The sequence below is a fragment of the Suncus etruscus genome, chromosome 3, assembly GCF_024139225.1.
Source record: "Suncus etruscus isolate mSunEtr1 chromosome 3, mSunEtr1.pri.cur, whole genome shotgun sequence".
NCBI lineage: Eukaryota > Metazoa > Chordata > Mammalia > Eulipotyphla > Soricidae > Suncus > Suncus etruscus.
The window spans coordinates 70363804-70507881 of record NC_064850.1 but is presented as its reverse complement, the minus strand read 5'-3'; the positions used below and the strand labels follow the sequence as shown (position 1 = coordinate 70507881).

Below are 144078 nucleotides of genomic sequence, written 5' to 3'. Positions count from 1 at the left end.
TTGGTGATGCACAGGGGTTACTCCTGGCTATGTGCTCAGAAATCGCTCCTGATTTGGGGGACCATATGTGATGCCAGGGGATCGATTCTCAGTTCATCCTAGGTTAGCACATGCAAGGCAAATGCCCTACCGCTTGTGCCACCGCTCCAGCTTCTAAAAATAAAAATTAATTTAAAAGTAAATTTAAGATTGTTGTGCTCCTCCTACCTCACATATGTTAAGGGCCCATGGGAAACTACTGAGTCTTACTTAAATGCCAGTAAATCTCATAAAAATCCAGGGAATAACTAGACCTATTCCTGCCTGTTCTAGTGAAATTCTAGTTATGTGATAAAAGAAGTCATTAGTATAATAGTCAAAAGTGGTAGCCTCCAGTTTAAAACAATGAATCAAGTCTGTACTCAAGTAATTAGGAATCTAAAGCTCCGCTGTCAATACCCATAAAACTTAAGAACAATGGATAAACAAAATGATTCAACTGATCTAACAGATAAGGATAAAGTCCAAGCAAATCCTTAAATTCAGCAAAAGTGTTAGCTCCCTTATATCTCAATCACTACTAGTGGGAATGTAGACTGGTCAAGCCTTTTTGGAAATAATATGGGAATTCTTCAAAAAAATAGAAATTGAGCTTCTATAATCTAGCAATAGCACTCCTGGGTATATTAATTTAGAAACTCAAAAATACAATGCAGAAAAGCCCTCTGTATCCCTGTGTTAACTATAGCACTATTCTCAATAGCCAGAATCTAGAAACAAACCAAGAGCCCACAAACAGATTAATATATAAAGAAACTAAAGTACATCTACATAATGGGATACTATACAACCATTGGGAATGATGAGGTCGTGAAATTTTCTTATACCTGGATGGATATGCAGAATATGATGCTGAGTGAAATGAGTCAGAGAGAGAGAGGGATAGGCATAAATTGATTACACTCATTGGTGGGATATCAAAAAAAAAAAAAGGCACTATGCTAATAATATCCAAAAACAATTGAGTCAAGGGCCAGGATGACCAGTCCATTGTAGAAAGCTTGCCACAAATAGCGGAGGAATTCAGTTAGGGTAGAGAAAGAACCATTATGACAGTGGTAGTTGGCAGTGATCACTCTGGACAAGAATTGTATTATAAAAGGTGATAAAATGATATGCATGGTATCCCTTTGATAACAATATTGCAAACCACAATGTCTAACCAAAAAAAAAGGAGAAGATAAAGAGAAAAGATCAACCTCCCCCATCCTGGACTTTCAATGTGTAGTACAATGTGACTTTAACAGTTTTATGTATATGAGCCTCATATTCTGGCCTTCGTGCTGCACACTGAAAGTCCAGGATGGGGGAGGTTGATCCTTAAAGTGAGGCACTTATTGAAAGAAAAGGGGCTGGTGAAGTGGTGCTAGAGGTAAGGTGTCTGCCTTGCAAGTGCTAGCCAAGGAAGGACCATGGTTCGATCCCCCGGCGTCCCATATGGTCCCCCCAAGCCAGGGACAATTTCTGAGCGCTTAGCCAGGAGTAACCCCTGAGCATCGAATGGGTATGCCCCCCCCCCAAAATGTGAAGGAAGAGATCCTGATGGTTTTATGGTGACTTGAACCACCATCTTGGGATATATAGAGCAAAATGTCAGTCTGTCCTAGATCATCATGGATACTGGGTTTATGGACTATATGTAGCCCACAGACACATTCAATCACTGAGTTAGACCCACTTATAAAGCAATAGGCTGTAAATCAGCCCCATGTTTCACTGAGAACTTGCCAAGCTAGCCAAGGCCACACAGTGTAGTTTAGTACCTGTGGTGGTGACTGTTTTTCTTGGCTAGCTGTTTAATGAGTACCAAGTCAGATAAACTTCACTTTCTATGCTCTCTCCAGACACAAACAAGTACGCACATCCTGCTGGAATGGCAGTGTTAGGGAACCTAGCTTTCCTGTGCTGATCATGTTTTCCTGACCCCCAGGGTTAGAGTTTGGAATACCATTGAAGCAATGTGGAAAAAGCTCCTAACCCTAAAACATTTACCATTGCCAAATATATTTAAAAAAAATGTTTAGTAGCCAAGTTTGCTGTCTAGGATAGATTTTAACCTTTATCAGAATGATTTAACTTTTCCTTCCCCTCTTTATTCAGAATTGAACCCAGAAAAAGATGACAGTTCATGAAACTTTTTTTTATTTTGTAACTAACACTCTCAAGTTAAGATAATCATCTGGTGCTTCTCAGATTATTTTTTCTGTGACCTGGAGTAGAGTTGTATCATGCTTCAGATGAAACTCAGGAATTATAAAAAAAAAAAAAAATCATGGCTTGTTCATTTTAAATTTTATGAGAAACTACGTGTTTTGTTTTGTTTTTTTTTCATAAGAATGCATAGCGTGCATTGCATACGTAAGACAGAACTTGCCCAGACTGATCTGCCCTCCCAGAGGTCATCAGAATCCCTGTGTATGACACAGTATAAACTTTCACACACTAGCATTGTGGACAAAAATAGGTATGGAGAGACATTATATGATGACTATCTTCTAGTCTACTGATAAACATTTCTGCAATTAATTCTAAGTATGCCTGGAGTGTGTGATAAATGTGCATGTAGGAAATTAAAAGAGAAAGAGAAAAGAGAAATGTCTGTGATGGAGGCAGGCAGGAGGGAGAGCAAGGGGTAGGACAGGAGGGAAACCAAGGACATCAATGTAGGGAAAATTGCATTGGTGAAGCAATGGGTATTAGAACATTGTGTGACTGAAACTGAATCATGAGCAACTTTTTACCTGAGTATTTTCTCTTTCCAAGCTTGGAAGGTATAACCACACCCATAAATACAGTCCTATGTTTGCACCTGGCCACCTCCATAGATTCACTCTTTTCTCAAAAAGATGAAACAAAGCTATGAAAAATCATCGGTACACTGTCCACACAGCAGAAAGCTGGCCATCTCAAGAGGAGTGGGCAGGCCAAGCCCCCACCCTACAAATGCCATGTCTGCAATATCCATCACCCACAATCAGTGTTTTGCCTATGGCCCTGCCTCACCACTCCTCTGTGATTCTCTTAAGAGACACCAACACAGCCAAATTTCAGATACACCAGTATTTGGGCTAATATCACCAGGGCTTTTGGGTGTGCGTGCACACACACCCCACATCCTCCTCTTCCAGGAGGCCTGACAGCTGAACACGCCCTTAAAAGTCAAAGTATTAGTAATAGTGCTTTGAATTTCTGGACAACTTTATTTGTTTGATGCTGTTACTCCTATAAGAACACACCAATTTAACAAAATGAATACCTAACAACAAGAGCTTACTAAACCTTCTGCCACTGTATTAATGACTTCATTGGAGATACAATAATTTCACAAATGTGCTTGCTGCTAAACTTTTTCTTTTTTCTTTCTGTTTTAAAACTTTCTTCTCTTCCTTTTTTCTTTTTTATTATTTTTCTATTCTTTTTGAAATAACTTTCTCACAGTTTTAAATAACCTTGCTCTCACTTATCTGAAAACAAATGTGTTATGGTCAACTATGTAAACTATGTGATGCATTTTCTTTAAATAAAGTATAAAAAGGGGGGCTAGAGAGATAGCACAGTGGGTAGAGGACATTTGCCTTGCACACAGCCAACCTGGGTCCAATCCCCAGCATTCTATATGGTTCCCCAACCTGCCAGGAGCAATTTCTGAGCATAGAGCCAGGAATAACCCCTGAGCACCACTGGGTGTTGTCCCCAAACCCCAAAAAATAAACAAAGTGGGCCCAGAGAAATAGCACAGAGGCATTTGCCTTGCAAGCAGGACCAAAGGTTGGTTCAAGTCCCGGTGTCCTCGTGCCTGCCAGGAGCTATTTCTGAGCAGACAGCCAGGAGTAACCCCTGAGCACCACTGGGTGTGCCCCCCCCCAAAAAAAACCAAATAAACAAAGTAAAAAAAAGAATGAAGCTGGATCCATAGCTCCAATTATACCAAAGTCAATTCAAAATGGATCAAACATTTTGAAATAAGATGAGAATCCATCAACTACATTGAGGAAAATATCTGCAGACTACCCCAAGATCTATTGGTAAAGGCAATAGAAACAAAAATAATCAAATTAGCTACATCAAATTAAAGAGTAACTTTAACAAAATAAATAGAGGATAAAACTAAAAGATACACAACTTGGCTCCTGTACTAAACATAAATAACTCACAGACAGCAATAGGACTGCCAAAGATAGCTCAAGAGGCACACCCACATTAACCATCATTTTTTCAGGGTGGTGGGTAGAAGGTTGAGTCACAATAGGTAGTGTTGAGAGCTTACTACTGATTCTTACCAGGAATCCCTCCTGGCAAGACCCAGGGGGACCATATGTGCTGTTGGTGAGCAAAGCAAGCACTTTAACCCTTTCACTATTCCATGGCCTTATTAGCCATCTTAACCAAATGGACAGTCTGTGTAAGTCTTCTTATGTGTAAGTCTGACACATAAGAAAATCATCAGACATCAGTCTTACTATAAGTTACATGCTTGGGTACACTGGTGGTATTTGAACTTTACTATAAATACAACCTCACTATCATTCATCTTTATAATTCATCTTTAGTTATAAAGATTCCCAAGGTTCTTTTCATATACTCATTTGAAGAATTTTGTTAAGCATTGGTTATCTTTTCTTTGTTGTTGTGGACTTGGGATCAGATTAAGGGCCTTACCAAGGCAAAGCAAATGCTCTACCACTGAACTGTGTCCACTGCCTTTTGAAAAAATGTAGGCATCAATTATGCAAACTTCTTTTCCTAGGGTTCCATTACACAGATGTTACCTAACCATTCAGCTTCCACTTTTGCAGCTCATAGGGCTTCTAGACTTGTTTGTTTATTTCGTTGGCTATCTTAAGGCCCAGACTTCTCAGGGTTTGTTCTAGGTGCTTCTGTGATACAAGAGACAAGTAAAGGTCATTTACTCCCACATTTCTCTGCATCTTTCGGTGATCTCACAAAATTCAGTATGTTTAATTTCCATATACTAAGTTATACACCAACTTTTAAATTGTTAAGCAATATTAAAAATATTTAACAGGATAAATGTCATACCCATCCCTATATAAATGAAGACAAAGTGAATCTTATAGCAATATGACCTATAAATTCAAAAGCAACAGGATATCATTTTCTTTCCTAGTATTATCTTTGTGACTTTGGACTTTTTACTTCTATATTTTATACTGGTATCAAAAATAAGCTTAAAAGTTGTAAAAAAATGTTAAAAGACACATTATGTATATATAGGTGATAAAAAGAAAATAGAATGATCATACACCTCCTGAATTTCTCCCTTATTCCCCTCACCCCTGAATAAAATATGTGAATTTCTTTATGCACTTAATATCTATGTTTCCTTAAGTAATATGTGGTTTCATATTTTTAAGTTGCATATACAAATGTTTTAAGTAGATATCTTTGTTTATTTGTAGGAATGGGTTGAAGTTATCATATGGTTTTCAGGGACTATTCCAGGCTCTGGTTTTCTGTTCAAGAGTGACACTCAGTTATATTCAGGGGACTACCTGAGCACAAGGGTTGGCATCATGTAAGGTCCTACCTCTTATACTATTTTTCATGCCCTTAAAATAGATGTTTTTAAAACTTACATTAGAGATGAGATGAGATAAGAAACTCTCTTTGATATTCTAGAAAATTCACAACTTTAAAATTTTTTTTAAATTTTTTTTACTTACCACACAAGGTACACAAACATAAGAATAAAATTAAATATTACATACATTATTTACATGCACAACAAACAGAATTAACACCATAAATGGTAAGAATTAAGTGAGTACTATAATCATTTAAAAAATATTGGTTGGTCTTACTGGATAGCACTTGCATGTAGATGTTTGAGTTCTAAAATGTTTTTAACTTACAGTGTTAGGGATTTAATCCAAGGATTCATATATGCAAGGCAAGTGTTCTACCACCGAGAAATATATTCATTCTTAAAAATGAATCTTGGGGGCCATAGATATAGTCCAGTGGGTAGGGCACTTGCTTTGCATGCAGCTGATCAATCCAAGTTCAATCCCTGACATCCCATATGTTCTCCCAAGTCTACCAAGAGTGATCTCTGAGCACCAAGCCAGAAGTAAGTTCTGAACACTGCCTGGTGTGGCCCAAAAACTAAAAGGAAAAAAGAGATAGAAAAATAGAATCAGAGTAATAAATTTGTTTATTTTAATAATTTAATTTCAAATTCTAACTTAAATATAAAAAGTATAAAATATGCAAAAAGATATTAATGAACAAAAAAGCTTCCGGGGTCAGAGAGAAAGATCAGTGGTGGGGTATTTGCCTTGCATGTGGCTGACCCAGGAGGGACCCAGTTTGATTTACAGTATCCTATATTGGCCCCCAGCCATACAGGAAGGATTTCTGAGTACAGAACCAGGAGTAAACCGAGTGTCACAGGGTATGTCCCAAAAATCAATCAATCAATAAATCAATAAATAAATTTAAAAAAAGAGAGAAAGAAGCTTCCTCCTGCCTTTGTCATCAACTACTAAATTATATTACCCATAGGTAACAGTATTTCTCATATATATATGTATATGTATGTATGTATGTATGTATGTATGTATGTATGTATATCCAGAGGATTGCACACATAAACAGGTACATGTTCTTTATTTTTCAACACAAATGGTATTATCTTGCTGTTTGTAGATCTGATCACATTGGTGAAGATGAAGCTGCCTCATGTTCTACGTTGATCATATTCGATCTATAAATGTGCACATTTAATTTAGTTTGTCTCCTATTGATAGGTAGCTTCAAATCTTTTGAAAAAAACTGATGCTCTCAATATGCCATGTACATAGAATCTCACAATGTACAAGACCCATAACACTAATTATGGAACCAATTATAGAACCATAACACAAGTAATTGAACCATTGAGCTAAAGAGCCGGCATTATGTTCCATGAGGTATATCATTTAACTCCAACAGACATGTATGAAAGTATCTTCTTTCATATCCCTTGGCCAAGATGTATATGTGTTCTCCTCATCAAATAAGTGATTAATATTTCATTGAACTAGTAAATTCCAGATAGTTTAAATAATTTTTAAATTCTTGGCTTTTAAAAGATAATTATAACTTAAAGCAAACTAGTTAAGAAATATATAAAGCCTAATAAATGAAATATTGTTTAAGAGAAAATTGTTATAAAATTCAAGGCATGCAATTTTGATATGACATCCTGACAATGAAGAAATGGCAACAACTTGATCTAAGAGCAGGTTGTCTTATCTCATCACCTATCAATAAGATGAAATCAGAAGATACGTCATCCTTTGATCTGTGCAAAAACCAGAATCGCTGACTACAGAAGACTGACTGCAACAACCACGACTGAGCAGAACTTATCCTGGGACCAATAAGAAAGATCCTAGCATAGGCTTTGGCCTACAATCTGTACAACAACCAAGAACTCTAATTCCAGAGGTCTGACTGAGACAACTGCAACTGAGCAGAACTTCTGGAAACATAATGAAAGACTCTGTCTAGGCTTCATCCTAGGATCAGTGCAAAAACCAAGACCACCAACTACAGAAGACTGATTAAAACAACAGTGTTGGAATAGAACTTTTAAAACATAAAGAAAGACTATAGGATAGGCTCTATTCTATGACCTGTACAAATACCCAGATCTCTAGTTATAGAGGCCTGTTTTTATCATCCAAGACTGAGCAGAAAGTTTCCAGACACCACAAAAAGACCTAGGGGAGAGTAAAAGAGCATATACGGAGCCTATAGTTATTCCCATGACAGTATGCTTCAAGGGCGGAGAACCCCTGTATCTCTTAGGCCAAAGGAATTCCCTTTCTAATCTCCCCAATATTTACTGTACCTTTGCAGAAGGGGGGGGGAGAAAGGAAGCACAATTTTTTTTTCAGGCTCATGATTATTGCTTGGTTGTTGTATGTATTGCAGTGGTGCTTTTTTGGATTATTTTTTTGTCATTGTAGTTTTCATTTTTTTTTTGTTTGTCTGTTCTTTTTTTTATTTTTATTTTATTTTTTGTCTTTTTGTGATGTTTTTCTTCCATATCCCCTTTCTTCTCTTAAATTGATATTTATAACCCTGTAGATCAGGGGTCCTCAAACTTTTTAAACAGGGGGCCAGTTCACTGTCCTCCAGACTGTTGGAGGGCCAGATTATAGTAAAAACAAAAATTATGAACAAATTTCTATGCACACTGCATACATCTTATTTAGAAGTGAAGAAACAAAATGGGAATAAATACAATATGTGGCCCGCAGGCCGTAGTTTGAAGACCCCTGCTCTAGATGAACCTCTCCTGTTTGTTTGTTTTTTTGCTTTGGGGGGGTGTCTTGTTTGTTTTTTGCTTTTTGTTTTTGTTTTGCTTTTCTTTTTCTTTCCCTTCAAATAGAACCACATAACTTGAATCGTCTTGTTCTGCCTCATAAATTGAGGAGAAAAAATGGATGATACCAAGACCAAACGGTTGTATGAACATTGAGTAGAGAAAAAAATGATCAGTCTTAAACACCAAATCCAAAGCCAATGAAAACAGAATCGATACCCACTCTACAATAAACTAGAAACAGAGGGAACCACTTATACTAGCAGCCCAAGGGGTATGGGATGCATGCTGAGAACAGGGTTGGAGGGAGGACAACAATGGTGGTGGGAATGCCCACCATGTACAATGCCACTATGTACCTAAAATATTTCTGTGAAAGATTTGTAATCCACTTTGGTTCCAATAAAAATTATTAATAAAAAATTCAAGGCATGTACTACTCTCTCAAGATATATTAGATTCACATGAGCAACAAAAATAACATTGCTCAACCTCTTACTATAAACTCATAATTTTGATAACATGTACATACTTTATAAAGGTTCAGAATGGTTTGTCCCAAAGATAACTTCCCAGCAGCTAGCAAAGTTTCATCTATTCAGAAATATCAATAATGTATGTGAGTGTAAACTTAAACTTATATAGCTCTTTTGATCATAGCTGGTGGCTAGAAATAGAGTACAAACTGAGAATAAAGTAAAACAATTTTACCCAAAATTACTCACACCTTCTTTGAACTCCTTACCTCCAAGAAGACCCATTCCTACCTTCAAATCCATAAGTCTTGGAATTAGGTCACTGAGATATTGAACCAGAGTTTAGCTTGTTGAGTGAACCCTGTCAAGGCACTTAACCTTACAGCCTCCAGTTTCTCATCTCTGAAAATGAAAAGTGGTAGCGGGTGGAAAAAACTCACTGACTTAGAGCACCTGCTTTAGAAGCCTATTGCTGAGAACTCAATTCACAATGCTGTCACATACACTGAGTACATTTCTGACAGCTCTATGATTTGTGACTGGCAATTTTGCTTTCCATGATCCCCAGCACCCAAGTAATTTCTAACTGCAATATATTTAACATGTGAGGGCACAGAAACTAAAGGGGTGAAATCCCTGAAAAGTATGTATGTGAGCACAACTAAAATATACCATTTCCTGCAAATACTACAATTAGATATGTGCCATAACTAAATGAATGAGTGGACCATCCCCACATAAACTTTCAAATATCACAACTAAATGTGCGCATCATGGCATAAAAAAAATCTAAAAAAAACATCATAACTAAATGTGAGCATCATGGCCTAAAAAATCTAAAAAATAATTTTAAATAAAATTTATTAATTGAAATGGATTTTTCTTGGAGTTTCCTTCTAATTGAGGACTATTTCCAATGCCGCTGACTAAAATAAATGACAAAAGCTTTCCAAGAGAGAAACAGTAAAATCTTCATCAGCCTTGACTTGATCATGCATTAGCTGGACACAGGCAAAAGAAAGGAGGTAAAGAGAAAGCTTAGAGTAAAATACAAAAATGTTTATCTATGTATGTTAAGAGTACATAAACTCAGACTTGTCTAAGGAGTCAGCAGACAGAAATAGAACACATCATGACTCAGAAAAATGAACAAATACATGCTGGACCTTGGAATTCATGCGCATAATTGGTTAAAATTAAAACCATTACTAAAATAGTGGATTGGGGAACTCGGGTCAAAATCCTTGTTGTGGTGCTGATTATTTCCTATCTGTACACACTTCCTGTAGAGACTGATTCCATTCAATGGGCTTCCAAGTTGTGAGGTACTAAGTCTATGCTAGGATGAGCAGCCCTGAGAATTTCCAGGATGGAAACTATACCTGAAAATAAGAAGCACAGGATTCAGTGAATAGGAAAAGTTAGCAATGTTCAAGAGTTAGCAAGGTAGTAAGAGTATAAGACATATACAAGTATGGCTCTGATGATACCTGGCACTGAAGGATTCCCAAAGACTGTAGACTCTGTAGTAGCTCCAGAACATCAATACAACTAAAAAAAAAAATTTTTAAAGACTATAAAGAACTTAAAAGCTAACAAAATTTGAAAGTCAGCAGTAAATATCCAAAGTCAACTGCAATTATGACTTTGAGAACATTTTGTTAAGTAAAATTAAATCAGACTGAGTAGACAAATACCAAACAATATTACTGAAACATGCAACTTAAATATATTGAACTCATAAAAATAGGGTCTGGATGAGGCAGACTGGAGAGATATTAGCCAAAGGATAAAACTTTCAGTAAGTTCAAAGAACCAATACAGCCTGGTGATGATAAAAACAATAAGGTATGCAGTGATTAACATGCTATCTTGCATGCAACTGACCAGGTTCAATCTCTGGCACCCTATCTGTTCCTAAGAGACTTCCAGAAATGATTCCTGTGTGCAAAGCCAACAGTAATCCCTGAGGACCATTGGGTATGGTCAAAAAAAAAATGTACAAAGGGGGCTGGAGAGATAGCATGGAGGTAAGGCGTTTGCCTTTCATACAGAAGGTCTGTGATTTGAATCCTGGCATCCCATATAGTCCCCTGAGCCTGCCGGGAGCGATTTCTGAGCATAGAACCAGGAGAGCGCTGCCAGGTGTGACCCAAAAACCAAAAAAATAAATAAATAAATAAATAAATAATAGCGATATTTATAAAATATGGAAATGCCATAGGCCATAGAACCGATACTAAATAAAACAAGGAATTTCTGGGATTTGACATAAAGAAATTGAAACAAAACTGAATATCTACAATATATAGACAATTACCCAAACACCAGTTTTAATTTATTAATTACACTCTTGCTTAATAAAAATTATTTATATAAACATTTGTCATACTTAGCTACTGCCAAGCTATCAGCCAAGAAGTCATTATAATGCTCATTGGAAGTGGAGAGGAGAATGTCAAAATTAGAAGATAGTTTTACCTGTGGAATATTATGCAGCTGTCAGGAGAGATGAAGTCATGAAATTTTCCTATACATGGATGTACACGGAATCTATTATGCTGAGTGAAATAAGTCAGAGAGAGAGAGAGAAAAACACAGAATGGTCTCACTCATCTATGGGTTTTTAAGAAAAATAAAGACATTCTTTTTTGTTTTGTTTTGTTTTGTTTTTTGGGCCACACCCGGCAGTGCTCAGGGGTTTACTCCTGGCTGTCTGCTCAGAAATACCTCCTGGCAGGCACGGGGAACCATATGGGGCACCAGGATTCGAACCAATCACCTTTGGTCCTGGATCGGCTGCTTGCAAGGCAAACGCTGCTGTGCTATCTCTCTGGGCCCTGAAAGACATTCTTGCAATAATAACTTTCAGATACAAAAGAGAAAAGAGCTGGAAGTTCCAGCTCACCTCGGTAAGCTCAACACAAACAGTGATGAGTTTAGTTAGAGAAATAACTACATTTTGAACTGTCCTAATAATGAGAATGTATGAGGGAAATGGAAAGCCTGTCTAGAATACAGGTGGGAGTCGGGTGGAGAGGAAGGAGATTTGGGACATTGGTGATGGGAACGTTGCACTGGTAATGGGTGGTGTTCTTTACATGACTGAAACCCAAACACAATCATGTATGTAATCAAGGTGTTTAAATAAAATATTAAAAAAAAAGAGCTGTCCACTTAAGTTCCAGACAATTGTCCTTTCAATGTGTCTTTGCCTTATCTTTCCCTACTATTCAAGTAAAGAGATTTTTTTTGTTTTTGGTGTCTAAATCAACACTAGTTTACAGGGTCAAGGCACCATTTTATTACCACACTTTACTTTAATAACTCACTAAAGGAAATAGTCACACTGAGAGTTAGGGATTCAGTATTTGCTGTTGGCAGGATACACACATTTAAATCATAATAGCACCCTTATTAGATCTCCAATTCTGCCACACTATCCCTACCTGGATTTCAGCCCTGTTAAGATCATCTCACAAAGAAAAATCCTCTAAATTGAAATCTTTTTCTCAGTCCAAATTTTCAATACACCAGCTGTGATGTTCTGTCATCTTGTACTTCTCTCTCATCATTTCCAGCCAGATAGAGTATCTCCTTCACTATGTCACACATCTGTGCAAGTGTCTCATTCTAACAGTACATACCTGATAAGTGAAATGTCTTTATTCACTGCTAACCAAGGCCATCCAACTTTCTCCCCACAAGACACTTATCGCTGAACTGCAGATTGGATTATTTTCATTGCTATTGTGGGCAGTGCTGTTCATTACTTATTGACAGCCTCTTTCTCTGGGCTGGCAAGAAATAGCTGTTCTGATAAGAAGCCAGTCTTGAATACAGGCGGGGGGAGGGGGGGTGAGGAGGGAAGAGATGGGGGCATTGGTGATGGGAAGGTTGCATGGTGAAGGGGGAGGGTGTTCTTGTTATAACTGAAACCCAACTACAATTATGTTTGTAATCATGGTTTTAAATAAAGAAATTATAAAAAAAACAAAAAATAAAAGTACCCTTAAAAAAAGAAGCTGTAATGTTGTCCAGTCATTACTTTCTACATCTGCATTTTCATAGGCAGTTGCCAAACCTGTCATATTTGCAGGTTATGTGAGCTTTCCTAAGTGAGGCCAGTTAGCTTCTGGCTTACACTGCCAAAGTAGGAAGATGAATCTCATGGATGATTGTGTAACCTCTCCATTCTGAAACTGAACTTACTCATTTTCTCAGTCTGGGATCTTAAAGGTAAACATTTCCTAAGGAGAAAGAGTGCTCAGAAAGTGGTCTCAGGCCAGACCAAATTTGGACCTTTTATTTTTTCTTATCAAAGATGCAATTTAATGTCCAATAGCCTTTTAAATATTTGGGAACCAGGGGGGCGGAGAGATAGCACATTGGTAGAGATAGCATGTGGTCGACCTGATTTGATTCTCAGCATCCTATGGGATGCCATATGCCAGGGGAAATTTCTGAGTGCAGATCCAAAAGTAATCCCTGAGCACAGCTGCGTGTGCCCAACAACCAACCAAACAATCAATCAATCATTTTTAAAAAATATTTGGGAACCAAATAACAAGTAACACGCACGCTCTACTACTGAGCTACTTCCACAACCCTTAATTTCTGATCAAAGATCCATGCTGATATTGTAGGGTTTTGTTCCTCTTTGAAGCCCTCTCCCACATAGACAAGAAATCTGATCAAACATTAATAATGTTGCAAGCAGCCGATCCAGGACCTAAGGTGGTTGGTTCGAATCCTGGTGTTCCATATGGTCCCCCGTGCCTTCCAGGAGCTATTTCTGAGCAGACAGCCAGGAGTAACCTCTGAGCAATGTCGCGTATGGCCCAAAAACCAAAAAAAAAAAAAAAAACAACCTAATAATGGCATTAGATTAGCTTAGTGAAGAGTCTATTCTGAGCTTATAAAGCACAGGTAGACATGGTCAAGAGGCAGAGAAAGTAGTAATTTTATCCTGAATCCCATTGCATGCTTTCCCCAAACCCCAGCTCACTTTCTATCCTTCTCCGTACCTTCCACACAAATATACCTCTAAATTATTTTTAAAGTAGGATTCTGTGCTTTATTAGCTTATATATTTTTAAATTCTCCCAGTATTCTATATTCTGACCTGCTCAGGAAGGGGAAATTTACACATAAATCTCAGAAATAAATATGGTACTTAGATACTACAGAGGATGGAGCAATAGTACAATTAGCAGAGTGCATGTTTTGCTTGTGGTTGACCTGAGTTTGATCCTTGACAACCCATATGGTCCATCAGCACTGCCAGCAGTGATCACTGAATACAGGAGTAAACCCTGAGCATCAGTAGCTATGCCTCCCCCAGCAAAAAATTAATAATAGTAATCATAATAAAAGGACTTAGCAATGGCACCTCTCTACAAGCTATATCCTGGTTAATCTACCAGCTTAAAAGTCAGATGGTAATAAAGAAAGTACTAAAACTATTTCTTATTTTTTCCTTCAATCAATTAGAGTTAAGCTAAACTTATTTCTTATTTTTTTAATTTGAAAAAATTTTAACCCTGGGGGCCAGCAAGATGGCGCTAGAGGTAAGGTGTCTGCCTTGTAAGCGCTAGCCAAGGAAGGACGGCGGTTCGACCCCACAGCGTCCCATATGGTCCCCCTAAGCCAGGGGCAATTTCTGAGCGCTTACCCAGGAGTAACCCCTGAACATTAAATGGGTGTGGCCTAAAAAAAAATTTAACCCTGGGCTTTAAATCTTTCAACGGAAATCTTCTGAGATAAATCATGAAATGCTTAAAAGGGTCCATCTGTTTAGAGCATTCTGGGACTTTCTATGAAAAAAAGAAAACAGTTACCACTTGGAAGTCTGTGTCTCACAGCGACCAACTGCAAGTGCTGTGACTCAGGCAATGCACAGCTTTCTCAAGGCTCTGGAGGATGCAAATGAAGATAAGAAGACAGATCAAGACCATGTTAGTCTTGCAATTATTATGAGATTACATAGAGACAACAGAACTCCTATCTATAAAAATTATCATGATCAATAGACGTAGCTTTGATTTTCTACATTGTGTTTCTTTAAGAATTTGTATTTTGGTTTGGATCAAGACACTGTATGCTTTGAGGAAGTGTCTGTTTATTTCTTCTCCCAATTTTTTTAATGGGGTTAGATGTTTTTTTCTTGTTAAGTTCTGACAGTACCTTGTATATTTTTGATATTAGCCCATTATTTGATGGGTATTAAGTGAATAGTTTCTCTCATTCTTTGGGTGACTTTTGTATCCTAGACACCTTTGAGGTATGGGCACTTCCTCAAAATACAAATAACCAGATATATAAAAAATGCTGCATGTCACTAATGATCAGGGAGATGCAAATCAAAACAACAATGAGGTACCATCTAACACCACAGAGAATGGCACACATCACAAAGAAGATCACAAATAAGAACAATCAGTGCTGGCGGGGATGTAAAGAGAAAGAAACTCTTATTTACTGCTGTGGGAATGTCATCTAGTCCAGCCTTTCTGAAAAACAAGATGGAGATTCCTCAAAAAACTAGAAATTGAGCTCCCATATAGTCCATATACCACTCCATATCCATATCCTAGGAACACAAAACTACAATTCAAAAATCCTCCTCATACCTATATTCATTGCAGCGCTATTTATAATAGCCAGATTCTGGAAACAACCAAGATGCTCTTCAACAGATGAATGGCTAAAGAAACTGTGGTACATATACACAATGGAATATTATGCAGTTACCAGGTGAGATGAAGTCATGAATTTTTCCTATACCTGGATTGACATGGAATCTATTATGCTGAGTGAAATAAGTCAGACGGAGAAAGATAGACACAGAGTAGTATCACTCATCTACAAGTTTTAAGAAAAACTAAAGACATTATTATAATAATAGACAATAGAGATGAGGGCTGGAAGGACTGGCTCACAATATGAAGCTCACCACAAAGAGTGGTGTGTGCAGTTATGGAAATAACTACACTTACAACTACCATGACAATCTTAATGAGTAAAAGAAGTAGAATGCCTATCTTGAATACAGGCAAGGGTGGGGACAAAGGGAGGGGGCATTGGTGGTGGGAATGTTGTACTGGTAAAGGGGGTGTTCTGTTTATGACTGAAACCCAACTACAATCATGCTTATAATCATGGTGCTTAGATAAAGATTTTATATAAAAAGAAAGACACTGTATTATGACAAGGAAGACTGCCTATCAGTCATGTATTAGCCTGTCAGGGCTGCCAAAACAAATTACTATAGACTGGGTTTCTTCAGAGATCTGGAATCTAGAAATGTGACATCAAGGTATCAACAGAACTAGTTTTTCTTGAGGCCTGGCTCCTTGACTTGGAATTAACCATCTTCTCCCTCTGTCTTTACCTGAGCTTCCTCTATGTCTATTTCCATTTCTCATTAAGACACCAGTTCATGGGGCCTGGAAGGTGGCGCTAGAGGTAAGGTGTTTGTCTCGAAAGCGCTAGCCAAGGAAGGACCGCGATTCGATCCCCCAGCGTCCCATATGGTCCCCCCAAGCTAGGGGCGATTTCTGAGTGCATAGCCAGGAGTAACCCCTGAGCGTCAAACGGGTGTGGCCCAAAAACAAAAAACAAAAACAAAAACAAAAACAAAAAAACACCCAGTTCATTAACCTCATTTTCCTTATCCACATTCAAATGTCTGACCTTCAAGAATATTCTGAACTAGTAGAACTTCAAAGAACAAATTTCAGTCCATAACTGAGTGGAAAAATTCTTCCTTCAAATTAGTGTTGCACACTAAGAAGCTGTGAAGCTCAATTCTGTGATTCTGCTGGGCCCGGTGACTTGGGACACTGTTTCACATTTGTTTCTCTTGCTCCTGAAAAAGGACTCTCACTATGTTCTTCAAAGAAAATAACAGGCTTACACATCATATGCTGAGCATTTATCTAAACATATGTTTCAACCCACCAGGTCACTCAGAGAATCCAACCTTTCTAGTTTATGGAATAATAGCAAAGAAAATGTGGTTCCAGCTGGCACAGGTAAATAATGAGAGCTGGAAACAGTCCTAGTGGCATTTCATTTCAGAACAAACCTCGATCAACTTCAACCGTGATTCACTGTAAGTAACTGGAGTAATTATAATCCCCCCCATTTTACAAGGGATTTATGAGAGATTAACTACAAAATGCTCAATTATTCAGTATATAAGGCAGAAATCGTGTTTGTAACAATATTTAAATAAAAGATCCTGAGCCACACAAAAGGATGTTATTACTGCTGACTTAAACAAAAGCCAGTGAAAAAATGACATCCTAACCATGAACAAGACTGTATCTATCTATCTATCTTTCTTTCTATTTCTGCTATTCAGTAACTGGTACACACACCTAGGTGTGCTAAGGAAATCAACAACTTTGTTTCTTAATACTAGTAGATTCTTAAACTATCAAGAGAATACCAAGTGTGTTAATCCTTTGGCAAATCACCAAATTCTGCCAAGAAGACAACAAGAAAAAAGTATTTTATAGATTCTTTTACAACTTGAGAAGAAAATGGGGGGTGGAGCAAGCGGTAGGGAATTTGCCTTGCACGCATCTGATGTAGGATGGACTGCGGTTTGATCCCCCTACATCCCATATGGTTCCCCAAGTCAGGAGTGATTTCTGAGCACATAGCCAGAAGTAACCCCTGAGCATCACTGGGTGTGGCCCCCCAAAGAAAAGAATGTAGCTATTACCTAAACCAAATGTGTTAACAGCCTAGCCAATTTTAAATAATTCTACATCAACTTTAAGCTCTGAATAAAGCACAATTGTGGAAGTCCTGTTGTTTTTTTCAGGGTTAGAAAATAAACCATATTTCAACACCTGAAGGATTTGAAGAGACTTTACTTCAAGTATTAAAGATGGTAAAAACAAGGGAGAGCTACCTTAGTTTCTTGAGAAAGACCATAAACAGAACTAAGTCTCCCAAGATACTTCACAGAAGCCCCCGAAAAGAAAAGATCCTGAATTTCATTCCTCTAATATGATTAAGTAATAAAAAATGTCCATAACATTTGTCATATTAAAGAAGATATGTTTATCACTTTTTAATCCTCTGTTATGTACTTTGGAAAACCATCCAAGCAAACTCTCTTTTGCCAAGCCTAGATGATACATTTGTTACAGTACAACTGGCCAACACCCTAGCAGTAGTTCTCCACCATATAACTTCCTATAGGCCCCAGTATATTCTAAAAGGGTCACAGGTGAAAATCGCATAAATGAGGGGTCATATAGTGAACTAGGAAGTCAACTGTAGGATGAGAGGGAGCAGGAAAGAAGGTCAGCAGGGGGCATGGTTGGTAAAATGTGAAGAGTCATTAGAGGATTGCTATCTTGCCTCCTGTTTCTGGAATCCTAGGCCTCTACTCCAAGTTTTTTTCAGTTAAAGAAGACACTATTTACTCTCAGACCCCAAAAAACTGTCATGATTCCTTTCAAACAATTTTATTAGTGCGATTCTCAGTTTACTATATTATATATGTTAAAGTGGCTGGCATATTTTGATATCCCTTGTTCTTCTGCTCAAAGTACTGGCCTCACTGCTTCTTGCTATCCTTCAAATTTCTTGCCCTATGCAAGAAAGGAGCATTTTTGTGCATCTTGACTTAACACACAGTCCTTTATGTCACTGTGAGATCCAAATCAATGGGCACATCCAAAACCAGCAGTTGATATGAATCTAATGCAGAGGCGCTGTCTTTAAGAACTCATCCCAATTCCAGAGCCAAAGCCTAGACTTTTGCTGTAATGATCTGTGTGACCCTTGGTTTGGAGAAATGAAACTAGTTTCCCATTGACAAGGAAGAATCCTTAATAAATTCAGAATAAATCTGAAACATATCCCCTACCCCACTACCCTGCCCAAAATAGCTATTTTCCAGCTCCAAAAAAACACCTGGAGCCAGCTAGTAAACTCTACCAAAAGACCCCGAGCACCTTGCTCCCAGACTATTTATTAGGCTCTCAACAGCACCCCACCTAGAAGGTAAAGATGGGAAAACAGGCAGAGATAATAATCTTATGAAAATGCTTTCATATAAACAATTCCCCCCCCCCTTTTTTTTTTTTTTTGGTTTTTGGGCCACACCCGGCGTTGCTCAGGGGTTACTCCTGGCTGTCTGCTCAGAAATAGCTCCTGGCAGGCACGGGGGACCATATGGGACACCGGGATTCGAACCAACCACCTTTGGTCCTGGATCGGCTGCTTGCAAGGCAAACACCGCTGTGCTATCTCTCCGGGCCCACAATTCCCCCTTTTTTAGTAAAGAAACAATAATAAAGTACAAAAGTAAGTACTATTTTCTATAATTATAAAAGAAACAACTAAGCAACAAGAAAAGAGTGGCTGTTTGCATAAGCATATCCCAGGGAAAAGTAAAGAAAAACTTCCATGTTCAGGCGCCATTTGTTGGGTCCCATTTACACCTTGACTGGTTATTGGTATATCCTCAAAGAGCTCCCAGAATGAGAAATTGATTCCCATTACCTATCCCCTTCTGGGTTAACAATATAGTCAGTAGTAAAATATGTGTCTCGTATTCATGAAATCTAGGTCCAATCCCTTACACCACAAAAAATTTGTAATAAAAATATTTTGTTTCATTTTGGGGCCATACTCAGTGATGCTCCTCACTCTACACTCAGGAATTACTACTAACAGAGCTTATGCTATACTGGGAATGAAACTGAGATAAGCAACATGCAACGCAAGCATCTTACCTCATTCACTATGTTATCTCTCTGCCCCACCCCACCTACATTTTTTAATCTTAAAAGCCCAGTGTTAATTAAACAGACACTAAAACAAGAAAGAGACCAATATAATCTTCTTCTGAACTAGTTTCAGTAGTATATCTTATTAGACACAGGCTACACATTGTTAGGTCTCGATTTTATTTGGTGAAATGCTGTTTTGCAATCATTTCTTTAGAAAATTAAAATAAAGGTTTTATAATTTTTTAAAATAATTTTTAGGACTAGAAAGCTAGTATAAAGTTTAAAGTATTTTTCTTGTACATAGTGAATCCCACCAAGTTCCATTGCCAGTACCACATATGGTCCCCAACACAGCCAGGAGTGATCCCAGAGTAGAGAACCAGGATTAAGGACTAAGCACTGCCTGGTGTGGTTCAAAACTAAAATACAATGGAAAAATAATAATAATAATAATTACTAGAATAATTAAACCCTATAAAAACTTTATACACTTTATTTCCATAAGATAAAAGGTTTGATTTATGTTATATGTTATGAGTCTTTTCTAGGAATATCCACCAAAACCATAACAGCCACCTGTAACTGTGTTCTCTCATATAACATTGAGTCCTGCCTACATATTATAGAGAAATAGCCTTTGGACCAAATTCAGAAAAAAGAGGTTCTGAAAGTACATGCCTGCAAAATGTAGTAAGGTAAAGAATTGGTGTTTAAATAAAGATATTAATTAAAAAAAAAAAGAATTGGTCCAAATTGCCAGTTCTTAAGATGTTCCTTCTCTTTCTTAACTATGAGAATTGTGTGTATGGGGGCAAGGGTGGAAGGCTTGTGGGTGCTGTATGATGGAGCTCAGGATCTTAGTCAAATCCCTAATTCAGCAAATTCTTTCGAAGCATCACCTTGACAAATCAAGAACTGCTATATTTGGCTTTGCTCTATCACTATCTACACAAATCACTAGCAACACAGTTCTAGATATCTGAAAATTTGAGGTTTAATAAGATTTTCTTGCTCTCCTTGATAACAACATTAGTAAATTAGTAAGTGTATCCATGAAAATTGTGGGCTATTATCAGGAAGAATCAACACAGTTCTTGCTCTTGGCCAAGCTTTCTAATCTTTTCCCTAACTGAGTGGAGGAAAGCAGAGGATGTTCCCTAGCAACAAGAACAGAGGGGAATGGGGAAGGTTTTCTTTGGAGTTAGCAGACAAATAATGGCCATAACTTTGACTTCTAGCCCCACCCTAAAATCTCAATAGCACAGACACCAACTGCATACATCAAATTTTCATCAAAACTGCTCCCTCACAACACTAGTTCTAAAAATGTCAGCATACTCCTGGGATAATTTTCAGATGGAATATTGACAGGTCAAGAGACCTTTGATTTTTAAACCTGCCTCTAAACTGCTTTCCCACAGGTTCAAATTGCAAAAACAAACTACAGAGTTGCAGAGTTCAAAACAAAAATAGAGTTGTGCCTTATGTATAAGGTTATATCACGTGTGGAGCAGAAACTGAAAACCAAACAAGTGCATTTGCTCAAAGTCATCACTAAAGACAAATATGCAGAAACCATTTCACCAAAAGAATTGACTTTAAAGCATCCTTTTTACACTAGAAAACAAATGAACATGGAACTAGATAAATGTACTTTGCCCTCAATGTTTAAAGAGTTACATAAGTCTAATATCTTTAGATTATATGGTGTGCTGCTAAGAAATAATATGTACTACAACTGGGGATTTGAGGGACAAAGTAATTGTATTGTACATGGGTTCAGTTTTGTTTTTCTTAATGTTCTTTGGCTGAAAGTTCAAGGCTGGGATATCATCGATGGGACTACTGAGAATCCTGTTTATGGGTGATTGGGCTTCCACTGTAACTTTACCCTGTCCTCTTTCTTTGCATCTTTGTTGTCATAATTAAAATAATAATTAAAAAAAAGAAAACAAATGAAAATGGGAAAGAAAGAGATGGCAGAATTCAAAGCTGAGATGAAAATTAAAAGCCCAAAATCATCAAGTAAAGGCTCCCTAATTATAAGTAATAAAAATTCATATGGTTGGTGAGCACTCTCTCTAGGGAGACTGAAAACTAAGGCAGGAACTGAGGGTACAGGTGCTCAAAAGAACAGTAATGAGTAGAATGGACAGATTTAGTTATTGCAAGTATACCCATTCTCAAACTCAGATACAGTGGTATACTCAGGAGCAGAAATTCCATGCCAGGCATCTTTGGGGATTAGAACAAGCATCTCTATTTTTTTTTAGCATACAGTTGATCCAGATTAAAAACATTTGATATATAGTTGAAAGAAATTATGAGTTTGTAACCACTTTTAATTTTTCTAGAAGAATTAATGTAGCAAATATTTAAGAATTCTTAGTTTTTGTTTTGGGGCTTAACCCAGCACTGCTCATGGATTACTCTTGGCTCTGCACTCAAGGAACAATCCTGGCAGCCTCAGGTGACGACATGGGGTGCTGGGGATCAAAACCGGGTCAGCTGTATATAAGATAAACACCTACCAGATGTTTAAGATATAAGGTGTAAGGCAACATCTCTCTGACCCCTGAATTCATAAACTAAATGAACGATTTTATTTCCTACATTCACAGATTGTAGATACATCCAAACTCCATAGAGTCTTCTTCCAAAGTCTAGAAAAGCTGAAAAGGATATTCTGATGCTGTCAAGTGAACTAATAAATCCCAGCTTCTCAGACAGGAAGTGAGAGGGGCTTCATACTACATTTAAGGTTGATCTCAACTCCTATCCTATTCTGACCATCCATAACTTGAAACATTGTCACTAACTTTTTGAAGCCTCCATTTAATCAAATCTATCACTGAATATTGTTCTGTGATTGAAGGGAGAATGCACAGCAATCAGGCTTGACTAGAGATTCTACACTCGGGTCTAATTTTGGTTTATGTGTTCTTTCATATGACGAACTGTATTGCCTCCCAGAGTGTATGTTCAATTTCAAAACCTCCTTGTAAATAAAAGTCCAACTACCCCCAAAGCTGTTGCCAACCTTCCACATCCAAGAAGAATCTGCATTAGCAAACAGAATACACAGATCCAGCCGGTAGGGTTTGACACAATGATCAGATCTGCCTTGCACACTGGAAATGATTTTTTTTTAAATAAAAAGGTTTTCAGAAAGGATGAATTGAAAAAGGCTTGGAAGTAGTCTGTGTGTTTTATTTTAGCAAGATTCTCCTATTTGCTCACTTTCAGTAAAAGTGACAGGAAGTCAGTCTTAAATTGGAACATTTTTTCCTCATCTGCTTAGTTTCTAAGCTTTATAATTAATTAATTGTTGCTAACAGAAACCAGAAGCAAATAGTAATTGATAGAAATGGAATGGTCCTGTCTAAATGCTAAAGGAAAATGACTCACAATCAGTTTTATTGTATAAAACTACTGGTCTAAGGGAGAAGGTGCCAGTCTTCAACCTCTTATGAGGTAATAGAAAACTGGTAAAAGAAGATCAACAGTCCAGGATTAGAAACCAGAATGAACTTCTACACAAGTTTCTACAGTTCCATTCCCCTGACCAAACATGTGAAAGTTCAAGGTTCTTTTTGTTTCTTTGTTCTATTTTTAAAGTTTTTTTTTTGTTTTTGTTTGTTTTTGTTTTGGGGAGGTCAAACCCGGCAACACTCAGGGGTTACTCCTGGATCTATGCTCAGAAATTTCTCCTTGCAGGCTCAGGAGACCATATAGGATGCTGGGATTTGAACCACCATCCTTCTGCACGCAAGGCAAATGCCCTATCTCCATGCTATCTCTCCAGCCCCTGTTTGTTCTATTTTTGTGTTGGCCACACCAAGTTGGGCTCAAGGGTTACTCCTGATTCTGCATTTAGGAATCACTCTTTGCAAACTTAGAGAATCATTTGGGATAGTGGTTATCAAACCTGGCTCAGCTGCATGCAATGAAAGTGCCCTACCCACTGAACTATCTCTCTTGTCCCATAAGAAGTTTTAAAAAGAATAGGACAAAGAAATAAAATAGTCAATGTAATTAATAAAATCCTAGACCCGATAAAAATTATACAATCTATCAAGAGGGAATTATACATGCACACTTATTCCATATTCCTTCTGTTTTGCTTTGGGACTATACATCAGCAGTGCTCAGTATCACCCATATGTTCTCAGGGGACCATATTTGATGCAAAAAAAACCTAGGTCAGTTGAGTGTAAGACAAGCCCACTACCCATAGTACTGTTGTTCCGACTTCCTATTCTTTTGTCCACATCAATGTTCAGCCTTAAACTATAATGCCTGGAAGATAGCCACTCACTCTCAAGAGAAGAACATAAGGACATAGAAACAGCACAGTAAGCATTGGTGAGGCATGTGTTTATCTCTTCACTGAACTAATCTGAAGTTTCTACAGAACAGAAGCCACATTGTCTATTTTCCTGGTAGTCCTCCTCCACCTCCTCCTCTTCATCATCATCATTATCATAAATCATCATAGAGACAGGGATGAAGTAGGCTAGTCAGTAAGATCAAATGGGAAAATTCTTCTCTTGAAAATACTTATGCCAGTTCTAGTCTCAAAATAGTTGGGATTCTGGAGCCAGTGAAATTACACAATGGGTAAGGCACTTGGCTTGCATGCTATTGACCTGGGTTCAATCCTCCATACTCTGTAGAATCCCCCAAGCACTGCCAGGAATGATCCCTGAGCACAGGGGCAAGCCCTGAGAACCTTCGGGTGTCACCCAAGCCCCAGTACAGGCCCCCTGCAAAATAAAAAATTAAATTAAATTTTAAAAACCTTACGATTCTTCCCAGAAAAATGACAACAAAATAAAGACTCATATCTCCTTCAGGTTCCAGGTTCATTGCTAGCTAAGGAAGAAGCAGAGCATTAAATAAACTGGGGCAGCTACATCAGCTAAGAGAGCAAGACAATGAAATCTTATAGTCATAAATTTCTGCCCAGGTTAGAAACAAATTCGTTTAAGGTGCAATTACTTTTGTAAAGTTATTTATGTGGTAGTAGGACTTCACCCAACACCTCACACAGTGTTTATTCTACTACTGAGGGAAATATCCAGTCCTTGATATAGGTTTCTTTCTTTTTTTCCTAAAGTCTGAAGATTATACCAGACATCTATCTGCTTTTGTGTCCAGTGTCACTTGGATAACAGTGACTATCAAAAAAGAGCTTTGTGCTATGCATGTGCATATGCGCACTATTATCAATATGTATATACAGAAATGTTCTATAAAAAAACTTCAAAACTTATTACCATCTCAAAAAATTAAAATGGCCATAAATATATTGCAAGGCTTATGGTACATGCCTTGCATGTGGCTTACTCGGGTTTGAGTTCCATTATTCCAGGGCTCCTGGGCATCACTAGGTGCCTCCCTAGAGATCCCCAAGCACTGTTGGGGTGGCCTGAGGAATCCAGCTAGAAAATCAGGGCCTGAACAGCACCATGACCACAAATTCTCACACTGAATCACTGACTAAGTTATCCAAGAATTGCCAATATGGACCCCCAGGCCTCCTGAGCACTGCTTAGGTGCCCCCTTGCCAAAATACAAAATATGTATTTTTATATATACAAAATACAAAAAAAAATACTAATATGGCAATGCCATTAATAATCATCATGATGGTTTTCTGTATAAGAATCACTGCTCTGTCTTACCCCTTGGGAGACCAAACAGACTCCTGAGTTATCCGTGTCTTAAAATTTACTGCATCTGTTCCCTACATAATACCACTTTACATCTAAAAAAGTTCTTGGGGCCGAAGAGATAGCATGGAGATAGAGTGTTTGCCTTGCATGCAGAAGGATAGTGGTTCGAATCCCGGCACCCCATATGGTCCCCCGAGCCTGCTAGGAGCTATTTCTGAGTGTAGAGCCAGGAGGAACCTCTGAGCACTGCCGGGTGTGACAAAATAATTAATTAATTAATTAATTAAAAAAATAAAAATGTTCTTACTATTCAATTCACACTTTTTACAGTTTCCTATTGGAAAGCAAAAACTAAAGGCTCTCTTGAGGGATGATCAGGAAGCAAACAAAGGTACATCCCAGAGTTCTTTTCCTGCACTACTAAATAGTATCCATTTCTGCATCAAATTAATGAGTTCAACTTACTTTAATTCAGCCCTACCTACTTACATGTTGAAGGTACAATAAAAATAGTCATGACAGAACTGGAGAGATAGTATGGAGGTATGGCATTTGCCTTTCACGCAGAGGGACGATGGTTCGAATCACAGCATCCCATATGATCCCCTGAGCCTGCCAGCAGCGATTTCTGAGCATAGAGCCAGAAGTAACCCCTGAGCGCTGCCAGGTGTGACTCAAAAACCAAAAAATAAATAAATAAATAAATAAATAAATAAATAAATAAATAAATAAATAAATAAATAAATAAAATAAAGTCATAAGTGACAAGATTCCAGAGGCCATCTCTTCTAAGTGAGAGAGATTAAGTTATGATATTTGCTCCTACTTTAAAACTACCAGCCAACCTGCTTGCCAGAAACTAAATAAAATAATCCTCTGTAGAGGATATTTAACCAGAAGTCTATTTATCATAACCAGGCAAACAAAAATTTAGGACCAAGAGAAGAAACACTGGAAAATACATATTCATAGGCATCCAGGTAATACTATAGTTATTAGACAAGATTTCAAGGTAACTAGTAAACATCTCTTAAAATAAATGATATGACAAGAATTTCAACAAAGAAACAAAATCTAAATGTTAAAAATCGGGGCCGGGCGGTGGCGCTAAAGGCAAGGTGTCTGCCTTGCCAGCGCTAGCCTAGGACGGACCGCGGTTCGACCGTGGTTCGATCCCCCGGTGTCCCATATGGTCCCCCAAAGCCAGGAGCGACTTCTGAGCGCATAGCCAGGAGTAACCCCTGAGCGTCACTGGGTGTGGCCTAAAAAAAAAACCAAAAAAAAAAAAAATGTTAAAAATCAAATCAGTGTATTCTAAAACTAAAAATCACAATAGAAAAGTTAAGAATACTATAAATGGAGGACTTGAAGAGACAGTACAGAGTGCACAGCATATGTCTTGCACAGTCTATCTTGGTTCAATCTTCAGTACTTTGTATGGTTCATCAAACCTATCAGGAATATCTCTCAATGAAAAGCATCATTGGGTGTGGCTCACCCAAAAAAAGAATGCTATAAATAAACTTATAATAAAATAGGCTAGTTGAAAAAAAAATCATGATTAAAAAAAAGATGAGAAGTTAATAGAAAACACCCAGAATAAAGCAGAGAAATAAAGAAAATTACAAAGAAAATAAAAATAGACTATAATATAATCTATGAGATAACAATTACATGCTAAAGGCAATAAGTTTCTTTCAGGGCCCGGAGAGATAGCACAGTGGTGTTTGCCTTCCAAACAGCTGATCCAGGACCACAGGTGGTTGGTTCGAATCCCGGTGTCCCATATGGTCCCCCGTGCCTGCCAGGAGCTATTTCTGAGCAGACAGCCAGGAGTAACCCCTGAGCACTACTGGGTGTGGCCCAAAAACCAAAAAAAAAAAAAATAGAAAAAGAAAAAAAAAGAAGTTTCTTTCAAATAACTTAAGTCTAGAAGGGCTAGAGTTAGTACAGTGGGTATTGCTCTTGCCATGTGCACAGCCAATCTGGGTTCATTTCCTCAGTACCCCATATATTCTCTGAACACCACCAGAAATGACCTCTGAATGCAAAGTCAGGAGTAAGTTCTGATCTCTGCCAGGTGTGACCCCAAAACAATGAATAAAAAAATCAATATATACAGACACAAATTTGATAGAGGGTATGGCTCAGTGGTAGATCACTTGCCTTGCATTTGTGAGGCCCTGAGTTCAATTTCTGGCAACCAATATCTCCAAGAGTAACCTCCAAAATGAAAATAAATAGGCCTCTTTACCTCTGGGTATGACCTTAAAAATAAAAATGAAAGGACTAAAAAATAACTAAATCTGATATGAGATAATGATTTGTATTTACAAATTTAAGGAAAAGCATTATAACTAATATACTCATAACAATAACAATAATTTAGAGCATACATATGAAATCTGGAGTCTAATAAAAGAAAATGATATATAAAATTGGAAAAAACTGGAACTTGCATGATTAAGGCCTCAAGTTTGATCTCTAGCACCACAGGGTTCTCCTGGAGCACTGCATCATCAGGTTATAGATTGGTATCAGCAAGCACAGAACTACTTGAGTATCATCATGGGCCTGAAGCAATATTATCAACAAAGACTAATATCACAATCATCTACTACCTGGAGATAGTTATAAGCCTCAATTTCCTCACCTCTGACAAATACAGGTCTGTTCACTAAGACAATTAAAGGGGTTAAAACACATATAATATGCAGTGAAAATACATAAACAATACTCCTCCAATCTCACTCATTTCAATAGCATTTACTAATTGATTCATGTCATCTATGCTGTACCCTTAGTGCCAGAAGTGAATTTCCTATCAATTAAAAGAAGATGACACTGGATAGAGGACAGCCAGTAGGTCACTTGCTTGTATGCAGCATACTCAGGTTAGATCCCTGCTCCACATATGGTTCCCTGAGCAACAATACCATTGACCCCTGAGTGCAGAGATGCAGGTAAGCTCTGAAAAATGCTGTGTATGGTCCAAACCAAAAAATAATAATGAAAATGTAATGATATTGGATTTTGCCTTGTTGGCTAAAAAGAAAGAGTGGCAATGCTCTGAGGTTAATTTAAGAAGAATGGATTTGGTGAAGAGGAAAAGGAATACATTCCTGAATATGTTGGGTTGTGACTTCTGCTAGTTGGAGATTTTTATCTAGTTAGAAACTTGAATCTTTAGCTCTGTTGAGAGAGAAAAATGGATATCAGATGGCTAAGGGAGTCAAAGGATTGGCTGAGACCATCATGAAAAAATGCAGAACAGGGAAAAAGGTCAATATACTAAAGAGAGTCACTGCATGTGGAATCTGCAAAAGTCATGTTCCCACAGGCAGAATGTGCCTCAGTACATGACCTAGGTCTCATTCAAATTCTGCAACTTGAGAAATACACAAGAACTGCTGATGAAGACTCCCTATATGATATCATAGAGTCCTGTACTTTTCCTTTGTGGCTCTAATCATAATAGTACTTGATTATGTGTAAAAATGATGGGTTATTTAATTTTTTAAATAATTTGTATTGAGACTAATGTGAATTACAAGTCTTTCAAAGTAATATTTAAGATACATAGTGACAAAGAATTAGGGCAATTCCCATCACCAGTGTTGACCTCCCTCCACCCCTTTTCCAAGTATGCATCCCATACCTCCACCCTTAGCCCCCTGGACTACTAGTTTAACAGTTATCTTTTGTGTATAGCTTGTTGTGGTTTGGGTCTCTTGATTCTATTATTGTTGACTGTGGGTTGAGTATTTAGGTATGATCATTTTTAATTTCCACTCAATGCTCATGAGACAGCTTTGCCCTTGGTACCATCCACTTATTTTTTCTCAATTTGTAGAAAGACATAGAAATATGAGGCAGAACAAAATGGCCCATGGTCTATGGTTCTGTTTTAAAAAAAAAAAAAAAAAAAAAAAAAGGAAAGCGGGAGGGAACCCCTTTCTAGAAGCTCATTTTTTTGTATTATTTTTTTTTGTTTCTATGTTGTTTATTTCTGCTCTGGTTTTTATATTTCTTTTCTTCTATCTGTGTTTTGGTTCCTTTGCTGCTGGTTTTCCAGATACTAAAGGTATTCCTTGAAGCTGCTGATTTTGTCATTTCCATCTTTCCTAACATAAGCTTGTATTAGTATGAGTTTCCCCCTGATTACTGCTATTGCTCTGTCCCATAGATTTTGACAATTTCTTTCTTCATTGTCATTCATCTCAAGGAATCTTTTTATTTCTTTCTTGATTTCTTCTCTGATCCAGCTGTTGTTGAGCAGTATGTTGTTTAGTATCCAGTTGTTGGATTTTCTCCACATCTTTTTATAGTTAATCTTGATCCCTCTTGCATTGTGGTCTGATGGGGTGCTTGGTATAATTCTTATATTTGTGATTTTATGTAAGTTAGATTTGTATCCTAAGGCAAGGTCTATTCTAGAAAAGAATAGACCAGGTGATGGCAGCTCTCACTGAATTTTTAAGTAAAAATTTTAAGCCAGGAGTTGTCTCTTATTTTTCACTACTTTCCCATTGCTAATTAGCAAGTATCTTGAAGGTTCTGAGTTCATTTAAATGAATGGGTAAAATTCACTCAACAGCTATCTAAAATTCTGCCACTCAAAGTATGTTCAACATCACCATTCCCTCAATGCATGTTAGAAATACACATGGTCAGGTTCTACCCCATGCTCACACAGAAAAAGCACTTTTGACACTAGTCTAAAAAAATTCTCCCCAAAAGAATGAAAGAAACAAGGGAAATGATTTTAAATAGCCCAAAAGATTTGAGAACTATAATTTTCAAAACAATTAGAATGTACTATGATTTATCTTATCTTTTAGGATGTATTATAATTACTTTATTTCTTACTTTCAACAGAGGTTCTTACTTAAAATTCATTGTAGTCCTCAGGATGCTTTAGAAAATACTGAAACCATGTCCAGTGAGACAGCACAGAGTATAGGGCTCTTGACTGGCATGTAGATTACATGATTTGATTACACATATATACACACACTCTCTCACTCTCTCTCTTTCTCACACACACACACATGGCACATGCACATGAGTGCACGATTGAGCCACTTCGGGCATGATTCTGGGACACAGAGCCTAGTGTAAAGCCTGTATGTAGGTAGGTATAGCTGAGTGTGATTCCAACAATAAAAATAAACAACAAGAAAAGAAATTTAAGTTCCACCTTTCCTACCCAAAGATTCTGATGAGTCTGGAGTTTAGCTGGGCTATTAGGATTTGTAAGTTTCCTGGCTGTGTTTGATCTGAATTCTCAAGGTTCCAAATTCTTCTTTAGTTTACTGGTGCTCATGGCTGCCCAAACATCAGAATCACCTGAACTGACTTAAAAATACTAAAACTTAATTCCCCCCTCATAGATAATTCTGAAGTCATTGTCATGGTTGTGGTCTCTCATTCAATCACATTATTAGGAATACTAAAGACAATGGCAATTTTATTTTATTTTGGCTTTTGGGTCACACCCAGAAGTGCTTAGAGCTTACTCTTAGTTCTGTGCCCAGGGATCACTCCTAGCAGTGCTCAGGAAACTTTATGTGGTGACTAGGATTGAAGCAATGTCAGCTGCATGCAAGAAAAGTGACTTGCTTTTCTATTACTCTGCTCTGATGGGAAGTATTTTATTTTTAAAGTTCTCCAAAGGATTCAAATAAGGAGTTTGAGAATCTTTGCCTTAGCTAAGTCCTCCTGAAGCCTAGAGCCTCTTAATATGTGCCCCTGACTGAGCACAATGCTCTTTCTAGTGAGGGTTATGCTGAGCCTTAGCAGTGAAGAAGCTCAGATTCAACCTTGAGCCAGCTTGAGGTTGGTTTCCCTTGGTGCACAATTTTATTTTCAGCCCATTCCTAGAACACAAAATCTTTGCTGCCAAGTTCCTCAGTGATTTGCTTTCAAGCCAATTACCAAGACATTCCCATGCCAACATTCTGTTACTGATAAAGACAAGGGATTTATCTCATAGGCCAGCACCATTTGATTGAGATTGTAAAGCAAAATATTGTGTCCTGCTCTAAAAGTTCCAGGTACTTTAAGTGACTCAGTTATAAGGTTCTTGATCTAAATTTTCAATCCTTGTCATTCACATCAGTACTTTCCTGATACTAAGCATCTAAACTTCCAATTATCCACACTTTTCCCACTCAATTTAGACATCTCAAGAATTAGGATTCCCCCGCCCCAGCTTTATTTAAATACCAGGGGTTCTTGGTTTGGTTTTTTGGGTTTTTTTTTTAATAATTTTTATTTTGACCAAAGTGGATTACTAATCTTTCACAGTAATATTTAGGTATATAGTGACATTGAATCAGGGGTATTCCCACCATTAATGTTGTCCTCCCTCCACCCCTGTTCCCAGCATGCATCCCGTATCCACCTACTTTATCCACTGGGTTGCTAGTATAAGTGGTCCCCTCTGTGTCTAGCTTGTTGTAGATTGGGTATCAATTCTGTTGTCGTTGGCTTTGGATTTGCTGTTTAAGTCTGATCATCTTTTATTTCTGCTCAATGTTCATATGATTGTTTGGTCTTGGTACCCTTCATTATTTTCCCCCTCAATTTATGAGGCAGAACAAAGTGGTTCAAGTTATGTGGTTCTGTTTGAAGGGGGAAGATAAGGGGAGAGATCAAACAAGCGAAAAACAGGAGGAGTCCTTCTAGAGGCTACAAATACCAATTTAAGAGAAGAAAGGAAAAAAGGAAGAAAAACATAACAACAATACAGGAAAAAAAAAACAAACATCGAAAAGCACCATAGCAATAAAGACAGCAACCAAACAATAACCATGGTCCCGAAATAAAAACAAAACAAAGCAAAAAAAAAGTTTTTTTTTTACAAAGTTATTCATAATTCAGTTGTTTGGGGCATTTAATGTTCCAACACCAATTCCACCATCCATGGGACTTTCTTTCCAACATTGTACCAAGTTTCCCCACCCACCCAGCAAGCCTGACATTGAGACTTTTTAAATTTTTTCTTAAAAGAAAAAGAATTTAAAAAAAATTAATTAATTCTTAAAAGAACTACCCCAATAAAAGGTGTCACCACCTTCATACTGCAGGCCATGTGAGTGTGATCCAGGCCTTCACTGTAACAATAACAATAAAGAGAAAAAAAAAAGGGGGGAGCAGGAAAGTACATCAATTGGCTCAATTGATCATTAGATAGGCACTATCAATCTAAAACCAAATTCCCTGCATTAAACTTTAGTTTTTCCAAACTTCCAATGTATTAAATATAAAAATAATTCCATATAGTATTTAAAAATAAAATGGAAAAGACAGAACCTCAGTTTACTAAAGGAAATTGAAAGTCTGATAGCTTCAATTAAGCCAATTTCAGCACATTTTATTCTGTCAATTATATGATTAATTTACAGGTCTCTGTCTCTTTCTCTGTAATCTTCTTCTTTTTTTTTTTTTTTTGGTTTTTGGGCCACACCCGGTGGTGCCCAGGGGTTACTCCTGGCTATCTGCTCAAAATTAGCCCCTGGCAGGCAAGGGGGACCATATGGGACAACGGGATTTGAACCAATGACCTTCTGCATGAAAGGCAACCACCTTACCTCCAAGCTATCTCTTGGCCCCTCTCTGTATCTTCTTAAATAAAACTATTCTACTTCAAAAAGTAATTAACTAATTAATTAGCTAATTAAATCAGTTTCTTCCTGCAGATTTCTGAGCTTCTCAGAGGAGGAGCTCCCCAGAGGAGGCTGCAGTGTTTTCCCAAAAGTATATAACCACAGATTTCTTTTCAGAGAGCCAGCTTCCTGCCTACAGAACATACTTGAAAACAAACTATGTTTGTTTTCAATAAATAACTGAGGACAATGAAGGAAGGAAGTATATCTGATCAAATAAAAGTGAAGCCAGGAGGGGCCGAAGTATATCTGATCAAATAAAAGTGAAGCCAGGAGGGGCCGGAGCTAAAGCACAGTTGTAGGGCATTTGTCTTGCATGCAGCTAACCCAGGACAGAACTCGCCCCTATTCCCATATGGTCCCCCAAGTCAAAAACAATTTCTGAGTGCAAAGCCAGGTGTGACCCCCTCCCCCAAAAGTGAAGTCAGGAAAACACTTGCAGTTGGCCAGGATACCTTTTTCCTTAGCTCTTTGCTGCCTTGAAAAGAGCTGATGAGAATTAAGCACTAGGAAATTAATCACTACAGGGAGTTCCGTTAGGTATATTTTGGGAAGCTTTACCCCATCTGTTTAAAAACTTCAATGAATATTTATTTGTTGGATTCAATACTGAATTATTTCAACAGCAACAAAAAAACTGTGAAATACTTTATAACTTTCTGTAAAACAAAATAATAATGAAAAATAGCTCATTTAATTTTTTTCATTTAATTTTTAAAAGATATCCATTGGTACCATTAATGGACAGTAGACTAAGTGGTCAAATACATTAATAACTTACTATTTAAGAATTCCAAACCAGCCTGAAAAATAATCAAACTCCATACTTGCAGTGATTATAGATGTTATCTGAAACAAATTTAATTAATCTATAACTGTGATTTATAATGTTATACTAGGCTTAAGGAATTTTAAATGTGAGTTACAGTCTAATCAAAAAGAGAAGACATCTTTACTTTTAAATTAAAGAATGTGCTAGGATGGTCATATTAGAAAACAAAAAAGGGGCCCGAGTGGTAGGGCACAGTGGTAGGGCGTTTGCCTTGTACACAGCTGACACAGAATGAACCCAGGTTGATCCCCAGCACCCAATATGGTCCCCAAGCTAGGAGCAATTTCTGAGCACAGATCCAGAAATAACCCCTGTGTGCCCTTTGTGCTACACGGTATGCCTCTCCCACAAACAAACCAGGTAACAAGTGTTGGAGAGGTTTTGGAGAAAAAAGCAATACTCGTGAACTATGATTGAACATGTACATTGGTGTAGTTATTATGAAAACCAATATAAAGTCACTCCCCCCCCCAAAAAAAAAACCTACCATGTGAGCTAAAATCATATGTAAAGAGAGATGAAAGAAATAAAATCAAAAAACATTCTGAATGAACGGGGTCTGTATTAAGTCTATATTATGCATTTGCATATTTTAGTAGTTTCTATAGTCCTATGCATTATTTCTTAGTAGCAGATGTAATCAAGAGAAATGAATGAGTTGGATTATTGTGTCAAAACACTATCCTGCAGGGGCTGAAGAGATAGCATGGAAGTAAGGTGTTTGCCTTGCATACAGAGGGACAGTGGTTTGAATCCCGGCATCCCGTATGGTCGGTCCCCTGAGCCTGCCAGGAGCGATTTCTGAGCATAGAGCCAGGAGTAACCCTTGAGCACTGTCGGGTGTGGCCCAAAAACTAAACAAAACAAAAAACCAACAACAACACTGTCCTACTGAGCACTGTATTTGGAGTCTAATATAAAAGAGCACTAACTTGCCAATTAGGAGTCCAACCTATATCTCCAGGAACCGCTTTGGACAGAGAAGTTGCAGAGTTATTTTACACATAAAAATTAAGGCACTAAGATCTACTAATAGCAAGCACTGCAGTGGAATTCTCTGGCTTCTGAACATATTCTGCATCAGTTTCTGTGAATAAAAACATTAGAACATTATTATAGACTTTGCAGTCAAAAGTTGATTGGACTACCTGTTCATTTTAAACAGCTGATTCCATAGTTACAGGTTTCTTCGTAGTATAAAAGAGAGTCAAGGATTTGTGTTTCTCCTCTTCTACTTGACTTATTTCCTCCTCCTCACTATAACCTGGCAACTATGATGTTAAGAGTGTCTACCATTTAGACCATTGTGATTCTTCATGGAGTTATTCTAAATACCACATATAAGTGATAAAATTCTGTATTTATCCTTCTTCTTTTGGCTCATTTTATTTAACACAATATTTTCTAGTCCCATCTATGTTGTTGCAAATTGCATGATTGTATCATTTCTTACAGCTATGTAGTATTCCACTGTGTACATGTACCACAATTCATGATCCACTCATTTGTTGTTAGACATCTACGTTGATTCCAAGTCTTAGATATTGTACTGAGTGCTGCTATGAATAGTGGTATGCATATATGCTTTTGGATAATGTCTTTCTATCCTGGGTATAAATACCCAAGAGAGGGATTGCTAGGTTATAAGGTACCTCAATTTTGAGCTTACGTAGAACCCTCCATATTTTTTTCTATAGGGATTGGACCAGGCAGTATTCCCACCAGCAGTGGATGAGAGTTTCTTTCTTACCACATCTGCACCAACACAGATTGGTCTCATTGTTTTTGATACTGCCAACCTCACTGGGGTAAGATGGTACCTCATTGTTGTTTTGATTTGGATTTCCATAATGATAAGTTATGATGAACATGTTTTCATGTGTCCATTGGCCATCTGTTGATCTTCCTCAGTGAAGTATCTGTTCATATCTTCTTCCCATTTTTTGTTAGTTTTTTTTTTGTCCCTCAAGTCTCCAGATGTACATTATAACATTTTTAGTGGTACACAGAGCAATTTAAAGCCATGATATTTGTGTAACTCCTTGAACATTGAAGGCATAGTATTTTTTACATTTCCATGCATATGCATATTAGTTTATGTTAACCTCAAAAGTTTAAGTAGGTTATTTCTAAGGTTTAGAGTCAAATGAGCAAAGTAAAAGCGGTGTTAGAGAGGCAATTATTGTTTGCATAGGCTCACCAAAATATGGGTGACATGGAAAGGAAAAGCCTTGGCCTAAATATAAGGAGACCTTACCTCTGAAGTTTCCTGGCATAAGATCAGTTCTAGGCTCCAGCAAAATAGTTTGTCTAATCCAAGTCCTTGTCTGTAGTGCCAATACAGTTTTATTTTTCAAACAGTCTTTGTTGTTGGCAAAAGATCCTGGAATCTGCATATCCTACATTGAAGTCAGGCTGGTGTCGAGCATCCTCTAGTTTCACCTCACAATTAAAAGGCAATGCAGAGAGCCCTGTCCAGTAAGCAGGACATTATTGTTGTTAAGTCTTCTCAGCGTTAAGGGAAGTCTCTTTTGAGTAGGTCGATGTCAGAGCAGCAGTAGGGTCTTCCCTGGTAGACAATTGCTTCCAGGTGATGTTATAGACAATGTTGGATGTTTCATAGGTGGCTTCCCTAGTTCAGGGGTGAATGGAGAATGCCCATTCTTCTGAGGCCTGCGCCAGGTCATTATGTCAATATCCATTTTTGATAGTTTTTTTAAGATATTGTGTAGCTAACCTTTGTGAGTACTTTGTAAATCCTAGATACCAAATCTTTATTTGATGTGTTGAGTGCAAGAATATTTTCCCAATCAGTTAGTTGTCTTTTAGTTTTAGCCCATGTTTCTTTTGCCAGACAGAAACTTTTTAGTTTGATGCAGTCCCATTTACTTAGGTTTGATGTTATGATTCTTTTTTTTTTTTTTTTTTTTTTTTTTTTTTGGTTTTTGGGCCACACCTGGCGGTGCTCAGGGATTACTCCTGGCTCTGTATTCAGGCATTGCTGGGTGACCATAGAGAACGCTGGGGGATAAACTTGGTTTGGCCTTGTGTAAGACTCCATTTTATTACTATTTATTACTACCAATACATTTTATTGCTATCCTTCCAGTTTATATCTTTCTGTTTATATCTCCTCTTATATCTAATATAGAAACCCAAGAGTTTGCCTGCAGTAGTACCATTCACCTTATTAGACTGCCAGTTAATTCATAAATAATTTAACAAACACTTGGCTACTTGGCTCATTTTCCAGATCCTTTGCTTTCTTTAGGACATGGGGCCTTTGTAAACAGTGCATCATTCTTCACAGCTACATACCCTAACTATATAAATCAATTCATTAAGATTGAGAAAAATAATTTATGAGTTTATCGAAATTCTCCTTAGATCATTAAATTCTGAAGATAATGTGCCTCATATAGAAATGTGATAAACCCGGGCCCGGAGAGATAGCACAGCGATGTTTGCCTTGCAAACAGCCGATCCAGGACCAAAGGTGGTTGGTTCGAATCCCGGTGTCCCATATGGTCCCCCGTGCCTGCCAGGATCTATTTCTGAGTAGACAGCCAGGAGTAACCCCTGAGCAACGCCGGGTGTGGCCCAAAAACCAAAAAAAAAAAAAAAAAAAAAAAAAAGAAATGTGATAAACCCTTAGTACATCCCTGAAGTACTGATCCCCTATTTTAGGTGTAGTTGAGAAATGTCATCTTGAATCACTCAGTTGTACTTGAGACTCCAGCCACCCAGAAATGAGTTAGAGAAGGTAAAGATAAAGTGTATGAAGAATAGGCATTAGAACTCGTTAATGCCAACTCCCATTCAAATACAAGCACACCATAAACCTCATACACACAATGTATAAAATTTAGGTTAATTTAACCAAGAAAGTTCAAATTCTCTATTGGTAAAATATTCCTAAATACCTTCAAAGAGTTTTAAGGAAATAAAACACAGTTTTATCAAATTTTAATAAAATAATGTACAGTAACCAAAGTAACACTGAGCACTCTAGATGACTTTTTACTTAAGAAAACTAAATTCGTATCTGCCATTTAAATAGGCCACTACAAGCTGTCAGCCAATTTCCCTTTTAATAGATTCACCAACTAAAATTATGGTACACTGTGTCAAGAATTCACCACTTGTTTAATGTCATGGCAAACAGTGAAGTATGTCTCTTACTTTTTACCTATTTGAAAGGTTTACAAATATTGTAAGCTAAATGTATGGTGCCAGGCAGTTCAATGGTAAAGTGCCTGCTTTATAAGGCAAGGTGCCAAGTTCCATTCCTGGCACCACCCCGGCAACACTAAAGGCAACCCCAACCTCAGAATTTTTCTTGCTTTTTGTTTGCTTTTTTTGACGCCACACCCAGTGATGCTCAGGGGTTACTCCTGGCTCTGCATTTAGAAATCACTTTTGGCAGTGCTGGGTGACTGTAGAGGATGCTGGGGTTTGATCCTGGGTTGGCCACATGCAAGACAAAAGTCTACCTTCTGTACTACCACTCCACTGTATTACTATTTATTACTACTAATACATTTTATTACTATCTCTCAATTATAATTCTAGTGGTAAAATGTCCTCTCATATCTGATGTGAAAGATAATGTTGCTGAGATCTTTTGAGTTCCAGTTAGTGTGCAATCTCTAGCACATCACAACCAGAGTACCAATCCAGGCATGACAACAATGACAATTATCACCACCAAAACCAAAAAAAAAAATTTGATTTACTCCTCTCCCAACTGACCTTCATAAGCTAGTCTATAGAATGGTCAATATAAATGCAATTTTTTTCATAATGCTCTATGTGGCACACAAAGGTGTCCCAATACTTTTAATTACTTGAATTAATAAAATTAAATAAATTATTTCAATAATGGATATTCAGAAAAGCACATTGTTCTTTCCACATGCATTTTCTCCTAACATTAGAATAATAATGTACATTACTAGCCTTGGAATTTATGCCAGTGCACATCTTTTTTTTAAATGTGTTATTCAGAGAAACTTTCATTGACCCCCTTTCATTTCCCAGCAAATGAACACATGGGAAACAGGTCTTCCTAAGATCGTTACAAATCATTCAAAAGTTAATTTTCTTGTAAAAGAGGTAAAATCTCTTTGTAAATTTTTCATAGCTACTATGTTATACTTATGATCTATTTATACATATATAACTACATGTATTGTGATATGTGAAAATAGATATCTATCTGTATGTGTATTTTTATAAAATTGCAAAATTCTGTAAGCATACTAGTATACTCTACTTTTATTTAAAAGAACACTCACATTAATATTATTCATTATTCTTTGAAAAATGTTTTACCAGTTGCACATTATTTCATTCCACAGAAGTTTCATGCTATATTTAGCCACTGTCCAATTTCCAGTGGTTCGCTTACATAAACAGTGTTGGAGCCAGAGATATAGTACACCAGATTAAGTCTCATGCCTGGCATGTGACTAATCTGGATTAAAACTCTGGCATCCTATATGGTCCCCTGAGCCTACAGGAGTTATTCCTGAATGCAGAGACTGTACTAAGTCATGAGCAAAAATAAGTGTTGACCCATACACACACACACATTCAAAACACACACAAATAGTACTGCGAAACATACCTGTCCTTCCATTATCATCATGATCTCAGTGCCTATCTGAGTTTGAAGTTGTAAAGTAGAAAAGAGATGTGAGAGAAATCCAATCCAAGGTAGGAAGAAATCAAGGTTGAGTATTAGTTAGCCTGGAAAACAAGTGAGTCTTTTCAACAAGTTTCTAGGAAGAGACAGAAGCTACCTCTTTTACCTGCATACAGGTAAAGTGGGATCATGATTTCCCAGGAACTGTGCTAATTAACATTAAACCACTGTAATTGGATACAAAATTTTCTGTTTGCCTTGGGGAACCGAACAAAATAGTAGCTATAAAATCTGATACAGGTAAAGCACACAGTTTGAGAAGCAATATAGTGACCAATGCAAATAGGATCAATAGATTAACCTAGAAGAAAGTTACAGGAGGTTCTGAAAGTTATTTCTCCTCAGTTGGGGTTTGGCTGGGCTTGATCCTCCATCTTCCCCATCTTCTTCTGAGTTAGGCTGCTGAGGTTGGAAAGGCCTTTAGTTTCTGGACTGGAATCTGGGTTAGGGGACCTGCACATCTCCCTGCTATTGGTCCCCCTCAAATGGAGATATTTCTTTAGCTCTACCATGTCAGAGACCTCAATAAGCTGTTGCACTTTGGTAGGCCAAGGTCCTCTCACAAAGCATCTTTGGTGGAAAGTTGTGGGCCTTGGCCTCTAGGACACTGCTCAGAGTCTTCAGCTCTCTCCCCTTTACTGCCTGCGTCTGTCCTGCCTGAAGAAGTCTCTGCCATGTTCAGAATAGGGGTCATGTGTGCCGATGTTTTGGTGAAGGGCACTGCACACTCAGTCCAATTTAAAGAAGCTGTCATGGTGATGCCATGGTGAGAAGAGGGTCTCACCAGAGATACTCACCATCATTGGGGTCTTCTCAAGCACCTGGGTCTCAGGTCCCTTTCCGGGCATCAATTGTAAAATAAAACCCAAACATAATGAGAGTCACCCCAGGCACCATGTTTCTAAACCCTACTCAAAATGGTCTGAAAAAGGTAGAGTAGTAGTGAAAGACATTCAGGAAAGCACCATGAAGCCAGTCTGCCTTTCATGGTCTCTCTGCCTGAGCCAAAAGTCAAAACTCCTCTTCCTGGGGCCAGGCGGTGGCGCTAAAGGTAAGTAAGGTGCCTGCCTTGCCTGCGCTAGCCTTGGATGGACCGCGGTTCGATCCCCCAGTGTCCCATATGGTCCCGCAAGCCAGGAGCAACTTCTGAGTGCATAGCCAGGAGTAACCCCTGAGCGTTACCGGGTGTGGCCCAAAAACCAAAAAAACAAACAAACAAACAAACAAACAAAAAACTCCTCTTTCTTTATTAAACCAATTCCAATACCTGAAGGGGGAAAGTCAAGAGAGAGACAAAATTACCTATCCAGTGGGATTTTACCTATCCAGTAGGCTTTCAAAGGGAGAGGTTTAAGGAATAAGAAAGTTGGGGAAATGCCTTTATTTTGGGTTACCAGCTAGGTGTCATCTTACAATGTACAGCTATGCGTTTTTAAGTTAGTAATAATTAGAAGCAGCAAATACCATGAAAACCCATAACACTGTTTTCAGATAATAATTTCATCATTACTCTGAAACAAGCAGCAAAGTGATTGTATCACCTATGTATCTGGAAAGAAATTTTTTTCCATTATTGGGGTTTAATTTCCATCCCTGCTGCTCGTACTCTAATCAAGAGTGAAGTCAGGGGCAAAAGAGATAGCATGGAGGTATGGCGTTTGACTTGCATGCAGAAGGATGGTAGCTCAAATTCCGGCATCCCATATGGTCCCATGAGCCTGCCAGGAGTGATTTCTGAGCATCGAGCCAGGAATAACCCCTGAGCGCTGCCAGGTGTGACCCAAAAACAAAAAATAAATAAAAATAAACAAATAAATAAATAAAGAGTGAAATCAATTAAATGACTGCATGACAGTGAGCAGAGAAAAAAATTCCAAGTATAATATAATACCTAATTTCTTTTTTTTAGGGGGTTTTCGGGCCACACCCGTTTGATGCTCAGGGGTTACTCCTGGCTAAGCGCTCAGAAACTACCCCTGGCTTGGAGGGACCATATGGGATGCCGGGGATCGAACCAAGTCCTTCCTTGGCTAGCGCCTGCAAGGCAAACACCTTACCTCTAGCACCACCTCACCGGCCCCTATTTCTTTGTAATTAATTTACCATCTTCCTTCCCACTTCAACTCTAAATGAGGTAGAACTTAAATCAAGTACCAAATTTTGTACATATGGAAGTAACTTCTCTCAAGTTTGAATCATTTACCTTGTTTTATTTCTCTATTGTGTGCCTAGCTCTGAATGGATTTAAGATTGAGAACATTAACTATTTCTATGATGTTATAGTTCAAATGACTCAACTGGTTGTATAATGTCATTTGGAGCAAATGTGTCCCCAAGTTCCAAAGAAGATTGTGTCCGCAAGGCTGCATCAGCAAAGACTATGGCTTTGAAACCCAGAAGCCAAATTCTGCATGCCAAGCTGAGAAACACAGGGAGAGAACTGTGAAACCCATGTCAGAGATAATAAGTCCATGGCAGAGGCTTACAAGACAAAGAGCCAGTAAACTGCAGCCACTCCACTCCACTTTGCAGCTGCATGCTCCTCCTAGTCCAGAAACGCCAGCATAGAAAACATAGAACTGGGGCCGGAGAGATAGTATGGAGGTAAGGCGTTTGCCTTTCATGCAGAAGGACAGTGGTTCAAATCCCGGCATCCCATATGGTCCCTGTGCCTGCCAGGGGCGATTTCTGAGCATATTATATATATATATATATATATATATATATAAATATATATATATATATATATATATATTCTTTAAAGTCCTTATTGTCTTTTTGTGGTTGTAGTGTGATGTTTTCTATGTTTTCCTTTTTTTTTTGGGGGGGGGGGGGGGTCACCTGAGTGCTGCAGGGTGTGACCCAAAAAACAAAAAAGAAAAAGAAAACATAGAAAACATCATGCTACAATCACGAAAAGACAATGAGGAACAATGCAGGCCCCTACCCCATGCTTAGAGAACAAAGAAGGTAGCTCTGATGACTGGAAAAGTGCAAACTAGCTATTTATTCTCTCAAAGAATAAAGAATAAATATAGAGCATGTTCATAGAACTCAAAGAAAGCATGGAATGAACTGAACCTGCAACAGAAAAGAATCAAGAACTCAGAGTAGAAATACGAAAACTTCAAATTGAAATAATGGGATTGAAAACTTCATATGTAAAATGACAACTTCAATGGAAAGCCTCATCAGAGTCATAGTTGTTGAAGACAGAATCAGTGAACTGGAAGATGAGATACATAACATCTCCAAACAAGAGGTTGGAAAGAGCCTCAAAACAAATTATAAGACAATGGGGAAAGTCCTCAAATGATGTGAACAAATGAAAGTAGAAGTCTTTGTTAAACTTAACAGAAAAAAAATCATTGGAATCCCAAAGACCCAGGGGAAAAAAACCCATGAAGTATAAACATTAAAGGGCATCATTGCAGAGAAACTCTGAAAAGTGAAAGAGTGCATGAAACCAAATCCTATATGCCCGAAAGATCCAAGGAAAAGCACCTCAATTCACATCCTATTCACAATAATGAACTCCTAGATAGTAGGGATGGAATACTGAAAGCAGCAGGATCAAAAAGGGAAATTACATTCAAATGAGAACAACCAAGATTACTGCAGACTTGTCACAAGAAACCCTGAAGGCCCAAAGGCAGTAGTGGGATATAATGACAAAATTCAACAAAACTAGTGCATCACCAACAGTACTTCACTTGGCCAGACTTACATTTTAGTTTCAAGAAAGAATACACAGCTTCATGGTTAAACAACAGCTCAAAATTTTTACAAATTCAAAATAAGCCTAAAAGGATGAACTGAAAAATTTACTTTAAGATAAGATGGACCACAAGACACAGCAAACTCCTACTAAAAGAAGACAGTAAATCCCATGACAGTCATCTCTCTCAATGGTAATGGACTAAATACACCAGTGAAGAGACACAAAGTGGCAAAATGAATCAGCTAAATTCAAACTTTTGCTTCTTACAAGAAGCAAATATGAATAGTAAGAACAAACACAGACTCAAACTCAAAGGTTGGAAAATAATCATTCAAGCAAACATCTCCTTTAAAAAGGTAGCAGTGGCGACCTGTGTAAATTCAGATTACACAGACTTTATACTTAAAAAAAGTTATAAAGGGAAAGAGTTATAATGTTATAAAGAATATTATTACATTTCATAATAATTAAGGAATATGCACACAGGAAAAAAATCACACTTCTAAACATATGCATCCAATTAGAGACCAGCAAAATATTTAAAACAACTTCTTAAAAACTTAAAGGAAGATATCAATAACAACACAATAATAATGGGAGAATTCAATACTACCTTGTCACCACTTGATAGATCAACCAGACTGAAATCTAAGAAAAATATACTAGGCCTGAAAAGAGAAATGGAAGAAACTGGACTAACAGATAAATATAGGGCTCTCCATACCCAGAAAATTGAATATACATTCTTCACCATTCACATGGGTCATTCTCCCAAATAGACCACATGCTAGCTCATAAAACATTCCTACATAAAATACAGAAGATAGAAATTGTACATACAATGTTCTCAGATCACAATGCATTGAAACTAAAAGTAAATAATAAGCAGACACAGAGGAAAATTTTAATACCTGGCAATTAAACAGCTCACTACTGAAAAATCAGTTGATCAAAAATGAAATCAAAAGATTTCTTGAAACAAACAAGATTAAAGATACAAATTATCAGAATCCGTGGGACATAGCTAACATGGTACAAAGATGAAAAGTTATAGCTTTACAATAACACATAAGGAAGAAAGAGGAGGCCTATATAAATACATAAAGGCACAGATTATAAAATTGGAAAATAATAAAAAATAACCCAAAATAGGAAGATGGAAGAAAATAATAAAGTTTAAAGCAGAAACCAATAAGTGGGAAATCCAAAAAACAATTCAAAATATCAATGAAGGCAAGAGTTGATTCTTTGAAAAAAAATAAACAAGATCGATAAACCACTAGCAAAACTAACAAAAAAAGGAAGAGAGAGAAACTTAATAAACTGAAGCAGAAATGAAAAGGGGGAGATTACTACAAATACTACAGAATTCAAAAGGTAATCAGAGGCTACTTTGAGTAATTCTATGTCACAAAACATAAGAACTTGAAAAATAAATATATTCTTGGACTCATAACCTTCCAAGATTGAACCAAAATGATCTAGCACATTTGAAAGGACCCATCACTACTGAGGAAATTAAAATGGTAATCAAAAGTCTTCCCAAAAACAGAAGCCCAGGACCAGATGGATTCACTAATGAATTATTTCAAACCTTTCAAAAGGACCTATTGCCAATCCTTTTCAGGCTCTTCTAGAAAATTGAAGAAACAGAAACACTCATAATTTTTATGAAGAAAACATTATTCTGATACCAAAAGCTGCAAAAAAAGAAAACTATAGACCAATATCCCTGATGAACACAGATGCAAAGATCCTCAACAAAATCCTAGCAAATAGGATCTAACATTAGTCAAGAAAGCCATACATTAAAAAAAAAGAAAAGAAAAAGAAAGAAAGAAAGAAAGAGAAAGAAAGAAAGAAAGAAAGAAAGAAAGAAGAAAGAAAGAAAGAAAGAAAAAAGAAAGAAAGAAAGAAAGAAAGAAAGAAAGAAAGAAAGAAAGAAAGAAAGAGAAAAAATAAAGGAAAAAAGAAAGAAAGAAAGAAAGAAGAAGAAAGAAAGAAAGAAAGAAAGAAAGAAAGAAAGAAAGAAAGAAAGAAAAAGAGAGAGAAGGAAGGAAGGAAGGAAGGAAGGAAGGAAGGAAGGAAGGAAGGAAGGAAGGAAGGAAGGAAGGAAGGAAGGAAGGAAGGAAGGAAGGAAGGAAGGAAGGAAGGAAGGAAGGAAGGAAGGAAGGAAGGAAGGGCGCATACATTATGACCAAGGAAGATTCATTCCGGAGATGCAAGAATGGTTCAACATACACAAGTTAATCAACATAACACACTGCATCAGCAAAAGAAAAATTAAGAATCACATGATCATATCAAGATGCAGGAAAATCATTTGATACAGTCTAACAACACTTAATAATTAAAAAGTCTCAAAATGGAAGGAACATTTCTCAATATAGTCAAAGCCATTTAACACAAGCCCATGGCAAATATTATACTCAATGGAGAAAAACTGAAAGCCTTTCCCCCTAAGACATGGCACTAAGCAAGATTATGCCCCCACTCTTATTCAACATAGTACTGGCAGTAATTGCCATAAAAATTAGGCAAGAAGGGCAGGAGGGAAAAAAACAAAAATACAAAAAGCACAAAACCTTGGTTATTTTTTTTGATATAAATATATATATTACCTTCATTTATTATTGTTATTATTATTTTTGATTTACCAATCTATTTTGGTCGATTTCTCTGTTTGGGTGTGATTATTGAAAGTGTAGTCCCCAATTATACTTATTTTTTTTTCTCTTCCTTTCTTCTCTTTCGTTATGTGCTATGCCATGTTTCTTAATTCAAGACCATGGCGTGATTTTTGTTTGTCTGTTTTTGTTTTATTTTTTTTCTACTTGTTTGCTTGTTTGTTTTGTCTGCTCTGTGTGGTGCTTATCGATATAGCTGGAGCCCTCACTGGATATTTGACACTTCTTTTGGTACTAGTGGAGTGTTTCACCTACTTTTTCTCCATCTCCCAGATTGATGATGAGAGCCTTTAGAAGGACTCCGCCCATTTTCGGGGTATTAGACTCTTACCCCAGTTTATTGCTTTTTTCTCCTTCAAACAAAACCACGCAACTTGAACTAGCTAGTCCTGACTCCAGATAGAGGGGGAAATAAGGGAGGCATCAGGACCAAACAGGTGCAAGACTACTAAGTAGTGGGTTAGATACAGAGGGGACCACATATTCTAGCCGCCCTGGGGTGAGGGAAAAGGAAAAGGGAGGTAGGATAGAAACGGAGGCGTAGGGATGACAATTTGGCGATGGGAATCCCCCCTGATTTTATGTAAATATGTACCTAAAATATTATTGTCAACAATATGTAAGCCACTATGATCAAAATAAAAATTTATATTAAAAAAAAATTAGGCAAGAGGGGCCAGAGCAGTGGTGCAAGTGGTAGGGTGTTTGCCTTGTACACATAACCTAGGACGGACTGTGGTTCAATGCCCTGGCGGCCCATATGGTCCCCCAAGCAAGGAGCAATTTCTCAGTGAATAGTCAAGAATAACCCCTGAACATCACCAGGTGTGCCCCCCCAAAAAAAAAAACCCACAGGCAAGAAATGTAAATCAGGGGCATCCAGATGAAAGGAAGATATCAAGCTCTCATAGTTTGCAGATGACATACTATATTTAGAAAATTCTAAAGATTCTAACAAAAAGTTCCTAGAAACAGTAAATTCATATAGTAAAGTAGCAGGCTACAAAATTAACACAAAAAAAGCAATGATCTTGGAGCAAAAAAAAAAAAAAAAAAAAAAGCCAGGAGTAACCCCTAAGCAAACAAACAAAAGAATCAATGGCCTTCTTATACACAAATAATGGTAGAAAAATATAGACAATAAAATCCCAATCCCGTACACAATAGTACCACAGAAATTCAAATACCTTGGAGTTAACTTAACTGAAGAAGTGAAGGACCTATACAGTAAAAACTATACAACACTGCTCCAGGAAATAATAGAGGTAACAAGAAAATGGAGACATATTTTTGGAAGTATTAAAATCATTAAAATGACAATATTCCCCAAAGCATTAATTATACAGATGTAATGCAAACCTTCTAAGTATACCAATGACATTCTTCAAGATGTGGGTCAAACAAATACTCCTGAAATTAATTTGGAACAATAAACACCGAAGAATAGCTAAAGCAACTCTTGGGAGGGAAATATGGGAGGCATCACGTTCCCCAAATTGTACTACAAAGCAATAGTCATTAAAACAGCATGGTACTGGAATAAAGACAGGCTCACAGATTAATAGAATAGACTTCAGTATTCAGAGAATGATTCCCAGACATAATCTTTGACAAAGGGGCAAAAAATGGAAAGTGGAGCAAAGAAAGCCTCTTCAACATGTGATGCTGGGACAACTGGTCAGCCACATGCAAAAAAGTAAACCCAGAACTCTAACACCATGAACAAAGTTCAAATCAAAATAGATTAAAGACCTTGATATCAGACCTGAAATTATTAGGTATATAGAAGAAAGCATAGTCAAAACACTCCATGACATTGGAATGATAGGCATCTTCAAGGATAAAACACCACTATCCAAACAGTGGAAGCAAAGAAAAACAAATGGGACTATATTAAACTAAGAAGCTTCTGTGATTTAAAGGGCATGGTAACTAGAATAAAAAGGTGAACCACAGAAACTATTCACCCTATACCCATCAGATATGGGGCTAATATCTAAGATATAAAAGGGACTAACAGAATTTAGCAAGAAAAAATAATCTAACCCTATTTAAAAAATGGGGAGAGAAATGAACATTTTCTCAAAGGAGAAATACAGATAGCCAAAAGGCACATAAAAAATGTTCCACGTTACTAATAATCAGTAAGTTGAAAATCAAAACAACAGGGGCCGGGAAGGTGGCGCTAGAGGTAAGGTGTCTGCCTTGCAAGCGCTAGCATAGGATGGACCGCAGTTCGATTCCCCGGCGTCCCATATGGTCCCCCAAGCCAGGGGCGATTTCTGAGCGCATAGCCAGGAATAACCCCTGAGCATTACTGGGTGTGGCCCAAAAACCAAAAAAAAAAAAAAATATTTGGGGCCGGGCGGTGGCGCTGGAGGTAAGGTGCCTGCCTTGCCTGCGCTAGCCTAGGATGGACCGCGGTTCGATCCCCCCGGCGTCCCATATGGTCCCCCAAGAAGCCAGGAGCAACTTCTGAGCGCATAGCCAGGAGTAACCCCTGAGCGTCACAGGGTGTGGCCCAAAAACCAAAAAAAAAAAAAAAAAAAAGAAAATCAAAACAACAATGAGGGGCCGGAGATATAGCACAGTGGTAGGGTGTTTGCCTTGCACGCAGCCAACCCAGGATGGACCTAGGTTCAATTCCCAGCATCCCATAGGGTCCCTCAGCCTGCCAGGAGTTATTTCTGAGCACAAAGACAGGAGTAATCCCTGAGCAGAGCCTGGTCTGGCCCAAAAACAAACAAACAAAAAACAGCAACAATGCGATATTGTCTCATGCCACAGAGGCTGGCACACATCACAAAGTACAAGAACAATCACTGCCAGCATGCTGGTGAGGAGAAACTCTCAAAAACTGCTGTTGGAATACTGTCTAGTCTCATTCACTGCTGGTGTAATATCGTCTAGTCCAGCCTTTCTGAAAAACAATATGGATATTCCTTAAAAACCTGATATTGAGGGCCCGGAGAGATAGCACAGCGGCGTTTGCCTTGCAAGCAGCCGATCCAGGACCAAAGGTGGTTGGTTCGAATCCCGGTGTCCCATATGGTCCCCCGTGCCTGCCAGGAGCTATTTCTGAGTAGACAGCCAGGAGTAACCCCTGAGCAACGCCGGGTGTGGCCCAAAAACCAAAAAAAAAAAAAAAAAAAAAAAAAACCTGATATTGAGCTCCCAATATAATCCAGCAAAACCACTTCTAAGGATATACTCTATGACCACAAAAATAATACAATAATACCCTCTGCACTCCTATGTTCCTGGGAGGCTAACTACAATAGCCAAAATCTAAAAACAATTCAGATGCCCAACAACAGATGAGTGGCTAAAGAAATTGGTACATCTACACAATAGAATGCTATACAGCTGTTAGGGGGAAATAATGAAGGCCAAAATTAGCCTTCACGTGGATGAATATGGAGATTATTATGTTAAGTGAAATTAGTCAGAGGGAGTGAGATAATCACATAATACTCTCATTCATCTGTAAGATTTAAGAAAAATAAAAAACAGTATCATAATAATACCCTGAGACAATAGAGATGAGGGCCAGAAGGACCAGCCCATGATATGAAGCTTACCATAGAGTAGTATGTGCAGTTAGATAAATAACTACAGTAACAAATGCCATGACAATAATAGAGAAAGAAATACAATACCTGTCTCGAAGGCAGACAGTGGATGAGGTAGGAGGAAAATGGGAACAATGGTGAAGGGAAAGTTGCACTGGTGAAGGGGGGTGTGCATTTTATGGCTGAAACCCAACTATGAATATGTTTGTAACCATGGTGCTTAAATAAATTATTATTAATATAAAAGAATATTGTGTCCCAGTGATACTTAATGACACATACTATGTATGTGACATTGTGCTAGAACCAGGGTAGGTAGTGAATTAATGTGATAAATGATAAACAACAAAGAGTCCCCCTATCTTTCATAGGTGCATTCAGTACCAAAAATGAAGAGCTGGAGTTGAGTTAGAGATGAGATATTCTTGATTTGATATCTACCTGAAGCATCTCAATAATTACTTTACAAAAGAAAGGAGGCACTTAAAGTGTCTATTGTATCATGAGTATACACAGAGTAAAAGTCAAAAAGAATCTGACCCAAAAGAAAAAAGTTTGTATATAGACATGTCAAATAATAGGAAAGATTCTTTATAAGGTAATAAAATGAGCTCTTGTTCATGCAGGTTCTGACCTAGGAAGAAAAATTCAGTTTATCTTACCAAGAAGTTGCCTGTAACAGGTAAAAGCAAAAGGACAACAGAGGTTTGTTCTCATAATTTTATGATTCAGGAGACTTTGAATCAAATACAAAAAAAAAAAAAAGTTCCCTGAACATTTCAGTCCTCATAATTTTAACTTCAGTGAGAAACTTTATCATATAATAATATAAAGGGTCATAATGTCCATGGTTCCTTGCCTTTCAGAGCCAGACAGAAACACTAAACACTGATATCTGATCAAGGTCATGGGTTTGGGGGCACCGAGTAATTTCATGTCAGCTGTCTCTCTAAAAGAGAAGGAACTTAGGTCTTAGAAATAAAAGGAGTGACTGCCAAAGTACACCAGTCTTAAGGCCAAAGGCCTTAAGTATCTTCAAATACTACTGATACTGGAAGTAAAAGCTTCTATCAGAAGAGGCAGAATTTCTAAAATTGCCCTTAATGCCATCCTTCCTGGTCTCCAATCCTCTGTCTAGGAGAGATCACTAGTGATCCTACTTGACCATCTCTGTCATTTATTTCAGGCTGCCACTTTCTAATCAAAGAGACTATCCAAGACTCCCATGGGACAAAAAGTATCTTATCCACTCTATTTCACTCTCAGATCCCCTTACCCAACTGTATTTTTACATTATAACCTACTATTATTTGTATTTAAGAGTGTCTGTTTATTGTCAGACTCTTTCCCAACTAGCACATAAAAAGCTATATTTTCTTGTTAAACCTTTGTACCCCAAGATCATCTCTTGTGTACTATATATCTGAATAATTAATGATTGGATGAACTAGAATGGACTAAAGATAGAAAGTCTAAAAGATATTGGATGGTCAGACTGGATCAGCCAGAATCAAATAACAAGTAATATTAAAATTAGGAGGTCCTAATATAGTGGGATATTAGACTTCTCAAAGAAAGCTCAAAGGCAAAATTTCCTTTTTTTTTTGTTTTGTTTTGTTTTGTATATGGGTCACACCTGGCAGCGCTCAGGGGTTACTCCTGGCTCTATGCTCAGAAATTGCTTCTGGCAGGCTCCGGGGACCATATGGGATGCCAGAATTTGAACCACCATCTTTCTGCATGCAAGGCAAACACCATACCTCCATGCTATCTCTCCGGCCCCCTTATTAATTTTTTTAGAAATAATTCCACACATCTGTTCAGTGCCAGGTGCCTTACCCTGTTATAAGAATTTCTTGTGCACCAGAGAAAAGCACCAGATATGACAATGCACCATAAAAGGAACTTTAATACAATGATTTTCATATGAGCATTGGATTGATCCAGAAAAATCCACACTATCAGGAAATTTCTATAAAATACAGCATAAATTTAGAATTGCTAAATTGGAAAGTCATCTCTCTATGCTTCTACCAGTCTACTAATTTCCTCAGTTTATCTATGTATTTCTCTTCTCAGCCTCCGCAATTTGGAGTAAGTCTATAAAGATGTGCTTAAGGATACACAAGGATACTTGAGCCCCAGCTAGGAAAGCCAAGTTGAGTATTCTAAGATTAAACAAATGCTGGAGCTACCTCGTTACTAACAGAGTGTCCTCAATACTAGGGGATATAAATTGGTTGTACAGAGATGCAATAGGACCAATGAGAGTCAAAGAAAACAAGAGAACCATAAGGTCTTCCTAATACAATGAACTATATCCATTCCTAACCATTTCTCCAACTCATGCTTTTACAGCTGCATAGTGTACCTGGTGTGCAGATTCAGCAATAAACCATGTATTCAAAAAAGGCAGCTTAATAATTATCAAAGAGTGATTTCATGGTACTGTTTAGGCATTTTATGAAGAACACTTACAAACACAGTTAGTCTTATTCTGTGAAGATTCCAACTTACAGGGCCAGGAAATATTACAGCATTGATGGCACATGCCTGCATGAGCTCAACTTGGGCTCCATTCCCAATACCACCTGACACTGAGGTCAGGTTAAACCCTAGTGATCAGCACTGCCAGGGTGGCTTGGGTATTCCTGGCACTACAAGGCCCGATTGTATCCTTTTCTTAGGAGGGAGGAAAGGAGAGAAAGCAAAGGAGAAGGAGGAGAAGGAGGAGGAGGAGGAAGAGAAGGAGGGGGAGGAGGGAGAAGAGGTGGAGGAGGAGGACAATAGCAACAACAAACAGTAAAGACTCCAGAAGCCCTTTCCAAAAATCAATCTAGGACAGACAACCAAAAATATAGTAGAGGAATTCCAAAGGGAAAAGTAGAGTCCCCAACAATAAGAAAAACACACCATTATATATGACAGTCCACTGCAGGGCTATATCAGCACTAGCCAGCTTGATCTCTTAAACTGTTGATGAAAAACAACCAGGTCATCTCTGTGATCAGTCCAGGCCAGTCTTGTTCTCAAATATTCACAACTGTTTTCTCAAAACTCCAAAAGCCTCTAAATATTTGGCTGAATCTGCATATTGAAAACTTTAGTACTTATTTTTTAAATTAAAACCAACAAAATTAGTGGATGCCAAGAAGTGAAATGTGGTGAAACAGATGAAATTGATGAAAAGACCAAAAATGTACAATTTTCTATAAATCCTGAGGTTGTACTGTGAAGTTTAAGTTTAAAAAAACTAGAATCTACTGTCACTTCTTTCCCCTATCCATTTTGCCTCTGCCACACTAACTTTTTGTCTAAAGCTCTTACCAACAATTAATATACTCTATAGTTTACCTTTTTGTGCATTATTTTATTTATTTTTTATTAATTTGGTGTCCAAACCCAGCAGTGCTCAGGACTTGCTTGTAGCTTGCTCAGGGATCATTTGTGGCAGGGTTTGGGGGAACAGATGTGGGACCAGAAATCGAATCTTGGTTGGGCTCACACAGGTAAGCACCCTACATGCTATACTATTTCTCTGACCATGTTTATTTATTATAGGAAAATGTAAGTTCCACAAGAGCAGTGATTTCTGTGTTTTATTTTCTAATTGTATGCCTAGCACCTCCTGTGGTACTTAAAATACAGTTATAAGTATAAGTATATATGGAATCAGTAGTAGGACAAAATTCAAGTGATATGCCAGGTTATTTACAGATAACTTTATTATCACTTGTTTATTTACATTCTTTATATGTACATTATTTATATACATTATTGATAATGTATACATTATTTATATTCTTTATATGCATATGTTCTTTCCCCCAACTCCCCAGTGTCAGTAAGTCTAAGCTAAAATAAGATTTTTGGAAGGCTTAATTATCATTTAGATTCAATGAGCTAGGAGTAAGAGGAACAGTCACTGCAGAAAAGATTCAATATCAGCAGCTGACTCTTAAAAAAAAAGATGTTAAGAAAAATAAGAGACAGTTTTATTAGCCTTGTCCACTCAGCCAAAATAAATGGCAAAGTCAAGTTAATAAAGGAGCACTCCTACAGAACAGCTTGTTTGATTGTGGGGTCATTTGGTCCTCATCTGGGAAAAGCAGGGAGCTGATGGCTGCAAAAATAGTTTGAATTCTTCTCATGTTTCCAGAGTTATTTTCAAATCTTTATCGTTTTCTCCCACTGTCAAATATTTCCAAGAAAGATCTCTCAGTATTTATTTCCAACTGCAAATAAACTGACAACTATCTCAAAATCAATAACTTAATATTTTTGTCTCTCTTGGGTAAGGGATGCCCACTGACTGTGAGGGTCAGAAGTACTTCAGAGACAGTCGAGCTCTCCTCACCTATTCAGATACTGGCCTTAAGAGAATGTGAGAAGGTACAGAGAGAAAGTACAATAAGTAAGACACCGGACTTGCATGCTCCTGACTCAGGTTTGATCCCTAGCATCTTAATTGTGAATCCTGAGAATAGAGTCCCAAGTAAGCCCTAAACACCAACATATATGAACCCAAAATAGGGGGGGGAAATAACAAATTTATCCCATTGATTGGAGAGCTAGTACAGAGGTAAATGTTTTCACCTTCCAGTCAAAAACATTGGTTTAAATCCTTGGTCTTCATACAGGCATGATGACTGCAATCAAAACATTAGATAATAGCAAGTACCACTGGTGAAGAAGTGAGTAAACAAAGAGTGAAATAATGGATTATCAGATTTTTTTTAATGCAGTACTGGTACACTTTCAAAGTGAACAAACTCAGGGTAAAAAAGATAAAACAACAAGAAGGGCTTTGCTGTAGTAGTTTCAATCTTCAGCATCCCATATAATTCCCTCAGCTTGTCAGAATTGATCCCTTGAGTAGAGATACAGGAGTAATTCCTGAACACTTCTAGGTGTGGATCAAAAAATAAATAAATAAATAAATAAATAAATAAATAAATAAATAAATAAATAAATAAATAAATAAATGTGCTATACACCTCAAGAGTAAGATTAGACAGAAGACAAAGATGTCACCACTCTTATTCAACATAGTTTCAGAAGTTCTTACCACAGCAATCAGAGAAGAAAAAATCTATCAAAGGGATCCAAATTAGAAATGAATGAGTCAAATTATTAGATGATATGATACTATACATTGAAAACTAATGACTCTACCAAAAAAGTCCTAGAAATGAAACATATATCCTGTTCATGGATTGGACAGGCTAACATCATCAAAATGGCAATAATCCCCAAGCACTGTATATGTTTAATGCAATCCCTCTAAGGATACCTATGACAGTTTTGAAAGAAGTGGATCAAACACTCCTAAAATTCATTTGGAACAATAAATGCCCACGAATAGAGCAACCCTTAAGGGAAAAAAAATGTGGGAGGCATCACTTTCCCCAACTTTATTTGTTTTGCCTTTTTGTGTGTGTGTGGTTTTTGGGTCACACCGGGCAGTGCTCAGGGGATACTCCTGGCTCCTTGCTCAGAATTGCTCCTGGCAGGCATGGGGGATCATAAGGGACGCTGGGACTTGAACTGATGACCTTCAGCATGAAAGGCCTTACCTCCATGCTATCTCTCTGGCCCCACTTTCTCCAACTTTAAATTGTACTCAAAGTAAGTCATTAAAACAGCATGGTCAGAGGAAGAGAGATAGATGCAGAATAGTCTCACTCATCTAGAAACATAAAAGACATTTTTGCAATAATTCTCAAATACAAAGAGAGGAGGGTTGGAAGCTCACGACATGAAGCTCACCACAAAGAATGGTGAGTGCAGTTAAAGAAAAAACTACATGGGCCCGGAGAGATAGCACAGCGGCGTTTGCCTTGCAAGCAGCCGATCCAGGACCAAAGGTGGTTGGTTCGAATCCCGGTGTCCCATATGGTCCCCCATGCCTGCCAGGAGCTATTTCTGAGCAGACAGCCAGGAGTAACCCCTGAGCACCGCCGGGTGTGGCCCAAAAACCAAAAAAAAAAAAAAAAAAACTACATTGAGAACTATCATAATAATGTAATGAATGAGGGAAGTGGAAAGGCTGTCTAGAGTACAGGCAGGGGTGGGGTAGTAAGGAGAGAGATTTGGGACATTGGTGGTGGGAATGTTGCACCAGTGAAGGGGGGTGTTCTTTACATGACTAACACCCAACTACAATCATATTTATAATCAAGGTGTTTAAATAAAGATATTTAAAAAAAACAGCATGGCATTGTGAAAAGACAGATTCTCAGATCAATGGAATAAACTTGAGTACTCAGAGAGTGTTCCCCAGACATATAATCAATTAATCCTTGATAAAGGGGCAAGAAAAACAAAATGGAGCAAGGAAAGCCTCTTCAACAAATGGTGTGGGAACAACTATTGAGTCACATGAAAAAAGTGAACTCAGAACTCTAAAGCGATGCACCAAGGTCAAATCAAATGGAATAAAGACCTTTATATCAGACCTGGAACCATATAATAAATAGAAGTAAAGTAGATAGAAGAACACGTAGGTAAAACACACCATAAAATTGTGACTAAAAACATCTTCAAAGATGTCTAAACAAGCAGAAGCAGAGATAAACAAATGGGACTACATTGAACTGAGAACTTCTGTCCCTCAAAGAAAACAGTGACCAGGATACACTAAAGGCCACCCATGGAATAGGAGAAATATTCACCCAATATCCATTAGATAAGGGGCTAATATCTAACATATACAAGGTACTGAATGAACATAACAAAAATAAATCTAACCACATCAAAAATTGAGAAGAAGAAATGAACAGATACTTCCTCAAAGAAGAAATACAAAGAACCAAAAGGCACATGAAAAAAATGTTTTACATCACTTATCACTTATCATCAAGAAGATGCAAGTCAAAAACAATGATGTACTATCTCACACCAGAGACTAGCAGACATCAGAAAGAACAAGAACAATCAGTGCTGGCCGGTATGTGGAGAGAAAGGAACTCTCATTCACTGCTATTTGGAAGTCTACCCTTTATAGAAAACAATATGGAGATTCCTCAAAAAACTGGAAATTGAGATCACCTATGATCCCGCAATACCACTCTTAAAAATATACCCTAGGAACACAAAATTACAATACAAAAATGCCTCTGCATACCTATGTTCACTGCAGTTCTATTTAAAACAGCCAGAATCTGGAAACAACCCAGATACCCAACAATGATGAGTGGCTAAAGAATCTGGTACATATATACAATGAAATACTATTCAGCCTTCAGGAAAAATGAAGTCATGAATTCTTTTTATACATGAATGAACATGGAAACTATTATTTGTTTTACCTCATATTTCTGTATTTTTCTACAAAGTTGTGAAGAATTAAAAAAAAAAAAAAAAGAGGATGCCCAGAGGCCAAGTGGTCTCAGGTATATTGGTGGAGATAAAAAAAAAAAAAAAAAAAAAGGACAGAACTAAATACCCAAGCCAAAGTCAACAACAATAGAATCAAGAGATCCAAACTATAAGAAATTATACTAAAAATGGGCCTGTTACACTGGCAGGCCCAGTGGATGGAGGTATTGAATGCTGCTGGGAACTTTGGTGGCGGAGGTCAACACTGGTGGTGGGAATTGGCCTAATTCACTGTCACTGTATGCCTGAAACCCAACAATGAAGGACTTGTAATTCAAATAATTCCAATAAAAATTATTAAAATATGGAAACAGAATCAAACAACATTCTCTGGATATCCAGAATAGTGAATAAAGCTCTTGGGTGTTTTAAAATTTGATAACAAAAATAAAAATAATTGCAAGTACTACAGAGCCATTTGAAAAGCCGGAAAACAATATGGAAAAAAATGAAGCAAAGTCTGTGTTGGTTTTTACCCATTTATTTATAGGAAGAATAAGTAACTACTGCACCTCTGGACTTTTTAATGTACCATTTTCAATCAGAATACAATGGTGGGAAACATTATGAATCAGCATATAAATAATTCACAACTGCTCAAAATATAGCATTACTGGAACCTGAATCAGGAATAAATCTGCTTCATAGAACTGTCTATATTTGAGTGTCTTCATTTAAGTTCCTGAAGAGCAGATAGCTGCTATCCAAACCAACTAGAACTCACCTGGAAGTTTAAAACCTGGTTCTTCATCAGGACTGCCTTCTCAAGGTTCTGCTGAAGGTTTTACAATTCTGGGTATTTTATTCTAATTTTTGAATTTCCATGTCTTGAACAGAGTGGGTTCAAAACTCAAGTCCCCTACTTACTGATTGTGTGATTTGGAACTAGAGACATCTCTGAGGCCATTGTCAAATGTAAACTAAAGTTTATTTGGTTTGTTTCCTTTAGGCAGGATACTTGTTTTTTTAATTAGGAAAATTAATAAATTGAATTCATTAAATATTAATTGGTAGGATTAAGTGAAATGCACTTAGCTCAAGGATTGTTCCATGTAAGTGTACAACACTGTTGCTACGATCAGTACTATATGCTAAAAGTTATCCATTACATAGTCTTTCAAATATATATATTTTTTGATGTTGGGCCACACTTTTCAGGACTTAATCCTGGCTCTTTGTTCAGGCATCTTTCCTGGCAGGGCTTGGGGAACCATATCTCTAGAACATTGAATCTAGGTCTACCACATGCAAAACCAGTGCCCTGCCCATATAATCTTGGGCTATCTCTTGGGCCATCTTTCAAATAATGCATGTTTGTATGGGGAAACTATATATCCCAGGCACTAAAGAAATTTTAAACATCAAAAAACAGCAACATTCCTGCCCTCTTGACTGCCAGTCCAGAGGAAGAACAGGAACCCAAAGAAATTAACATGTTAATCAACAGACAAAGCACAAAGGAAAAAAGTGATAAAAGGCAAAGTGATTGGGAATGTCACTTTATATAGGAGACCCAGAAAGTATGTGTGATGAGACATTAAAATTTTGTTGGTTTAATAAATGTTTACTAACTGGTCAACTAATCCACTGGAAAAAAAAAATCTTTCTATTGGTCTCCTGCAAAAATAAGCCCAAAGAGTACATGGGTATATATCATGCTCACACAATACCTGAGAAATACTCTTTGTTTTTCTGCTATTTTCCATCCACAGACCAGGCTCTCTTTCTTTTGCCCTTCACTCACTGCTGTCCCCTGGGATCTACACAAGTCACTATTCCTTGAGAGGAATCTCACACTTCTTATGCCTTTCAGTATCTCTGATTGTTCTTCACACATCACTGAGGGAGTGGAATTTTAAACAGGGCCCTTGGGAGTAAAAGTTCTCTCTGAAGACATCCTAAATCTGCAGAACACAGAGGTGAAGAGATATGTAAGAAGAGTGATAAAGATGTCTTCAATTATTCTAGTCACTCTGCAAAGAAGAGAAATAAAATGGCATTACAGAGGAGTGAGGTAGGCCTAAACACCAGGATGTGATCTTCACTCATCCAACATAAGCACAGGTCCACCAAAGAGAAGAAGCTGAGAGAAACATTAATATACAGCAGCAAATGGTCTGCAATGTTTCTGGAGTTACTCAGTATCCAAAACAAATCAACAAAGCCTACTGCACCCTACTTAATGCTCTAGAATTGTCAGACAAAATAGCCTGCCCAACATAATCCTGGTCACTTGCTTCAGAACAAAGGAATAACAACAAAACTTCTCAGTGAGAAAAGAATATTGGGAAACTTTCCTAACTTTAAATTATATATCACCAAAACTCTACTGTTAATATCATATTTAATGGAAACTTTCCACTAAAATCAAATACGAAACAAGTTAGTCTTTGCTCATCATTCCATTTCAGTATCACACTGGAGGTCACATCACACTTTAAGAGCTCATAAACCACATAGTGCTAGTGGTACCAAACTGTATGTCACAGATATAGAGCAGTTTCATCTCTATTGGACAACACTAACTTATGTACATAAGGAGGTATTGGGATCCGGGTTCTGAACAAGGAGGGATGCCATATTGTATTGTAAGGACCACATGATGTAAGCCACATAGTAGGTTTCCACAAGCCTATTTCCATTAACACTGCTCCAAACTACCTGGCCATATCAGGTAGCCTATCAGAGAAGGACACTAGGGAGCAGTAGGAAGGTGCCCCTAGAATAACCAATCATTTTAAAGATCATCAGAAAGCTGAAACCTCCCTATATTCCTTCCCTATATAATCCTTTTCATAACCTTGGGCAGAGTTCATCTCCTTCTAGAGATGACCCTGGCTGGCCAGTTTGGGGACTGTTGGCAGACAAATTAAAGTATTTAGCTTTACTCTGTTGTGTGGTCTCATTCTTTGACTCTGGACTCTAACAGAGGCATTCTATTCAACATTTATTTCCTGACATTCCCAGCTACCACAGCACACCCTCTCACACTCTGGGTTAAGATTATTCCTAACAAATAAATAAGATTGATTACCTTGGAAAAGGGTAATTTTGGAAATTTTGATAACTAAGAAAATTCCCTTAATTTAATAAATTTAATAAATCTCTTAATTTAAGAGATTTAACTTCATTGCTGGCTTCAAGGTCATAAGTTATGGAATCATCACCCCCCCCCAATACCACATGAAAGTTTAGTTTCTTGGCCAAGAAAAAGACTGAAAACACTAGAGCACAATGGTAGAAGGAAGCTAACACTCTGGTGGAGGGTATGGTGTTTTATGCAAGAAACCCTACAATTGCCAATATTGTAAAGCACAGTTCCTAAAATAATTTTTTAGAAAACACTAGAGTACATGTTTTGCATGAAGAATTCCTGATTTGATCATAAACACATGATTCCCCGACCCCACCAAGCACAATTGCCAGGCTTTGAACAAGAAGCCACTACCCAATATTGCTGTGGCTAATCCCCAAAATATTGAAAACCTTAACAAAAAAGTCAGTGTCCTAAGGATGATAATCTTATAAATGCTTCCAAGGTTAGTTAAGGAATTTGACTACTTAGATGGTGAGTGTCCAATGACAACTTACTTTTAAAGAGATGTGGAAAAGGCAATCATATAAAACATGTCTAGACAATTTTACCTCAATAAAACAAATAAAAAGCATACACTGTATAAAAATAGTCCAATCAATACGTTTTACCATAATCTGGCTATGAAAGTATAGTCAACTGGCTCTATACAATAATTCTTCAGGTCATTTTGACCCCAACAACAAGCCATGCCTCAAAGAGGTCATCTTTATTATACAAACAGTAGCCTCTAATGTCTCTTTGCCCAGTTCATTTGGTTGGTATAGTCTGAGTAACTGCCAACCCACTACACAATATTTAAGACCTCTCTGATGATAATAAGTAGAGTTTCGATGCATTTCTTTTCATTCCCCATACATGTCATAATCAGCCTTCTTTCCCTAAAAGTCCTTTCTCTCAATATACAACTCCCAATATACTGGCAAGACAATATATAATTTTTCCTTAAAACTCACCTAAGAAATCATTTCCCCCATAAGACCTTTCCTTTGCTTTCCAAGTTAGATTAGGTGTTTCAGTGGCTGCTCTAGAATTTCTATGGAGGAGATATGTTAAGAGGGGAAATATGATAGGAATCAGGAAAAGGTAAGTATAATGTCATGAAATCATATTTGATAGCAAGGTATGATTATTGCTGTGATGGTTATAACATCAACTTCTTTAAGATACTTTATTCACAAAAGTATTTCTTTGAATTTTCTGTGTCACTACTAGACTAAGAATTTAGACTTACTAATTTAAAGTTCTAGTCTTATAGGCAATACCAGAAAAGGAACAAATTCTTTTCATTATCTCTGGTTTCCAGAGTTCTTATCAGAATTGCTCGTTAAGTATTTGTTTGGATAGACAAGCTGATACATGGAAGGAAGGAAGGAAGGAAGGAAGGAAGGAAGGAAGGAAGGAAGGAAGGAAGGAAGGAAGGAAGGAAGGAAGGAAGGAAGGAAGGAAGGAAGGAAGGAAGGAAGGAAGGAAGGAAGGAAGGAAGGAAGGAAGGAAGGAAGGAGGAAGGAAGGAAGGAAGGAAGGAAGGAAGGAAGGAAGGAAGGAAGGAAGGAAGGAAGGAAGGAAGGAAGGAAGGAAGGAAGGAAGGAAGGAAGGAAGGAAGGAAGGAAGGAAGGAAGGAAGGAAGGAAGGAAGGAAGGAAGGAAGGAAGGAGGGAGGGAGGGAGGGAGGGAAGGAAGGAAGGAAGGAAGGAAGGAGGGAGGGAGGGAGGGAGGGAGGGAGGGAGGGAGGGAAGGAAGGAAGGAGGAAGGAAGGAAGGAAGGAGGGAGGGAGGGAGGGAGGGAGGGAGGGAAGGAAGGAAGGAGGGAGGGAAAGATAGATGAGTGGATACAAGATGAATAGAAAGATGGGAGGAGTCAGTTTCTAATTTTCAATTTTACCTTCAGATGGAAATCTTCTAAAGAGAAAATATCTTGAAAAGCTATCTCCCTCTCTTCATCTCTCTCTCAGATATATAGATGTGTGTGTGTGTGTGTGTGTGTGTTGTGTGTGCGTGTCTCCACTCCTCCCTTCTTTCCTTTCCTTTATCTCTCCTGTCTCTTCAACAAGAAAATGCTTTATATGTAATACCAGTTTGTCACAAAGCTGGTATTTCCTACCTATTGAGTGAAATAAAGAAAGATTAGGGTAAAGGAAGAATTTTTAACAAATATTAGATGATTGCATTTAAAGCCTCTTTTTCCGCTAATGGAAGTGCAATTTGAAGATAAACCAAAACCACCTTCCTCTCTGTGGCATATGATTAAAATCTGCTTTGTTCTTCTAATTTGCTCTTCTCAAATTACCACACTGCTGATGGCACTGAAAACTCAGACTTCATGGCTGCCCTTGAATTACTGTGCAACTTTTCCTCCCTATTTTTCTTTTAATCAGCTTTGAAACAAAAGACTTTTGCCTTCTACACCTGGTGGAGAAACTGTCTCCAAACCTAAAGACAAAAGGTGTTATTCAAGGTGCCTCTGCTGGGCTAATGACCCTTAGCAGAAATTCCCTGGAGATTTTAGAATACAAGAGGTGAAGTTATCCTTGACAAGAATCCAGGTGGTATGAGGTTTTTTTTCCACCCCTGACTCCAGAGATTTTATTACTTTTTTGCCTAACCCTTCAAAGGAGAAAGGATGACAAGAATGATCTACTGTCTAATCTCCCCCACAATTGTTTTCTTTTTTTGTTTGTTTTTGTTTTGGGGTCACACCCGGGGTGCTCAGGGTGTGAATTGAACCACCATCTCCTGGGTTGGCCACATGCAAGGCAAAAGTCATAGAGCTCTAGTTTTCTAGTTGTCAGAATACATGGTATAGAGTTGCTAAGATTTCACTTCTAGGGTCCCTGAGTGATAGCACAGCAGTAGGTTGTTTGCCTTGCAAGTAGCAGACCTGGGACAAACCAAGGTTCCATCCCCAGCATCCCATATGGTCCCCTGAGCCTGCCAGGAGCAATTGCTGAGCAAAGAGCCAGGAATAACCCCTGAGTGTCACCAGATTTGCCCTCCCCCCAAAAAATTTTTTCACCTCTAAATGACAAAATAACTTACCTTAGAGAACAGATTACTGATTAACAGCATCTTTCCTCTTTTGTTTACCTTTTGTAAACTTTTTATTTATGAAATTCAAGAGGCTTGAAATGTTGTCCATAATATGGTTGTTTCAGGTGTTCATTGTTCCAACACCAATCCCACTATTAATGTAATCTTTCTTCCACTATTGTCCCCAGTTTACCACTCACTCCTAAGCCTGTCCTCTCGGCAGCCATAAAATAACTTATTTTATATTGCTTACTACAGCAAAATGACAAATAAAAATTATCAAAAGAGTTCAGTAAAAGAAAATGTGTGAAAATTGGAGTCATTTATGTAGAACTGAGACAATTCCCAGTCCAGCCCTCTCTAGAGGGCCCCCAGAATTTTTAGCCAAGCACCAAGGTACCTCTGAGTTATGGCTGCTTGGCTTGCATCTCTAGAAATTTGTAGTGAAGCTGGGCTGTTGCTTAGATGATATTGTCCTTGGGATATGGGTATGGCTGCTGGAGCTTTGAGGAGTTTAGGGAGACTGCCTACCCCCGCTGAAAGAAGCCTCCAGAGTTTTCAGCTTCAAAACTAATTAACCTGGGTGTTTTATCAGCTTAGTTCGATTACAGTAGTTGTGAGGCACTGAAGCTGGGCCTTTTGAATGGCAGCAGGTGTGGGGTCTGAGTGCAGCTGCCAGGGCTTTGGCAGGACAAAATTTGGCCCACCCCTTCTCAAGGAAGCCCCAGGGTTCAGCCCAAAGACCATGGTATTCCTAAGTTTCATCAGCTTGGTTTAGCAACTTTTCTGAAATTAGTCCAGAAGCTATAAAGCTAGGCCATCATTTACTTCTTTCATTTTCAAATTTAGCAATTCTTTTGAATTTTATTTGCAACTTTAAACTAAAAATCAAGTCTTTACCATGGCAAAAAATATATATATAAATATATTTCAATATATATCTTTCAATTACCTAGTTTAAGTCTGTTACATGATTTGTTGTCACAATCTTGAAATGCTGTGTGTGTGTGTGTGTGTGTGTGTGTGTGTGTGTGTGTGTGTGTGTGTGTGTATGTATTATACCCAGTAATGTTGGGAGAGCAGAAATCAAATCTATGGTCCCTGAATGCAGAGTATGCGTTCCAGAACTGTGAACTCTCTCCTTAGCCCAAAAACCTGACATTCTTAATGGCCTTGGAATATGAACCCCACACAATCATTTTGCACCTGGTCTCAAAAATTATATAATCAGTCCTATCTCTCTTGGAGTGGCTTCACTCTTATCCCTGTCTCCAAAATCAACCACATATTTTCCTTCATATGCACAGCCAATCATGTTGTTTCATACCCAAGACGGTTCATCTTACTTAGAATGTCTTTTTCCACATCTCTGAAGAATTGGTTTCCATTTGTTCTTTAATTATTAAACAGGACCTTAATTATTAAATAGTGTAAGAGACACTTATTGATGCGCTACTCTAAAACATCCAACCATATAAATCTAGTCCTAAATCCATTTCTTATTTCTGCTTGACTATTTTATTTATTCTATCCCAAATGATTGGTAGTCTGATAGCTTTTTGACAACTAGCTTGATTTTTCTTATCATTAAGTCCCACTTTATGTATGGTACTTAAGATGTAATTTTGTTTTCTTGGGTCTCTCAGATGATGCTCAGGAGGTCTGGAGGAACTGCTGATGATTCTTGAACAATTAGGCCAGGATTCAATGTATGAGCCTTAGGATGTTGTGTTGTTCAGGACCTGCAGTGCTGGGATTAACTGTGACACTCAGGGGTTTCTAGAGTTGTATTTTTTAAGGACCATATGGTGCCAAGAATTAATCTTGGGTCAGCCATATGTAAGGTGAGAACTTTCTTCCCCATACTATTTCTAAGCTCCTACACTCCACTTTTTAAGTGTTTATCAAATAAAAGTGCTATTTCAAAAACTAATTTACTTCTGAAAACCATGATTACTTGATCTCTACAAATGTTTTCCCCTTTCAAAATAAGCTTATTTTCTTCAAAAGTCCTACTCTGATTTCTCTCTTGAACCTTCAGCAAAAGTCACAAAGTAAACAGCTCCAGAGTTCATATTACAACTCAAATGCATTGTGTGTTTTTTTTTAATTCTCTTGGGTTGTTGTCCCTCAAAGTCACTTTTGCAAGTAAGAACAGCTGGTCTCTCAATGCCTCTGGGAGCATCTAGGAACTACTGGTTTAAGCATATGATTTGTTTGTGCTGAGAAGTAGTTGAGTTCTTCTTCTATGGCACCAAGAGTTCAGGATAGAGAAATGCATGAACACAAAGTGTAGTTCAGAGGCCTAAGAAGTACCTTATTATACCTAGGAGCCATGAGTTCTCACAGATTTCAGCCATTATTGAATTGACCTCATATGAAATTCTGTTTGGAAACCACTGCTTCATCTGACTAGGTTAAGGAGCATAAAGGAATTGCTTCATTTCTAGCATCAATATCCAATTAGCACGGTAGTCTGTGGTGACAGACACTGCTACATAGATATTTTTATTCATTCATTCTTCGATCATTCATTGAACAACTATTGAGAGAAATGGTGTGGAATGTGACAGACAAGGTCTCACCACAGGTATGTAAATATAAGTCCTCATCTACAAGGAAATTAGGAATGTCACCATGAGACAAATAGTAAAATCTACCACCTCATCATCAAAAATGTAGTATACAGGCCAGCAACAACAACAGAAACTGGAAGTTTATTAGAAATGCTGAATGTGGGGGCCCTCGTAATGTTGGTATGAAAGTGGATTTTCCTCCACCAGTGGGTTCTTGAAAATTGTATGAAAGATTTGCCTAAAACCTAGGAAGAGTAAGAGTGTATTATTGATTTGGAGTTTATGATACAGTTTCAGAGTAGATAGGTCTAGATCCTTCTCCAAATACCCAGACCTCTCCTTTACACATTTTCAATGTCACCAGGTCTACACCCCCCCAGTGTACGATGGTCAGATTCTATACTCATGTTGCTCTCTACCCCGTGTACACTTTCCTGGTGTGAAATCATGTCTCTGAGTCTTTCCTGGACTATATATACCCTAGTATATCTTCTCTTAGCTTCTCTTTGTTTCCAGGCGGCCACATGCTTATGGATGAGATCCCTGTGCTCTGTGCTTGTTGCTTGGCTTCTCTCAACTGCTCTCCAGCAATTCCTATTATCCCAGCCAGCTTTCCTACTCTCTAGACAGGGCATGGTGTGCATGAGTGATACTCCTGTGCTCACTAACTGTCCCTGCCCAAATATACCATCTGGCCAGTTCCACAATCCCTACCTGATCTTGCAGTCTGTGTGTGCAAAGAGAGAGATGGATGAGAAGGACTAGAGGCTTACTTTTAACTGCTGCCATCTTTCACCCCAACCATCTCATTGTCTATTTTGATTGATTTGGGGGGGTTTGATTTTTGGGTCACCCCCGGCAGTGCTCAGGGGCTACTCCTGGCTCTACGCTCAGAAATCACCCCCGGCAGGCTCAGGGGACTATATGGGATGCTGGGATTTGAACCACCATCCTTCTGCATGCAAGGCAAACACTTTACCTCCATGCTATCTCTTCGGCTCCTATTTTGATTGATTTTAAGTGACAAAATTTACCTGGCACTTCAAACTTCCACTTGCACTGTCTCACTGAGACTTACTGAATGAAGAAGAGCTCCAATTCCAAAGACCACCAGAAAATCCAAATCTCATATGCTGAGATAATATTTGCTTGTCCCTCCCAGAGTGGAACACTAACTCTTTTTAAATGGCTTCTAATCATAATTCTATTTTTTCTTATCTCTGAACTGCTCCTGACTTTCTCACAGATCAGTATATCAGAGGATAAACAACTTGTATTCTTTTTTTTTTTTTTTTTTTTTTTTTTTTTTGGTTTTTGGGCCACACCCGGCGGTGCTCAGGGCTTTCTCCTGGCTGTCTGCTCAGAAATAGCTCCTGGCAGGCACGGGGGCCCATATGGGACACCAGGGTTTGAACCAATCACCTTTGGTCCTGGATCGGCTGCTGCTTGCAAGGCAAACACCGCTGTGCTATCTCTCTGGGCCCACAACTTGTATTCTTTAACAAGCAGAGTAGAACTAAGAAGGGACCTTGTTATTTCCCCAATGATGACATTTATGCTAAGAATAGCCCCATGAGCACAGTCAGATGTGGCCCCCTTAAAAAACAATACAGTCCATAAGATTACCACTAATAATCCCAAATGTACACATAAACATTTTCCACATGCATGCTAAATTATTTTTATTTCATTGACATCATATCAAACATTAATTTGCTCTCTTGAAGGCCCATATACATGGGCATTCTAATTTTGCTTTATTTAGAGTGTTGTGTTGTTTATTATTCAGAAATTTGCAAATTGACAGTCAGACAATTCTGTAATTGTTTAGTTTCAAGTTTCAATCTTGAGATTTCTTTACACCAGAACCACTAACCTTACCAACATTTTATTGCCTGGAATAAACACCGAGCCATTAGGCCCTCTTAGCTAAGCAATCATAGTCAAGACAACTGGATAATGACAAGTAAATGAATAAAGGTGGAAGAAAGCAAACACTTCAGTAGAAGGTGTGATGCTAAAACATTCCATTTATAGAATTCTACCATAAATGTATTGAAATCACAGTGCCTGAAATTATTTTTTAAATAAGCCACAAAATAATAAAACCTGAACACAAAATACAAAATTAAAGTCACACTGGATTGATAAGAAATGACTCATAACAGGTACAGATTTATTTAAAGAATGATAAAAATGTACTGAAATATCCTGAATGTTGATAGTTCAAGAATATTGTGACATATTAAACTGAATAAATTCTATAAAAATTGTACAATGCTAAAATGGTTAATTTCATGATATGTGAATTACATATTAATTAGTAATTGCCCAAAGACTTCAATATAAGAGATAAACCCAAAACCATTAAACAAAACTATATTCAGAAGTCTGTATAATTTTATTACATAGTAGTTGGCTTTGAAACCAAAAGCACCAGCAACGAAATAAAAAAAATTACCTAAGTTGGACTTTATATTTAAAATTATATTTATACTAATAAGAAAGCATAAAAATAGTACACAATAGAAGAAATATCTGTGAATAATAGGCAAATGAGAGGCCAGTGAGAAAGCTCCAGGCAATTGAGAACCAATTTCAATTCCCAGCACCAGATGGTTCCCCAAACACTGCTAGGTGTGCCTCCAAAAAAATAAACAAGAAAATATATCTCCAAATAAATTATTGTATAATAGGTTGTATCAAGATTACAAAAGAATTCTTACATATCAAAACAAAAATTTATTTTATATTTGACAAAGGGTCAATTGAAACAAATTATGGTTTCTGAGAAAAGAATTGAAGTTGACAAGGTGTCTAAAAGGAAAAAAATGGAGGGGAAAGAGAACAGAAAAATATAGGTTATAGAGGAAGGTTGTGGGGGCAAGGACAGGAAAGAAACTGGCTACACCAGTGGCAGAAAATGAACCACTGGTGAAAGGATGGGTTTTGGAATATTCTATGAAACTCAACCATCAACAACTTTTGTTGTTGGTTTTGTTTTTGGGTCACACCAAGTGGTGATAAGGGGTTATTCTCTCTTTGCACTTTGGATTTATTCATGGTGGGCTCAAGGAATCATATGGGATGCCAGGAACCAAACAGTGGCTAGCCATGTACAATGCCTTAATCTGTTGTACTATCACTCCAGTCCCATCAGCAACTTTTTTAACTCTTTATCTCACAGTGATTGAATTAAAAAATTGGAAAATATTGAGATTGTGAAGTTGAGGTGGAGATAAAAAAATAATGGTGGAAGACTTTGAGCATGCTGGTGGGGTATAGTAATTCTGGACACCAAAGGCATAAATATAAATAGTATTACAAACCATATATCTCAATTAAATAGTAAACATGATATGGTACAGCAAGCAAAAAAAAATTTAAGTGGGCAAAGAATCCAAATGGGCAGTTTTCTAAAGAAGATATATTAAATACATGAAAAAATATTCTACATGATCAGGTATCAAGTAAATTTAATTCAGTGAGTTACCACTTCACGCTAGATGGTTATGACCTAACATAGAAAATAATAAGAGTGATCAAGGATAAAGGAAAATGAAAATTCCAATTTCTGGTTGGAATGTAAAATAGTGTTGTCACTGAATAAAAAAAACTGATTGGCAGTTCTCCAAAAGATCAAACCATGTAACTCAGTCATTCATTACCAATTATATGCTTTAAAAAAATGAAATGTGTATCTCTAGCAACTTTTATGGAGTGTTAATTACTTTTTTCAAAATAGCCCCAAAATGATAACAACTCAAATGTTCATTAGCCAATAAACTAACAAAATGGACTATATCTATACAATGAAATATTATCCCATAATTAAAAGAAATGTTGTTATTGCCTTAAATTGCATAAACTTTGAAACATTAAGGTAATTAAAAATTGCCAGCCTCAAATGTAACCATATCATAGAACTCTATTATTATCAACTCTTCACAACAGATAAATCTATAGAGAAAACAGAATTGTGGTTATCCAGAGCAGGTGAATTTAGAGGGGAAAAGAGTAGGACTGTTAAAAAGGAATAAGGAGAGTAATGAATTATTTCAAAACTTGCTGAAGTAATAGTTATACAATTCTCTGAAATGTATTAGTCATATAATTTAATTCTATTAAGAGTTTAATGATATATAAGACTCAAACTATTCTGAAAAAAATAACAGCTTAGTGTGAAAATAGATAGAAACTCTTATTGTCTCTGAAAGATTTCCAGGACTTCGAGAGATTTCCTAGAATATATTCTGAGAACCAATCACCCAGATAAAGTGACTAGAGAAGAAGTATGTACTGTGGGTTATCAGTCATTTTTCCCCTTCACCTTTCGTAAAGAGCCTTGGCTTCTTGGTCTGTAGACCACCATCAAAAAGGAAGTTGACCCCACTGAGTGCCAGGGTCAGGTTTTGATCACCTTTCCATTAACTATGCTCACTATCTCAGGAGTGGGCATGTGACTGAGAAAGTTTGATCAGAAGACCAAACTGGCTTGGAATTCCAGGGTTGAAAATAATTTCTCTTCCTAAAAACATGTGAGATTTAGAATTACATAAATCTTCATTACTGAGAATAAAGTCATAATAAAAACTAAACCATTCTTGAATAAAGTCCTTAACTTTGGATATCTGAAACAGTAAATGTCCTTAATGCAAGAGTCAGTTTGTATTAGAATTTGGTAAATGCTGTAAGAACACCCAGCTGATACAATGTCCAAACTAAGTGGATAAAGTTAACAGTATTATTTTCTCCCTATAATTAATATATTTTGTCTTTGTTTGGACAGCAAAAGATAAGATCTTAGCAGACACATTAAAACAACATCACTTTTTTCCCCAAAAATATACGTAATATGGGGCCGGAGAGATAGCATGGAGGTAGGGTGTTTGCCTTGCATGCAGAAAGATGGTGGTTCAAATCCCAGTATCCCATATGGTCCCCCGAGCCTGCCAATAGTGATTTCTTAGCATAGAGCCAAGAGTGACCCCTGAGCGCTACCAGGTGTGACCCCAAAACAAAAGAAAACAAAACAAAACAAAAATATATATACATATATATACCTAATATAAAGAACTGGCCCATATTATTTAAACCCAAAAATGTCAGAACTGGGACATACTATTTGGCATACTGTCTCTCCTATCCACTCCTTTTGTGTTTGATTTTCAGTGAACTCTGAATGACATACAAGATTTATCTGATAAAGCGCAAAATTGTCCTTACTAACCAAAAAGGAGTGAGTATCAGTGGAACCTAACTTGAATTTCACCAGCTAGGTTACCATAGGTACTGTTTTAGCACAGATGTAGGCTTGTATAAGATCATCTATTCCAAATTATATGAATCAAAGCAAATACAAAGTCACTCTTTGTGTATTTCAACTACATTAGATAGAACAGTACTCTAGACTGGAGATGTGGCTTGGAAGTAAAATACATGCCTTGCTATGTGAAGTATTAGGCTTGATCTCTAGCCCCACAAAGACAAAAATAGTGTTCTATATGTGCGTGATGTTTTAACATTAATCCTTGCATAAACTATTTCCATGACTGTAAATTGAGGGGTTATGGTTGCCCATTATAAAAAGCTAAATAGTTTAACACAATCAGAAAGTGACAGCTTAATCTTAAAGACATTAAATTTTAAGACAAAATGTTTTCACTACTTATGATTACCTCTAATATACACCCTCACATCATTTGAAGATGACAATAATTTTTCCAACTACTACTATAGACCATAGTAGTACTAAGCCCTTAGTATATAGCTTTCATTTAGTCCCTGTTAATTCTGTTCTTTTACTCCAATTTACAGATGAGAAAATCGAGGCCCAATGCAGTAAAATGGCATACAAAATTACCTTACTAGAAATAGTACATCAAGGACTCAAACCCAAGCAAGTAGCCAAGTAGCAGATGCTCAAAATCTGTTGGTCATGCTGACATTAAAAACATAGTAGAGGTAAACAGATGTACTTTCTCTAGATAAAAAAGAGTGTAGCTATCCAAAATTTGATCATTTGATAAGGATACTTAACAATACAAACTACAATGATGTATTCAGTAATCTATTTTTAATCTTTTTGTTGTGTTGTTGTTTTGGATCACACCCTGCAGCACTCAGGGGTTACTCCTGGCTCTAAGCTAAGAAATCGCTCCTGGCAGGCTCAGGGGACCATATGGTATGCCGGGATTCGCGAACCACTGTCCTTCTGCATGCAAGGCAAATGCCCTACTTCCATGCTATCTCTCCAGCCCCTATTTTTAACCTTATTTTTAAGGAAGTAGAGAAGAATAAGGTGTTTCAAGAATCAAACCCAGGATTTCAGACATATAAGGTATCTAATCTACCACTGAGCTATATCCCCAGTGTCAGTGATTTTTCCTGACCTCCAATCTGATATACAAAGATTGCCAAATAGTGGGAGTTTGGTACCGGGAAAGGAGATAATTACACACATAAAAAAGTTATACACAGGGCCGGAGAGATAGCACGGAGGTAAGGCGTTTGCCTTTCATGCAGGAGGTCATCGGTTCGAATCCCGGTTCGAATCCCGGCGTCCCATATGGTCCCCCGTGCCTGCCAGGAGCAATTTCTGAGCCTGGAGCCAGGAAAAACCCCTGAGCACTGCCGGGTGTGACCCAAAAACCACAAAAAAAAAAGTTATACACAAAGATATTCTAAAGATCCATAATATTATAAACAAATAATAAATGAAATATTAAAAGTAACCAAATAAGGGGCAAGAATATGGCTCAGGTTTGTCGAGTACAAACTTCAAATTTATGAAACAGTTTTATCATTTCATTATTTCCCAAAGAACGAGCAGATATAACCCTAGTGGTCCCAACTGATTGCTGGGACTTGCTCCTGGACACCACTCTACAAGAACCACTATAAAAAATTTTAAAGAAAAACAAAATAAATACAAAAAAAAGATAGATTGCCTAAAATAAGTCAGAGTTTAAACAGCCTCATATTAAATTCTCCTTATAGTTACACTCTATCAATAATTTTAAACCAATTTGACCTATCCTGACAGATTTTACTGCCTGCTTACTCAACATCCAACTCACCTTCCAATACTCTCTCTCACTCACTCGCTCACTCACTCGCACATTAACTCCATAATGGCAAAGCTAAAATCTCCAATTAAAAGAACAAAAACTGAAGATACCTGATACACACATTCTATAGACTCTTTTGCAGCAAGGGTACAGAAACTTGACCCAATCCTGGTCAATGGGTCTTTAGGAAAGGTGTCCTCCAGGATTAAAAATAATGTTTATGGGAAAACCACCTCTCCTGTGCACTAGTGTCAGACTGACCAGAAACTACTGTAGCTACCATGTAATCAGAATTACCATAGTGATAGAGCTGAAGTGTGAGGATGGAAAAATAAAAGAATAGAAACTTCCTGAGTTCACGATAAATAATCCTCAAAAGCCAAATTCTGATTTCTATAGACTGTTTTCTTACTTGCCACCAAAAGTATTCTAACTCTTAAATCTTAAAACACAGTGCTTTGGGATTTGAATCAAAACATCTAAGTTCTAATCCATTTACTAAGTAAGCAAAGTTGTTTCATACCTCTCAACCACACCTTCAGTAGATAATACTCAATGACAAATCAAATCAATAAAATAGATAATTGTGAAAAATCACAGGAGATCAAGCCTATACAACCAATTTTTTTATGAGCAACTTCTCAAATGCAGTTAGTCTGGGAAATAATTAAACTATTGACTTATTTTAGTCACCTCTATCAATGCACTTTATTTTACAAAACATAATAGAAAAATATTCATGGGCCAAGTATATGATTCATAGGGATGAAGCATAGGCTTTGCCTATGATAACCCAGGATTTGATCCCTAGTATTAACTAGTTCTCCAAATACTGCTGGGAATGCCATCCTCAGAAAAAAAAAAAAAAAAAAAGAATACTGACTCCAATTGCCAAACCAATAATTCAATATTCAAATCCTATGATTAGCAAGTAACATAAGTAAATCACTCATTTTCTGTCTTCAATTTAATATTTTCATGATATATATATATATATATATATTGGTTTTGGGGCCACACCCGGCGGTGCTCAGGGGTTACTCCTGGCTGTCTGCTCAGAAATAGCTCCTGGCAGGCACAGGGAACCATATGGGACACTGGGATTCGACCAACCACCTTTGGTCCTGGATCGGCTGCTTGCAAGGCAAACGCTGCTGTGCTATCTCTCCGTGCCCATTTTCATGCTATTTTAATGTTGAAAGACAATGAACTTTGAGTAGTGGGTGAGTTAGCACCCATTCATTGCTTATTCAACACATACTGAACATATATAATATACAACAACCACAATAAAAATGCCCTTACCTCATGGGCTTGTCTAGAATCTAGAATGAAATTTAGTTCATCTATAAAATCATATTGTCTACTATGCATATGCCTATATTCAAATCAAAAATACAGTCAAATCTAAATATATGAACTGTTTACTAACAAATAATGTGAAAAGTCTATCCTTTACTTATAGAGTCAGTATGTAACATGTCAAAGAGCTGTGAGAAGCCATCAGAAAGGTGAAGAACAAGAAGATGACTTGTACTCTGCTCTACTTGAAGCAACAAGGGTCAGGGATGCGGCTCTAGTGCTGAAATACACACCTTGGATGTACAGTCCTTAGTTCAAACCCTCAGTGTTGTTCTGTGGCCTCGAAGCCATGCAGTACAAAGCATCACTAAATTCCAGACTCCAGCATTGGCAGTAGTGTCCTGCACAGGATCCCTCCCACACACACCCCACACACTGCCTAAAAGAAAATAGATTGAAATGAAAGAGAATCAGAGCAAATTCATGTCCTATTAGTCTTCAAATATCAATGCTTATCTCAGTTGGAAAAGTCCAACAAGATTATAGTAAGGAGCATTTAGCTACTCCTTCCCTTTCTGGGCTCTTCTCTAGTTCTCTGTCCATTTGGAACTCCTCTACTCCTTTCCAAAACATCCACAGACAAATTATGGAAAGGACTGATCCCACGGGCTGTGAAATGAAAGCAAATATTTTCTGGAATTGGCTACCAGACTGCAAACACCAGGCCATTAGGTAGTTTGCTTAAAACTTTTATTTATGAAAACAATGCCAAAATTAAGGTAACTTTTAAATGATAAAAGTTATTGCTTTACTTAAAAATTTACAACCCACATTTTGTGCACGTTTAAAACCAGACTCTATGTGACAACTTGTAACAGTACATATACTCATTTGACTTTGTGATTTGGGAAGGAAGGGAGGGAGGGAGGAAGAGAGAGAAAGAAGTGAAGGAGAAAAGGAAAGGAGGGATGGAAAGAGGGAAGGAAGGAGGAAGTAATTTTTATGAACATGTAGTCATGTAGTAATGACTACAAACGTTTCTTCTTAAAAAATGTTTTTTAAACTATAAACAAATAAAAATTATTTGTATCATACTCAGACTGATGATCATACACATACATTCCTAGGAATGTATATGGTCCAAAATTATTTTTTAAGCTTCTAACTCACTTTAAGTGTTTAGATGATCATTACCATTTGGGATCAAAGGGGCAAAAAACAATGAAAAGGTGAAATTAAATGTTTGCTTTTCTGTTTATTTTCTTTGGGGTGGGGAGTTGTTTGTTTGGGTGCCACAACAGGCAATGCTCAAGGGTTACTCTTGGTTCTGAGCTCCTGGATTATTTCTGGTATGCTTGGGGACTATATGAACCTGGGCAAGTGCCCTACCTCCTGTAATCTTTCTCCAGTTCTAAACATTTGCTTTTATTTTTAAGAAAAACTAAAATAAACATTTGAAGAATAGTCTTCTTAAACTCTGGCACAGGTGGGCCATACAAACTCTAACTTTGCAATCTGCTATTAAACTAGGCATAATTTGCTGTTTCTCAGAACACCACATAATAAGCAATGTCCTTAGGGGGCTAGTTGATCTATTCTAAGGAATACGGAAGACTCAGTAAACCAATAGTGTTAATTCCAAACTGAGACAGAACAAGGCAGATAGCGATCTGAGACACCAAAAATTCCATAATTTCTACTATCTTTCTATTCAGTGTGGGTTAAAGGACATGTACATTCACTTTAGGAATTAAAGTACAAAAAATGAGTCCCTGGATCACAAGATAGTACAAGCCAAACCTTTCTGTTAAACCCAAGTGAGCACAGAAAAACAGTAGTAAATCTCCGACCAGCCCCAAGACTTTTAAGCCCGAGGATAGATATAGAATTGCCATCACTGTAGTCTTCTGGGGACCCACTCTCGCCTTTTCCAATTTGGGCAAGAGTAAATGTCCTCCGATCTTATTCCAATATTCCAGGAGATTCTCCCCCAGAACCCAGAACCCGAAGACAATCCCTCGCGACGGCCTCGTGGCTCTTTTCCTTTCTCTGCCACTCCACTTGCAAACTCCTTTCGAGGCAGCCTCAGTGCAGCACAACGCGCTCCCGCCTCTGAAGGGCTGCTGCCAGGAGTTCCCGAGGTTCTCCTTCTCCCTCCACGGAAATTTCGCCACTGGCCCACGAGGTGAATGAAGTCAAGCCCATCCACAGAGGGGAAGCAGGTCGCTGGAGCGGAGGGTAACCCTCGAAGTCCGGATCCATAGAGGGAGATGATGGCACTGGATCGGTGCATGCCTCACCCACGTGGAGAAAGGGGAACACGAAAAGCGGGAGACTTGCAGGTGGTGCCTTCCCTCAGCTCTCGGGGTTCCCCTTTCCCCCACTAGCAAGCCCCAGCCGGGGTGCAAGGAGACGAGAGCCCGGGGCGGAACATCTGGGGAAGCGGCAGAGGAGCGAAACAGATAACCTGAATAAGCTTGGCACCTGCCTCGAACCTTGCATGCACCACTGTCCGGGAAGGGCTCGCCTCCGAGGACGAAGGAAGAGGAATCCGGTTTTTCCACCAGGCCCCTCCGGTTGGGATCCTCGCCCTGCGCACCCACGTCCACCAGCAGACGGGTCACCCACAGCCCACACCCCAGCTGCGCCCCCTCGCCCCGCGCCGCCCGTACCTGGATGTGGCAAGAGATCTCGGAATCGTCCAGCAGCCGGATGGTGCATTTCATCTCCTGGTGGAGCGATTTGATGCTGGAGCTCCGAAAGTGGATCATTTTCATGGTCCGCCTGCCCCTCGGCACACAGCGGCAGGAGGCGAACATGCACCGCGGCCCGGGATCGAGCTAACGGTTCAGGCCGGCGCCGACACGCACCCTCGCGCGGCCGCACGGTCCCGGGACCCCGCGCACAGCTCAGCCCCGGCGCCTGCGGCCACACATGCCCGCGACAGGCAGGGCGCGGCGGGCTGGGACTGCCTGGGCGCGGCGCGGCCCCTCCTCGCGCTCCTCCCCTGCGCTCCTCCCCGCGCTCCTCCTCCCGGGGCCTTTTCCTCCTCCTCGCGAGCTCCCCGCGCGTCCTCCTCCCGCGCCCCTCCGGGCCTGCTCCGGCCCCACCTCCTCAGCCCCCGGGCTCAGCCGAGGGAACAACTCCGGGGGGCGCGCGGCGCGAACCAAGGCCTCCCCGGGACGCACACCCTGGGGAGGAGGTTGAGGCTGCCGGGGGCGGGCGAAGGTGGCCCGAGAGCCACCCACGGGCCTGCTGCGCCGCCGCTGCGTCAGCCCAAGGCCTGGCCGCCTCCTCCCTCCTCGGCCGCGATCGCGGGGACTCCGGGGGAGGTGCCCCGGACCCAGCAGGTAGAACACTCGGGAGTCCTGCCTGCGGGGCGGCCGGTTTATCCACCGGGCGTACCGGGTAAACACGCTTAGTGACTGCCTCTGGTGCTCGCAGCTTTCTTTTCCTAAGGCTTTATTTTATGTCAAGTGCTTGCGGAGTCCACCCGTCTCCTGAAAATGCGGAGCCTTTGCTGAGGCTCATTCCCTTGTATTGTCTGTCTCCCGCGTCTCAGCTGGATTTCATTCAGCACGCAATACTGGAAATCAGCGCTAGAGGGGCCCCGCGTAGGCACTTCGCCTGCCTTCTACCCGCGCCCCCACCGCTGATTGCAAAAGGCATCCCTGGTGGATCAATCTCAGGGCAGCGAGGACCCTGATATTTGCTGCCTGCCGCCACGGGGTCGGAAACACGGATGCTCCAGTCCTGTCTTTCCCGTCTTGGCCTTTGAGTGCATATCCCATTAGCCATGGATTGGCTTAGAGGGAACTGTGGAGGTGCGGTGCGGGATCCAGGAGCCAAGAGCTAAGGTGTCCCTCAAGCTTAGCAGGCGGTTAATAAGAAGTAACCCTAGGACTTGTTGCCCTGCCGCCAGCAACTATGGCTGCTGCTTGCTGAGTCCACTGCAAGGCTCTGCCTGCCCTAACATCCACACGGCAAGCCCACCCCTGCACCGCTCGAGGCAGCCTTGCTCATAGATGCTCTTGGACAGTGGAATGACAGTCTTGACAGTGCCTGCTGACCCCCCCCCCTCCAGATTTCTCCCAGGCTCAGCATCAGCTTCCCCCACGTTGTATAGACAATAGCTTAAGTAATAGAGCTCGAGGGTTGTTTTAAAATAAATCGCAGGCAGTATTGGTCTCCCTGTGTCCCATTGTCTTGCAAATATGAGGGCTGGGTCTATCTTGGAGCTCTAAAGAAATGCTGATTAGATCCTTGACTCTGCCTTTGACCAACCCTAGAGATCTTTCTGAAATCCCTGTTTCTCTTTCCAGTCTTCTAGGGTTGGTCCAGGTCACCTGCAGCTGAAAGACAGGAATGAAAGAGGCCAGTGGAGACTGTGAGAATGTGTATTCTGGAAACTCTAGAGGCACTGTTGGCCTTACCTCTGCTGTGTGAAAACTGATGGACTCCTCCTTAATAATCTACAATAAGGCTCCCTATTTTATTCCAGTGGTCACAAGTAAAAACTCTATAAATGGAGGCCACAGAACAAGGCTATGGGGACAGCTAGTATGGCAGGTGGCCCACTAGGAGAAACACAAGGTTGGAAGGGGACAGCGTTCTCCAAATACCTCTTTTGTATACATTTTCAAATTAAAATTATTGGGACATGGGAGATAACTCAAAGATTCAAAATAGAAACTTTGAATGCAGGAGTCCTGGGTTTGACACTTGGCTCCTCATAGTTACCAGCACCTCTGGGAATGAACCTAAGCACCAAAAGAGACAATTTGGGACATTGGTGATGGGAATGTTGCACTGGTGATGTGGGGTGTTCTTTACATGACTGAAACCCAACCACAATCATGTTTGTAATCAAGGTGTTTAAATAAAATATTATTTAAAAATAATTTTGTAAAGTTAAAGTTTAAAATTTTTACTTTCTTTTTTTTAATTTTTTTATGATGTCTTTAATTTTATTGTGGTAAATATATACAAAACAGAAAATTATCCCTTAAAGCTATTTTGGACATTAGATTTCCAAAGCTATATTCAGGGGTCACAGCGGTCTTACTACCCAGTAATACTCAAGCCACTTGGTTCAGTGCTTGGTCTTGGTGGCGCAGTATTACTGTGATTCAGCATACTGGGTGTCACTAGATCCATACCCAGAAGTCCTGAGATGGAGGGTGAGGCATGTGGTACTTGGTTTTCAATTTAGACCAGGAAGTAAAAGCATGTATCCATTATCTCCGATCCAACTCCCCAGCTCTTAAGGTATTTTTTTTTTTTGTGGTTTTTGGGTCACACCCGGCAGTGCTCAGGGGTTATTCCTGGCTCCAGGCTCAGAAATTGCTCCTGGCAGGCACAGGAGGACCATATGGGACGCCGGGATTCGAACCGATGACCTCCTGCATGAGAACCAAACGCCTTACCTCCATGCTATCTCTCCGGCCCCTCTTAAGGTATTTTTAAAGTCACAGTTCAATGACATTATAATTTTATATATGGACTGGGACCGGAGAGGTAGCATGGAGGTAGGGTGTTTGCCTTGCATGCAGAAGGACAGTGGTTCAAAGCCTGGCATCCCATATGGTCCCCCAAGCCTGCCATGAGCAATTTCTGAACATAGAACCAGGAGTGACCCCTGAGCATTGTCGCGTATGAACCAAAAAACAAAAACAAAAACAAAAAAATTTTATATATGGAATAGCAACAGTACAATTACAAATATCATTATTTACTATATTGTATTTTTTAATTTTGAAAAAAATTTTAAAAATGCCCATAATGTGGCACAACCTTTCCAATGGTTCATTTCCAGAATTCTTCATCATATAAAACTGATTTCTTATTAATGCTAACTCCCTATTTCCCCTCCTAGCCCTCCTAGAGAATTTGTATTTATGTTACATTTCAAATTTCCAATTATTTTATTTGTTGCTTTTGTTTTGAGTTTTCTACAGGTTCTAGATAGTAATCTATTATTCATTATAAAAATTGCCATTATCTCCCACTGGTGAGCTTCTTTCCTTAAGACATGCCTGACTTGATTTTAGATAATGCATCATTTGAAACCTATCTCTCTGTTCATGATATTTTGAAATAATTATATTTGAGTTGCTTTTTTAAAGATATTTAAGATTCTATCAATCTTGGGGCTGGAGAGATAGCATGGAGGTAAGGCATTTGCCTTGCATGCAGAAGGTCAGTGGTTCAAATCCCGCTATCCCATGCGGTCTCCCGAGCCTGCCAGGAGTGATTTCTGAGCATAGAGCCAGGAGTGATCCCTGAAGACTGCCAGATATGACCCAAAAACCAAAAAGAAAAAAAGGAAATATTCTGTCAATCTATTTATATTCCACATAATTTAGAATGAGTTGCCCATTTACTTTGTTGATAATGCCATTTGATGCACAAAATTTTAAATTTTCCTATAAAAGTTGTCTGGCGCTCTCTGGTGGTCAGGATAAATCAAAGTTGTCTATTTTTTCCTTTGCTTACCTGGGTCTTTGGTGTCATGTCTAAGAGACCATTGTCAAATCTATATTATTGAACTTTTATCAATATTTTCTCATTAATGTTTTACCATTTTTGCTTTCATACCAGTCTCGATCCACTTTCAGTTTATTTTATTACTTATTATTACTTTACTTTTAATTTAATCAATTAGAGATATAGAAACAAAGTTTTTCATGGTTGAGTTTCAGTCATGCAATATTCCAGTACCCACCCCTTCACCAGTTTACAGTGCCCATTATCAATGTCCCCACTTTCCCTCCAGAGAGAGGCTGCCTGCCTCTATGGTAAACACTTTCTTCACTCATTCTCTCTGTTGTTTGTAGCTAAATACAAAGAGCACACATCCTGTTTTTCCCCTTAACAGAGTACTGATCCTGTTTTCCCCAAAGCATACATGCCCTATAAATATCCTACTCCTATCAAAAATGAAGAGAGTTCCCCAAAATGAAGAGAGAACCCTAAAGTGGTTCATTGATGGTTTTAAATCTGTAAGTGCTCTGTTCGCCAGGGACCCAACATCACCAGGGACCCAAGAACAGGGACATCAACACAGGAACAAAAACAATAAGTGTGATAACAAGTTTTCCAGAATACTGGGAAGATAACAAAGCCAGGGAGTGGAGCAAGATCCTGGATCATTGCCATGGATGTCCTCTCGTACCAGACTGAATATGCCATGCCCTTTATTGGAGTGTTGGCGTCCATGGCTTTCCTCCTGAACTTCTTCACACTGCTCTCGTGGGTTTAGCAACTTTTCTCAAACTAAATTGAATGTGCTATGCTCTTTATTATTTAATCCAGCATTTTTCATGCATAACTGGAGATCCTCGAAGCAGTTCCTGTCCTGCCTTGTCTCTGAAATTAATACTTAGTTCCCCAATGAGGGCACCTTAGAGATGAAAATTTGGAAAAGGTTAAGGACAATGTTTACAAGGTACATAAGAAGGACATGTAGATGCCCCACTATTTTGGGTAACTTGGGGTATTGTTAATTCTATCATCCAACTTTTGGATTGTATTACTAGGGAAGAGGATCTAATTAAGAATCCTATCCCTCAACTTCTCTGTCCACACCCCCAAAAAGGAAAGTTTCTCTCACACATGTTCTGAGAGTGGAAGGGTTCCTTCCCAGTGGAAACATGTTCTTCATTTAAAGGTCTTTCCAGGGCCGATAATTTGTCATTTACTACTGGCATCAAACCAGAGAGACCCCCATCTTCCAAGTATAACTTAACCTCCAGTATATCAGATGAGAAGGACATATACCATAAGCCAGCTACTACCTCTTCAAAGTCAGAGTCTGTAAATGGCTCCGTAGATATGCTGCTATCTCCTTTTCCACCATTTCCCCATAAAGAATACCCTAGAAGTTGTTTAAAATGAAGTTTATGGTTAAAACCCTTACTGGTCATAAATGGTCTATTATACCTACGTCTCTATGAGCTTCACCAGTTCTTCCTCCTGCATCTAGAGGATAATCAGCTTTCATTTTCTGAAGGCTTGAAAATGGCCTCACTCAGCCACTTTAAAAAGGCCTGTACTTCATATGAACACACATTTCAATACAGCAATGAATACCTTGCAGGCTGGAGTGGAAGTGTACTCTGGACCCCCCAAGATTTTCATGGGGTTGCTAAAACATGCCTAAGTCCTTCTCAATATATACAATGGCAAATATGGTTCAGTGATGAAGCCAAGTCAAAATCCCATGCCTTGTGTTGTTCTGGAAAAAAAATTTAGGGTTCAATTGATTTATGAGATGCTAATAGGTGAGGGAGAGTGGGAAGACAAAAAAGCAAGCTGACTTGCCTTGTGCTGTTTTAGCTCAACTCCATAGGCAGTATTGTGGGCTTGGGAAAAGATTGATGCTGATGCTGAATGTAAAGTAAGTTATCCAAAAATTTTTCAGGGAGTTTCTAAGGCATATGGAGTATATATTGGAAAATTGACAGATGCAATTCAGAGACAGGTTAAGTGTAAAGAGACTCAAAAATACCTATTAAAAACACTGGCTTTTGAGAATGCTGAGTGAAAGCTCATGAACCATCAGAAAAAAGGATGTTATGGGGTACTTAAAGGCATGTCAGAACTTTGGTTCTATTAAACTCACATGAATGCAGTTGAGGACTATACAGTGCAGAGGCAAACTCAGGATAAATGTTTCTATTGCAGTAAATCAAGCATCTCCACAGAGAATGCAGAGCCCCTCCCAACTTTGCCCCTTTGAGAGCATCATTTGGACTTTGTCTGAGGTGCATTAGGGGAAACAATAGGGCAAAAAATTGTTGCTATGCCTATGATAATTTCATTTCGGAAAACGGGAGAAGTAGCCAACACTGGGCCTCACAAGCTCAGGGTAAATGTCTTAATTGTGGTAAATTGGGCCATTTCTGCAAGGAATTCAGGACCCTTCCTGGTCCTGCCCTCTTGAGACTGCCACCTGAACCTTGTCTGCAAGATGGTGGGGGTGCCCATTGGACAAGAGATTGCCCCAATAATTCTGTCTTGGGAAACTGCAGAAGGGGTCAACCCAAGTCCTACAGAATCAGGAATATTCCTGAACCCACCACCCTAGCCCCAACCTGGACTTATAGAGCTATGATCAATAGATTCACTGCAATCTATTTGTTGCAAGTATTGCCTTGGATATTCCCTGCCATAAAACCATCATGATAGCAATAGCCCAGTGCCCCTACAAATTAAGTATCTCATGCTCTACCAACTGATCTAGCTGGGTGCTCTCCTACAAATTAAAATCTGGTATAAAAAGGCCAATTCCACCAGGCACTGTAGGCCTACTCCTCAGGAAAAGCAATCAGGCTCTTTGGTTTTTAATTTTGTTTTTTGGGTTACACCCAGAGGCACTCAGGGATTATTCCTGATTCTGCACTCTGAAGTCACCCCTGGTGGGCTTGGAAGACCATCTGGGATGCCAGAAATTGAAATTGGTTTGATCATGTGCAAGGCAAATGCCCTCCTTGCTGTGCTATCACTCTAGCCCCAGCAGTATGACTCTTAAGGGAATCACTACACGTGTTAGGGTCATTTTGGTACCAACTGTTTGAACATTTTTATAAGGGAGAGTGCATCACCTAACTCCTGCTTCTTTTTGCTATGCCTAGCCAATCCACTTGCCCAGGATGAACTGAAGATTTCAGTAGCACTAGTCCTTTAGTGGCCTATATCACTGATATTACAGAAGACAGGTGCCCACTCTTAACTAATGGGAGATTCATGGGAAGGAGTTTAAGAAAATGATTGACACATCTCTTCTCATTACTGGCCTCACATTGAGCCTTGTAAGCAATATTTTATTATCTGCATGGAGTAGGCACAATGCATTCTTTCTCTGCCTGACAGAGTACTAGACAGCTAAATTGCATTGGTCCAGAGGGTTTTACAGCTACCTTTCATCCCTATGTATCTAGCCTCCATGCCCCTGAATCTATGGGGTTGAGATTTATAACAGCAGTGGCACATTCAGTTTATGGTTTATCCAGTTCATCCATCCCTTTTTCTGGCTGCTAATTCAGAGGCAGGGCCTTTTAAATTGGGGCTGTTGTGGCACAGTGCCCACCACCTCTGCATTCAGTGGAAGTCTTTCAATCCTGTGTGGAAACAAGATTTGGCCCTCAACAACATAAAGTTAAGGGTGCTGGTAAATTTTGTGTAGGAATAGCTTAAATTAGGACATATTGAAACTTCTTTTTTCAGAACAGAATTCCCCTGTCTTAGTTATACAAAAGAAATTGGGCAATTGGCAAGTGTTTGATTAACTTGCAGAATGTTAATCCTTGGGGACCCTCCAACCCAGCCTTATCTTCCCTGCAGCAATTACTAAAGACTGGCTGCTGGTTGTGATTTACTTAAAAAACTGATTTTATAATATTCTTAACCATCCAGACGACTGTAAATGCCTTTCATGTTCTGTTCCCTCCTTTACAATAAGGCACCTTATTCTGCAGTTTCAGTGGAATGTTTTACACCAGAGAATAACTAACTCCCCTATTATTTGTCAATATCTTGTTGATCTAATCCTTCTAGTTCGAGGTTTACCCATGCTTATATTATTCACTATATGGGTGATATCTTGCCTGCTTGCTTACATTTTCTAATAACAGGGAGCTTCAGAGATTATATGAGGATGTGATAACATGTTAATCAATAGCAAGATTACAGATTACCACAAAGAAAATTCTGATGCTGCCCCATATGCATACTTGGGTTATGGTCTTGAGTTCACCACAGTTCATCCCCAGAAAATTGACACCTACCAGAAAGACTTCAAAACTCTTTTTTTTTTTTTTCAAAACTCTTAATGACTTTTAAAAATTGCTGGAATACATTAATTGGATCTACCCCTTTCTCAGCATTCCTAACTTAGAGCTTAGTAACTTATTCCTCACCCTTGAAAGGGGATTCAGCCCTAGATAACCCAAGACATAGAACCCCTGAGGCTCAAATTAAATTGGATTTTTTTATGGACTGGCTCTAGAAGTCCTATCTTTCTTCGTTTGCTACTGAAGAAAAATTATGGTTATCACTCTTTATTGACCCTCAGTCACTCACTGCAATGATTGTGCAGCTATTAGGCCCACTAGAATGCTTTATTTACACAATAAACAACCTTTAATCCTCATGCCATATTTGGAATTAATAGCTGTTCTTATAATTAAAGGAACACTGCCACTTCATGCTCTACTGGTAAATAATCCTCATTTACCATTCCTAAGAAAGAAATTGACTCTATTTTCCACCTCAATGATGATCTTCAAATAGCTTTAGCTGATTTGTATTTGGGAGGGGGCGTTGGGTCACACTCAGTGACTCTCGGGGGTTACTTCTGGCTCTGCCCTCAGAAATTGCTCCTGGCTTGGAGGACCATATGAGATGCTGGGGGATCAACTGCAGTCAGTCCTAAGCTAGCACAGGCAAGGCAGATGCCTTAACCCTTGCGCCACAGCTCCTGCTCCAGCTTTAGCTGATTTGTTAGAACATTCCTCCCACTTCCTAGCTGGGAATGCTTGGGATTTTTTTAGAAGGATTCCCTTTATAATTTCTTTCATCATTCGCTCCTCCCTATTCCTAATGCTCTGGTATATTACATTGCCTGCTTCTCCTCAGGAAGAGGCAGGATCATTGGGTCCTTTCTGAACACAATAGAATATATCAACTATAATTCTGTCCAATAAGTGGAACCCACCACTTTGATTTATTTACTCTCCCATGTGTCAGGCCCATATAAAGTGCTGAGCAACTCAGCCTATGTGGTTGGCCTTTTTCCTGGAATGATCATTGTTTCCCTAAATTCCTATAACTATGTGGTTCAGATTTGCTTCAGCAATTACAAGCTCTTTTACAAAAAGCACTGTGAAACTATTTTCATTACTCATATTAGATCTCTTTCTAGTCTTCCTGGGCCAATGGCTCAAGGAAACAAAATTGCTGATCATGGGACCAGAGAGATAGCATGGAGGTAAGGCATTTGCCTTTCATGTAGAAGGTCATTGGTTCGAATCCTGGCATCCCATATGGTCCCCAAGCCTGCCAGAAGTGATTTCTGAGCATGGAGCCAGTAGTAACCCCTGAGCACTGCCGGGTGTGACCCCCCCCAAAAAATTTTGCTAATCACTTAGAAGAGTCTGTCTTTACATTACCTGTAGAAGAGCATGAAACCCTACACTCAAATGCTCATTGCCTTCATCTACATTATTGTATCCCATTAAGACAAGCCAGGCAAATTTCCTATGCTTGTCCTGTCTATCCTCCTTTACATTGTAACCCCCTTGTGGCTGAAGCTAATCCCCAAGATCTACAGAAAAATGAATTATGGCACATGGATATCACATGTTACCTTTTAACCAAAAAAATCCTTTTCTTCATGTAGTCATTGGCACTTTTTTTTTCTTTATATGGGTGTTCCTATAAGTTCTGAAAGAGCTAAAGCTGTTTATTCCTCTTTTTTTTACAATTATTTCTGTCATGGGTGTTCCCCATACCATCAAAACAGATAACGGCCCAGCTTACACTAGTAAAACTTTTCAATCATTATGTAATGAATGGCAAATCAACCATGACTCTGATATCCCCTATAACCCTCAGGGACAAGGCATTATTGAATGTACTCATGAGATTCTCAAAACACAATTATTAAAAATCAAAACTGGGGGCATATCCCCACTTGACTTATTATCCCTAATATTATTATCTTTAAATATTTTTAATTTACCCCAAGGAGAGCCTCACACAGTTGCCATACAACACTTTCAAGAAGGTAGACAGGCTCAGAAAACAGTTAATTCACCTAGAAAGTTGACAAAGAATGAATAACAGGGTAACCTCTTCATCTGAGGAAAAGGCTATGTTATATTTCCACAAATGGCAACCCCACCAAGAAACTCTGGGTCCCATTATGCCTCATCAGAAGTCAAACTCACTGAGATTCAAACGGGCCTCTAGCTCTTTCAGCACATCATAAGAATGATGAAGAATCTACCCAAAAAGAAGGAGCTGGTCTCAGAACCTCCTAAATTTGGATAACTCCTAAAAATATCAGTGAGTCCTGCAGCCCCTTGCCTCACTTTCAGGATGAGGAAGGACCCTGACCTTTTAACTTTCCTCTCTTGATTCTGTTTGTGTCAGTCATTATATTGCTGGTTTAATTATGTGTTCTACCTTTATAGATCTTAATAGCTTTTATTTTTTTAATTTCTTTTTTTAATTGTGACTGAAGTGCATTATACAGAATTATTTACGGTACATAGTGACAATGAATGAAGGGCATTCCCACCACCAATGTTGTCCTCCCTCCACTCCTGTTCCCAGCATGTCTCCCATATCTCCCTCCTTTATCCCCCGGAATACTAGTGTAACTGGTCTCCACTTTACAGCTTGTTGTAGATTGGGTATCTATTCTGTCATTGACTTTGGGTTTGGTGTTCCAGTCCGGTCATTTTTTACTTTCACTACATGTTCATATGACTGGTCCTGTTAATCATCATTTTCCCCCCTCAATTTATGAGGCTGAATGATTCAAGTTATGCTATTCTGTTGGAGATAAAAAAAGGTTAAGGAAAAGAGAAGAAAAATTTGGTATCAACTACTAAAATATCACCAATAATATCCACAAGAGTGAAAAAGAAAGAAAAAAGTGGGAGAAAAAGAAGGAAAATAATATCAAAAACAAACAAAACAAAACAAGAAAAAGGAATGCTGGAATGGCAGGGTTTGGTGTTCCCCACTATTTTTTCTGTTTTGCTATTTTTTTAAATTTCTTTGTTTAAACACCGTGATTACAAATATGATTGTAGTTGGGTTTCGGTACTGTAAAGAACACCCCCCCCTTCACCAGTGCAACATTCCCATCACCAATGTCCCAAATCTCCCTCCTCCCCACCCTACCCCCGCCTGTACTCTAGACAGGCTTTCTAGTTCCCTCATTCATTCACATTTTAGGATAGTTCTCAATGTAGTTAGATCTTAATAGCTTTTAGTTTACTCTATGTTCCATTACAAACAAGTAAATTGCATCTAACTCTAATGATTTAAAATGTTGCAAATTACTATAATTAGTTTTTTCAGATCATATTGTTAATTAATTTGCCCTGTTCTAGGGAAATGCATAATGTTGTTAGATTTGTAATGCTTCTTTGTCATCTTAGTGACTGTTCCCCAAATGCAATGATACTTGACTGGGTATATCCAAAGGCAACTTGTTTATTACTGATTTAATGTTTTTTATTCAAGAAGAGTACAATTTTTGTTATGCTAGGTGGAAGAATGTTTAGCAAATTGTTTTCCAATCATGTATATCTGCAGAAATGTTCTAATGCTTTTGTTCAGAGAAGTCTGTGGGAAAGGAACCTAGATGCTTTAAACTCAAATTACAATGTTCTTAGACTTTAACTTCTGTCATCATCCCAGAGAGAGCACATTCTAAAACAGCAAACTGTTCTGTACTCCCAAGGATAGAGAGGACCCTTTGCTACTCCAGTGCCTGATCATTTTAAATGGCATTCCTCTGTCTCATTGATATATTTTATAACCTCTAGCCAAAACTAGCTAATTACTTGGATCCATATTAAAGTTAAGCTATTATGAAAATCTTTAACTAGGAGGACTACTGTCACTGAGTCCTAAACTCATACACATGATAGGGAAACCACTCAGACCATCTGGATGGGACAATAGTCCTTGAATCACAAACATTGAGTAAGGTAATATAGCTTAAACTTTTCCACAGTCTTTAGAACATTGTGACTTTTGTGATATGTATAAAGACAAAGATATGGAAAAGCTGATTGGTTTGAGAATGATGAATGAACAATTTAAAAAAAGAAAAAGTATTCCTCCAGAACGGATGTACCTTGGACTTTATCTCAGAATTCAAAAGGGGATATGTATATTTCTTTATGTGTATTTCTTGGGAAACAATGTTGATATTATACCAATGAATCAGGAGTAGAGTAGAATAGCATCAGTTAAGGAAAAAATACAACAGCCAAGCAATATACCCCTGGTTTCCCAATTGATTTACTCCATACTCTTCATACTCTCCCCTATAGAACTCTGCCTACACCAATTTACCATTCACCAATTCACCAAGTTCCCCCACCCATGGGTCCTTTAACGTATCTAATACTTTGTGTCAATATCTTCATTTTCAAAAACAAAAAGGTGTTTGCATAAATCCAGTAAAATGGGATAGTTTACTGATAGAAAAATGCTCCCATCTATTAAACCTATAAATTCCAAAATTCAAATACTGTAGATGGGTCCTACAAAACCCCGAACATTTGTTATATTAACTTTACATAATCTTTCATTGCTCTGAGATTGGCCATACACCCCAAATTGTAAATCCCATCAAGGGCCTTGGATAGAACTAGGGCAGGCTTTGTGTCACGCTGGTAATGATATGGGGCATGAGGGAGCCAAAGAGCTAGGAAAAAATGGGGGAAAGGAAGACCGTGCTTTCTCCATGACCTAGAAGAGCCCACTGGAGTTAGGCAAACTAAAGACCAACCTAAAGCCTGTGGCTGATGGATCTGACCAAATGCTTCTGAGAAAGCGCTAATAAATCTAGGTTGAGTTTCTGTCCCAGCTTTTACTGCACCTATGGAAAATAATATCCTTTTTTTTTTTTTTTTTTTTTTACTACATTCCAATAAGCTCTGCTCTAGATATAATGGCTTTACTCACCTCCCACTCTGTTGGCAGCACTGGTACTTCTGATTCTGGAATCCTACCTCTTCCAAAGAACAGTAGAATATGTGGAAAGAATGACCTATCCAACCCATCTCAATTTTTTGTGTTAAGGAAACAAAAAAGGGAGATGTAACTAAACACACAGCATACCTTCTGTTTTTCTCCTTAAGAGAGTACTCATTCTATTTTTTCCCAAAGAAGAGCACACATCCTATTTTCCCCAAACACACAGCGCTGACACCCTATAAATATCCACTCCCACCAAAAGTAGAGAGAGCTATTTCCCCACCCTCAAAGTGGCTCATGGATAGTTTGGAATCTGTAAGCACTGTACTCACCTGATATCCAACATCAAAAGCTTCATTTTCAATTGTTGTTGTTCTTTTATTCTTCATTTCTTTTAGGCATCTTGATAAGCAATACTGTAACGGAAACAGTATCATGCATTATCACTTTACCTCCTTTCAGCACCCAGTTATTATCCAGAGTGATCATTCCCAACTATCATTTTATAGTGGTCCCTGCATCCCCCCCTTTTTTTTGACAAATTTTCTACCATATACCATATACCATAATCCAGTTTCTCTGGATCTTGTTTCAATTGTCTTTAGATATTATTGTCATACTAGTTTTTAAGTTCCTCAGTGCATATGATTCTACTTCATCCCTCTCCCACTGAATCATTTTATTCAGCATAATAGACTCCCTGTCCATTCATGTTTAAGCAAATTTTATTATTTCATTTTACTTATCACTGTGTAGTATTTCATTGTGCAGATATACAGGTTTCTTTATCCACTCATCTATTTTTGGGTACTTGATTTGTTTTAAGACTCTGGTTTTTGTGAATAGTGCCATGAAAATAGCAATGCAGACATCTTCCTCATTATGTTTTTTTTACTTAGGGTAAAAATACCTAAGGAAAAATAATGCTAGGTTATATAGAAGCTCAGTTTCTACGTTTTTTTCCCCCCCTGAGGAATATTCATACTGTTTACTTAAAAAAAGGTTATACCACAATTTAATACTACATGGCTGTAAAAAATTATACAATCATGCAATTTGCAGCTACATGGATGAGACTGTAAGATACTATGTTAAATGAAGTAATCCAAAATATGAAGGATAAATACAGAATGATATCACTTATATATGGTATTTAGAATGACTGCATAAAGAAACACAATGGTTTAAATGGGAGTTGTCTTGAATACCCTTGGCCTCAGAGAATAGCAAGGAGAAGGAAAGAAACTGAGTAGAAAAAGCAAAACACAAAAATGAAAGAGCAAGCAGTCTCAGTTGCATTGGGGGTGTTAATAAAAACAGAACTAAGGCGGCCAGAGAGGTGCCGCTAGAGGTAAGGTGTCTGCCTTGCAAGCGCTTGATACCCCGGCATCCCATCTGGTCCCCCCAAGCCAGGGGGGCAATTTCTGAGCGCTTAGCCAGGAGTAGCCCCTGAGCATCAAATGGGTGTGGCCAAAAAAAAACAAAAACAAAAAAAACACCAAACAAACAAAAAACAAAACTAAGGGCCCCAGCAATAAAGCAGTGATAGGGTATTTGCTTTGCACATGGTCCACCCAGGATGAACCTGGGTTTTGTTTGTTTGTTTGTTTTTGTTTTTGGGTCACACCTGGCATCACTCAGAGGTTATTCCAGGCTCTACGCTCAGACATCGCTTCTGGCAGGCTTGGGGGACCATATGGGATGCTGGAATTCGAACCACCCAAACCATTCAAACCATGCAAGGCAAACACCCTACCTCCATGCTATCTCTCTGGCCTCCTAGATATTCTTTCTATCCTGATTATTGTTTCTTTTGAGGTGCAGAAGTCTCTTAATTTATCATATAGTCCACTTTATCTTTTCTTCCACTTGCTTTGTCAGTGGTTCACTACACTTAAAGATGCCTCCAGCTTTAGTGTCATGGGGATTTCTTTCCATGTTTTCCTTTATGTACCTTTTGTATATGGAACCATATGGGATGCCAGGGGATCAAACTGCAGTCTGTCCTAGGTTAGCCAGTACAAGGCAAATGCCCTACAGCCTGTGCCACAGATCCAGCCCCAAAATTTTCAGTTATTTTTATATACCACCTGATATTACCTAAAATAGAGATGACTTTACTTATTCAAAATATGGATAACATTTTTCTTTTTGTATTAAATGATTTTTATTTTGACCAAAGTGCATTACATATCTTCCACAATGCAAATCTTCCAGGTGCATAATGACATTAAATCAGGGACATCCCCACTACCAATGTTGTCTCCTTCCACCCCTGTTCCCAACATGCATCCCATATCCCCCTCCTTTGCCCCCTGAACTGCTAGTATAGGTGGACCCCTCTGTGTCTAGTTTGATGTAGATTGGATATTGTTTCTGTTGTTATTGGCTTTGGATTTGTTGTTTAAGTCTGATCATTTTTTTATTTCAACTCAATGTTCAGATGAGTATTTGGTCTTGGTACCATCCATTACTTCCCTCTCAAGAACAAGATGATTCAAGTTATGTGGTTCTGTTTGAAGGAAAAATATGGAGGGGGCAAAAATCAAGCAAAAAAAACCCAGGAGGAATCCTTCTAGAGGCTATCAATTTAAGAGATGAAGGGGAAAAAGGAAGAAAAACATAACAACAGTACAAAAAAGAAAAATTAAACAAAAAGTCCAAAAAGCTCCACAGCAATAAAGACAACAACCAAACAATAGCCACGATTTCAAAATAAAAACAAAACAAAACAAAAAGAACAAAAAGAACAAAAAGAACAAAAACAAACAACAATAACAAAAATAAAGATTTGTGCTTTTTAAAATTTTTTTTGCATTGACAAATTAAATTTTGGGGAGATTAGAAAGGGAATTCCCTTGGCCTACAAGATACAAGGTTTCTCCCCTCTTGAAGCATACTGTCATAGGAATAACTACAAGCTCCATACATGTTCTTTTACTCTCCCCTAGGTCTTTTTGTGGTGTCTGGAAACCTTCTACTTAGTCGTGGATGATAAAATCAGGCCTTTGTAACTAGAGATCTTAGTATTTGTACAGGTCCTAGGATGGAGACTAGGATGGAGTCTTTCTTTACGGTTCTAGAAGTTCTCAGAAAAGCACTCAGAAAAGTGTGCTCCAAAAATCTAATAAGCCTTAGAGAAAAGGAGAGAAGAAATGAATAGACATTTCTATGAAGAAGACCGAAAGATGGCCAATAAATACATAAAAACATGCTCACCATCACTTATCGTTAGGGAAATCCGAATTAAGACTACAATGAGATTCCACCTTACACCAGTGAGGATGGCTCACATCAAAAATAACGGGACCAATCTCTGTTGGCGTGGATGTGGTCAGAAAGGAACTCTCATCCACTATTGGTGGGAATGCTGTCTGTTCCAGCCCCTATGGAAAACAGTATGGATAGTGCTCAGTAAACTCAGAATTGAGCTGCCAAATGACCCAGCAATTGCTCTCCTAAGTATCTATCTCCAAGTCAGAAGGTCATTCATCCCAAAGAATGTGTGCATGCCACTATTTATCGCAGCACTCAGTACAATAGCCAAGATTTGGAATCAACCTCAATGCCCAACAACAGATGAGTGGATTATGAAGATGTGGTATTTATACACAATGGAATACTACATAGCAGTTAGAAATGATACAATCATGGGTTTTGCAGTAAAATGGATGGATGGATCTACAAAACATTATATTAAATGAAGTAAGCCAGAAGAAGAATGATAAATACAGAATGATAGCATTTTTCTGAGGTACTTAGAATATACAACACATATACATATAATACTCCAAGAAAAAATATAACAGTCTAATAGGGTAGAAACTCCAAGCACTGTAGTTGTCAGCATTTACTGGGGAGAATTATTCAAATCAAGAGAAAGAGGAACAACACAAAGCCTCAACTATCCATTATACCATAAACAAACCAGCAACAATGGAAACAACGGTTTAGAGTGAACAGGTATGTAATCAGCCTTTAATTACAAAGGCCTATAATAATGTCTTAAGGAACTTATACACAGATATAGGTGAAGAATATGACTGGAAGCCAGAGACTGCAGCTGCAGTATTTTCTAATGATATGTTTTAATGCCTTAATCTTACTAGGTATAAAATAAAATAACCTCTATCTTCTCTGTCCATAGGGATTCTTGGATACAAAGGGTGAACACCCTATTTTTACATCTTGGTGCTCAGTCATACTAGATATCATATTCAGTTTGCATTATGAAAATGTTTTGATAAAACACTCCAATATACTCTTTTCCTCTGGTTTATGTCCCCTATTAGGACCTGAAGCATATGATCATTCAGACCACTGAAACAGTCAACTGAGAACCACAGACTTATGTTACAGGACCTACTCATTGGACACGTTTTGGCAAATTAACATCTCTCTCTCTCTTCTCCCTATTTCTTTCCTTCTCCCCTTTCTTCTTCATCTTCTTACTCATCATCATCAATTCAACCTATGTCAAATAAAATCTACACTGTTAGTTTCTCTTTAGGAAAGGAACTTCGGTACATAAGATGCAGTGGACAATACTACATAGGGTAGACACCTACATAAATAGGCCTCATTACCACATTATTTAATACTCGAGACACGAAACCTATGTGTATCCTAAACTGCTCCAGCCATTATCTAACCCTGAAACCTTCATTCAGCAAGGCCCAAACCCACCACTGATGAAATGCCTAGAAACTGGGAAAACCTCCCAACTCTGATACACCAGCCCCAATCTCTTTTATTTGATTTACTTATTTTTTAAATTTATTTTTACTATATTTACTTATTTTCTCCTATCTCTTATCTTTTGCTCTTCCTTTCTATCTTTACTAAGCTATACCTAAGCTAATTATTTATCTTTTTTTTTTTTTTTGGGCCACACCCGGCGTTGCTCAGGGGTTACTCCTGGCTGTCTGCTCAGAAATAGCTCCTGGCAGGCAAGGGGGACCATATGGGACACCGGGATTCGAACCAACCACCTTTGGTTCTGGATCGGCTGCTTGCAAGGCAAACGCCGCTGTGCTATCTCTCCGGGCCCTAATTATTTATCTTAATTCAACCAGTCCTTAAGAGCTCAGACTCATTCTATTAGGGTCAGACCTCGAACAACACCTTAAGAATAGATCACTAATGTATGTCTTTATGTGGGCTTGAGTACATAGACAGAGGACTCCTCTCTGAGAGCCAAACCTAAATTGTAAACAATGCATGCCTACAGTGTATATAGCCCCTCCTATATACTATCCGTCCTTTCCCTCCCCCTTCAGAAATCCTACTATCCCTTCAATCCCCAATCCCAAATTCTATATCCTGCCTTACTAACACTCTTTACCCTCTGTTCTTAATCCATTAGTACCAAGACCGACCTCCTGCCCCAGTAAGCCATCACCCAGCTCTCAAGAGAAAGGACACCTTCTCAGCCCCACATCTCGCCCTCTGGCAAGAAACTACAACCAACACTCCTGTTGACTCATGCTTGGTGATCCTCCTTCTTACCTGCCCCCCAATTGTGGACTGTTGCTTGATACTGGTTTCAGCTTCAGAAGGACCCCCAGTTCAAGAAGCTCTTTCTGCTGCAAATCATTTCTCAAACTCAATAAGACCAGGGTCTGTGATGAAAATATGCCCTGGATTCCAACCCCCACAAGAATATCTCAAAAGACAATGGGGAAGCCTATATTTCCTTTATATGTTTAATACTTCTATAATACTAACTCAACCTGTTTAGCCCCGAATGTAAGGCAATCTCCTGCATCACTTTTTTCTCTTTTTTTTTTTTTTTTTTTTTTTGGTTTTTGAGTCACACCCTGTGACGCTCAGGGGTTACTCCTGGCTATGCGCTCAGAAGTTGCTCCTGGCTTCTTGAGGGACCATATGGGACGCCGGGGGATCGAACCGCGGTCCGTCCTAGGCTAGCGCAGGCAAGGCAGGCACCTTACCTCCAGCGCCACCGCCCGGCCCCCACTTTTTTCTCTTAATTACATTTTTAAAATTCATTTTATTTGTTTTTTTCTTTATATATATATATATATATATATATATATATATATATGTGTGTGTGTGTGTGTGTGTGTGTGTGTGTGTGTGTATTTATGTTTTTTGTCGTGTTTTTGTTTTCTTCTCTTCCTTAACTTCACTGTTTTGGTTCTGCTTGGTACAAAACATACAAGAAAAAGTCTTGCCTGAGTTAAAAGCTCAGGTCAAAACCAGGCATAGAGATGATGGAGCCTGACACTCCCACCCCCAAATGCACCAGCAATATAATATAGCACCATTTCTTTTTGCGAACGCATACTAAAAAGGGGGAAATTTTATGATTTTCTTATCTACTAGGAATAAGAATTCATGTATTTTACAATACAGGGGCGCCTCCCACCTTGACTATATGTCATGTGGACTCAACTTAGACTCCAGGTGATTAGACAGCGACCATCCAACCCCAAACCCCATATCTCAGACATAGAACCGACACAGTTCTCTGCAACAGTGTCACGAACACCAAACTCACTCTGGGACATTCTTAATACTGCTCTGACACCAATATGAGCCAGCTTTAATATGACACCCTGACAACGAGGAAATGGCAACAACTTGATCTAAGAGCTGGTTGTCTTATCTCACCAACTAACGATGAGATGAAATCAGAAGACCTGATAAGTTCTGCCCAGTCATGATTGTCAGAGTCAGTCTTCTGTAGATAGCGAACTTGGCTTTTGCACAAATGAAAGATGACATGTCTTCTGATTTCATCTTAACGTTAGGTGGTGAGGTAAGACTACCTGTCTTAGACCAAGTTGTTGCCATTTCCTCGTTGTCAGAATGTCATATCAAAACCAGCATATGTTGGTGTCAGAGCAGTTTTCAAGAAAGATAACTTTTGTTTGGAAGTACTTTTTATTGAGTACATTAAATATTTGATTAAGTTCTATTCTTGCTTATTAAGTTTCTTTTGAAAAATTTATGGTGTGATAAGTGACTAAAGAAACTGTTGTAGGGGCTGGAGAGATAGCACAGCGGTAGGGCATTTGCCTTGCATGTGATGACGAGGGACAGAACTGGTTTGATTCCTGGCATCCCATATGATCCCCCAAACTTTTCAGGATTTCTGAGCACAGATTTCTGAGCACAGAGCCAGGAGTAATCCCTGAGCATTGCCCCCAAAACCTATAAATAAATAAATAAATAAATAAATAAATAAATAAATAAATAAACTGCCTTAAAAAGATAAAAAATAACTGTTGTATATCTACACAATGGAACACTGAACAGCTTAGTTAGGAAAAATGTTAGGAAAAATGAAGTCATAAAATTTACTTATACATGAGTATGTATATATACAGATATTTAGATAGATGGATGGATAGATAGATAGATAGATAGATAGATAGATAGATAGATAGATAGATAGATAGATAGATAGATAGATAGATATTTTTTGGTCTTGTCTTGAGTAGTCCACCTTTCTCTTTGGTATTTGCCATTTTCTTTTTTCTTTTCTTTTCTTTTTCTTTTTTTTTTTTTTTTTGAGTTTATTTTTATTTTGTTAGGATCTCACTCTGGAGACTGGGAAAGTTTGCAGCTGTTATCTCCTCAACCAATCTTTTCTCCCTTTACTTCCTTCCTCTCTGGTATTCCTATTACTCTGAGGTTGTTCCTCAGAGTTGTTCATTAAACAACTGGAGAGATAGCACAGCAATAGGGCATTTGCTGTGGATGCAGCAGATTCAGGACGGATGGTGGTTTGAATCCCAGCATCCCATATGTTCCTTTGTGCATGCCAGGAGCTATTTCTGAGCCGAGAGCCAGGAGTAACCCCTGAGCACTGCCGGGTGTGACCCAAAAACAAAAGCAAACAAATAAAGTTAACCTAATGCCCATCAGATAAGGGGGTAATATCTAAGATATACCAGGTACTGGCAGCAATTAACAAGAAAGAAACATCTAACCTTACCATCAAAAATATGGAGAGAAGAAATGAACAGATACTTCCTCAAAGAACTACAAAATTCCAAAAGGTATATGAAAAATGCTTTACACCACTATTCATTAAGGATATGCAAATGAAAACAACAATGAGATGCCATCTCATACCACAGAGACTGGCACACATCATAAAGAACAATCAATGCTGATGGAGATGTGGAGAGAAAGGAACTCTCATTCACTGCTGGTGGGACTGCCATCTAGACAAGTCTTTAAGGAAAACAATATGGAGATTCCTCAAAAAAACTGAAAATTGAGCCACCATATTATCATCAATACCTATCCTAGGGATATACCCTAGGAACACAAAAACATGATAAAAAAAATGCCTTCTGCACTCCTATCTTAATTGCAGCACTATTTACAATAGCCAGAATCTGAAGCAACCCAGATGCCTGGCAACAGATGAGTGGCTAAAGAAACTGATATATCTACATAATGGAGTGCTAAACAAATGTTAGAAAAAATGAAGTCGGGCCCGGAGGGATAGCACAGCGGCGTTTGCCTTGCAAGCAGCAGATCCAGGACCAAAGGTGGTTGGTTCGAATCCCAGTGTCCCATATGGTCCCCCGTGCCTGCCAGGAGCTATTTCTGAGCAGACAGCCAGGAGTAACCCCTGAGCAACGCCGGGTGTGGCCCAAAAACCAAAAAAAGAAGAAGAAGAAGAAGAAGAAGAAGAAGAAGAAGAAGAAGAAGAAGAAGAAGAAGAAGAAGAAGAAGAAGAAGAAGAAGAAGAAGAAGAAGAAGAAGAAGAAGAAGAAGAAGAAGAAGAAGAAGAAGAAGAAGAAGAAGAAGAAGAAGAAGAAGAAGAAGAAGAAAGAAAGAAAAGAAAAGAAAAGAAAAGAAAAGAAAAGAAAAGAAAAGAAAAGAAAAGAAAAGAAAAAATGAAGTCATAAAACTTTCCTTTACATGGATGGGCATGGGAACTATTATCTCGAATAAAATAAGTCAGAGGAAGAGAGAGACACAGAATAGTCTCCCTCATGTATGGGAGTTAAGAAAAGTAAAAGACAGTATGGTAATAATACCCAGAAATAATAGATATGAGGACCAGAAGGAGCAGCCCACATATGAAGCTTACCACACAGTGAGTGCAGTTAGAGAAATAACTACACTAACAACTCTCATGATAATGATAGTGAGTAAGAGAAATAAAATGCCTCTTGAAAAAAGATAGACAGGGGATAGGCAGATGAGAGGCATTGGTGTTAGGAAGGCGGTACTGATTAAGGTGGGTTTACTTTTTATGACTGAAACCCAACTACAAACATGTTTGTAATCATGGTGCTTAAATAGAGATATTATTATGAAAAAATAAGTTATTTTTACTTCTTATTTTTTCTTGATAGCTTGTGCTTTGTGTTTGATATTTATAATTTATCTTTAGATTTCATTTATGCAGATTCTGTACCTTCCAGATATATTATTTAACTCCTTCATATCCACTTCAATATATTCTCAATTTTTTTTCATACAATGTTGCTCAGAGCTGCATTAACTTCTCATCCAATGCATTTAGCATTGACAGAATTCCTGCTTTTAACAGTTTTAAAACTTATTTTAAAAATAAGTAATTTTTAGGTCATTTGAGCAGTCTGATAAACCTGATGACATACCTGGACCTCTTGCCAACTTCTATAGAGGCAGCTATGTTATGTTTCTTTCTTTTTCTTTCTTCCTTCTTTCCTTCTTTCTTTCTTTCTTTCTTTTCTTTCTTTCTTTCTTTCTTTCTTTCTTTCTTTCTTTCCTTTCTTTCTTTCTTTCTTTCTCTCTCCTTCCTTCCTTCCTTCCTTCCTTCTTCCTTCCTTCCTTCCTTCCTTCCTTCCTTCCTTCCCTCCTTCCTTCCTTCCTTCCTTCCCTCCTTCCCTCCTTCCCTCCTTCCCTCCTTCCCTCCTTCCCTCCTTCCTTCCCTCCTCCCTCCCTCCCTCCCTCCCTCCCTCCCTCCCTCCTTCCTTCCTTCCTTCCTTCCTTCCTTCCTTCCTTCTTCCTTCCTTCTTCCTTCCTTCCTTCCTTCCTTCCTCCCTCCCTCCCTCCCTCCCTCCCTCCCTCCCTCCTTCCTTCCTTCCTTCCTTCCTTCCTTCCTTCCTTCTTCCTTCCTTCCTTCCTTCCTTCCTTCCTTCCTTCCTTCCTTCCTTCCTTCCTTCCTTCCTTCCTTCTTTCTTTCTTTATTTGGTTTTTGGGTCACACCTGGTGACACTCAGGAGTTACTCCTGGTTATGTGCTCAAAAATCGCTCCTGGCTTGGAGTATCATATGGGATGCCAAGGGATTGAACCGCAGTCCGTCCTAGTCTAGTGGAGGCAAGGCAGACACCTTACCACTTGCACTACCACTCTGGCCCCTCATTTATTTTTATATTATTCCTTTTACTGCCTGAGTGCTCAGTGAAAATTTGAATTCTTACTCAACTCAATGAATTCACAATTACAATGAAATGTACAAACTACAATGAAGTCACTCTCATAAATGAGGGAGGCTATTTTGTGTGTCTCTCTTCCCCTGACTTATTTCATTCAGGATAATAGTTTCCATTTCTATCCATGTATAGGAAAATTTCATGACTTCATTTCATGACTTCATTGAACTCCACAATTTGAATTCTAGAATTTCAGTAGTATGATTGTGAGCTATCACTTAGCTCTCTATTGCTATATTTGTGCCACAACTGTTTTGTACAGATTTCTCCTTGATAACCAACAGAGGCAGAGTCAAAATCAATGTTCTAATGTTCTAATGACTGGAGTGTTATAAACATCACAGCAAAGATTGTGGGCCTATAGTAGGCCTATAGTGAGCATGAAAGTACCTATGTGTAATTTTTTTTAAATATGGAACGCTTCAAAAATTTGCGTGTCATCCTTGTGCAGGGGCCATGCTAAGCTTCTCTGTATCGTTCCAATTTTAGTATATGTGCTGCCGAAGCAAGCACTACCTATGTGTAATTTTAAGGGGACAGTCTTCACACAGAAGCTCATGTAGCAGGGGTTCTAGTTAGAGACTTCCTCTGGTATATTGGTGTTCACTTTGGACAAGAAGTTATCAATTAAAAAAAAAAAAGAAGCTATCAATTATAGTGGAAACCGCCCCTTTGGTGGGCCTAGAAATGTTAGAACTTGGGCATGCATTGGTTTTGGGGCTTTCACCTGGGGCTTATTTCTATTTTTCCTTATTGTGTGCTTCTGAAAAAATTAGCCAAATGTGTAAATTAAAATCTAAGGTCCTTTCTTGAATTGTCTTTTATTATAGTTATACACATTAGAAAACTATCTATTTTTTAAATATATGGTTGACTTTTAAAATATTCTAGACTGCATCCTAAAAATGGAAAAAGAAAAATGAAGAGAGGGAACAAATATATGTTACTGACTCTTTCAATCCCCTTTAAGTCATTCTAACTAGAGGGGAGTAGCTTATAAGATAACAGAGATCCAACAATAACGAGCACCTTCTCTTTATTTATATATCTGGGATTTAAAAAAACCATAAATCAGGATGGAGATAGCAGTATATTACTGTAAAGCTGAAATTGACCAAAATTAACTGCAGCTTGCAATTTAATGTCCAAATTTTCTCTGGAAGATGAACAAATACAAGAGACTTTAGAGTTCCTGAATAATTAAATCAAATAGATTCTGTCAATGTAATTATTATCTGTGAGAGATTCCTGGTACTTTCTGCTCTACTATTTTCCCAGAATCCTTCCCCATAATTTGTTTTAAAACATTCTAAAGAGTTAATGTGATCTATAGAAATACTGATCAAAATGAGCTCATATCTAATTCCATTCAGTGTTTTATATCTAAATATTTCTTACATATTTATTTTTAGAGGATATTTAAGTCTTGACTTAAATTTTAAAAGTGCTTGAATTCATAAAAGACAGCAGTAAAAAATGGGTTCACTAATTAGAAATTTAGTATGAGTACCTCAAATTTGAATTTGTCTGCCTACCAAGTTTTTCCTCCTCAGTTTAACATAGCTCTCATTTTTAGAACCAGCAAATGATACAATATCATTACTGAATCCAAATTTGGGTGATTTCTACTTGAAAATCAAAACTTGAAAGTCATTCTCTGGTGCAAAAAAAACCCCTACCATATTTTAATTTATATGTCAGCAATCTGAGACATAGTAGGCTTCCTGTTCCCTAAACCATATTATTCCTAGTTTGGGGACAGTGGTTTGTATTGGGACCATTTAAAAAATAAGTTAAAATAAAAATTGATTAAGAGTTAGGAGAAAGTGGGAATCCAGTTTCCAGAAACAAATAGAAACTTTGGTTTAATTCATCTTTTAATCAGTGATTTAATATACATTTTTTTGTTTGTTTGTTTTTGGGTCACACCTGGCAGTGCTCAGGGTTTACTCCTGGCTTTATGCTCAGAAATCGCTCCTGGCAGGCTCAGGCGACCATATGGGATGCCGGGATTTGAACTACCAACCTTCTGCATGTAAGGCAAATGCCTTACCTCCATGCTATCTCTCTGGCCCCAACATTCTTTATAAAACTTTGAGATAATATCATCAAAACACCCACTTCTAACAGACTGGCAAAGTTGAGGAATCTCTCAGGAGGTTCTTGTGTTCACTCTTTTCCTTCCACCCATTAGTGTATAAAAACTTCCCTGTGGATTTGGAGACAGGAAAAGATCAATGAGAAATGAGAGCATCTAAGCAATAAGCTTGTAAAGAATTAGATAGAATCTCTAATGCTTGCCTGCAATGCCATCTCAAGCCGGTTTCTACTTATTAAACAGAATATGTTGCAGAAAAATCATTTTAGGTAATAACTGAAGGTTTTGTGATAAAATGTATTGAAAGCTTGCAAGTATTTATGCATTAACGGGGCTCTACACAGTACAACTTTTATCTGAAATCTTTAAATTCAAGGAACAAGTGTTTTATTCAGTGAGACATTCTCATATGTAACTATTTGTCTATAGCTTTGAGTTGAATAGCGAATAATGAAACCACAGTGAATTGAATAATCTCACAGAATATAAAAAGCCCCTAAATCATGGAGCAGTTTCAGCATTCAGTAAAGCATGAAAACAAAGTACCATACTATTTTATATAACAAAGTGTGTCAGCATTCAAAGTGAAAAGACATTTGAATTGAGGTTTGTTTTGGGTTTTTTGGCAAATAATTCTTACTTTACAGAGCTAAAAGTAGCACCTGAACTTCCCAAGGAACAACAACAACAGCAAAAGGCTATTATTTTGAATATTTAACATATTGAAATATGTTAAAATTAAATTTTGTTTTGTTTTGTTTTGAGGCCACACCCGGCAGTGCTCAGGGGTTACTCCGGTCTCTGCACTCAGAAATCACTCCTAGCAGGCTCGGGAAACCTGAGGCCATGTATCAATTTGTCATAAAGTCATATGGGATGCCAGGAATCTAACCCGGCTCTGTCCTGGGTTAGCCGAGTGCAAGGAAAACACCCTACCATAGTGCCATCGCTCTGGCCCCAAAACATATTAAAATTAAAATTTTTAATATTTTCTGTCTAGTCCAACCTTTATGGAAAACAATATGGAGTTTCCTCAAAAACCTGGAGGTCAGCTCCCATATTATCTAGCTATACCACCCCTAGGGATATACCCTAGGAATACAAAAATACAATTTAAAAATCCCTTCCTCACACCTATATTTATTGCAGTGCTATTCACAATAGCCAGACTCTGGAAATAACCAAGAGGCCCTTCAATAGATGAATGGCTAAAGAAACTGTGGTACATATACACAATGGAACATTAGGCTCCCATCAGGAAGATGAAGTCATGAAATTTTCCTAAACATGTTGTGCATGGAATCTATCATGCTCAGTGAAGTAAATTAGAGGGAGGGAGAGAGATGCAGAATAATCTCACTCATCTATGGATTTTAAAAAATAAAAGACTTTTTTTTTTTGCAATAATTATCAGAGACAAAAGAGATGAAGGCTGGAAGGTCCAGCTCCTGATATGAAGCTCACCACAAAGAGTGGTGACTGCAGTTAGAGAAATAACTACACTGACAACTATCATAGCAATGTGAAAGAATGAGGGAAGTAGAAAACCTGTCTCAAATACAGGCAGGGGGTGGGTGGGTGGGTGGGGAGGAGGGAGGTTTGGGACATTGGTGATGGGAATGTTGTATTGGTAAAGGTAGGTGTTCTTTATATGACTGAAACCCAACTACAATCATAATTGTAACCAAGGTGTTTAAATAAAGATGTTAAAAACTTTAATATTTGTTTTGAAATATTTTATCAGTGCATAGCTATGTAAAGATGAACCATAGAAAATTTATTTTTAAGCCTATAATAATCTAGTAATGTCAATTTCCTATGATTCCGCCTACTATTTAAATCTTTTACTGTTTCAAGAAATTTCCACAGGTTTTGAAAGAAACTTTAATATCTTACAGAGGTCATGTATCAATCTGTCATAAAGTCATCAAACTACACTTTAAAAGGATACAGCTTATTATATAAAGTATGCTTCAATAAATCTCATGTTTATAATGTAAACTCAAATTTCTCATAAACAATAAAAAGTATTTTATTTAGAAGTTTAATTTGGGACTAACAAAGTGCTCAGGAGTTATGATACTTGCCTTACTCACGTTTGATGCAAATTTAACTCCTAACACTGCATACATGGGCTCCTAGAGCCCAGAGCCCAGAAGTGGTTCTGAACACAGAACCAGGATCACAAGTAGATGTGTCACCAAAAGTTTAATAATTGTGCAATATTTAATATCTTTATTTAGATTTATATATAAATTTATACTGTACTCAGAAATCTCATATGGATGACTTTTGATATCTCCCAATTTATCTCAATGTATTTTGCAAATTCTATGGATGCCAATAAATTGTATATTATTTCTAATCAAAGATTTTAGGTATCCATCAAAATACATTTGAAACTTCATTTTTGTGGGCCAGAGTGGTAGCGCAATGGTAGGGCATTTGCCTTGCATGCAGCTAACCCAGGACAAACACAGGTTTGATCCACAGCATCCCATATGGTTCCCTGAGCCTAAAGCAATTTCTGAGCACAGAGCCAGGAGTAACCCTAAGCACTGCTGGGTGTAGCCCCCCCAAAAACAAACAAACAAAAAAAAACACATCATTTTTGGGCTTATTTCTTGATTTTTTAAAATATTCCTTTTATTTCTTTTTTTTTTTTACTTTATTAACACCATATAAAGTCCATTGCATGCTCATTATGTTTAACAACATGAACCAGAAAAAATATCATTTAGTCATATTAAGGCTTCTTTTTTCTCATTTTTCTTTATTTAAACATCTTGATTACGTAAATGATTGTGACTAGGTTTCAGTCATGTAAAGAACACCCCCTTCACCAGTGCAACATTCCCACCACCAATGTCCCAAATCTCCCTCCATTCCACCCCACCCCCACCTGTGTTTAATTTCCAATTGTTAAAGTTTTTCTTCTGTGTGGCTTTGTAGTTCACATCTGCGGGGTCCTGGAGCCCCCCCGGAGGGGCCCGGCCAGCGGGGAAGCGGCTGGGAGGCTCTTGGACGTCCGCACCTTTATTTGGCTGGGTTAAAAGAACAACCACACCTGTAAAAAATCTGAGAGAGGTTAGTAATGAAGACCTCAGGCGAAATATCCGGTCAGAGGTAAAATTTATTGGTCCAGCATCTCTTATATAGAGGAGGAGAAATGGGCAGGTAAAAGGGACATGTCAATCATACTTTTTGGCGCGAAGGCTATAGAACAAAGGCAGTAAAATATTCCAGAGGGGAGGGAGACCTTATGTCTCCAAAGTGGGATCTGCAGCTCGCTTATCTGGAGCTAACATCAGTCTGTGAAGGGGCAGGTTTTTGAAGCGTAGCTATTAACTCCGGAAAGAAGCTAAAGGGAGTGGCCTAAATCTGGAACTGGCATTGGGGTGTTCACTTTTCTCTTTGGCTTCAAAGAAAATCTCCTTCAGCTGTGAAATACCTTTCCTGTTAGCTCAAAAGCTTACAGCAAAGTCTGCAGGTAGGCAGCCTTAGGTGAAAGGCTGCATAAAAGACAGAAGACAGAAAAATTGATCTCTGACAGGACACTGTCTCCAACATCTCCCCCTTTCTCTTCTAATAAAAGAAGGAAAGTCGTGAGCGGGTGGTAGACCCTGTCTTAGGCTGCAGGGTTTGACCAGGTCGGACATGGCCATCAGCCGCATTTAAAATGATGACTACGGACGCGGTGGGTGTGCACGGAGGTCCGAATTATACGCCGAGAGCACAAAGACCGGAGCGAGCTCCGTCTGTTAGCGATGCGCTCAATCTCCTGGAAACTTAGTGGCTGGAGGGGCGGCTTGGTGACTATAGCCAAGTTTTCACAGGAAACACGTGGGGCTAGTTGGCAGTGAACCTGAACAGAGGTTTTTTCCTTATCATCTGCCAGATTTTTAACAAGGTCCGTGAGTTTGCGGAGAGCCCATGGGCCAAGGGAAAGGAGCAGCATGAGGCTAATGAGGGGTCCCAAAACAGTGGACAGTATTGTGTGAAGCCAAGGAGAAGAGAGAAACCAGCCCTGGTACCAACTTTGTTCTTGATTAAAACGGTTCAGAAATTCTTTCATACCATCACCAATGTGTTGAACACTGTACAACATTGTTCCTTAAGGGCTACACAGATTCCCCCTTCCTAAAAAAAAGAAAAATACCAAATTAAACCACAGTGGTTAGCTGCACTATGTTTGCTAAGGATACAATAGTGTGCTTTAAGTATTGTAAACTTATTGTAAGTTTGAAACATTCGTAACAACAGTTATACTTAAGGCAGTAACAGATTTTTAAGTATGAACTAATGAATAAATTATTGTGCTTACACCGGTAGCACCCAGGCCTATGAATAAGGCTAGGGTGAGAGCAGTGACTGGTTTGACAGGTAAGTTAGGCATTAAAACAATGAAAACACAGTAGTTTTTAGACTGAAGAAACAAATGTGAAACAATGGGGGAGATAAACCAGTGAAACAGGCAAAAAGGATAAAATTGGGGGCAATTATGAACTGAAAGGAGAAATTAAGGATAGGTATTTGATTACAATTTGCAATAGGGGAAATTATATTGGGTACCAAAAGGCAAAGTTCAAGTGTTACCACTAGTTTTAAAGTTATGCCATGGTTGTTGAGGCTTTATACCGCATAGCAGAAGGTTGGTATTGTTGGTGAAGTGAGGCAGTTTGAACGGTGGGATGGGTGAGTAGCAGGTACTGGAGGAGGCTTTGACCATGACGACGATGAGCAGCAAAGGGAGAAGGGAAGGAACCAGAGGTGTTGTTACCGTCTTGCAAGGGAGAGTCAGGTGGAGCAGACAAATTGCGGCGGAGGCTGTCAGTGTCAGTGGTGGGCCTTCGGAGCTGCCAGGCAGAGTCAGTTTTAGCTTTGTTTTTAGGCAGAGTTAGCAACAGGTTCAGCAGGAAGTGTGGGCTAGCAGGAGGGGTGACAGGCTGTTTTGAAGTGGATGAAGAGAGGACTGCAAGAGGCTAAGGAAACTGCTTGGCAGGAGGCAAAATGGTTATTTTTGAATGCCACGGGAATGCCTTATGACCATTGTTAGACTTTAGCACAAAAAAATTTTTTTTTATAATTAACAATAGCTAATTTTTTAAAAACTTAAAAACTGAACCTAAATGATTTTTCTTAAACTTATAGTTATTATATTAAAGCTAGATGCTTCTTTTTCTAGTTACATTTGGCCTTATACTTTTGGCCTTAACTACACATAGCAGAAAGTTGGGGATTGCAAAGTCCAGAAATTCTCCAGGAAAAAGTTATTCCTGATGGCCATTTGAGAATTTTGGGGTTTACCAATTCCCACTTTTTATGCCATGCTGATAGGACAAAGCTAGCTTAGCACAGGATTTTTGGCAGGATTTCACAGTTTATAGATGACTAGACTAAGCCAGGTAAAAAAATTAATTGAAATTTTAAAAATGGATAAGGCTATAAAAATTGTATTTATTATGAAATGCAAAAATAACAAATAAACAGACAGAACAAATAACACGAAAGACAACATTGTGGCCACTTTTACTCATAACACGCACACATGAACAAAAGGATTGAATGAAAACTTGCATTAGAAAAATTGACAAGCGCTTTGAAAGTATTTAGCCGGCATGTTTGTAAGGAAAAAAAAATTATTTTAATGTAGCTGGAGTGGAACTTTGCTGAAAATAAATTTTAAGGTTTAGTTTTTAACACAAAACATTTTAAAAACAATTTTAACATGAAATTGAAAACATGAAGTAAAATGTTAGCAGTTAAAAAATTTTGTTAAGTAAAATGGTTAGTGAGCACTTGCAGAAGGAGTTTTCACTTTGAAGCATGATATTATTTGCTGTAAATAAATAGGTTTGTGATAAATTGGTTTCACATTAGAATAGCAAGACAGCTGTAATACAGTGTTAAAGTTTTTATGATTAAATACAAGAGTATGAACTATGATTATTAAAGGTATAAAAAACTGACTTAAAAAACAAACAACTGTTTTTACTATGAAGACTTAAAGTGAATAATTTGTAAAAAATATTAGATACCAAATTAACAAGATGTTCAGACATTATAAAATATAGTTAAAGGCATTTGATGTATTTTCACACCTAGAGCTGAAGACCAAATTATTTTTAACACTTGTTAATTTGCTTATAAAATTTAGGTACCTTTATAATGCTAATTAACAATATTATTTTAAAAAAGGCTAACCACAACATGAACAGAGACAATTTAAGATTAAACTTGGAAAATGCAAAATTATTTTTACTTACCTTTGAGTTTAAAATTAGGCTTGAAATTAAGAAAAAGGACAAAGCTACTTAAGGTTTAATTTTATGAACATTAATTTATGAACAAATTTATTTAGTTAGTTATTACACTGTTTTTGTTTTTAAAATGGCTTTTATGCCACTGTTTGAACTATTTAATTGCCTTTAAGGTTTAGACTATTTGGTTTAAGTTTTTTAAATGGCAATGCTATTTTGCTATATTTATTATGCATTTAAAAGAGCTTAGGCTTAGTTTAGAGTTTTGGAATGTTTACACACTATTGTTAAGGAAAGCTGACCAACTTATTTTGCTCACTTGTATTATTTTAGTTTTTTAAAAAATTAACTTTGTAAACATGTGCAGTAATTTTAACAAAGGAGTTTTGCTGTTTTTTCCAATGCAGAGGTTTTCAAAAACAAAGTTAAAAATGTTACAAAATGTTATTTGACTATTAGATTTGAATGGCAAACATGGGAAGGAAAGAGCAATTAAAAAGACAAAATATAAGAAACACCTAAATGCAGATTAAGGAGCCTAAGCTACTAAAAAATGCCCATGACATGAACCACTTTACAAACTTCATATACTTTTAAGATTAAAAATAATTTTTAATAGAAATATAAAAGACTCAAATTTTAATACTCGTGTGTTTGTTTAAGTTTTAAAACACGAAAAGGTTTTTTGTTTACTGATAATTTGTTATTACAAGTAACAGAATTATGACCTTGCTTTAAAATTTTTGAGAGGCATGAACAAAGGGTGTTTATTGCTGTTATTTTCCTGTTGCTTTTTTCTCCCTAGAGAATTTTTATAACCCTGACAGATCTGAATTTAGAAAGTTTTCTAATTTTTTAACGTTTCAATAATAACTTCACAACACCCAATGCACAAAACTTAATTACACAAATGCCTTTTGAAGAGGCACATGTATGCCGCAGAATTTAATTTATAAGCTTTTATAAGACACAACAAAATTTTGAAAGCAATTGTAATTATAAATTGCACATGAATAATTTCTGAATATTTTTACTTTTACCCCTGCCACCTTCTGCCATATAGCAGAGCAATTAAATTTGTAACCATAAAGATATACACAGGTTAGCACTATTTTGAGTTTAAACCAAATTTTTACCAACTTTAAGAAAGAAGTGATAATATATATATATTTTTTATTTTTATATTTTTTTTATTTTTTATTTATTTATTTATTTTTTATGTTTGCACCTTAGCTACACAGAAATTTACAGTTTTAAAAACAGGTACAAAGTATGCCACATATACACCACCTTTGCATAGGTTAAAGGACTTATTATGACATTTTCTAACACATTTAAGACTTTTTAATTTTACCAACTGTGGCCTTTATCTTTAGAAAAACATTTTTAACTCAGGCATTTCGACTTAGGAGAAAGGAACGCTTGTTAAGGGATGGAAGGAGGGGGGGGGGAGGACCGTTTTGCTCGCTTAAATCTTTGAAGCAGCCTGAAGTTTTTGCAGGCAACGACCACTGGCTAACCCAGACAGGTGTATTTGAACACCAGGTAATTTTTTCTGCTTGGGGGTAAGTTAAAAAGCCGGAAAAGCGTGTGAATAGCCTAATTTCAGGCGTTCAGGAATGGGGGCGGGCTAGAACCAGCCGCAGCGTTCCCAGCCTGCAGCTTTTTGCTCGCCCGCACTCTGCCCCGCGGGGGGCTGAGGGGGGTGCAGGCATAGAGAAGGGAGTGGCGGCGGGGGTTAGCACTTTGGAGAGTGACTTTTAGGCACGGGGCTGCTGACAAGCTGGGACCTGGAAAAAGTGTGTTGTTTCTTTAAGAGCTCAGAGACTAGGATTTTTGCCCGCCGGAGAGAGCAGCTCAGGGAAAAAAGCGGCGGCTTAAACAGGATTAGCACAGAGGTTGAAGCGGCAGAAGTGAAGATGAAGGGTTAAAGGAGGGAGGGAACTGAGAGATTTAAAGCGACAGGAACCTCGGAACACTTTCTGGCAATGATCATGAACAAAACATTAAGAAATTACAAATATCTTTTTTGGTAACCTCTATGTCTGCTTTTTAATTCAGACTGTATTTTTTTTTTTTTTTGGTTTTTGGGCCACACCCTGTGACGCTCAGGGGTTACTCCTGGCTATGCGCTCAGAAGTCGCTCCTGGCTTGGGGGACCATATGGGACGCCGGGGGATCGAACCGCGGTCCGTCTCCTAGGCTAGCGCAGGTAAGGCAGGCACCTTACCTCGAGCGCCACCGCCTGGCCCAGACTGTATATTTTTAATGTATTTAAGTTCAGTACTTAGCGTAACACTCATGGTCGCGGATCCAATGAGTGAAGCCCCCAAAAGCCAATTAGGGGGCGGCGGGGGGGACGACGAATATACTGCAGTTTATTTTGATCAAGGCTGACTGTTTCCACGCTTACCCGGATGGGGTTTTCTTCTTCGTTTTACGAAACAGCTCCGGACACGCCGCTCTCTGGTCGTCCGAGTGTGGTGGTCTCCGAGCCCAGCGTTGGGCGCCAAAATGAGGGGTCCTGGAGCCCCCCGGAGGGGCCCGGCCAGCGGGGAAGCGGCTGGGAGGCTCTTGGACGTCCGCACCTTTATTTGGCTGGGTTAAAAGAACAACCACACCTGTAAAAAATCTGAGAGAGGTTAGTAATGAAGACCTCAGGCGAAATATCCGGTCAGAGGTAAAATTTATTGGTCCAGCATCTCTTATATAGAGGAGGAGAAATGGGCAGGTAAAAGGGACATGTCAATCATACTTTTTGGCGCGAAGGCTATAGAACAAAGGCAGTAAAATATTCCAGAGGGGAGGGAGACCTTATGTCTCCAAAGTGGGATCTGGAGCTAACATCAGTCTGTGAAGGGGCAGGTTTTTGAAGCGTAGCTATTAACTCCGGAAAGAAGCTAAAGGGAGTGGCCTAAATCTGGAACTGGCATTGGGGTGTTCACTTTTCTCTTTGGCTTCAAAGAAAATCTCCTTCAGCTGTGAAATACCTTTCCTGTTAGCTCAAAAGCTTACAGCAAAGTCTGCAGGTAGGCAGCCTTAGGTGAAAGGCTGCATAAAAGACAGAAGACAGAAAAATTGATCTCTGACAGGACACTGTCTCCAACACACATCTAATTTCAAGCCTTGTGGTCAGCAAAGGTAGCCTGCAAGATTTCTATCCTCTTGATTTTATGGAGGTATGTTTTATGTGTCAGCATGTAGTCTATTCTGGAGAATGACCCATGTACATTGGAAAAGAATGTGTATCCAGGTTTTTTGGGATGGAGTGTCCTGTATATATATACTAGTCCTCTTTCTTTCATAACTCTTTTCAGGGCTAGTATGTTTTTGTTGGGTTTCAATCTGGTTGACCTATCAAGTGTTGATAGGGCCATGTTTTTCAGATCTGTTATTTCAGTTTAAAGTTTTCTGATTTCTGTCTTTGTGTTCTGTTCAGATCGGTCTATGCTTCTTTGAGTTCTACGAACATCTTCCATATTTCTATTCTAAACTCCTTATCTGAAAGGTTAATCAGGTGGTTGGAATTTATTAGGTCATGCGAGCTTTCGTCTTCATTCTCTGTGGATGGTTTTTGCCTGCGAGGTTTCCCCATTGTCACGCTTGTAGTGTGGTTTTTCCTGCGTGTTGTGGTGGGGTTCATTGGTTAGAAAGAGTGCATGGCCGCGAAGCCTCTAGTTGACAGTCCTCAGAGTGAACAAAGGCACAGCAGGGCGGAGCCTCCACAGGCCAGAGACCTCAGTTTATTGGACAGCGACCCCCGCAGCCAGAATGTACTTAACTGGGCAGCTTCAAAATGCAGTTTTTTGGGGGTGTGCTCCCTAGACCTCTGAGGAAACCTTCAGGGATTCAGAAGCACAGGAAGACCATATATATATATATATATTGGTTTTTGGGTCACATCTGGCAGTACTCATGGGTTATTCCTGGCTCCAGGCTCAGAAATCGCTCCTGGCAGGCACGGGGACCATATGGGATGCCGGGATTCGAACCGATGACCTCCTGCATGAAAGGCAAACGCCTTACCTCCATGCTATCTTTCCGGCCCCCATTCTTTTTTTAATATAATTTTTATTTTAATCATAGTGGCTTAACATATCATTAACAATAATATTTTAGGTGCATATTAACATAAAATCAGGGGAATTCCCATCACCGAATTGTCCTCCCTCCACCTCCATTCCCATCCTACCTTCCATATCCTCTTCCCTCACCCCCGGGGCTGCTAGAATAAGTGGTCCCCTCTGTGCCTACTTAGTGGTCTTACACCTGTTTGGTCTTGGTAGCTCCCCTATTTCCCCCTCTAATTGGGAAGCAGGACTAGATAGTTCAAGTTATGTAGTTTTGTTTGAAGAAGAGAAAAGTAATAAACTGGGGAAAAAGCCAAATACGCAGAAAATAGGCAGAGTCCTTCTAGAGGCTCTCATCCTAGGTTTGATGAAGGGGAAAAAGAAAGTGAAACATCACAACAGTACAAAAAAAGTGTCGAATGAAATATCCAGTGAGCACTCCAACAATAAAGATAAGCACCACATTAAAGCCATGGTCTTGAGATAAAAAACATGGCAGAGCACATAAAGGAAGAAAAGAAAAGAAGAAAAAGAATAAATACATAAATATAAATGGAGACAACAATTTCAGTAATCCCACCAAAAACAAAGAAATCGACAAAAACTAGATAAAAAAAAAAAACCCACAAAAGCACCAAGGGGAGAGTAAATGAACCTGAAAGGAGTCTATAGTTAATCCCATGACAATATACTTTAAGGGTGGAGAAACCCTGTATCTCTTAGGCCAAGGGAATTCCTTTTCGAATGACTCCAATATTTACTGTGCCTGTGCAGGAGGGAAGGAAAAAGGAAAAAAAAAAAAAAGCAAAAAGCATAAAACATTTTATTTATTTATCTAGTTTTTGCCGATTCCTTTTATTTCTTTTTTTTTTTTGGTTTGTTTTTTTTTTCTTTTCTTTTTTTTTTTTCTTTTCTTTTTTTTCCCTTCTCTTTATTTAAACACCGTGATTACAAACATGATTATAGTTGTATGATTACAGTCATGTAAAGAGCACCCCCCTTCACCGGTGCAACATTCCCACCACCAATTTCCCAGATCTCCCTCCTCCCCACCCCCCTACACCTGTACTCGAGACAGGCTTTCCACTTCCCTCATTCATTCACATTGTTATGATAGTTTTCAGTGTAGTCATCTCTGCAACTGCACTCATCACTCTATGTGATGAGCTGCATGTCCTGAGCTGCACTCCTTTTATTTCTTGTCCCTACCTATACACTAGGAAATCTCAGGGTTTCCTTATAGATCCAGGAAACTGTTTTTCTCACCCTATTAAAGCTGAACTACTCAAGAGATTTTCTTTGACCAGTGAAATGTGGGTGACAGTGTTATTTTGCATCATTCTTGTGCATGTCTATCATTAATATAACATATCGTAGGGGCTGGCATGACAGTACAGCAGATTGGGCATTACCTTGTTTGTGGCTAGCCTGAGTTTAATATCCAGCATTCCATGTGGTCTCCAAAATTGCCTTGAGTGTTTTCTGAGCTCAAAGCCAGGAGTATCTCCTGAGCACTGTATGTGTAGGCTAAAAGCCAAAATATATTTTTTAAAAAAGAAACTTTATTTTTGTTTTGTTTTGTTTTTAAGTAAAATTATTTTATTTAGGCTGTAAGAAAGAGGAGAGAAAGAGAGCAAAGAGAAGATGTACCACCTTAAAAATAAAGGAAAAAATTATATACCCCAAGTTGGGATGTGGAAAATTCCATATTGGAGTGTTCCTGAAGTTTTTTATGGTTATATATTTAATTTTCTAGGGGCATTTGTATTATATTTAATATCTTATTACCAACTGAAGCCTATTTCACAGAATTAATGTTTGAGGCCTAGAATTATGCAATATTTCCTACATTTTAGATAGTTCATTTCATAGATTTTATAAGACTTGTAAAATGAGTACGAATCTCTGCTTATGTGAAGACTATCTAGGGAAAGAAAGATAGTATGACCTTTTCTTTTCAAATTTTATTTTACTGAAACCATTGTGATTTATAAAATCCTTCAGAGTTGGGTTTCAGACATACAATGAATTAGAACCAATCTCACCACCAATGTCGATCTCTCACCACCATGTTCCCAGAATGTAACCCATACCATCACTCTTTGCCCCCCCCCCAGCCTGCCAGTATAACAGGCCCATTTACAGTTTATATTGTTGAGCATATTTTAAAGAGACACCAGGTACTGGAGAGATAGTAAAGAATGTAAAGCACTTGCCTTGTATTCAAAGCACCCAGAGTTTAATTCCCAGCACTATGCATAATCTTTTGGGCCCCACCACGAATGATCCTGAGAACAGTGAGTTGTTATATCATAAAAATTTAATAAAAACTAGTAAGTGTAGCTTATTATACAGACTTATTGCAGTGATGATTAGCTAATACACATACTACTAGCACTATAGAAGCAATGAAATTAAGAATTCAAATGGAAAACCAAAAACTTTTGGGCAGGAGTGATTAAAAATGCTGCAAATGGGGCCGGGAAGGTGGCGCTAAAGGTAAGGTGTCTGCCTTGCAAGCACTAGCATAGGACGGACCGCAGTTCAATCCCCCGACGTCCCATATGGTCCCCCCAAGCCAGGGGCGATTTCTGAGTGCATAGCCAGGAGTAATCCCTGAGCGTCAAACGGGTGTGGCCCAAAACCCCCCCCAAAAAAAAATGCTGCAAAGGTCCCCATTATCTTTTTTTAAAGGATATAAGGGGATAAACTTTTATTAGAAATCTTTATTTGCAGTTACACTGGAAGTGTGCCCCAGGGGATCTGTTCAGGAGAGATGTATTGATTAGTATGGTGCCCATCAGTTTGCAAGATACCTTACAAACCTAAAATTGTACTGTCCTGTTCTTTTCCTTCTAAAAACTATCTTGCAACTCTAAAGACAAAATAATAACTATAAAAACGAGTGTCATGTTTATCCTGCCAAATAGTTATCAACAAAGCTCTTTCCCAACTTATCACCTTACCTCTCAACTGAATGATCCTCAGCAGTAGTGGAATGGGAACTCTATGGTTACACTGCTGCTGAAAACGTAACTTCTTTAATAAACTCAATATTCCTTGCAGTTAGGTATAGACCATGTGACTAACTTTATGAAGAAACACTAACAAGAGTTTTCTATACCACTGTTAGATTTAGGTATAAAGATAGTTTTCTTTCTTTCTTCTTCCCACCGCTGAAGTGTCAAATACGGAAGCCATTTAATTTTGATTATCCATCCAGTAACAAATAAAGCATAATGAAATAAAGATTTGGAGAAATTCTGGGTCCCTAGATTACTACCTAGAGTGCTCATCTTTGAACTGTTAAAGGAATGGAAAGTTTTTCTCTATCAAACTACTGCAGTTTGTATGTCTGGATTACAGTTAGTTCATTTTTACCTTACCCTTCCATTCCACAGAAGGAAATAATGTCTTTTCTGAGACATTCTGTGGTGTTATTCCTGGAATTTAGCCTCCAAATATACTTTAAGTATTTCTTCTAACTAGAAAAGAAGCTATATTTAAGGATATTGAGCAGTTCACAAAACAAAAGACACTTAAGAAGAGACTATTGGGGAAACTGACTTGGTGCTAAGTGAAATAACATTGATTGTGGTCAAGGCAGAGACAAAAGAAGCTGACGATGACAAAGCAGTACACCAAGGTGACCTCCCTGATGGTATTGTGTGGGAAGCAACTGGGAGGCTCATTGCCAAGTGTCAGCAAGCTGTATTCTGAGAGAAAATCTGAAGGCTTAAGAAAAACTGCTTCCATAGGCAGACAACCACAGGGCTTTTAAAAGTCAAGGTGATCAAGGTGACTTCAATCAGAGTACTAAATTGGTTATCATTTTATGATTTCATGGCTTTTCCATTCAGACTTGGCTCCAAATACTTTTTAAAATCACTTTTATCATTTTTAAAATCATTTTTAAGAGTAAAAAAATCACGGGGTCAAAGCAATGTGTGCCTTGCACATAGTCAGTCAAACTGTATCTCTGGCAGCCTGTACGGTGCCCCAAGCACTGCCATGAGTGATTTCTATGCCCAGAGCCATCCTAAATCCAATAGACAGACAGACAGATAGACAGAGAGAGATACTGATTGATTGATTGATTGATTAAAACCTCTCCAGGTTAAGAATATACTATTAAGTGTTGCGCTCTGTGAAAGAGGGGTTTTACCTCTATTTTAACAAGAAAAGTGCTAAGAGGAGGCAATATCTCTCATTTTAAAACTTGAAATAATAAAAATTTTCAAACCGTAGATTTTAAACCATAGAACCATAGATTATTTAGAAGTTGTTTAATTATCAATGGGAGGGTTCTGCATATTTTGTTGTACTTTAGTCTTAATTTCAATGTGGTCAGAGAGCATATGTTATAGTGTTCTGAAAATCTCAAGTAAAAATGTACTATGTTATTCCAACCTAGTTTCATTTTTATCTTTTTTGGACCACATCTGGTAATTATCAGCACTCACTCCTGGTTCTCTGCTTAGGGATCACTCCTGGCAGACTACACATGGTGTGATGGATTGTAGCCAGGTTGGCCACATGCAAGTCAAATACCCTCCTAGCTATGCTGCATATCTAGCTTCAAATTTAGTTTTTCTATTAATGAGAGAGTCACATTAAAGAACAGCTAAGGCTGTGTATTTGTTTACTTTATATTCTGTCAATATTATTTCATGGTGTTTGTTCTTTGTTTGTTTCTTTTGGGGGAGGGCCACATGCAGAGGTACTCAGGGATTACTCTTAGCAGGCTCAGGGGATCCTATGGGTTGTCTAGAATTAAACCCAGGACGGCCAAGTACAAGGCAAATCCCCTACCCACTGTGCTATCTCTCTAGCCCCTGTTTCATATATTTTTAAATTCTATGTACATATTTATATTTTTCTTTTGATACAGTTAACCTGTCATTTTAATGAAATGATCCATTCTACCGAAAATAAATCTCCTTATCTTGTATAAAGAAAACAGGCAATATCAATAGAATTATAGAATGACAGAATTGTCAGAAACTTAGAGACTTAAAGTTGTTCATACTTTCACTTTAGAGCCCTGGGATGAGACTTCATAGAAGACAGGGCTCATATCCATTTGTATAACCAGAACAGGATATCATCCTTTATGAATAGACCTCAAAACCCAAAAATAAGCAAACAAAAACCTTCAAGTTTAGCATAATTTAGACAATGAGGGTTTTGAAAAGCCAAAAATTTTCCAGGCAGAAATCTCTCGCTATATTAGCTTATCCTGACTCTTGATTACACTTAAGGTGCTTACTGGTTATTTATCAACCTTTAGCCACAGCTATGCAAATATTCCAGCTTTTAGTCCTAAGATTCCTGCTGACTATTTATTAGGTATTTGTTAACACAATGGTAGGGCAGGGGTGGTGCAGATAATATACTCATTGTCAGTTTGCTCCCTTGTTTGTGGCTGCCAAGACTAGCTTGTAATCTAGAGAAACTATAGAATCTGTCTCCTCATTCTTTGGATATATGTTGAAGGTGCCAATCTGATTGGCTTAAGTGTGGTAAATTATTACACAGCCAGAGCATTTTAGGCTATAACAAACTATGCTTTATGTGACCTATATCCTTCAAGATCTCTTTTATTTTTTATATTTTATTTTTTAATTAATTTATTTAAAGAAATGTATTACATAGTTGACATAACTGATAATAATACATTTTTAGGGAGACCAAAAGCAACATGTTTTTTTTTTTTCAAAAAATAGAAAATTGGGGCCAGAGAGATAGCATGGAGGTAAAGGCGTTTGCCTTTCATGCAGGAGGTCATCAGTTAGAATCCCGGTGTCCCATATGGTCCCCCGTGTCTGCCAGGAGCAATTTCTGAGCCTGGAGCCAGGAATAACCCCTGAGCACTGCTGGGTGTGACCCAAAAACCACACACAAAAAAATAGAAAATTAAAAGAAAAACTAAAGAGATGGAAGAGAAAGGAAAGAATATTTTTGAAAATTATTGACTCACAATGAATTCATTGATGCACCAGCAGAAAGTTTAGTAAGCTCTTCTTTAAAAAAAAAAAAAAGGATAAGAGTTAAAAAAAATACAGTAATAATGGTGTGAGATGGCAATTGTTTTGCATTGGCCCAGCAAAATATGGATAAAATGAAAAAAAATAAAAAGCCTTCGCCTAAAGAGAACTTATCCCTGAAGTTTTCTGGCATAAGACTGACTTTGGATTTCAGGCATACTAGGTTGTCCAAACCCTGAGTGACCTCTGTGGTCACGGCAAATTTTTTCACACATTAGCTGTTGTTGCTGTCCAGTTCCTGTAGTTAAAGATTCTGGTTTCTGTGCCAGAAAAATTCTGGTTTCTGTGTTGTTCCTGTGTTTCATCGAAGTCAGGATGTGGAGTGTCCTCTAGTTTCACCTCACCATTAGATGTGGAGTATCCTGCCCTGCAAGCGAGTTGTTGCTGTTGCTGAGTTATCTGGGTGTTAAGGGAACACTCCTTGGAGTAAAGTCAATGCCAGGGTAGTGGGAGGGTCTTCCCTGGTAGAGGTTTGCTTCCTGGTGATGGTGTAGATAATTGTGGTTGTTTCTGTAGATGGTCAATAGTTCAAGGGTGTGTGGGCAATGCCCATTCTTTGGAGGTCTGAGCCAAGTCATTATGCCAATGTTCAGGTATAAGGCCTAACTGCATTACAAAATTTGTGTTTCTAGCTCTATTTAGATAATAAATTGTTTGCATATGTAGTATTTTCCCATTTTAATGCACCTATGCAAGAGAGGAACAATGCCACAATGTATTATTGGTGCACTGGGGAGCCTAGGGAACAAGTCCAACCATCTCCTTAACTTGGTTCTAACATGAATTCTAAAGCAAAAGACTCTTCTACCAGAATTTCTTGTTGAACTGATCAAAAAGAAAAAATGAAAAGAAAAACAAACAAAAAACAATGAGCACAATTGTCACTGTATAAGGAGATATTCAATAAGAGTTATAGCGCTTAAGGGAATACATCTAGGATATTCGAAGGAGATATGCATGTCCCTTTTATATCATTAGAAATAGTTGGGAGGAGGGTGCTGAAACCTGGACTCCACTTTGGTCTATGATTTGGCCTTCTGGAGTCTGCAAAATGGCTCCCAGCAGTTGCATATCGGGAAATACATATGAGTAGGAACTAAAAAAAAGTAGTATGCCAAAAAATAAAGAAATAAAAAAAAATAAAAATGGGGCCGGCAAGGTGGTGCTAGAGGTAAGGTGTCTGCCTTCCAAGTGCTAGCCAAGGATCAGGACCGTGGTTCGATCCTCCGGCATCCCATATGGTCCCCCCAAAGCAGGAGCAATTTCTGAGCCCTTAGCCAGGAGTAACCCCTGATCATTAAATGGGTGTGGCCGGAAAAACCAAAAAAATAAAAAATTAAAAAATTAAAAAAAAGAAACCTAGTATGGTAGCAACTGCAGTTAAAGAGTGAAGGAAGGTGGAGGACAGGAGACCACTGAGAGTAAATAAGTAGAAACAGAGTACTGATTTGTTCTTAACCCAAGAGTCTTTTTTTTTTTCAATTTGGTAGCTTTTTGGCAGCTAGCTTGGGTGGGGATAATAATGTGCTTCCCGAGGAGCCAAGAACTGAGGGTAAAAATGGGTAAATGTGGGGTAATAGGTGGTGGGAGTGAGGGAGTAAAGGACTAAAAATGAGCTTCTGGATGGTGAGACAAGGAGGGAAGGAAAGTATACAACATAGACATTCTGTATATTACAAACAGATTAAACCCAATGATATCCAAATAATTGTTCATACTTTCAGAATAAACAGGGGGAGGAAAACCAGTTGCCTGCGACTTCCTGAAGCCAGCACTTCTTGTGCTCTTGCGCTGCCATTCTCCATGCTGGCAAAAGCTCCTGGCTCCTAGGAAGGAAAGAGATATTTCAAGAGCTGGAAGCCCGGAAGTTCACTACCCCCCACCCAAGCCCTCCCTCCAGAGCTGGGTGGGGAAATGGGGAAAACTTGGGATCCCCTTTTAACTCATTGCCAGGACCCACCTCACTGGCCCCTGGGTGTGCAGCCCAGGGGTAGCCCTGGAGTTCTGGAGGAAGGAAGATCTCTCTTATTAATATACTTGAGCACTATAGGTTACAAATTTGTTCAAAATGTAGTTGTTGCTAAAATTTATTGTCCAAACACCAACCCCACAACTAGTGTGACAGTCCTCACACTATTGTCCCAATTTTCCACCAACTTCCAAGAAGGCAAAAAATGATTTATTTAATTTTGCTGGTTACAACTAAATGGATAATGAAATTATAAAAAAAATACTTCAATAACAGAAAATTTGTGGAAATTGTTATATTTCATAATGGAGTCATTAGTTAATTGCCTGAAGTTTCTTACTAAGCTGTTTGTTGATAGTTGAGCATTCTGTGTTATTGTTTTGTTTGTTGAGTTTAGCTGGATTCTATGCTACTTTCCCATATAACTTGGTGTGCTCCTACTGAGGTACCAGATTTGAGAAATTTGGAGAGCGGCTCCAGGAATTCCAGATCTATAGAACTGGGTTGATGAGTTTACATGGCTAAAAACATGGGATGCGGCTGTGGCTGTTGGGGCTTCTGGCAGTAGAGAGAGGGGAATTCACCCCCAATCAGAGAAGACCCCCATATTTCAAATCTAAAACTGATATGCCTGAAATTTTTGTCAATTTGGCTTCTCTGCACGATTAGTTGAGATTAGTTGGGAGCAGTGAAGTTGGGCTACTAAAATGAAGGCAACTATAGGGTGTTGATGCAAAATTCTACCTTAATGTCTTCATCTTCTTAGTCAGAACTTCAGTCATCCTCTGAGTTAGGGTAAACAGAGAACATGATTATTGCTATCTATTCAGACACATGCTTTTCTGAAGGTAAGCAGGCTCAGACCACCAGCTTATTCCTGGCTCAGTGACAATCTTGTTGTGTCATACTTTCCTTTTTTATTTGGGTAACTGGGATTGCAGTTTCTCATTTGGCAGTGCCATATAGCTAACAACAAGGAATTCAGTCAGTGAAGTAGCTTTCAAACTTAAGTTCCTTTTTACCCTGCTGTTAAGATTAGATACAAGTAGTAAAGCAGCTAAGGAAACATCTACAGATTTAGGAATCATTCTCAAATTTAAGAAATTACAATACTGGAAGATAATCCTATGGCCTCTTTCCTCCAAAATGTTTAACTTGAAACACATCTTTTTTTAAATAAATTATCTTTATTTAAACACTGTGATTACAAATATAATTGTAGTTGTATGATTACAGTCATGTAAAGAACACCCCCCTTCACCAGTGCAGGATTCCCACAACCAATTTCCCAGATCTCCCTCCTCCCCACCCCACCTACTCCTGTACTTGAGACAGGTTTTCTTTTTCCCTCATTCATTCACATTGTTATGATAGTTTTCAGTGTAGTTATTTCTCTAACTGCACTCATCACTCTATGTGTTGAGCTTCATGTCATGAGCTGCACCTACATGGGAAGATGGGGGGAAATAAGGGTTGGGACTGAGGCAGTAAAAGATTAGAAATGAGATTTGTAGGGCAGTATCAAGGTCACAATACAAGATGGATGTTATGGATATATAAAATATATGCATACAATACTATCAATAGGAAAACAAAGAGAAACATATTCCAGTGACTGTCTCAACATAAACCAGTACTAGAGCGGCCCGCCCTCCTCCCAAAGCGCATTCCCATTAGTGTAGAAAGAGGTAGGGGGAAAGCCTGTTGACCCCTATAGAGTCCACCTAGTCTTACTAGTAAAAAAGCAATTTGCTATAAGAAAGGGAAAGAAGTAAAAGAAAATATTGGCTTGATTCCTGAGGTGGCTTTGATACAAGGCAGACATTGTGAATTGCCTCTCCTCTTCTCTGGTTGGTGCTGACCAAGAACCACCATGCCCAGATCATTCCCTGAGGGCAGTTTTTCCGGATATCTTTCCCTGATGGCACTTCAGAGTGAGCTGTTTCGCCCATGAAGAGCAAAGCCAGAGAAATGCAGCTGCTCTGCTTCACTTCACGAATGCACACATGTCCAAGCCAATGAATCGCAGCACAACACAAGGAAAACTCCACACTACAAAAATGACAATGGAGAAACAATGTAGGCCAACACCATGCATAGAGAATGAAGATGGCAGCTCTGCTAACCCAAAAGTACCAACCACCTATTTGGCCTCTCAGATAAGGAGTTTAGAGAAGAAATATGAAGGATCCTCATAGAAATCAAAGAAAACATGGACCAAGTTGAATGAACCTCAAATAAGAATCAAGAGGATATGAAAATAGAATAGAGAAAATTCAGGGTTGGAGCAATAGCACAGCAATAGAGCATTTGCTTTGCACATGGCTGACCCAGGACGGACCTGGGTTTGATTCTAGGCATCTCATATGGTCGCCAGAGACAAGAACAATTTCTGAGCACAGAGTCAGGAGTAACTCCTGAGAGTTACCTGGTGTGACCCAAAAACAAAAGAGAGAGAGAAAATTGCAAACTGAAACAACAGGATTGGAAAACTCAATAGATAAAATGAAAACTTCAATGGAAAGCCTCTCCAACAGAGTAAAAGCAACTGAGAACAGATTCAGTGAGCCAGAAGATGAAATGCATAACAACTCCATACAACAGAAGAAATTGGAAAAGAGCCTTAAAGCAAATGATCAGACACTGGAAAAAATCCTAAAAGAAAGTGAACAGACAAAAATAGAAGTCTTTGATAAACTAAATATAAACAACACTAAGAATCATTGAAGTACCAGAGAACCAAAATGAAAAGGAGGAATGAACCCAGAAAGAATGAACAATCAAGGAGATCAGTGCAGAGAACCTCCCAGACCTAAAGACTGCATACAACCAAGTTCTGCATACCCTAAGAATACCAGCTAACAGAGACCTGAATAAAGATACCTCAAGACACATCCTAGTCACAATTATGAATCCCACAGATAAGGATAGAATACTGAAAGCATCAAGATCAAAAAGGAAAATTATATTCAACGGAGCATCCTTAAGATTTACAGCAGATCTGTCACAAGAAACTATCAAGGCCAGAAAGTGGTGGGATATAGTGACAAAACTTAAAAAAATGAATGCTTTGCCTAGAATACTGCACCCAGCTAGACTCACTCTAGGGTTTGAAGAAAGAATACATAGCTTCATGGAGGAACAACAGCTCATAAACTTTACAGCCTCAAAACCAGCCTAAAAGAAAAACTGAAAGGTCTACTTTAAGACAAGACAGACCAACAGACACACCAAACACCTATATGAATATGACATTAAATTTGATGGTAATTATGTCTCTCAACATCAATGTACTAAATGTTCATTAAGAGACAAAGAGTGGTAAAATGGATCAAACAGCTTAAAACAACACTCTCCTGCTACAAGAATCACATCTGAATAATCAGAACAAACATATATTCAAAATCAAAGGTTGGAGGACAATCATCCAAGCAAACAACTCCCTTAAAAAAGATGGATTAAAGATGAATTAAAGAGCTAGATATCAGACCTGAAACCATAAAATATATAGAACAACATGTAGGTCAAACACTCCATGATATTGAGACTAAAGGTATCTTTAAAGAGGAAACAGTACTCTCCAAACAAGTGAAAGCAGAAATAAATAGATGGGACTATATTAAACTGAGAAGCTTCTGCACCTCAAAGGAAATAGTGCCCAGAATACAAGAGCCATCACTGAGTAGGAGAAACTATTCACCCAATACCCATCAGATAAGGGGTTAATATCCAAAATATACAAGGCACTGACAGAACTTCACAAGAAAAAAAGATCTAACCCCATCAAAAAATGGGGAGAAGAAATGAACAAACACTTTGACAAAAAAAGAAATACAAATGGCTAAAAGGCACATGAAAAAATGCTCCACATCACTAAATATCAGGGAGATGCAAATCAAAACAACTATGAGGTACCATCTCACACCACAGAGATTGGCACACATCAGAAAGAATGAGAACAAGCAGTGCTGGCAGGGATGTGGAGAGAAAGGAACTCTTATTCACTGATGGTGGGAATGCCTTCTAGTCCAACCTTTGTGGAAAGTGATATGGAGATTTCTCCAAAAACTGGAAATTGAGCTCCCATATGTTCCAGCTATACCACTCCTATGGATAGATTCTAAGAACACAAAAATACAATACAAAAATCCCTTTCTCACACATATATTCATTGCAGCGTTGTTTACAATAGCAGATTCTGGAAACAGCCTAGATGCCCCTCAATTGATGAATGGTTAAAGAAACTATGGTACAGGGCTGCGGTGGCGCTAGAGGTAAGGTGCCTGCCTTGCCTGCGCTAGCCTTGGATGGACCGCGGTTCGATCCCCCGGCATCCCATATGGTCCCCCAAGCCAGGAGCAACTTCTGAGCGCATAGCCAGGAGTAGCCCCTGAGCGTTACCGGGTGTGGCCCAAAAACCAAAAAAAAAAAAAAAAAAAAAAAAGAAACTATGGTACATATACACAATGGGATATTGGGATATTATGCAGCCATCAGAAGAGATGAAGTCATGAAATTTTCCTATACATGAATGTATATGGAATCTATTATGCTGAGTGAAATAAGTAAGAGGGAGAGAGATAAACACAGAATGATCTCCTCATCTATGGGTTTTGAGAAAAATAAAAAACATTTGTGTAATGATTCTCAGAGACAAAATAGAGGAGGACTGGAGGGTCCAGCTCCTGACATGAAGCTCACCACAGGGATCATTTAGTGCAGTCACAGAAATAATTACACTGAGAACTATAATAACAAAATGTGACTGAATGAGGGAAGTAGAAAGCTTGTCTAGAGTACAGGCTGGGGTGGGGAGAAAAGACACTTGAGATATTGGTCATGGGAATGTTGCACTGGTAAAGGATTATATATGTATATATATATTTAAAAATCAAAGAAAAAAAGTAAAGAAAAGATAAGGCCTCCCAATTCTTACCACAGCTGTGTTCTTTACACTGACTGTATAGAAAGAGGAGGTACAGTAAATGCACCCCATATACACCTCAACCCAGGCCCTTTGCCTGGTCTGTATTGTGAATTGGGGAACAAAAAAAAAAGCTGGAGTATCTATATTAGCATCAAATGACACAAATATTAGACTTATAAAAGTTATAAGAGACAAAGATGGACATTTCATAATATTCAAGGGATATGTACAACAGGAAGAAATCTCACTTCTAAACATATGTCCCAATATACATATCCAATGAGGGACGAGCAAAATATTTAATACAATTGTTGACAAATGTGAAAGAAGATATCAATAGCAACCCAATAATAGTGGGAGACCTCAACACCACTCTGTAACCCCTTTATAGATCAAGCAGGCTGAAGCTTAACAAAAATATACTATCTATGAAAGGAGAAATGGAATAAAGTGACCTAATATATATATATATATATATATATATATATATATATATATATATATATATATATATATATATATATATATCAGTCTATCCCCAGAAAACTGGATACACATATTCCCCAATGCACATGGGTTATTCTCCAGGATATACCACATGCTGGCCCATAAAAGTTACCTCTATAATTTCAAGAGGATGGAAATTGTACAGACTACCATCTCAGATCACAAGGTATTGGACTTAGAGTGAACTACAAAGGGACACAGAAGAAAACTTTAACACCTGGAAATTAAGCAGCTCACTATGAACAACCAGTGGGGCAGACATAAAAGCAAAGAGAAAATCAAAAGATTCTTGAAAACTGAGGTCTGACTGAGACAATCACAACTGAATGTGTCTTCCAGAAGCATAACGAAAGACCCTATCCAAGGCTCCATCATAGGAGCAACGTAATGACCAAGACCACCAACTACAGAAGATGGATTAAAACGACACCGAAGAAGCAGAACTGCTAAAACCACAAAGAAAGACTTCATCATAAGCTCCATTCCTTGAGCTGTACAGACACCAAGATCTCTAGGCACAGAGGTCCGATTTTACCATTCATGATGAAGCAGAAGTCTTCTATACACCAAAAAAGCACCGAGGGGAGAGTAAATGATCATGCAAGGAGTCTATAGTTGATCCCATGACAGTATACTTCAGGGGTGGAGAAACCCTGTATCAAGGGAATTCCCTCTATAATATCCCCAATAGGGAGAAAAAAAAGCACAAAATAATCATTTTTCCACATATATATTTATTGATTGATCTATTTTTTTGACATCTTTATTTTGGTGTAGATATTGAAGTTGATGTCTCCAATTTTATTTTATTTTATCTTATCTTTCTCTTTCTTTTTGTACTCCAGCATGGTTTGATTTCAGAATCGAGACTATTGTGTGGTGTTTGTCTTTATTGCTGTAGTGCTCACTAGATATTTAATTTGATATTTCTTTCTGTATTGATGTGGTGTTTTAATTACCTTTTTCATGTCCTCGCTCAAACTGAGGTCAAAAGCCTTTAGAAGGACTCCGCCATTTTCAGCTTATTTTATTTATTTTTATTTTTTTCTTATTTTTTTACTCCATTCTATTGCTTTTCTTTCCTTCAAATGAAACCACATAACTCAAATTATTGAGCTCCACCTCTCAAATAGATGCGGAAACAAGGGAGGGTACCAGGACCAAACAGATATATGATCACTAATAGTAAGCTAGACAAAGAGGGGACCACCTACTCTAGCAGCCCGAGGGGTGATAGTGGAGGATATGGGTTGCAGGAAGGGAACGAGGATTTGGGGAGGACAAATTTGGTGATGGGTATTCCCCTGAGTCAATGTTAATATGCACTTAAAATACTACTATGAAAGATATGAAGCCAATATGATCAAAATAAAAATTAAAAAATAAAGATTTCTGGAAACAAATGCTAATGAAGACACAAATTATCAGAATTTGTGGGAAACCACAAAAGTGATACCATGGGGGACTGCAAGATAGCATGGAGGAAAGGCATTTGCCTTCCATGCAGAAGGACAGTGGTTCAAATCCTGGCATCCCATATGGTTCCCTGTGCCTGCCAGGGGCGATTTCTGAGCGTAGAGCCAGGACTAACCCCTGAGCGCTGCCAGGTGTGACCCAAAAACCAAAAAAAAAAAAAAAAAAAGTGGTACTATGAGAAAAATTTATAGCTTTGCAAACACACATCAGGAAGAAAGGAGCCTACATAAATAAATTAATGACACAGCTTATAAAATTAAAAAATGATCAACAAAAGGAACCAAAAAATGATAGGTAAAGGGAAATGACAAAGCTTAGAGCTGAAATCAATGAATGAAGTAGAATACCAAACAACAATCCAAAAGTTCTTTCTTTGAAAAAATAAACAAGATTAATACAGATATTACGTGCTTAATGACCTACCTGTTTAGTGACCGCTCGCACTTATGACCATCTCTTCACCATTATTTTATTTTATTTTAAATATCCTTTTTCCATCTTGTACACTCTATAGTACAGTACTGTGGTTTTTGGTGCTTTAATGTACCTACTTTACTAACTTTATGTTCGGTAATACATTGCAATACTGTGTGTAAATTACACAATCTATGCAAATTAAAACAAGTGGAAGTTTTCAGTTTGATCTTTCTCATTATTTTATTTATTCAGAATACTGTACTGTCGAGTACTATGCATATACTGTACTGTATACAGTACATGCAGTTCCTCAGTTAACAACCAATTCACTTAACAAGCAAGTGGTTGAAACGGAACTTGGTCTTAAGCGAGGAGTATCTGTAAACCACTAGTAAAACTCAGAGAGAAAGGGAGAGAGAAATTTAATTACTCAGATTATAAATGAAAATGGGGAGATCACTACAGATACTACAGAGATTAAAAGGGTATTAGAGGCTCTTTTCTGCTGAGCCAGCCTACAGACACCAAGGACTGTAATCTCTCCAGGACCCACACCCGGTAAGATGTCCCCGCTCAACGAAGGTAGGGCCAATTCCTGCCATGTGATTGGGAACCCAGAGACTTATAAAGAACAGTGGCCATGCTCTCTGCCTCTTTTCTGCTGAGGCAGCCTACAGACACCAAGGACTGTCAAGATGGCTCCTCTAATAATCTAAAAATTAAGAAACAGCTAGCTCTTGCCAGGTATAGGTTTTGGGGAGGCCCATACCAGGGCCCTTATCCCTAGCCTGAGGAGTGCTGGGAGGCTTGGCAGACCCCAACCATCCTTGTCTTTTTCCCCTGACTCCAGGCTTTCCCTGGGTGCCAGCTCAGATGGCCAGAAGTGGGTTCAGGTGGACTCTTAGTGGTCCTCAGGCTTCCCCCCTCCCTCCGTACTCCAGGGGGGAGGTGCATGGGGAGAAGGGCGGGCAGACATCTGGCTTCCGATTTCGTCCTTGATTCTGGAGACCAGCTCTTGCTAGGTATAGGGTTTTTCTCCCCTAAACTTCAGTACTTCCCTGGGCGCTGGTCTAGGTGGACTCTATAGGGGTCAACAGGCTTTCTCCCTATCTCTCCCTACACTAATGGGAATGCACTCTGGGAGGAGGGCAGGCCGTTCTAGCACTGGTTTATGTTGGGATAGTCAGTGAAAATTTTTTCTCCTTGTTTTCATATTGATAGTATTGTATGCATATATTCTATATATCCATAATATCCATCTTGTATTGTGACTTGATACTGCCCTACAAAGCTCATTTCTAATATTTTACTGCCTCAGTCCCAACCCTTACTTCCCCCCATCTTCCCATGTCGGTGCAGCTAATGACATGAAGCTCACCACATAGAGTGATGAGTGCAGTTAGAGAAATAACTACACTGAAAACTATCATAACAATGTGAATGAATGAGGGGAAAAGAAAGCCTGTCTCCAGTACAGGTGTGGGTGGGGTGGGGAGTAGGTAGATCTGGGAAATTGATGGTGGGAATCCTGCACTGGTGAAGGGGGGTGTTCTTTACATGACTGTAATCATACAACTACAATTATATTTGTAATCACAGTGTTTAAATAAAGATAATTTTAAAAAAAGTGTATTAGAGGTGCCGGAGAGACAGCATAAAGGTAGGGAATTTGCCTTGCACGCAGAAGGATGGTGGTTCAAATCCTGGCATCCCATATGGTTCCCTGAACCTGCCAGGAGCAATTTCTGAGCATAGAGCCAGGAGTGTTAAATCCCTGAGCACTGCCGGGTGTGAACCCCTCCAAAAAAAGGTAATTAGAGACTATGTTGAGAAATTCTATGCCACAAAATACGAGAATCTGGAAGAAATATATAAATTCTTGCATTCTTATTCTAATTTTCCAGGGTTAAACCAGGATAATCTATCATATTTAAATAGAACTATCACTATGAAGGAAATTAAAATGGTCATCAAAAGTCTTCCCAAAGGGCTGGAGAGATAGCATGGAGGTAAGGCGTTTGCCTTTCATGCAAGAGGTCATCGGTTCGAATCCCAGCGTCCCATATGGTCCCCCGTGCCTGCCAGGAGCAATTTCTGAGCATGGAGCCAGGAGTAACCCCTGAGCACTGCCGGGAGTGACCCAAAAACCACAAAAAAAAAAAAAAAAAAAAAAAAAGTCTTCCCAAAAACAAGTCTAGGCCCAGATGGATTCACTGGTGAATTTTTTCAAACCTTTTAAGAGGAACTACTACCAAACCTTTCAGGCTATTTCAGGAAATTGAAGAAATGGAAACAATTCAAAATAGTTTTTATGAAGCTAACATCACCTTGATATCAAAACCAGACAGAGATGCTGCAAAAAAGTAAAGTACAGACCAATATCCCTGATTAACACAAATGCAGATATTCTCAACAAAATTCTGGCAAATAAGATCCAATGCCTCATCTAGAAAGTTATATGACATGACCAAATAGGGTTCATTCCAGGAATGCAAGGATGGTTTAACATACATAAATGAGTCAACATAATACACCATATCTACAAAAAGAAAAATTAAAAAATATGGTTATATTACTAGATGCAGAGAAAGCATTTGATAAGTTCCAACACCCATTCATGATAAAAACTCTCAACAAAACGGGAATGGAAGGACTTTTCTCAACATAGTCAAGGTCATCTACCACAAGTCAATGACAAATATTATTCTCAATGGAGATAAACAACAATCCTTTCTTCTAAAATCTGGTACAAGACAAGGCTGCCTTCTCTCACCACTCCTATTCAACATAGTGCTGAAAGTTCTTGCCATAGTAATTAGTCAAGAAAAAGATATCTGGGGCCAGAGAGATAGCATAGAGGTAAGGTGTTTGAATCCCGGCATCCCATATGGTCCCCTGTGCCTGTCAGGGCGATTTCTGAGCATAGAGCCAGGAGTAACCCCTGAGAGCTGCCAGGTGTGACCCAAAAACAAAAATAAAAACAAACGAAAAACAAACAAAATAAATATATCAAGGGCATCCAGATAGGAAAGGAAGAAGCCAACTCTCACTTTTTGCAGATGATGTGCTACTACATTTAGAAAACCCTAAAGACTCTACCAGAAAGCTTCTAGAAACTATAAATTCATATAGCAAAGTGGCAGGCTACAAAATTAACACACAAAAATCAATGACCTTTATTTATTTATTTTGGTTTTTGGGTCACACCCGGCAGTGCTCAGGGGTTACTCCTGGCTGTCTGCACAGAAATAGCTCCTGGCAGGCACGGGGGACCATATAGGATACCGGGATTCAAACCAACCACCTTTGGTCCTGGATCGGATACTTGCAAGGCAGATGGCGCTGTGCTATCTCTCTGGGCCCCAATGACCTTCATATACACCAATAATGATAGAGGTGAAGGACCTATACAAAGAAATCTACAAAACACTCCTTAAAGAAATAAAAAGAGGACACAAGGAAATGGAGATAAGCACCCTACTTATGGATTAGGATGATTAACATAATTAAAATAGTAATACTCTCCAAAGCATTGTACAAATTTAATGCAATTTCTCTAAGGATACCCATGACATTCTCAAAGAAGTGGATCAAACACTCCTGAAATTAATTTGGAACAATAAGCACCAACGACTAGCCAGAGAAACCCTTAGGAAAAAGAAGATGGGAGGCATTACTTTCCCAACTTTAAATTGTATTATAAAGCAATAATCATTAAAACAGCATGGTATTGAAATAAAGATGGACCCTCAGATCAATGGAATAGAATTGACCATTCAGAGAATTTTCCTCAGACATACACAATCAATTAATCTTTGATAAAGTGATAAGAAATGCAAAATAATACAAGGAAAGCCTCTTCAACAGGTGGTCTTGGGACAACTGGTCAGCCACATGCAAAAAAGTGAGCTTGTACCTCCATTTAACACTATGCACAAAGGCCAATTCCAATTGGGGGACAAAAAAAAGGTCAATTTCAAATGAACTAAAGACCTTGATATTCGACCCAGATCTATAAGGTATATAGAACAACACATAGGTAAAACATATAGGACTATATTCACCTGAGAAGCTTCTGCACCTCAAAGGAAATTGTGACTAGGATACAAAAGCCACCCACAGAATGGGAGAAATTTATTCACTCAATACCCACCAGATAAAGGGTAATATCTAAGATATACAAGGTAGTGACAAATCATTTTTTTTGGGGGGGGACACACCTGGCATTGCTCAGGGGTTACTCCTGGCTGTCTGCTCAGAAATAGCTCCTGGCAGGCATGGGGGACCATATGGGACACCGGGATTCGAACCAACCACCTTTGGTCCTGAATCGGCTGCTTGCAAGGCAAACGCCACTGTGCTATCTCTCCAGGCCCAACAGATCTTAACAAGAGAAAAACATCTAACACATTAAAAAAGTGGGGAGAAGAAATGAACAGACACTACCTCAAAGAAGAACTACAAATTTCCAAAAGGTATATGAAAAAATGCTCCGCATTACTTCATCCTGGAGATGCACATAAAAACAACAATGAGGTACTCTCTCATGCCACAGAGACTGGCACATCACAAAAAAACAACAACAATCATTGCTGACAGGGATGTGGAGAGAAAAGAACTCTCATTTATTTCTGATAGGAATACTGTCTAGTCCAGTTTTTATGGAAAACAATATGGAGATTGCTCAAAAAAAACCCCTGGAAATTGCACTACTATATGATCCAGCTATACAACTCCTAGGGATATACCTTAGGAACACACACACACACACACACACACACACAATGCCTTTCTCACATCTATATTCATTGCAGCACAATTTACAATATCCAGAATCTGGAACAAGCCTAATGCTCTTCAATAGATGAATGGCTAAAGAAACTATGGTACATATACACAATGGAATACTATGCAGCTGTCAGGCAAAATGAAGTTATGAAATTTTTGTATACATGGATGGCCATGGAAAATATTATGCTGAGTGAAATATGTCAGAGGAAGAGAGGTAGACACAGAATAAACTCACTCATTCATGAATAGTAAGAAAAATATAAAAGACAGTATTTTAATAACACCCAGAGAAAATTGAAATGAGGCTGGAAGGACCAATCCTTGATATGAAGCTTACTACAAAGAGTGGTAAGTGTATTTAGAGAAATAATCACACTAACAATTATAATGGCAATAGTAGTGAATGAGAAAAATAGAATGCCTGTCTCGAATACAGGCAGGGGATGGGGGAAGAGGAAGATGGGAGGCATTGGTGGTGAGAATATTGCACTGGTGAAGGGGTGTGTGTTATATTTATGACTGAAACCCAACTAGAAACATGTTTATAATCATGGTGCTTTATAAAGATATTCTTTTTTAAAAAAGCAAAAAAATCTTTATCTATCTTAGAGAATTAAATAAATTGATTTTTCCTGTTTAACTGCCTCTTTTACATAAACCTGCTCTTTTAGGGTTTACTTTGCTCAAATTCTTCCCTACAAAAGAATAAGCTGGTTAAACTGTATCTTGGAAAAGTTCTGTGTTAATAACATTATTACTGAGATGCCAGCACACCCATCTGCCTGTCTTCTGTGCTGTGCTCCATTTTCGGCTGATTTCATCCTGTGTGTGGCTTATCTGTGGACGGCTTGCCTTCCCTGGAGCCTTCCCTGGAGGTGAGTTTACAAGCCCAGAAAGGGGAAGCCGCTGAACTCTGCTGGAACTCAGATGCCAGCACCCTTATTTGCCTGTCTTCTGTGCTGTGCTCCATTTTCGGCCTGATTTCATCCTGTGTGTGGCTCATCTGTGGACAGCTCGCCTTCCCTGGAGCCTTCCCTGGAGGTGAGTTTACAAGCCCAGAAAGGGTGGAGCCAGAGGAGCACGGTCGCTCCGGGAAGCGGTCGCTCCGCTTCCCGGTCGTGCACATCATTTAGCCAATGAATACAACCACAACACATAGAAAAACCCACAATATAAGTGTGACAATGCGGAAACAACGCAGGCCAGCGCCAGACATAGAGAATGACAATGGCAACTCTGATGACTTGAACATGACCCACCAACTAGTCAGTTTCTCAGATAAGGAGTTTAGAGTCGCAATATGGAAGATGTTCAAAGAACTCAAAGAAAGTATAGAAGAGAACACTAATAAGAATCAAGAGAATATGAAGATAGAAATCAGAAAACTCCAAACTGAAATTTCAGGTCAAAAAACAGGTCTGAAAAACTCAGTAGATGAATTAAAGAAAAACATGGTTGAGCTTTCCCACGGGTTAACAGCAGCTGAGGATAGAATTAGTACACTGGAAGATGAGATGAATAACAATTCCATACAGCAGAAGAAATTGGAAAAAAGCCTTAAAGCAAATGATCAAACAATGGAAAAATTACTTAAAGAATGGGAACAGATGAAAATAGAAGTCTATGATAAGCTCAACAGAAACAACTTAAGAATCATTGGATGGGGCCGGCGAGGTGGCGCTAGAGGTAAGGTGTTTGCCTTGCAAGTGCTAGCCAAGGAAAGGACCACGGTTCGATCCCCCGGCGTCCCATATGGTCACCCTCAAGCCAGGGGCAATTTCTGAGCATATAGCCAGGAATAACCCCTGAGCATCAAAAGAGTGTGGCCTGAAAAACCAAAAAAAAAAAAAAAAAAAAAAAGAATCATTGGAGTCCCAGAGACCCAGGAAGAAAATCTCCAGGAAGAATCAACGGTCAAGAACATCATTAAAGAGAAACTACTAGAGCTAATGAATGCATGCAATTAAATCCTGCATGCCCGAAGAGTACTAACTAAAAGAGATCCCAGAAAAAACACCCCAAGACACATCCTAGTCACAATGACGAATCCCACAGATAGAGACAGAATTCTGAAAGCAGCAAGATCGAAAAGAGAAATTACATTCAAAGAAACATCCTTGAGATTTACTGCAGACCTGTCACCGGAAACACTCAAGGCCAGAAGGCAGTGGTGGGACATAGTGACAAAACTCAATGAAATAAATGCTTCGCCTAGAATACTGCACCCAGCAAAACTCACTTTCAGGTTTGAAGGAACAATACATGGTTTCACAGACAAACAACAGCTCAGAAATTTTAAAGACTCAAAACCATTCTTAAAAGAAAAACTGAATGGCCTACTTTAAGACAAGACTGACCAACAGACACACCAAACTTTGATATAAAGATGGCACTAACTCCCAGGACAATTCTTTCTCTCAATGTCAATGGACTAAATGCACCAGTTAAGAGACACAGAGTGGCTAAATGGATCAAAAAACTCAATCCAACCTTCTGCTGCCTACAAGAAACACACCTGAATAGTCAGAACAAACATAGACTCAAAATAAAAGGCTGGAGGAAAATCATCCAAGCAAAAAACACCCATAAAAAAGCTGGAGTGGCCATACTAATATCAGATGATGCAAACTTTATACTTAGGAAAGTTGTAAGGGACAAAGATGGACATTTTGTATTAATCAAGGAATACGTACAGCAGAAAGAAATCACTCTCCTAAACATATATGCACCGAATGAGGGGCCAGCAAAATATTTAATAAAATTGTTCACAAATTTGAAAAATAATATCAATAACAACACAATAATTGTGGGAGACCTCAACACGGCAGTGTCAACACTGGACAGGTCAACCAGATTGAAACCCAACAAGAATATACTAGACCTGAAAAGAGAAATGGAAGAAAGAGGCCTAGTAGATATATACAGGACACTCCACCCCCAGAAGCCTGGATACACATTCTTCTCTAATGTACATGGGACATTCTCCAGGATAGACTACATGCTAGCACATAAAATATACCTCCATAATATCAAGAGGATAGAAGTTTTGCAGGCTGCCTTCGCTGACCACAAGGCCCTGAAATTATATGTGAACTTTAAAGGGATACAGAAGAAAAACTTGAATACCTGGAAGTTAAACAGCCTAATACTGAATAGCCAGTGGGTCGGAGATGAAATCAAAGAGGAAATCAAAACCTTCCTAGAAACAAATGACAATGGAGATACAAACTATCAGAACCTATGGGACACAGCAAAAGCAGTACTGAGAGGAAAATTTATAGTTTTGCAAGTACACATCAGGAAAGAAGAAGGGGCATACCTGAATAGCTTAATGACGCAGCTCATAGAATTAGAAAGTACTCAACAAAAGGACCCAAAAATAGGGAGACAGAAGAAATAACAAAGAGATAGAGAGAGAGAAATTTGATAACTAGTATTAGGAATGAAAAAGGAGAGATCACTACTGATATGATAGAGATTCAAAGGGTAATCAGAAACTACTTTGAGAAACTCTATGCCACTAAAAATGAAAAACTGGAAGAAATGGATAAATTTTTGGACTCTTATAATCTTCCACGGTTGAATGAAGAGGATGTAGCATATCTAAACATACCCATCACAATTGAGGAAATTAAGACAGTAATAAAATGTCTGCCCAAAAACAAAAGTCCAGGCCCAGATAGATTTACTAATGAATTCTTTCAAACCTTTCAAGGGGAACTTCTACCAATCCTGGCAAGACTCTTTCATGAAATCGAAAAAACAGGAACACTTCCAAATAGCTTTTATGAAGCCAACATCACCTTGATAACTAAACCAGACAGAGATGCTACGAAAAAAGGAAATTACAGACCAATATCGCTGATGAATACAGATACAAAGATCTTCAACAAAATTCTGGCAAATAGGATTCAATGCCTCATTAAGAAGATCATCCACTATGATCAAGTAGGTTTCATCCCAGGAATGCAAGGATGGTTTAACATCCGTAAATCTATCAACATAATACACAACATCAACAAGAAGAAAAATAGCAATCACATGATCATATCAATAGATGCAGAGAAAGCATTTGATAAGGTCCAACACCCATTCTTGATCAAAACTCTCAGCAAGATGGGAATGGAAGGAACCTTTCTCAATATAGTTAAGGCCATCTACCACAAGCCAGTGGCAAATATTATCCTCAATGGAGAAAAACTAAAAGCCTTCCCTCTAAATTCTGGCACAAGACAAGGCTGTCCTCTCTCACCACTGCTATTCAACATAGCACTGGAAGTACTCACTATAACGATTAGGCAAGAAAAAGATATCAAGGGAACCAGATAGGAAAGGAAGAGGTCAAGCTCTCACTGTTTGCAGATGACATGATACTCTACTTAGAAAACCCTAAAGACTCTACCAAAAAGCTTCTAGAAACAATAGACTCATATAGCAAGGTGGCAGGCTACAAAATTAACACACAAAAATCAATGGCCTTTCTATACACCAATAGTAATAAGGAAGAAATGGACATTAAGAAAACAGCCCCATTCACAATAGTACCACACAAACTCAAATATCTTGGAATCAACTTGACTAAAAATGTGAAGGACCTATACAAAGAAAACTATAAAACTCTCCTCCAAGAAATAAGAGAGGACACGCGGAAATGGAAGCACATACCCTGCTCATGGATTGGCAGGATTAACATCATTAAAATGGCAATACTCCCCAAAGCATTGTACATATTTAATGTGATTCCTCTAAAGATACCCATGACATTCTTCAAAGAAGTGGATCAGGCACTTTTGAAATTCATATGGAACAATAAACACCCTAGAATAGCTAAAGCAATCTTTGGGAAAAAGAATATGGGAGGAATTTTCCCAACTTTAAACTGTACAAAGCAATAGTTATCAAAACAGCCTGATATTGGAATAAAGACAGACCCTCAGATCAGTGGAATAGGCTTGAATACTCAGAGAATGTTCCCCAGACATACAATCACCTAATTTTTGATAAAGGAGCAAGAAATCCTAAATGGAGCAAAGAAAGCCTCTTCAACAAGTGGTGTTGGCACAACTGGCTAGCCACTTGCAAAAACTTGAACTTAGACCCCCAGCTAACATCATGTACGAAGGTTAAATCCAAATGGATGAAAGACCTTGATATCAGACCCGAAACCATAAGATATATAGAACAACACGTACGTAAAACACTCCAGGACATTGAGACTAAAGGCATTTTAAGGAGAAAACTGCACTCTGCAAACACAATCATGTATGTAATATAGTTGTTTAAATAAAAAAAATTAAAAAAAAATAAAATTTCAAAAGCATATAAAAAATAACAATACTGCTCAGACCGGATTCCTTACTCTAAACACAAAAGTAGTCATGTCCCATTCCCACCACCAGAGGGAGGTATATATTCACGCAATAATATCAGCGATTTTATTTTATTTATATGGGACCCAAGTTCACGCCTGGCAATATTTCCCTGCGATATGAACTTGAGAGTTTGGTGTCAAATCCAGAATTGAAGTGAAACTCTTGGTCTGGAGTTACTGTGGCTAGCAAAGTTACACCCAGGGCTGTTTCGTGAATCAAGAGGTACCAGTGATCAAATTCAGTGCATTGCACAAGCTTAAACTTTCTTCCTCGTTTTATCAGCACTTTTTAGCATTACTGTTTCTTTCAATTATATTATAGTCCTGGGATATTTCTTATATTTCTTTAAAATAGAAAGCAATTTTTTATTTAAAAATTTTAATTGCAATTGTATTTCCAAATCCATTAAGACATACTGTGACCTCCCAGTTCCCCTTCCAGATTCCCTTTGACTTGAGTTCAGAAAAGATTCCCTATTCTATGTGTGCCCTTCTGTGTGACCCTAGCAGCAATATACAGGGGCCAGAGCTTAGGCAGAAACTCTTCATCAATGCTCATCATTTTAATCTCTCAGTAACTGGTAGAGTTTTCTTATCAAGCTCCAAGATAGATCCAAATGAAAACACTTTAGATTTTTTAGCAGCAAAGAACTTAGGGACAGGGAAAACAGGATATATATATATATATATGTTATATATATATATTATATATATATATATATATTGCTTTTTGCTTTACAAAAAAAGATTAGACACCTGGAATTTTGACCCTACTATGAAAAGGCTGTAATGTATACAGAAGCGCATTTTCAATTCGTAGTTTTTATATCCTTCAGAAAAATACTAAGGAGTGATTATGTTCAATCATATATTTCCATTTTATTTAAGGGGAAGGTTGGTCCACATCTAGTAATGTTTGTGGCCTGGAGGGCAGGGGGGTCATGGCATTCCTGGTTCTGTGCTCAGGAATGATCCCTAAAATAAAATAGAACTGAAAATCCAAAGTCAAATTCTTAGGTATAAAACCCATAGATGAGGGAGACTATTCTGCATCTATCTCTCTCCCTCTGGCTTATTTCACTCAGCATAATAGATTCCAAGTATATCTATCTATGAATAGGAAAATTTCATGACTTCATTTCTCCTGATGGTGCATAGTATTTCATTTTGTATATCTACCACAGTTTCTTTAGCCATTCATCTGTTGAAGGACATCTTGGTTGTTTCCAGAGTCTGGCTATTATAAATAGTGCTGCAATCAATATAGGTGATATAGGTGTGAGGAAGGGATTTTTGAATTGAATTTTTGAGCTCCATCCATGTTGTTTTTCATAAGGGCTATACTAGAGGACATTACCACCAGCAGTGAATGAGAGTTCCTTTCTCTCTATATTCCCCACTAGCACTGATTGTTCTTGTTCTTTGTGGTGTGTGCTAATCTCTGTGGTGTGAGATGGTACCTCATTGTTGTTTTGATTTGCATCTCCCTTATGATTAGTGATGTGGAGCATTTTTTCATGTGCCTTTTGACCATTTGTATTTTTTCTTTGAGAAATTGTCTGTTCATTTCTTCTCTCCATTTTTGATGGGGTTACATTTTTTTCTTGTTAAGTTCTGTGAGTAACCTGTATATTAGCCCTTTATCTGATGGGTATTGGGTGAATAACTTCTCCCATTCTGTGGGTGGCTTTTGAATCCTAGGCATTATTTCCTTTGAGGTATAGAAGCTTCTCAGCTTAATGTAGTCCCATTTGTGTATCTCTGCTTCTACTTGTTTGGAGAGTGCTGTTTCTTTCTTGAAGATGCCTTTAGTTTCAATGTCATGGAGTATTTTACCTATGTGCTGTTATATATACCTTATGGTTTAGGGTCTGATATCAAGGTCTTTAATTCATTTGCATTTGATCTTTCTGCAGGGTGTTATATGGAGATCTGAGTTTTTTTTTTTTTTTTTGCAAGTGGCTGACCACTAGTCCAAACACCAGTTGTTGAAGATGTTTCCCTTGCTCCATTTTGCATTTATTGCCCCTTTATCAAAGATGAATTGATTGTATATCTGGGGAACATTCTCTGAATACTCTAGTCTATTCCACTGTTCTGAAGGTCTGTATTTATTCCAATACCATGCTGTTTTAAAGACTATAGCTTTGTAATACAGTTTAAAGTTGATGAAAGTGATGCCTTCCAGATTCCTTTCCCCAAGGGTTGTTATAGCTATTCATAGGTGCTTATTATTCTAGATAAATTTTAGGAATGCTTGATCCACTTCTTTAAAGATTGTCATGTGTATTCTTTGAGAGATTGCATTAAATCTGTACAATGCTTTGGGGATTATTGCCATTTTAATGATGTTAATCCTGCCAATTCATGAGTAGGGTATGTGTCTCAATTTTCATGTGTCTTATTTCTTGGCTTGCTTTGTGATCATACATACCCCTTGGAGGTGTTATGGTTCTAGGAGCATTTGGCTTCTTCTCAGCAGGCTTACTAACTGAAATGAGCACATGAGCATTTCATCCACACTCATCATAGCACCAGCATTGTCAAACTCTCCACAATAATTGGGTGCAGAAAACAGAGTGCCCCACTGTCTCTTCCCAAAAAAATCATATCCTTCTTCAGCCACCTGATGAGCTCTACATATAAGATCCAAATCATGCTTATGGAGAAATTTTGCTACCACTTCTGTACCAAATGCTCACATGCCTCTCTTGTTTCATCTCAGCCTAAGACATCTTTTTGGGGTCAGATCACAAAAGATCACAAAGAAGACCTTGATATGATAAACCAGTTGATCTCATGATTCACCTTATCTGCTCCATAGATTGAAGATCTGGTGATAAACCTCCATGACAGAAAAATATTTTCTCATCCACGATGGCTGCTATTGGTAAACAGTTAAACCAGTCTGTGAAAGTTTTCCAGAATTTAATGTTGTATCTTCTTTTACATTCATCATATAATCCATAAATACTATTGATGCTGGCACATTTATGATTTCCTCTGAGAAGGAAGAAATTCTCAGGGTAATTGATTTTTTAAGCCAGTAAGAGGTAGATAGTCTTCAGAGACTGCTTCTCCAGGTCCTCGTAGACCCTAAGAAACAGGTAGTTGCCCTCTGGAGGGAGACCACCATACGCAAAAGTCAAAGCAGATCATAGTATTGCCCATGGATATTACTAAATATCTTGAGTTGCACTTCAAGCTCTAGCAGGATGGACTGGCTGAGGAAGACCTCTCGGAACTTCATTTGATTTCACTCGCCTGAAGATGGACATTCTTACCAGGCTTGGCCCCTCTCACTTCCAGCAGCTGTAAAGCATTGCATGCAGACAACCCGAGATGGACCCAGGCCAATTCCTAGTATCCCAGATGGTTCCTCGAGCCCACCAGGAGCGATTTCTTAGAGCAGAACTAGGAATAAACCCTGAGTGCCTCTGGGTGTGGCCCTAAAACATATACATATATATATATATATATATATATATATATATATGTGTGTGTGTGTGTGTGTGTGTGTGTGTGTGTGTGTGTGTGTGTGTGTGTGTGTGTGTGTGTGTGAAGCTTGTGGTATTCATGACATTCTGGCAAGCAGTGGTGATTGTGCTATTAGTAAAATTTGGTATGATCCCAAAACTCCACCTGGGAATGGCAAACAGCAGAGTCAGTGGCCACCGGACTGCAAAACTTAGTCATCTGTATGGAGATGTTTGTTGCTGTCATAGCTTACCATTATACCATCTCCTATACTCCACATATGGAAGAGAAAGAAAAAGGAACATTTTGGTCTTTTTTTTTTTTAGAGATTTGAGATGTATCAGATATTAAAAAAGATATAACCAAACAGGCCAAGGAGTTTAAGAAGTGAATATATGGAAACACAAAAAGTATAAAAACAGAAAAGGATGAATGTTGGGCCAGAGCCATAGCACATTCCCCCTTTTATTCTTGTGAACATCAATCGCTTATATCTCATTATTTTCCATTAGTATAATAGGATTATAATATGGGCATATATACATCATTGTTACAGATGAGCTTTACTAAACAACAAACTTGATAATACAATTAAAATACAGCTTCAATTAAAAACCAAAACAAAAGAAATAAGGATCTTTCTTTTTGTTTTGTTTTGTTTTGTTTTGGGGCCACACCCAGTAACGCTCAGGGGTTACTTCTGGTTATGCACTCAGAAATCTCTCCTGGCTTGGGGTGCCATATGGGACGCCGGGGATCAAACCCAGGTCTGTCCTGGGTTAGCCACATGCAAGGCAAACACCTACTGCTGTGCTGTCGCTCTGGCCCCAGAAATAAGGAGCTTTCTAATCCAGTCACCATAAGTTACAATTAGAGTATCTGAGAAATGAGGCTACCAATAAGGTATTTTTTATTCAGTCCCAATCTCCAGGGGCAGTGGCCACCATTTCTGTGTTGCTAGTAGCAAGGCTAATGTAACAGCCAAGGTCAGTGGCAGCTCACTGCAAAAATGAAAAATGGTTCACTGCAAAGATGGAAAGTTCAATTAGTGTTTGAATTAGATAATACTTATCTATTTGGGTTGAATTAGATAATATTCCCACCATCACTGGATTCCTACCATGCTCCCCATACTGTTTAGCATATTGGTTGAACTAGATAATATTCTCACCAGAACTTCCTTTTTCATCACCTCCCTACCAACTTAGATTTTTCCAAACTCTAAGTTGTGGTCCATGATGATATCCTCAACCTTCTGCACTACAGCATAGATATCTCCCAGAATGTGATGAGGATAGCTCTGGTAACAGGGAATGCTCAGGAGTAGCTTTTTTAATCCTAGAGTGGTGAATACACTGGTTTCCTTTATTTTTATTTATTTTTTATTTTGATCATTCTATTTATTTTTATTTTTATTAATGCTATTTAATCACCATAAAATTACAAAGTTATAAATGCTTGAATCAAGCATATTTAATGTTTCTGCACCAATATATTCATCAATGTCAACTTCCCTCCACCACAGCCTATCCTTACCCCCATTAGCCTCCTACTTACTAGTCTACTTCTAGGAGAGAAACATATATATATATATATATAATATAGTAAAACTATATATACATATGTACATATATGTGAACATATATGTGCAAAACCTGTGGTTTACAGTTCTATTGCTGGTAGGGTTTTACATATAGTACCTTACCACCTTTCTGCACCAGTTTCTCAACTGTGGTATGAAGTGTTCATCCTACTAGGACATACTTATTAAGCAAGGCTATAATGTACACAAAAAGAAAATTACTAACAAAATAAAGAAAATGTCATGACTTCATCTCTCCTGACGGCTGCATAATATTCCATTGTGTAGATGTACACAATATGTACATGTGTGCCAATTTCTGTGGCATGAGATGGTACCTAATAGTTGTTTTGATTTGCATCTCCCTGATGATTAGTGATGTGGAGCATTTTTTATGTGCCTTTTAGCCATTTGTATTTCTTTTTTTTTTTATTCCAATACTATGCTGTTATCAAAGACAGCATGGTATTGGAATAAAGACAGACCCTCAGATCAGTGGAACAGGCTTAAGTACTCAGAGAATGTTTCCCAGATGTACCGTCACCTAATTTTTGATAAAGGTGCAAAAAATCCTAAATGGAACAGGGAAGGCTTCTACAATAAGTGGTGTTGGCACAACTGGCTAGACGCTTGTAAAAAAGAGAACTTAGACCTCCAGTTAACATCATGTACAAAGGTAAAACCCAAATGGATTAAAGACCTAGATATCAGACCTGAAACCATAAAGTATATAGAACAACATGTAGGCCAAACATTCCATGACATTGAGACTAAAGGTATCATTAAAGAGAAAACAGTACTCTCCAAACAAGTGAAAGCAGAAATAAATAGATGGGACTATATTAAGCTGAGAAGATTCTGCACCTCAAAGGAAATAGTGCTCAGAATACAAGAGCCACCACTGTGTGGGAGAAACTATTCACCCAATACCCATCAGATAAGGGGTTAATATCCAAAATAAACAAGGCACTGTAAGAACTTTACAAGAAAAAAACATCTAACCCCATCAAAAAAATGGGGAGAA

The 144078-nt window shown here is 38.4% G+C and overlaps 1 protein-coding gene, 2 non-coding genes and 1 pseudogene across 3 annotated transcripts in view; 1 reads left to right on the top strand and 3 right to left on the bottom strand.

Moving 5' to 3' along the window:
- FRMD3 (FERM domain containing 3) overlaps positions 1-76889 on the bottom strand; it is a 261219-nt gene extending 184330 nt beyond the window's left edge. The window contains exon 1 of the mRNA XM_049770634.1: positions 76599-76889. Coding sequence (XP_049626591.1) covers positions 76599-76745 — 147 coding nt within the window. The 5' untranslated portion in view covers positions 76746-76889. The remainder of the gene's footprint in view (positions 1-76598) is intronic.
- Positions 76890-81227: 4338 nt separating this feature from the next.
- On the bottom strand, positions 81228-143014 carry LOC126004361 (serine/threonine-protein phosphatase PP1-gamma catalytic subunit B-like; annotated as a pseudogene).
- Positions 100469-100575, bottom strand: LOC126005697 (U6 spliceosomal RNA). Its single transcript, XR_007494737.1, has one exon. It is a non-coding gene; the product is annotated as a U6 spliceosomal RNA (small nuclear RNA).
- Positions 125426-125557, top strand: LOC126005083 (small nucleolar RNA SNORA51). The gene has a single exon (XR_007494262.1). It is a non-coding gene; the product is annotated as a small nucleolar RNA SNORA51 (small nucleolar RNA).
- Positions 143015-144078: the final 1064 nt, after the last annotated feature.